Here is a 144,179-nt window from a genome sequence, read left to right on the forward strand (position 1 = left end):
TCCTTACAGCTGCTATCCTTTCAAGTACTTTTTTCTTTTTTTAATGATCGGCTCTCACACTCTCAAAGAAATTTAATTTAGAGTGATTTTATAATCAGAACTAGACTGTACGAGCAGAGACCCAATTTGTCATTACCTCTCAGAAATATATTTATTTTTTCCTGTCAGAATTTTACTTTTTCCCCCCTCTTGTCATTTCTAAGAATCGCAGAGCTTTCCTTCGCCCCGGGAAGACCATCCCCGGGCCGACTCGAGTGAGGAGCTGGCGGGGTGGGATGGACAGTGGCAGAGCCGGAGGCCGGGCGGGCTCCGGGAGAGCCGGACCTGGGGGCGCCGCGAGTAGGAGCCCCCCGGGTCTCAGGAACCCGGGGCAGGGCAGGCTTTGCAGCTGCTCAGCACCTCTGGCTACAAGGTGGAGACACCGATCTGATGCCCTGGGAAACAGCTGTAGAAAATGGCTTTTGAGGGAGGAGATTTGGCGAGAGTCACCAAACTATACCTTGCAGTGCAGCGATCTTGGAGCAGTTTGTAAATGTCACCTCTGTCTCAAAACGAAAACAACCCCCTAAGGTTTCGCGCCTTCCAGGAAAGGGCAGTACAGACCTGGCTTGAGACAAATGAGGCGAGCGGAGTTTTTTTCGTGGCTCACAAAAGCAGGCGTGGCGGGACTGGGAGCGGGGCGCAAGGAGGCGCCCGCAAAGGACGAGTTGGGCGGGGTGCTCCTCGAGGTGACAGGAGGAAGCAGGAGGTGGCGGGTAGAGAGGAGGTCCCGCCCCAACCTCGCTCTCCTTTACGGGAAGTGATGTGGGGCCGGACGGAAAACACCCGCCAAAGACCCAAAAAGGCCAGCAGCGACTGGACGCGGCGCGTGCGGAGGCAGAGCGGCGTGGGCACAGCGGGCTGAGCCAGGTGAGCCCGGCAGCTGCCCGAGGTCGGGAGGCGTGCTCCGGCCCCGCGCCCGGCGGGCTCCGATTCATCCCGGAGGGCTGAGCAGGGTAGCAGGCGAGTGGCGGGGCTGGCCCTGGGGCTGGGGCAGGAGGCTGCGGCTCCTCTCTCCCCGCCTCTGGGTGTCTGACCTCGCCAGAAGAGTTGCTTTGCCTCTTCAGGCCCTCAGCACAGACCTCACGATGTCGCTGCCGGGGGTGGAGGTCAGCTTGTGCGAGGTGCGGATGAGGTGCAGTCCCAGCTTGGGACAGGGGCTGAAGTCACCTCCGGGTGGCATCCAGGTGTGAGGGTCCACGTCAGGGGAAAAAGAAACTTCACTGGCAGGAGAGGAGGAAGGTCCCAGACCTCCCGCACTGCCTTCTAGTTCTTTCCTCCCTTCTGTTGTTTTCAGTTGAATTACTTAACATCTTTTACACTCCTGTTGGTGGGGGTCTGAACGGCAAACCGCCTGGGTGGGAGAAGTTTCTCTCTTTTCCTGTCAGTCAGACAGAAAACCCTATCTGGGCAGCCAGGCCCTTGGGTCTTGACTGGTGGTAGGGCTGATGTGAAGACAGGTTTGTGTAACTATTACAAAAGTCTTGTCTCTGTCCCAATAGATCACTGATTAAGCAAAGTCAGGCCTGAAGTAAAGGAAATCTCATGAGCCCTTGACCTGGCCTGCCAGCATGTTGGCTCCTGCTGGCCACCTGGGCCACATGGCCTCGGAATCTTCCTTACCCCTGTGGGCTAACAGCTGTTTTTTCCTACCAGGTGGATTCTCACTTTATGGCTGGCTCATCAGTCAGATGCTGGGAGGGGGAGTAGCGTTATGCCTTATAAGTTTTCTGTAATTACTGCTGATTTAATTTGTTGGTGCTCCACGGTTCAAACTTGCTTTAGGGGCAAAACACAGTCTGGAAAACAAGCTTTCTGCAGATGGTTAGAAATGAAGAAAGGTTAATAAAATGCTGAAAGAACTTGACTGAGGATCATTTTTTCTGTATTTTATGTTGGTTTTCATTCCTACTTTCTTCCTTCCCTTCTTTCTTTCTCCTTCCCTCCCTCCCACCTTCCTTTGCTCCCTCCCTTCCTTAATTTCCATGGCCTGCCTTGATTTTTAATTTTAATGAAGTATAATTTATTTTTTCTTTTGTTGCTTGCACTTTAGTGTCAAATCTAAGAAAGCGTTGCCACATCCAGAGTCATGAATATTTTCGCCTGTGTTTTCTTCTAAGAGGTTTATAGTTTTAGCCCTTAGATTTCAATCTTTGACTCATTTTAAGTTAATTTTTTGGTGTGAGGTGGGGATCTAACTTAAAACTTTTGCATATGGATATCTAGTTCTCCCAGCACCATTTGTTGAAAAGACTGTTTTTCCCCTTTGAATGGTTTTGGCGCCTCTGTTGAAAATCACTCTGTTGTAAGTGTGAGAGTTTCTTTCTAGACTCTCAATTCTATTCCATTGATCTATATGTCTATCCTTTTGATGGTTTCATACTGTCTTTATTACTGTAGCTATGTAATAAGTTTTGAGATCAGGAAGTGTGAGTCCTCCCACTTTGTTCTTCTTTTTCAAGATTGTTCTGGCTATTCTGAATTTCCATATGGAATTTAAGATCAGCTTTTCAATTTCTGTTATCTTAGTTTTTGAACAGATGTAAGGGTTTTGAAGTGGGCAACAATCTCTAGGGACCAACCTCTTGATTTCCCCTCCCAAATCTGCTTTTCACTTAGTCTCCCCATCTCAGTTTATAGCAACTTCCCTCTTCCAGAGGCTCAGGTTAAATATTCTGGAGTTGCCCCTGATTCTTTTCTGCCTCTCGTTCCCCACAGCTAGTCCCTCAGCAAATCACATTGGTTCGACTTTGAAAATAATCCACGATAGGAACCCTTTCTCACCATTTCCACTGCTTCCACTAGGTTCTTATCATTTCTGTCACCTGGATTACTGCACAGGCCTCCTCCAGGGCCACCTGCCTCCACTCTCACTACTCTACAGTCTGTTCTTAACGCAGCAGCTAGAGTCACTCATGTCCCTCACTCCTCTGCTCGAAACTCGCCAGTGGCTTTTTATCTCAGAAGACAAACAAAGTCCTCTTCATGGCCTACAAGCCCCTTGCATGTGTTTGGCTTCATCTTCTGTAACGCTCTCTTTGCTTACTCTGCTTCAGCCACACCTCAGAACCTTTGCACTTCCCCTTTCCTCGGCCTGGAATGCTCTTCCTTCACATGTCTGCATGGCTTTCTCATTCATTTCATTCAGGTCAAAATTCGTTTCTGTAGAGAGGCCTTCTTGTACCATCCCATCTAAAATAGCATCCCTCACCCCACTCATCACTTTCTGCCCCCTTACCTTGCCTTATTTTTCTATAGCACTAACTGTCATCACACACACACACACACGACTATTTGTCTCCCACAGGTAGAATACAAGCTCCATGAAGGTCAGGACTCTGTCTTATTCACAATGGTGTGCCTGGTACCTGGAATGGTTTCTGCGACATATTAAGTCCTAAGAAATATATGTGTTAAATGAATGAAAAGGGAATGAGAGATTGAGGAATGGGAATCACTCTGCTATTTCCTTCTCACTATTCTTTCCCACTTTATCTGAGAGAAGCAATGTCCATAGTTACAGTAACATCTCCTATGTCTCTCCTCTTCTATCCTCCTGTCTCCTCCAAGATAACAGCCTTACTCTCCTAGGAAAGAGAAAAATCGCATTAAGTAGAATGGTGAGGACTTTGGGTCCTTCCTGTGCTGGCAGGGGGAGTTCTCTTCTCTGAGCCAGGGCAGGCTGGGCGGGTCTGTTCAGCACATCTCCAGTGCTTTGGCCTCTCGTGCTGATCTAGGGAGAGAGTGAAATTCTTTGGAAGTTCAAGAAAATGGAAATTCATTTCTTGTTGAATATTTTGTACTACAGTGAATTAGTCTTTCTCTGGCTTCCCACTGAAATTACCAACTCAGAGACTCATTTTGGCATTTAATTACATAACTACTTTAGACAAACTCTTTCCGTGTATGTTGCCATCACCAGATTGTAATATCCTAGAGGCAGAGCACGACTTCAGCTCATTTTTGAGTCTTATACTGTAAGGTATCTCGTTCAATAAACCTTGCCAAATGCACCAATAAGTTAATGAATTAACCTGGATTTATTTTCGTCATGGGAAACTTCTAGTCCATACATTTGATTTTTCTTAGCCAATAGGTGCAAGTATCTTGTTTTAGTCCACCTCATCCTGCTGCTGATACAGCAATATTGGCTACAGTTAAGCCAGGTTTCTTGCTGCCCTTTCTCAGTGAGAATTGAATTAATTAGCCTAGAGAATATGGTAATTTATCTTCTGTGTTATTTTAAAAATTGAATCTGCCTTCCATTGTTATTTAAACTTATCTTGAAATGTGCCCTATCTGTATCTTCACTGCAAAATATGAAAAAGGATTATTTTTACATATATATGGGATATATATTTTTTCCCTAATAAATTATGATAGATTTGATACCTCCTGAAAAACAAAACAGGGCTTGCATGTTTAAGGTGTGAGCCCCTAACTAACTAGATGAGGGGAATCCTTTCACAATGTAAGCGTATATCAAATCATCATGATGTACACTTTAAATATCTTACAATCGTGTATGTCAATTATACTTCAATAAAGCCGAAATTAAAAAAAAAAGAGCCCCTAAGAAGCAAGATTGTCTTGTCATTGTTAAAACAAGATTGCCTTCTGAAGAGAGTAATTTTTCCCTTTCACTGTCTTTCTTTTTGTGCCTTGTGCAGTTTTTGCTTGGACCATATTTATTCCTCTGCCTTTTGGTCAGGAGATTTGAGTTCATGATCTGGTTTCCCTTAAGCTGATTACCTTGGGAGCAGACTTGCTCAGTGAGTTGGAGGAGGAGATAAAGGATTTGTAATTCACTGTGTCCATCTGGTGAGATGTGTGGAGCAGTAAGCATCCAGCTTTTTGGCCTCCTGTCTGGTCATGCAGTACAGAGGTCACACCACATTCTTTTTCTTCTATGATCGAGGTCTACTAACACTCATAGTTTATTTACTGTTAAGTAAAATTTAATGCCTCACTTACTCAAGAGGAAAGTTGAAAGTTATTCCTCCTTTCCTGTTTTTCCTTTTGCCTCTGCTTATGTTACTCCTGAGAAGTCCTCCCATTTAGTGCCTCAGCCACTCTTAGAACCACCCACATGTATGGAATCAGATGGTTGGTTCTTAAAATTGAGCATTTAATGTGGAGTTGGAGTTAGAATGCCAGATTTAGCAAATAAAAAAAAAGAAACTTGCATTTTGGATAAACAACAATTTCTTACTATAAGTATGTTCCATGCAACATTTATACTAAAAAATTATTTGTTGTTTTTATGAAATGCAAATTTAACTGAGTATCTTGCATTTAATCTGACAACCCTAGTCTAGTAAACCCATGTTTATGCACAGGAAATGTGTTGATCATGATAATGTCCAAAGAATGACTGAGCTGTGGCTCATTTTGGTGACTTCATATGTGTCCATCTTAAGGATGGAGAGGAGTATTAGAAATTTAAGGAAGTTGGAGAAGGTTTAGTTTTACTCTAGTCTTTTGTAGTTAAGGAAATTCACATCCAGAGATGTTAAGTCACTTTGTCAAGGTCACACATTTAGTGGCAGAGCAAGAACTAGAACTCCAGGTCCAGTGTTTGGTCTGCTGCTTAATGTCTTTCCTTAAGAGATCATGTATAAGTTGCTTATGTTTTCACGTTGACCCTTAATCACTTCTGTTGTCAGCCTCTCATGATCACTCCATTACCATGTTGTCCTTCGCGCCCCCAGATCCAAATATGGCAGGTAAAGCTGTGCTCCTGAGACCCCCTGGACTTTGCTCTAAGAGCTACATGATGGCTGAAAGCCACCATTTTGGTTGTATTCCCTGTGATGATGACAGAAAGCCTGTCGTTTGATGCGTTTTTATTCCTTTTAAGGTCTTGTTAATATTTTTGTCTCTTTTGAGTTTTTACTGTAAGATGCTCTGATTAAGGCGGACTTACCGAGAACAATTCCACCACAACCAAGTATTGTCTTATTGAAAGCCTCCTGACTTTGCGTGGCCTACTCCTAGGAAACTCCTCATCCCTTTGTGTTTCGGTTGAACAAATATGGAAGATATTTTGTAAGGACCAATGTAGGTAGATAGGTATATGTGTCCTATCCTTTAGAGATGTTTCTTTGTAAAATACTGCATTATTTAAAAATTATTTGTACCTATTTAAGAAAGCAGCCTTTCTTAAATGAACTTGCTTCCTCTGCCACTAGAATACCTTATTTCAGAGCCACTAATCTTGTTTTTTCATAGCTTCGTTGATTAATTCATATAAAGCCTTACCAGCTGCCAGGTCAAAGCATAATAATGAAATTGGTTGCCAAGAGACTGAAAAATCTGTTCATTCTTATTAACTACAGTTCATCTATCCTGCCCTGATCCCACCACATGGGTGCTGGTCAAGTCTTATCTGGGTTTGGCTGGTTACTTATCTCCTGTGTATTGTGTCATTAAAAACAAAGACAGGGTCTCAATCAACTAACTAAACCTTATGGTAAGGTGTTTTTGTTTTTGCTCTGCTAACCCTAATATTGGGAAGGAATGAGACCTGTAGAAATAGGTCGTGACTTAAATGTTCATTTGAGATACCTAAGAATTTTTAAATATAATCTATGGTTGTGGTCAGGATTTTTTTGTTTCTTCCAATATGTGATTAATTTTCATAATGAATCTCACCACTGCAAGGGAGTGACCCCAAGAAGAAGTAAAAAGGTCTAGTAGCCCTTGAAAAGATAATGTGTTGCATATTCAGTCAGATACTGGACACCAAATGTAGCCAAACAAGCTGCTGGCTGGGCTTTTCTTGTCAGGATCAAGGCTAATTCTCCATCACCCCCGCTATGCTTGGGCACAGAGGGCCATGAAGTGGGTTGTGGTCTTTCCTCGCGGAGTGACTCATCCCTTTATCCTGGAGCTGTTGCTTAAACGTGGAGGAACCAACATAGCTGGGAATTAGTAGGCTGGTTTTTAGTCTCTAATATTGCTCATGATTAACTGTGTGATATTATACCAGCAGTTCGCATTTGGGGCTGTTTTTTTTTTGAGGAAGATTAGCCCTGAGCTAACAGCTGCCACCAATCCTCCTCTTTTTTTGCTGAGGAAGCCTGGCCCTGAGCTAACATCCGTGCCCATCTTCCTCTTCTTTATATGTGGGATGCCTGCCACAGCATGGCTTGACAAGTGGTGGCATGTCCGAACCCGGGATCTGAACCGGCGAACCCTGGGTCACCAAAGCGGAATGTGCAAACTTAACCACTGCACCTCCAGGCAGGTGGTGCTGATTTTTAACCGCTTCTCCTCCAGGGATGGTTTGGCAACATCTGGAGACATTTTTGGTTGTCACAACTGGGGAGTGGCCAGGGATGCTGCTAAACATCCCACAGTGTGCAGAACAGTTCCTTGTGATGAAGGATTATCCTGCCCAAAATGTCAGCGGTCCCGAGGCTAAGAAACCCTGCATTAGACAAGTCACGGAACCTGTCTGGCCTGCAGTTTCCTGAGTTACACAGTCTCTCCATCGTGTAAAGTTAACTAAGCCTAACTTCACCTCTGTTGTCTTTCTAACCTCTCCCTCACCCTAAGTCTAAGTCATTAAATGTGGAGTAGGGCCCAGCTATCTGTATTTTTTTTAATCTCCACAAAGGATTCCACAGGGCAGTCAGGACTGAGAACACTGCCCTCAGGGATCGTGTGGAGTGAGGTCCTGTGGAGCTGCCAGGTCGGCCATTTGAGAGGAGTGGACCCTGTGGGGACAGCCTGTCAATAGGAAGTGAGAGCCCGGGCTGCAGGCCTGTCTGATGTGTGATTCAGTATAGGTGGAAGCCTGCCAGAAAGCCCTTAGAGAGCATCGTGACTGAAGCTTTGGTCCTTAAATTCCTCAGAGACCTGGGCTCTCAGTGCCTCTGTGTGATGAGCTCTCAGCTGACCAGAAGTGTCTACTTCCCAAATTTCCAGCTAGCCACCATACCCTTGTGCCAGAGGTGCCTCAGACACCAGAGTTTCCCAAGGAAATAGTAAGTCTGGACAGTTTCTTTGTTAACATTGCATTTCCTGCTTAACAAGAGCCTCTCTAGGCAATTAAATAACAACAAAAACCCCTACCCTAAGTTGTCAGCCCATTTTGCCACCCAGATTAAGAAACCTCACTTATTACACTTACAGCATCATGTACTTTAAGGGCCTGTAGGCACCTTAGAAACCATGTAGCCAAACCTGCCCTTCACATCAGAGGTTCAGAGTTGTGCCCAAGGTCACATGGAGAAGGTTCTAGAAGACAGGTCTGCTGGTTTCCCATTGTTTTCTTGCGATGCCCGTATGCTACTATTTCTTGGTTGTTACCAGTTATTTTTTTTTTTTTTTTTTTTAAAGATTTTATTTTTTCCTTTTTCTCTCCAAAGCCCCCCAGTACATAGTTGTGTATTCTTCGTTGTGGGTTCTTCTAGTTGTGGCATGTGGGACGCTGCCTCAGCGTGGTCTGATGAGCAGTGCCATGTCCGCGCCCAGGATTCGAACTAACGAAACACTGGGCCGCCTGCAGCGGAGCGCGCGAACTTAACCACTCGGCCACGGGGCCAGCCCCGGTTGTTACCAGTTATAAGATGGGCAATCCAAAACTGTGTTGTTCTGTTGTTCAAATGAAGTGGCTTTCAGATGGAACTTTACTAACAACCAGTATATCTTCCTTGAACTCTTCTCAAATATCATAGAAAGTGAAATAGGTACATTATGATTTTCACTTGTGTTAAAGCGGTCCAGAAATAACTGAGTGCTTGCTCAGATATGTGCCAGCTGCTAGTTAAAGGCCACCATCATTTCTTGCCTGTATTGCTGCTTTTCTGGTGCCATTCATGCCCCTCCCCCCCCCCCCGCCATTGCACATTCCTCACACAAAGCCAGTGATCTTTAAAAAATAAAAATCAAATCATATCTTTTTTCTGTTTAAAATTACTTGGGGGCCGGCCTGGTGGCGCAGCAGTTAAGTTTGCACATTCCCTACTTTGGTGGCCCAGGGGTCATCAGTTCAGATCCCTGGTGCGGACATGGCACCGCTTGGTGGGCCATGCTGTGGCAAGTGTCCCACAAATAAAGTAGAGGAAGATGGGCATGGATGTTAGCTCAGGGCCAGTCTTCCTTAGCAAAAAGAGGAGGGTTGGCGGCAGATGTTAGCTCAGGGCTAATCTTCCTCTAAATAAATAAATAAATAAAATTCCTCGGTCGCTTCCCACTGCAGTTGGTATAAGATCTAGATGTTCTAACCACGGTCCCCGTGACTTCAGCTCGTCCCTGTGCCTCCATCTTCTAGCCTCATCTGCTTTGTTTCTGTTGGAAATGCCAAGCTCATGCCTTCCTTAGAGCCTTTGCCCTTGCCCTTAACTCCTCCTCAGTGCTTTTTCTCCAGATCCTCACCTGGCTGGTCCATCTGCTTCATTCAGGTTTAATTTCAAATGTTATGTCCTCAAAGAGGCCTTCCCTGATCACTCTGTTGGAAGTAGCCTTCAGTTACTCTCTATCCTATTATTGCAGTCTTCACAGCACTTATTACTATTTGAAATTATCTTATCTTTATGTTCATTTATTTATTGTCTATCTCTTCTTGCTAAAATGTTCTCACCATGAGGGCAGGACTTTGTCTGTTTTGTGAACTGCTATGTGCTTAGCACCTAGAATAATGCCTGGCACATAGTGGATGCTGAGTTAATAAAGAAGGAATGACAGAGTGAGTAAGCAAGCAGCTGGTGTTAGAGAAGATTGCTTGACAGATTCAGTGCCACATAATTCCTCTTTTGTCCTACACATTGGACTTTTAGTTTTTAAACTAAAACCGGAATGCCAGTTTCTTGATACATGAGAAATGGAACTGTTAAGCAGACTAGATTCTTTTCTTTGAAGACCAATGTACTCACTTCCTATAACAAAAACTCCATGAGAAGCAGATATAAAAGGAGGAGGCTACTTGGAAAGTAAGAACTCAGGGCACAGGGACTTAGAAATCAAAAAGATCCAAGATCTTTAACGCAGGAGGAGGCCTGAAGGGTCACCAGGGTCATAGTAACTGTCTCAAAACTGGCTGCCCATGAAAATCACTTTGGGAGCTGTTATTTAAACATACCCACACAAAACAACACATTTTTCAGTCTCTCCTTTGGAGATTCTGATTTTTAGATTTGGCAGTAGGGCTGGGAATGTGTGTTTTATTTAAAATGCTGCATAGTGGTTGATGGTGCACAGCCAGGTCTAGGAACTGGTGACAGACCCCACCCTATTCCCAGGTGAATAAACTGAGGCTCAGAAAGATCAGTTGCTTCACTCAAGGTCACATGTCGTGAGCGGGGAGATGGCACTCAAATCTCCTAGTCTTCTCTCTGTGCTGTTCAAAACACCCAGTAGGAAAGATTCTCAGGGCCAGAGGCTGCACTGCCTCCGGAAATTGTTGGTGTATTTCTTTCTTCTTTATTTACATGTAACTAACCAGTCTGGTGTCAAACAGGAAATGCTTAGGGCATAGTTTCCCTTTTTTATTACAAAGTTTCAGATCATTACATTTTAGATACTGGGGCTGTCAGTCATGATCAAAGTGTGGTTCTGGGACAACATCATCAGCACCACCTGGGAACTTGTTAGAAATAGCGGATTATCAGACCCACCCAGACCTACTGAATCTGAAACTCTGGATTTAGGGTGCAGAGTCTGTATTTTAAAGCCATCCAGGTGTTTCTGATGCCCACTGAAGCTTGAGAACCACTGTCCACAATGATTTACCAATGTCGCAACTGTTAGTTAAAGCTGCTGGCCTTGGCATTTAGTTGGTGACTCATAAATATCAAGGCCTTAACTTAAGCTAGCCATCTGCTTTCCTTGGTGACATTTATTCAAAACAGGGACTATTGTTATAAATCTTCGTTAGAAGGCCATACGCAAAAAAGCAGGGGGAACGGATTAATATTTATTGAACACCTGCTGTGTATGAGGCACTGTGCGTGAGGCTTTTGTTTTCTCACTTTAATTCTCACAACCATCCTGCTACATAGGTATTATTATCCCTGTTTTACAGGTGTGGAATCTGTGGCTGGTAGAAGTTAGACATGGTCTTCCGTACAGGTTATTTGCCTCGCTGTGTATACATTTTGCTGTTTTCTCTCTAGAGCAGCTGTTCTCAAACTTTATTGTGCATAACCAGGAATCCCCTGGGAAGTTTGTTATAAGTGCAAATTCCCTGGCCTCCCTCTCAGAGATGCTAATTCAGAAGCCTGGGTGGAACCTGGGGCTCTGGATTTTCCTCAGGTCCCCCAGGTGATTCTGATGCATGGCCAGTGGGCATCAGATCATTCTTGGAGAAATTCTGTCCTGGATTCATTGACTCTTGCCCCAGTGATTGGACCAGTTGCCCCTCAGGGCTTCTCTGAGGTTCTGCCGTTCTCCAGTGTTTTGTGCTCGCAGGGCTTGGGCACTGGGCTGGGACACTGGCAGAAGAAATATGATGAGCATAGGAAGAGGGAGCTGGGAGCCTGTATAGAGAAATCTCTTAGACCCTTGGCTGTTCTTGCTCTCTCTGCTGACTCTTAGAGCCCTCCCAGGCCATGTTTTGGGTTTGAGTAACTTGTGATCTTTTCCGTTATCTACCTCAAATTGTGCAACTTTTCTTATAGCAACTTCACCCTTGTGTTGGTGGGGTGCACAGATGTGAGCAGTTTCCTCCAGGCTGTAGTTAAGGTCTATCGAGTACTGAGCTACTTGAGTTTTTTAGGTCAGAAACAGTGTTTCATCAGTCTGATGATAAGATCCCTTATTTTTCAGGGATACAATTGACATATTTAGTGAATGAGTTGTCGATCCTTTAGGAGACAATGATTTGGTGTCATTACGAAGGAATAAAGTAAGATGTAAATTAAAAAAGAATTTCAGGTTTGATGCCTGATGTCCTTTGTGAGGCAGCATGCTGATCTGTCCACAATTTTAGAAACAGCTACTGACATAAATACCCCAGGGCTCCCATGGGATGAAAAAGATGCACATATCAAAAGATGGTGGAAAACTACCAGGCCCTTTGCCCAGTGGAAAAGTCAGCTATGTTGAAATACTAAATTTCTTTAATATGTCTTAGTCCCTGAAACAAATTGTGTTGGACAAGCGTAGAAGGAAATTCGCAAAAGCAAATGTTTCAGTTTCTTGGGATCCTCTATATATAAGGCAAATTATTTTTGCCAGTAAGAAAATAACCAAGGTGCGGGTTAGGTTTCTAAGAATAATTTGTTGTGACTCTGATAGTAGAGTTGATAATAACTGAATACAGTAGCTAGAGCTACCATTTCCTGAGAGCCTTTTATGCATCAGGAATTACACAAACATTCATTTAAACCTCAACAGACTTTCAAAGTAGATATTATCCTTCATTTTATAGATGATGAAACAGGCTCTAAAGGATTAAGTAAATTGCCCAGTGCTGGGACTGGGGTTTCCAGGGATGCAAAACTTTCGGTGCTGAAACTCAGACAGCCCTGGATCAACTGGGATGGTTGGTTACCCTGAGTGTCACCCAGCTTACTGACCCACGGCTGGGAGTTGGGATGTAAGCTCAAAAGCGTTCTGAGCAGTCAGAGAGGTGGCTCATATATAGAAACTTGCTGATCTGCCTCACGGAGAGTCCTTCAGAACATTTCTTGGTGCCCATTTTCCTCCTTTTACACACAGTTCTAATAAGCTTGGTTATTTGGTTTCCAGGTGCCTTATCAATTAGCAACTGCACTTTGGAAGGGGGATGGGGTGACTGTAGAAAAGCACACTGATTACTTTGGTGAGGGACAGCTGGTGGACTGACAATGAAGGTGGGGGCAGGGAGAATGAAATTTAAACTAATGAAAAAGAGAATCGATACAGTGGTCAGAAGGCATTTATTACAAGGGCAAACATACCTTAATAAGAATAGCTGTTATTGGACAATTACTATGTGCCAAACACTGTTTTAAGGACTTTAGAGGTATCACACAATACCTTTCTTACAAAATAATCCTATTATCCCTGTTCCATAGATGAGGAAACTGAGGCACAGAGACGTTAAGTAACTTGCTAAAGGTCACACAGCCAGTGAGCAGTAAAGGTGAGCTTCCAAGTCAGACAGCCTGTCTTCAGAGCCCAGGTCCTCGACATCCTGCTTCAGTGTGGGTACCGGATCCTGAGGAGGCAGCACAGCAAGTTAGCGATGTTTATTGTGATGGCTTGAATTATCTAAGAAAAAAATTAAAGCATAGGCATTCCATTTTATTTTGTATTAATTAATTGAAAAATTTTATCAAGGTTATACATGGATGGACATACTTCTACAAGGCCTGTTATGAAAAAACATCAGAGTCCCCTCCCCCCAGCCCATTTCCTGCTCCCCAGAGTCAACTGCTTTCAATTCTTGCAGTTAGCTGACTCTCCGGGGTAGTTACATCCCTTGTCTTTAAATGATGTACTTATATTTCTCTGGTCGATTTTTCAGTTTTAGGTATTATCCATGGACACTTTACTATGGAAGAAGAGAATGAAGCTTGTTTCCCCACCTACCCCTACCACACATGTATACCATTTCCACCCCTTCTCTCAACAGTTACATCATAGCTTTAGTTAGATCAGTATGTTGTGAGCCTGTTGTTTTTATCTTTAGGCCTACCCTCCTGGGCTGGGCACTGTCTCCAGAGCAGACCATTGGAAGACCTGCCTGTGCAGAACGTGTGCATTCTGGGAGTCCAGTGTGGAGGTGGGAAGTGGAGGTGTCTCGGTAGTTAATGCAACTTCTCACTGCCCGGGAACCTCTGAGAGTTTGACACTCAGAGTTTTACTCTCTCTAGTGAAGAAACCTTTGATTTCTGCTGGAGCTGGAGGAGTCACAGGGCTGGGAACTAAGCCGCCTTCCACCATTTTTAGCTGCAGCTTTACCCTCCCCTCCACCCTCCGGAGGTGTTTGGGGCTCTGAATGCCCGAACGTTTTGGGAGATTCTGTGATGAGTCGTTTCTGGGCTTTCCCTGCTGGCAGATGAGGAGCCAGCTTTCGTGGGTCTGCTAGTCAGTTACCTCTTGTCCATCTGTTTCTAGCTTCTGACATTTTGTTGCTGTTCTTTCCGCTCGCTTTCTCTTTATCCTTGCGAGTTTAAGTCTAAAAGAAAGAAAATTCCCTTTATTATTATACTAGTGAGATTTGGGGAGGTAACAGAACTAAATATGTGTGTTTAGTAGGCCATCTATTCTGACATCTGAAAGATATTTTAGAAAGCTTTCAGTGCAAAGGAGTCAAAAAAAGGTTTTTTTGCTCTAAGGAGAAGACTGATAATTCTATGAAAATTGGGGTTGTCTAAATTTTACTTGCTACTCAAAGTGTAGTTCCAGGACTAGGAGCATCAGTAGTACCTGGTATCCCGTTGGTGCTTGTTAGAAATGCAAAAGTCTGGGCCCTACCCAGACCTATTGAATCAGAATTAGCATTTTAACAAACTCCCTAGGAAATTCCTATGCACACTGAGGGCTGAGAAGTGCTAATATGAACTTGACTTGTACTATAATAAGAATAAGCTAACTCTAATGATTTTTTTTTTGGTGAGGAAGATTAGCCCTGAGCTAACATCTGCCGCCAATCCTCCTCTTTTTACTGAGGAAGATTGGCCCTGAGCTAACATCTGTGCTCATCTTCCTCCATTTTATATGTGGGACACTTGCCACAGCATGGCTTGACAAGTAGTGCGTAGGTCCATGCCCGAGATTCTGAACCTGCAAACCCTGCCCTCAAAGTGGAGCATGTGAACTTAAGTGCTGCACCACTGGGCTGGTCCCTAACTCTAATTAATTTTAATCTGGGATTTAAAAATCGTCATGCATTCCTGTACTAAATTATTCTCCAAATTCTAGGGTTGCTGTGAGATAATAAAAAGGAGCACATGTGTTTTCATGAAAATGCACCCCTTTCTTCCTTTATGAACTATGTCTATACATCTGAGTTGATCAGATGGGAAGCAAAAATTCCATGTCATTTACCACAAGAGAAGTCAGACTGGTTAAGTTCCAGATTTTTCAGTTTCCCACAGTTCTTGAGGTTGGTGGTGGAATTTCATAGATTGGATAGGTTGAGTCTTCCTTTGGTCACACTTTGAGCTGCCAAAGGGAGAGGGCAGCTTCTCCTAGACGCAAAGGATAGAGTAATTAGTTTTCTGTCCAGCATCTCTCCCAGTGACAGGTCAGGGTTCAACAAGTGATTGTGGGATGAATGAGTCAAAGAAGCAGCAATTCCTGCCTTCAGGATTTTTAGCAACCAGTAAGAAATAAATTGGATAATTATCACAGAGTTGACCAGTTCTTGGAAAGAATAAGGATGGACAAGGGGCATCTAACTCAGCATTGCCAGCAGAAGGAGCCAAAGGGCTAAGTCTCTTGGTGAACAGAGCGTGGTGGGTTTAGAGCAGTGGCTCTCACTTTAGTGTCAGAATCACCTGGTGAATTTGATTCAGTAGGTCTTGTGTGGACCCAAGAATATTCATTTTTAACAACTTCCCAGGTGATGCTGATGAGGTTGGTGAAGAGAATTACAAATAGCTCTGGTGGCTTAAGGTAGGAGGCAGAGAATGGTGGGCAGTACTGAAGGCAGAAGCCTAAGGAGGTTGTGGGGAGCCATTGACAGGTTTTATAGAGGAGAGTCATGGACTCCCGTTTGCCTTTGGGAAAGCTCACTCTGGGTGCAGTGTGGAGGATGGATCAATGGCAGTGCCACAAAACCAAATAAGTGGTTGATTGTAGCCATCCAGATGAGAAATAATAAAAACTTGGAATAAAGGCGAGAGCAGGAGAGATCCTTAGAACTTGGTGGCAAATTGGAAGTAGGAGGGGAAGAGAGGGAGGAGTCACTGAGGACTATCAGATTTCTGGCTGGGTGTATGCTGGGATTGTGCAACTCAAGAAACAAGAAAAGAAGTGGGTCTGAAGCAGGGTCCAGGGAGAAGAGCAAAGGAGGTGAGTTGAAGGCAAGACACGTTGAATTTGAGATACCGGCAAGACATCTGCGTGGAACCCCCATTGGACAGTTTACTTACGAGTCTGGAGTCCAGGAGAGGGAGGTCTGGTAAATCATTAGCCCCATGCCTTCCACCAATTCCATTTGATCTCCTGTATTGTTTGTTTGGATTAGGCTTTGTATTTGTAAAGAAACAATCCTACTGTAAATTTTGAGGGCCTTGAGAACGTGATACTTTTAAAGATGTTTTCTCCAGAAAACAAATGTTCCACTTTTTTTAATTGGGAGCAAAGAAAGAGTCGAAGTCGTAGTCCTCTAACACGGGAAGAGGTTAATAAAGCCGTCTTCCGTCTGAGAGGCCAGTCAAATTGGGTTTTAGTCAGCTTGAAAGGGGCAAAATCACTTGACTGGTCTGCAGGCCATATGACAAACAGCTGAGGCTAATTAGCTGGATTGTGGGTTTTACAGAGATGCCTGGTTTTGAAGGTTGATGGAGTCAACTGCTTTTCAAAAGACTCTTTTGAAAAACTTTTATAAGTAGACAATTCTGACTTTAACGTTTCTCTTTGTATTAGAGAAAAAGTAGCTCTTTGAAGAAGACATGTGATTGGAAGTTGTCTAATTATTGACGTGGTGGGAACTCCAGTCTAAAGTTTTAGGAAAACAACCAGCGATTTATACTTTGTCAAGGTATGCTTTTGCATTTATTTTATTTTATTTATTTTTGTAGAGGGTTTGAGTTCTGCCATGCCAATTGTCAGGTACTTAAAATGTGTGCAATTTAACATAAAATACCACTGTAATATGTTTTGTTTTTTTTTTAAACCAAAGACTTCAAGGTGTCTGCTAAATTTCTTGGGTTTAGTTTGAAAAGTGCATTTTCACTTACCAGAGAGTAAGTATGAATAGTGACTGTATTCTTCCTTTCTTTCTTTTCTGTACTTTAATAAAGTAACATAGGTTTTTATTCTCAGATAATATGTTGAATAAGAGAGCTGATGAAGGAATTGAATTGCTCTAAGAGCTTGCTCCTCCCTGGAGCATTTTATTCACAAAAATTCAAGCTTATTGAGACTTTTTGTGTGTGTGTGACGAAGATTGGCTCTGAGCTAACATCTGTGGCCAATCTTCCTCTTTTTGCTGAGGAAGATTGTCCCTGAGCTAACATCTGTGCCAGTCTTTCTCTATTTTGTATGTGGGATGCCGCCACATTATGGCCTGACAAGTTGTATGTAAGTTTGCGCCTGGGATCTGAACCCTCGAACCTTGGGCTGCTGAAGTGGAGTATGCAAACTTAACCACTGTGCCACAGGGCCAGCCCCAGGACTTAGTTTTTAATATTGCTAATAGCTTTAATGGAGAAAAGCTTTATGTTAGTATGTGTTTTAGTATAAGCTGTATTTCTTCTATAAATTAAATTTGTCTTCAAGTTATTAATTTTGTTAGGTTTGATAATGACATTGTGGTTATGTAAGGAAAGGTCCATATGCTTTAGAGATGCTCAGTGATAGTATGCTGGAGTGAAAGATCTGAGTGATGAGTATGATGGGACGTTTCATTATACAATTCTCTCTACTTTTGGATATGTACTAGTTTTCCAGGACTGCCATAATAAACTATTACAGACCGGGTAACTTAAATAACAGAAATTTATTGTCTCGCAGTTTTAGAGGCTGGAAGTCTGAGGTCAGGGTGTCGGTAGGGTTGGCTTCTTCTGAGGGCTGCGAAGGAAGGATCTGTTCTACGCCTCTCTCCTTGGGCTTGTAGATGGCCATCTTCTCCTTATGCCTCTTTTTGCCATCTTTCCTCTACGCGTGTCTGTGTCCAGATTTCTTCTTCTCGTAAGGATACCAGTCATACTGGATTAGGACCCACCCTGATGACCTCTTTTTAACTGGATTCTCTCTCTAAAGCCCTATCTCCAAATAAGGTCACATTCTGAAGTACTGGGAGTTAGGACTGCAACATATGAATTTTGGAGTAACACAATTCAACTTATAACAGATAAGTCTGAAAGATTTCATAGTATCACATTTTGAAGATTTGCCTCCAAGTGCATGCAATAAATGTCTGTTAAGCCAACTGCCTAGACTGTGCTGGATGTTGAGTTTGTGAAGATGAATGAGACATGGTCTCTGCCCACTAACATTGGTTTAATCAAATGTCTGCATGTGACGTTGTGAGTGTGTATGTGTTTACTCATCTCTTCCACTGAGTTGTGGCCACTTTCATAGTTGGGTGTCCCTGGAGACACAATCAGGGTCCTGGCACAAAGGTAGTCTGATATCCTTTGAGAGCAGAAGGACCCTTACCATTCAGGTCCAACCTCCTCATTTCACAGATGAAGAAATTGAGGCTTTGGTGTGCTAAGGTCATTTGGCTGGTTGGCGTCAGAGTCAAGGCAGTGTCCTGACTTTCATTCCAGTGTGCTGACTAATACATCATCTTGTTTTCTTTGCCACAAGTTCATGCTTTTCACCTAGGAGGGAATCCAGAGTCCCGTTAGCAGAAGTCAATGATCAGAAAATTCTCTGCGGGAAAGAGCCTTGATAAAAAGCTGACATTCTCTGTCAAGATTCTTGGAGTATAAGTACCAAAACAAAAAGTGTTTTAGGAAGGGGTGTTTATTCATGAGGGCATGTCATCCATAGAATGTCCAGGTTGGATTTAATACATTCCAAAGGAATTTACCCCCATCTTGGTTACTTTCTCTATCTCTTACCACTTTCTCCTTGTCCTTTCCAGGCATAGTGTCAGTGACCCAACAGCCATTAGAATACAAACAACATTTTTTCTTCTTTCTTCCTGTGGCTGCTGCCCACAAGACAGGAACTGTGGCAGAAAGAATGCTGATGAAACCTTGGCGGCCAGCAGGATGGCACCATGGCAACCAGGACCTGCTAATTGCGCAGGTCCCGAAGCCTGGGGCTGCCCCTGCAGCTGTTTCAGCTTCTCCCTCTCCAGACCCCCAGGACCTGAGTTCTCAAAGAGGAAATGCTTACCACTTCCCTCGGTTTCTGTTTTCCCCTTTTAGGATTAAAGCTTCCTGAGCTATCTGCTCATCTTTTGCTATTATTCCCTCCTTCCTCCCTCTGAACTGTTTGATTTATAGCTCAGGGTACAGCATACGTGATAGCTGATGAGTCATGTAAAGCCCAATAAAAACAAAAGCTGATTTTTGCCCAAAGCCATCATTCATTTGTGCTGTCTTTGCAAGAGGACGCCTTCCTGCTCTGTTCTGCGCTCTGGTGTTGCTGAGGCGTGGCTGAGGCCCTGCCCTCTCGATAGAGCGGACGCTGCGTTTGGTGGGGGTTGCAGGATGGAGAGGTGATGAGCAAGATGAGGGTGGTGCCTGACAGAGGAGCTTGCATTGCTGCTGCTTCTCTGGAGGCGGCAAACGCAGCTGCAAATCATCCTTCTGAGAGCTGAGAGCACTATTTTTTTTCGTTTGCTTTTTTCTTGTCTTCCCCGTTTCATACTCTATTAGGCTTCTCTTCTCCCTGAAGTAATCTGAGCAGGGATCTTTTAGCTATAAGTGCTAGATTCGTACTCAGCAAATATTGAATTGATCCCTTGTTTTCACAAGAAGGGGAAAGTGCAGCCTGCTTTAAGCTCACAGCTCTGTGTAGGGGTGAGTTCCCAGCCCATGGACTATCAGTGTTTGAAAAATCCCCTTCCTTGTGTCCTTCTTGGATCTCTCTTGCTACTCCTTATATTTTGGCTCTCTGGTCTCTCTAAATGGCCGTCTTATCTCTCCCATGGCCTCAGGAAATCAACTATGTTAACTCTAAAATCCATGTTGTTAACTCTTTTCTTTTCAGCCCTAGTTCTGTTTTCCAAATGCCAGTTGAACCCAACTCTCTGGATGTCCCTCAGACATGAGGGACATTGTCTCATACAATATGATGTAATAGTTGAGAGAGTAATAGTTGAACCTGAGTTCAAATCTTGGCTCTGCAGTTACTGGCTGTGTGACCTTGGAGAAGCTGCTTAACATTTCTGTGCATCAGTTTTCTCATCTGTAAATTGGAGACCACATGGGCTTGTTCCAACATCTGTAATTGACAAAGTACTAGTTTCTGGAATACATGAAGAACTCCTGCATGTCCATAAGAAACAGACAACCGAATAGAAAAATGGGAAAAGGACATGAATGGGCTTTTCCCGAAGAAGACATTAAATGACCAAAAAATTTTTTAAAAATGCTCAACCACGTTAGCAATCAGAGAAATGCTAATTTAGATCACAATGTGTTACCATTTGAGAAGTCTGACAACAAACACCAAACATTGGTGAAGATGTGAAGTTGGGAGTGTAAAACAAGTGTATTGGACGGGGATTTGGCATTGTCTTGGATTACTGAACATGCACATACCTATGCCCCCGCAATTTCACTCTCAATACTTAGCCTAGAGCTGAGCCTTCCTTCTGGTACACCCTGAGTGGTTCAGATGTGTTGAGATATTGAGCCTCACTTCCCCCAGGGTGGGTGGGCAGGGCTTGGCATTGCTGGAGCCCTCTGATCTGTTGCCTTTGATCATGAGCATTTGCCCCAGTTTGTCATCAAAATAGCATGCAAAATGGGAAGCAGTTTCCTAGAGAAACTCTTGCTGGTGTGCATCAGAAGATAGGCACACGCGTATTTACAGCTGTATTGTTTTAAGTGAGAACAAAAACATGGGGGACGTGGTTTAGTTAAGGTATTTCTCCTCTGGAAACCCACAGGCCTTAAATAATTAGAGAAGTGCTTTGGCATGTTATTTCTTAACATCAGTGGTAAAAGTGGTAACTATTTCAAGCCAAGTGAGAGAGGCAGAGAAAGAGGCTGAAGGAAGATGATATTACTCCTGGCCAGTATGTATTTTCATTAACATGTGGTCAGACGGGTGCTGTATTATGATGGGCAAGGCTTAAGTTTTGAATCTGAGTAGACACCTTAATGAAGTTTCCCCAAAGGAGAGAACGCTGCAGGCAAAGACATCCAGCTGTCTTTCTGACATTTCCCTTTTACTCACTGCCAGATAAAGTATTTTACAACAGAGAAATGATGTCTGCAAATAAAGTTTTATCAGAAGAGCAGGGACCACCCATCATGACCCATGTCATTTAGTTTGGCTGAGAACACCCTGCTGTGATCTTTTGTCTTGCATGTTCTCTCTTCTGTGGTTTGTATGATCATGGCTTTTTTGGACCTTTCACTGTTGGTCCCTCTACCCCTGTCCCAAGGACAGGGATAAATGTGAGACCCTAGGGCATGGAATAGTTTTCAAGCATTTCTCTGTGACGTGTGTGGCTTTGCTGACCCCTAACACTTGACCTGTCCTAATCCAATCTCATCATCTTTCCCCTCCAGAAATCTGATCCCCACCCACAAAAATCTTATGCCCACTCCAACTTTCTCCCTTCCCCTACTTCACTGTCCTGTTTCTGTCTGCAACACCGTTTTTCTGTCCTGGTCACTCAGCTTCATTCTTTGGAGTTCTTTCTCTTTGCAACTTCCTCTTCCACCTGGTGTGGCACTGCATTTTATTATTTTACAATTCATGTCTCTTGGATCCCTTCCGTCTAATTCCCACTGCTGCTGCCCTCGTTTAGGCTCTCATCTTTTAGGAGTGAGAGGTGATACAAGGGATGGCTGCCTCCATGACCCCATTTAAATTTCTTGTAGCTAAACTCTGGACTTTGAGCCTAGAGTCACAAGACTATAGGGAGGACACCACTGAGTTCAAACCTCTTATTTCGTATTTGAGAAAACAAGGCCTGTGGAGAGTTGGTGACCCAGGCTGAATCACACAGATGGTAGCCGAGCTGGAAATAAACCCTGCACATTGACTGGTTTGTCATCACATTGACTGGTTTGTCATCCAACCTTCTTCAACTTGCCACATTACATCACAAGCATTCCTTGGAATTTACACTTATTTTTGTATTTGTCTTCTGTTTCTTTGACTGTAAATTTTGAAAGGAAGACTATCTTATCCTTATTTGTAGCCTTTGAAGTAGTTAACGGTTTCTCAATATTTGTTAAATTGAAGTCAAAGCATGCTCTAGTACTAAACTTGCTATCTTTCATATTCCTCACCATCTGGCTAAATCCTTCCTGGCTTTGAAAGGCTCAGCTCAGGCTGTGGTTCCTGCTTAAAGTCTTGGTCAGATTGCCCCCCCTTTCTGACCTCCCAGGATCTACTTGTCTTGTAAAACCACCATCATTTGGGTACCTAGCAGTGGACAGTTTATAAATGTGGTCACATAATGTATCCTTTAATCGTTCTGATAATCTTGCTAGATAAATGTTCCCATATTGAGGAAACAGGCTGGGAGAGGTTATGTGACTTGCCGTAGGTCACACAGTTGGGAAGTAAGTGGCGGAGTTCGGGTGTTCTGACTTCAAGCCCATTTCACTTTAGATATCCTGTGCTGAGTGGTCTCTGTGGTGTACCAAACATTTTGCTTCCTGATTGTCTTGTCTTATTTGTCTCTTGTTGAAAATGAGTTCGCTTTGTTTCCTCATCCTGATTACCAACTTCTTGAGGGGAGTGACTGGATCACATATTTCTTTCATGCCCTTCATAGTTTCTAGCACAGTACGGGGCACGTAGATGTTGCTTATTAAATACTGATGAGTTGATGACAAATATAATTTAATTTCCCCTAAAAGAGCAGCTGTCAGTGGAGCCCCAAGACACTTTTTGAGTCACTCCTGAATGAAATCAGCAGGGAACAGAGGGAACCAGAGGAAGGAAGAGGCTATTAGAGAATGCCAGATGGTAGACACAGTTACCAGTTGAGTGACAGCTGGCCTGTTGTCAGTCCAGTGGTGAGGGGTGGTGGAGAAGCAATACACAAGAAGACAGTGTTCAGGAAATATGCAAGTTTACTGGAGAGATGAGACACACTCATGAAATGGGAGAGGAGTACTTAGAAGTAGCATAATACCCGTACAAGTTAACCAAGACAAAGCACTCAGACATATAGAGAAAACACTGGTTAAAGGAATATCCAGAGTAGGAATGTGGCTTGTGAGCACAGGCTTCCAGGGTGAGAGTGCAGTGAGTAGAGAAGCATTTGGCTTAGCTCGTGGTCGTTCTGTCAATTACTGAGGCTGTGAGAAAGGAATATAAACAGGTAAGGATATTTCCATTGAAACAACTTCTCTTCCCTTTTCTCTACTGTGGCAATCATTAGGGCCTCAGCCCTGAGCCCTGGTGTCAGAAGTGAAGGGAACCCAAGTAATTATGCATATCATCTGTGCACAGAGATGTATTGTGTTGACAACTCCATGGCTTTTTCTGGTACTGCCTCATTTCATATGTTTTTGTGAATTTGCCCCATAAATCAGTGAGATGCTTTGGAAATTCCAATAGTTGATAATTAAATCATATTTTCAACTCTGTCTTTTCCCAAAAGGGTCACAAAAATCCACTGACAAATCACCCACCCTAGATTTTGGTTTAGAAAATCACACTGCATCTCCTGAGTTCATAAAACATTCTGCATCTGAACAAAGTGTAAAATCTCTTCCACTAGAATGCATGTGAAAAATGTCCAAATCCTAGCAGTAGAAGCCCAAACATGTTCTTTTATGAGTTTCTGTGTCTGGCAGAGAGCATAAGATTAAGACCTTTTAGATTAGAAGTAATAGAACTTTAATGCCTGTTCCTTCTTGTGTCAGAAATGTTCACACTTTAGAACTATTTTATAGGAGCCCAAGGAATGTGTATCTCAACTGCTTAGAGGCACCAGCAATTAGTAAATTATTTCAAGTTAAAAATTGTAATTTCCATGCAGAATAATTTTCTCTATCATGTTCTATGCAATAGACTCTAAACAGTAAATATATAAAAGCTTTTCTTGGGCATTCACATATGAATTTTTAAGGTGATTTCTCATTTCTAGGAAAACTGATTAATATAATTGGGATCTATTGTTGAAAGTTTTAGTTTATTTTCAGTGCTTGATAACTATATAGCAATTGTATTTTTATGTGATGTCCACATACATGTAGGAAAGTCCTAACTTAAAAAGGTTACCATTGATAATGTCTTTTTTTTTCTAATGGAAAGATAATTCCTGAGGTCAAAACATTCAACTAACAAACTTTTGCGATTTTGTTGGTATGTGGAGGTTAACTTTATCCTTTAAAAAGTGGACTTACTGAAACATGGCTGTAGAATTCTGAGATGGAGTTTCCTGTGGATTGGGAAGCCTTTTCCACTGCTTTACAGTCCCCTCTCGTATAGAATCTCATTTCGTCCTCATTACAAAAATTAAGTATAATATTTCATCTTTCTTTGCTTTTCTCCAAACACTCAAACTAAATTTCTGAAGTTGTTGCTTATCAATTTCTTAGAAACTCATGGATACTTACCTCTTTATGGTGGGCATTTCACGTGCTTTATGCCCCTCTTGTCTATAATTTTCTTTACCCTCTTGGCTTGTTCTCTTGCTGATTCCTAGTCTCTTTGCTAACACAGAATGTTTATTTTCTTTTAGTGAATCTATACTGAGGTTTCTTTATCCATTTCTCTTTCAACAAGGCCCTCTAGATTCTTTATGAGTGACTGTCTCGGCTACTCACTTTAGCCCCTATATTCCTAGCCTCCTGCCTTCAAATATCTTCCTCAGAGATGCACTCAGAAAATAGGAGCTTGGTTCCCATAGGTGCCCTTATCCCAGGCTTGGCTGATGACCGAGACAAGGTATGGCTTTGGGAGACCAATTTCTAACCTGGATGCTTGGCTTTTCATCTGCCCAAGGCAGGAGGAGGAAACTTAGTGAAGGAACCTGGTTGGAACAATTAGAAGCCTTTGGAATTGGATGGGCTAAGCAAGGGAGAGCAAGGGGAATCGAATAAATTGCCCTGATTTAGAAGATAAGAGAGTCTCTCTGGCTTTTGATAAAGTAACAACTACTTGGGCCTTTTCTAGGTATTGTTCCTGCTGGCTCTGAGAGCTAAGTGGTCTCCCTAGTATGTATGGCTAGGTGTCCTCCTGAATTCCTGGAACACTCTCCCCCAAATTCCTGGAACTTCTCCCCTTTTTGATCTACTCCTTAGTTTGTTGGTGTTTGACTTTGATGTGGCTTTGACCACCTGTCTGGGAAGCTCCATTTGTATTTAACCCCTTGTGGCCTGGAGGTGGTTCTGTGCCACCTTCACATGAGGCTGCCTGCTCTGGTAGGGAACACTAGGGGTTGCTCTGTTCCCATCTTCCCCATGTCATTTTCTCCTTCTCTGGAACTTTCTAATGATTTTAAGTAGCCATGCTTTCATATGGAACACTCTTCATGACATAGCCATTGGCTGGAACAAGGGGTTCTGTGAATAAAATACAATACTAGCAATTTTTTCTGAATTTATAGAAAAAGATCAAGTTAGTGGAGAAAATTTTAAGTTTTTCTCCCATCAGTATTTAAAAGGTGTTTTGCATCTCTTTATGCTAGCCTGTGCTATAATTTAGTATAAAGTGTCTTATGACATAGCACAAAATAATATATTCTCAGTTATTTTAAGTTTGCTATATGAACATTTCATTGTGTTCTTCACAGCACATCTTGGCTTTTGAGGGTTCCACCCAAGCGTAGGTTCTGGAGACCATCAAGACTAATCTGGATGTATTTTCTGATGACCTCAATGTATCCATTTAGATCCTTTAAAAGGAAAGGATCACCAATGTAGCTTGTTATAAACATCCTCCCAACAGTTCCCTGTTTCAAGGACACTGGTTCCTGTCCCAGGGAGGGGCTGCTGCTTTTTGATTCACTTCTGGCGTGTTTGGTCTAGATTTTCCCATGACTATTTGTTGTGAGTGACCCAATGATCATTGTCCCCAAGACTTTTTCTGATAGACTTATTTTATTCTCTCAAGCTCCAGGTAGCCCTTCTTTGGATTCTCACCAGCGACACCGGACACATTTCATGTTTTCCCTCCCAGATGAGAAGAGTTCTAAAGTTGTGATAAGTGGGGGAGATCTGAGAGGTGGCATCTTTAAGAGATGCTGAATAAACAAGGCCGGGAGACCTTCCAAATGAATTGTCAATCTAAGGTGTTTAGGCAGACAGGTGTTGGGTACAAAGCTGAAGGCAAATGAGATGATTCAGAGCTGGGTTGAAGGTAGAGCTTTCCTCGTTGGTTTTCCAAATGTGTACAATGGAGCTCTTGTTAGGTTCTTGTTGGGCCTATAGGCTTTGGAGGTGGGGTCTTATCTTCATTCTTTTCATCAGAATGGTTCTACTTTCATCTGTTTTATATGTTGGAATGCTGTATAAGATTTCATTTAAAGAAATTTGCTAAAGAAAGTTTGCATCCAGTGGACCAGATGTTTTCTGAGGCAATGAAAGGTTTGCTGCAATGATATTGCGTAGGTTTTCTGAGACCATATGTAGGAGTACCCAACTGGGTGTGAAGACATTGATCTGCTATGGATAAGAAGCAACCCAAACTAAGAATAGCTCTATTGTATTTACAGAAGTAAGACAAAAAGCTCCCCAAACATAAAATAATCTTTACAGTGATCTATAATAAAATGTTATGATGTAACATATTGTGTTCATTCTTTATTGCTCAACTGAGTGTCCTAACAGGATGAAAGCAAACATGTGCTGAACAGATGTGCCTGAGCCTTGCCATTCATTCATTTATTGAGTGTGGCTCACATATGCTTCTTTAAATAATTTCACAAGAGTGGACACGTGAATCTGCTCTGAATTTAAAAAAAAAAAGAAAAATCTAGTGCAAGTTACAGATTTCTCAATTAATGACATATTTGTCAGAATTTCAAATAACATATACACACTAAAGGCAGAAGCAAATGACTTAGCCCAGCAGCGTAAGTGAGCAGTTTGGAGATCTCTAAATCTGGTAGATAATTCATTTGACTGTAAGAGTTTTTATTCCAGTTAAAGAAATAACAAATTCGAATAAAAGTTTACAGAATTCTTAAAGTACCTCCGCGGATCCCAGGGTTCCACAGAATGCAGGTTGAAGACCACAGATTGAGCGCCTCTCTGAATTAGGACCACAATGCCTTGTTCTTTTATGATGCTTTATATTCATCTTTTTTAAGACATTAATTACCTTGTGCTTATTTTCTAAAGATGAATGTGACCCAGTTTTTAACACACTTTTTGCATAAACAGTTGAAGTAGCAAAACCTGACTAAGGATATATCAGATTGAAAAACACAACTAGCTAGCTTGAACTAGTAAGTATGTAATTTTGCATCCAACAAACAAGGTTCACAGATCCTTTTCACACAATCATGGAACATTCCATACACTTAACTCGTCATAACAAATCCCCCCCAAATTGGTATTATGCAGAACACATTTGCTGAAGAAAATGCAATAAAATTAGAAATCAACAACAATAACAAAAAAGCCAACTGTGATCTGACAGGCTGATTTAGAAATTGGCTGGATGGCCAAGTCCATTGTAGTTCCTCAGTCCTTTTGCATAAGTTAACCCAAGGCACACCCCATTCTATAAACAGCTGCTGACAGATATGCAGTCGATCCTAAGATGCATACTGAATAGGTGGAACAAGGAAAGACTTGTTGAGAATCAATAAGAAGCATATCTGATTAGACCTTGTCCATTAGGTGAGCTTCTCTTCTTTCCTTTTGATTCAGCTATTAAAGAATATGATATTTAGGGAGAAGTTAAACACATATTATAAATATATTGGAGAGAGTAGACTGACGAGGACCAGAAAGTCCTATGGCTGGTTGTGTATAGCTTGCTGACACCTAATGGGAGGGGCTAAGAATCCTACTATCATTGTTTTAGTGATGTTAAAATATCGGGAAATGGTTTGATTTTCTGAGCCTATTTTACTGTTTTTAAAAGAACTAAGTTAGTGTATGGCAGAAATATTTACAGATACTAATGTTTCAAACTGGTATGAGTATGCTGCCTTTTCATTAATATTATGGTGAAACCCAAACTGGCACTTGGGAGTTGAGAAGCACTCAAATATTGAGAAGCACTTGGCTTTCTGCAATGATTCTATTCCCAGGTATAGCTAGGAGAAAACCTTTCCTTATTGGAAAAGTAGAAGTCCCTGAAGACACAGCAGCGCATGAGCTTACTGAGGAGGCTGCAGTACCGTGAGGTTAACACGGCAGCTCACTGTGTTAGAAGAAAGCGTGTAATCACTGGTGTTGGTAGTATATAAGGTTAGTTTCTGCACGCACAAACTGGAATTTGGGAAGAGTACTTCAAGATGAGGGACAAGAAAGCCAGGAAAGGAAAAAGAGAATAGAGAGGCTATGGCTCAGGGGTAATGGCTAGAAGTGGGGCTGCTAGAATCCATATGGGGCTGTTGTAGGGTGGATATCTGACTGTGGAAAAGGAAACAGCTGTGAATAAAGGGAATCCTGGGTGCTTTATTTAGTAAGCCACCGTGTACCTGAAGAGCATATTCCTGGGGGCTGAAACGGCTGTGTTCTGATGTGGTCAGTGAGGATGTGGGGTAGGCAGGACAGGGAGAAGTGCAGCTGTATCTGGAGCATCTTGGTAGCCTTGTAAGAACCTGTGTGCCAAACCGATGGTTCATCTTAGCCTTCGGAGTAGGGTGCGTGGGATGGAAGCCCTCACCATTCACAGTTCCTGCAAGTATGCAGTTAGAGCATATCTCAGCACAGAAAAGTTAAAATATGGTCTGTGTCCTTGTTTAAGAAGTCAAGGAAATGATTACACTACCCTTTAAAAATCACCCTTATAGAACAACAATGAAAATGATATCCTAGTGTACAAATGGTTGGGTCTGGAAAGTCAGGGTGGTTTTGTATATTCTGGACACAATTTCTCAATGGGGTGAATAAATATAGAGCACTCATATTTTTGTTTTTAAAAAAGGCAGTGATAAATGAGTCCCTCTCTCCCCCACTTACTGCCAACTCAGGGATATTTATCTAATTGTTTTTATTATCTGGACAGTCATCCTCATAGGTCTTGCTTCTTCTAATTGATACTTTTTTTCCATCCTAAAATTTTTCTTGGAATGAAGGAAGCACCGTTACTCCTTCACGAGGTGAAGTGGTTCACTTCTCGATTTGGTGTATTTCCCCTGACACATTAACATCTTTCTTGTGTTGTAGCACGTGAAAAACTTGAGGGAGGTGAGATGCAAGAGGGGAGCTGGGCTGCATTGGTCAAAGGCCTTACCACGCGCGTTCCATGTTCTGGGTGGACTAGGCTTGGCAGAGTCCCTCACTCCATCTCTAGGTCAAAAATGGAAAAGTGTTCTGCGTTCTGCAACCTTGGAAATGTGCTTTTTAATTTCAGGTCCTTTGAGTGCTACTTGATTTGTAATGCTCTCAATCCTGGCTGCAGTAGCAGCATTGTCACTCCTAATATTTTCCACCTTTGCGTCTCAGGCCCGGGGGTTGGTGGCATTCCGATGTAGCCAACGGTTCTTCAGTTTACCTCTGTGGAGCTTGTTATTAGCAGAATTCCCCCTCTGTTAACCAGTTGGACTCGCAGATACCCACTAAGTCACTCCTCCTTTTCCACTTTTGGAAAATATTTTTTTTTTATTTTTTTATTTTTTATTTATTTATTTTTTTAAAGATTTTATTTTTTCCTTTTTCTCCCCAAAGCCCCCCGGTGCATAGTTGTATCTTCTTCGTTGTGGGTCCTTCTAGTTGTGGCATGTGGGACGCTGCCTCAGCGTGGTTTGATGAGCAGTGCCATGTCCGCGCCCAGGATTCGAACCAACGAAACACTGGGCCGCCTGCAGCGGAGCGCACGAACTTAACCACTCGGCCACGGGGCCAGCCCCAATTGGAAAATATTTTCACTCCATTCTTTGCATTTTATGAAGTTTCAGTGTCATTCTTAAGGTATAGTGGAAAAAGCACCAGGTTTAAAGTCATAAGATCAGTGTTCAAGCCTTAATTTGTAGTCACAAGAACAACTATGATGTATTGATCTCCATCAGGCATTTTGCTACTCACTTTACACAGGTAGGAGGTGGTGTCCTGGTGTTTGGATTTAGGGGACCCTGACTCCAACACCTGTCATCACTGTCTTCTATATGCTCACAAGAATCAACCTCTGAGTCGGAGTAGACTTTACAGATTTTGCACGTCTATTGAATTCTTAAAGATTTCCCAGCTGTTAACAAGCACATTTAGCCATGGGTTGGACATTTCCATTGCAGTGACATATGGTTGTGTCCACTGTGGGACTGCTTCCACATTGTTTGAAATATTACTCAGAAAACCAAACAGCCACTCCTATTGCCACTGTACTGCCTATATTTTACAAATGACACATTCTATAGTGTGCCCTTTTCCCTGTTACCCTATGTCTATAAAACAAGAAGTACTTGTCACAAACTGTAAGTAATGTAATACCCATTATTTCAGTAAATTCACTTTCCATAAATTCCTATAAGCCCTCATATTATGATCCTAAAAGAGGCTTGGGCAATAAATAATGTCTTTTGGGTAAATGAATCAATGGCATCTCTAAATTAAAAAAAAAAGCCAATATCTCATTTGGATCATTGACAGTGGTCTTCCAGAACGTTTTCTACTTTCAAGAATCATTCCAGTGCTCCCTTCTTTCCAAGTATAGTTGCTTGTATTATCTGTTTACTGGGTTAGGTTGGTTACCTACTGAGGTGATGGTAACATTACAGAAATAGTAGGTCAACTCCTGGATTGAGACTGCTTATTTTTTCTTTATCTTGGTCCTTTCTCTTTAATACTCGTAAATAACTTGCAAATGTTTGCAGGAAGCCTTTGCAAATGAGGATATGTTTGGATGTCCTCACAATATGTGGAAATATATACTTAATTCAACAGTATTTGCTGAGAATTTTATTTTTTCTCTGAAGAACTTGCTATGTTTGAATATTACCATCTGCTAAAAGTTAGTCTTTTCATTTTGTTTAAGTGGGGAAAATGGACTGTTCCTATGTAGCAGGCACATTCATAAATATTAAGCCAAATGATATGCAAATTTAGATCCTGCCAGTTTTTAGCCCTGAACATCTCCCCTCAGTGTTAAGGATGGATCTATGATATTACTACGAAATACTATTGATAGGAATGCATTTATGAATTGTAGGTTATAGGTGAATGTCTAATGCAGTTACAATCTAATATTCTGAATTTGGGTAAAAATCAAACTCATCTTTCAATAAGGAGACAAGAGCTAGATTCCAGTATTATTCTATTTTTCAAAGCCATTCGATTTCTACTTCTCTCTGCCTGAGATCTTTGCACAAACAAGACAAACTCTTTGCTTATAATTTCATCTGTTCTACTCTCAACCTATTCCAGAGGGCGGAAACCTATCTACTCACACCTAGACCGGAAATTGTGAAGAGGAAGCACGTGAGTGCACAGAGGGTAGAAGGCGTCTCCTTTTGTAGAAATGGGGAGCCCCACTACTGGGCAATACACATCTTGCTTTAGCTATGAAAGTAGGTGTGTTTCACTTCAGGGTATAGGAATTGCTGTGGTCTGAGGGAGTTGTAGCTAGGGTTTATTTGGTAAACTAAAGTTGCCCCTACTCATATCTTGGTGCATTATAATATGCCTCTTCTATCCTGCCCCACTCTGTGTGACTTCTCTTCCCCTTTTCTCCTGACTCTTTAAAAAAAAATTTTTTTTTGAGGAAGATTAGCCCTGAGCTAACTGCTGCCAATCCTCCTCTTTTTGCTGAGGAAGACTGGCCCTGAGCTAACATGCATGCCCATCTTCCTCTACTTTATACGTGGGACGCCTACCACAGCATGGCTTTTGCCCAGCGGCACCGTGTCTGCACCCAGGATCCGAACTGGCGAACCGCGGGCGCCGAGAAGTGGAACGTGCAAACTTAACCCCTGGGCCACCGGGCCGGCCCCCCTGCTGACTCTTTTATGTGTCTCTCCCAGAATGCCAGATATGGGTCAACAGTGGCACCACAAAAAAGATAAAAGCCTACTGCTTTTTAACTTAAACTTGAAAAACACTGATAGACATTATAGTTCTATGCCAGTCATTGGTATGCGAACATTTTTCTCCAAATGAATGCCTGGATAAGAGGACATTAAAATGTATGAAAGAACATGTGGCACTATAGTTCTCAAAAATGCTGATGTTCTGTGCTGTTATCTGAAAAGTAATAGTTACATTCACATGTTTCTATTTCTACATAGAAATCACACTGGACCAGGGCAGATGAAGTCCGTAAGATATATAAGGAACACACCATAATATTTTATTAACCATTCTAAGAAATTCAAAATATTTTCTAGTAAAAAAAATTCTTTACAATATACCTTGTTTCTCTTTTTAAAATTTTCTCTTTGTTTATTCTCTATTGAGCTTCACGTTTTTATTCCTTTCACAACTTCACGTGCATGCCAAACATGTGACTTGCGCAGGTATCTGCAGGGGAAAAAGCAACGTGGAGATGTGGATTTTGATGTTATGTTATGCTGTGTTTATGAGGGAAGATTAAAATGTTCAAAAGGATTGGCTTGTTTGAAAACCCAAAGAAACAGGTGGAGTCATTAGGAGAACTTAGGTTGGGACATGGCTAAAAGTGGAAGGTCTAAGGTAGGGAAGGAATAAGAAAAGGCATTTTCCATGTTGAGTATTGACTCCCCATCGGACTCTGGCACCAAGCACAGAATAGGCTTTCGATAAATATTTGTTGAATGAAGGAGCGAGTGAGAGAGCCACGAGTACCCTTACAGAGAACTTCAGGTGGCACCAGAGAAAATAATTTTGATTTGAGAGGAAAATACCAAGCTCAACACCAAACAAGTCTACAGGGAAATGAAAAAATGTGCAACTTTTCTGCTTTCTTTCCATTTTGAAACCATAGGAAAGACAGACACAAAGAAAGAGGATTTACAGGAGATGGTACAATATCAAGATTTATATTTTCTTGGATTTGCTATAACCAACAAGAGGCAAACAAGCCCTTAGTTTCTGACTTTTCCCCTTGGGGGAACCCCTCAGAAAGAAGAGCTTTGTGATAGAGAGGTTGTAGGGGCAGAAATACAGATCCTTCATCCCCAAATCTCTAAGTCCAAGCCTTAGTCTTGAAGCAATTTATCACTATAGCTGCTGGCACCACAGGAAACTTTTGATTCCTGAATAAAAGCAACTATAACTGGGGTTCCTGGCTTTGAAGGAAGGGATACAGAGAGAGTAAAAATCTTTGTACATTAGAAAAGGATAGAGGACTGGAATTTAGGAGACTTGGGATCTCAGCCCCATATCTAATAAGCTGGTTAATTTCAGACAGTTCACTTGGCTTCTCTGGGCCTCAGTTTCCTCTTCTGGAAACTAGAGCATTCAACTGATGAACACCACAGCTCTGAAACTGCCGAAAATCACAGAGATAGAATTCATCATTCAATTGGAATGCCAAGGTAGCTTTTGTGATGGATAGAGACCCCTATACATGATTGCACCTAAGTCGAATTTGTTTCTATGGTTTTTCTAAAAGTTCGGAATAGGCTAAATGAAGAATAGGTTATAAAATTACATGCCTTGCTAATAAAGAACTTGATGAGGCTATTAGTAATAGTATTGCCAAAGACAAGTTTCAGTTACGTACTGAACACTTAACATAGACCAAGTTCTGTGCTAAAAGCTTTCTGTGGATAATGGCACTCCATCCTTAAAATAACACAATGAGGTTAGTAATGTTGTTAAGTCCATTTTATAGTTAAAAGAATGTAAGCTTAAAGAACTTGGACCAGGTCATGCAAAGAAGAGTCAGAATTTGAACTCAAGCCTACGTGCCATCACATAAGAAAACATGACCCTCTATGTAGTATAAGTTTTGTACAGACATCAAGTTCCCTTTAAGGATGATGAGCAGATAAAATAAATTCATGCATGTCCAGTGCTGTTTGTGGAACATGGTAGTTATTCAGTTAATATTATCCCTCCCTTTGTGTTTGACTCTCTGTACTAGATATGGGTGATAGAGGGAAAATTTGGCTGTCAAGAAATGGCTGGCCTATCTGGAGTAGTTCTAGAATGATTCTGCCCAATGATAGGGGATCCTAAGTTTGGAGTCTGATCAACTTTAATAGGAAGCTTCATGGAGACTTTGGGTTATGAAGTGGGGATGTGTGTCTGTGTGTGTTGTGTGTGAGAGAGAAATAGATCTTTCATTTTTGCTCTGAACTAAAACCACTCTCTTCTGTCTTATTCCTTGGAAGACAATTAAAATACATTTTATTTTCTAAAGAAGGAAGAAGATCATTGACTTTCTCTCACCAGGCAATTATCACCAGGTAGTATATGTTGAGGAACTGGGTGTTCCTTGCTTTCTAGTGTTAATCTGATGAGAGTGAGGGTGGAGAGCACTTTGAAAAAATATTTGTGTAAGGAGGAGAGATAGAAGTGAATTGAATAAGAAAGTCTTTTGCAGGTCCCAAATTGGGGGCATTCTTGACTTTTTTTTTTTTTTGAGGAAGATTAGCCCTGAGCTAACATCCGCTGCCAATCCTCCTCTCTTTGCTGAGGAAGACTGGCCCTGAGCTAACATCCATGCCCATCTTCCTCTACTTTATACGTAGGACGTCTGCCACAGCATGGCTCACCAAGTAGTGCCATGTCCACACCCGGGATCCGAACCGGTGAACCCCAGGCCGCTGAAGCAGAACATGCAAACTTAACTGCTGTGCCACTGGGCTGGCCTCCGTTCTTGGCTTTTTAGAAGACATGTCCTTGAGGCATTTAGATGCTACTTCCTGAAGGAGGTATAGAGTTTAAAGAAGTGGCTTTAGGTCCAAGTGCTCTTCATAGATCCTTATTTTTTATTTTATTAATTTTTAGTTTTGGGGCTCAATTCTTTCTCCTAGTTCTAGGAAAGAGAGGAATATTGGCTGCATATTGACCCTTGGAAGCTAGATTGCTAGATGATGATGATAATAGCAGTTAATACTTATATGGGACTTACTGTGTACCAGGCACTGTTCTAAACTTTATATGTATATATGCACTCATTGAATCTTCACAGCAGCCCTCTGAGATAGGTTTACTGTGTGCTTCATCAAATCTAAAATGTGTTGATGGTGCATTCTTGATCATGCTAGAAGATGCTAATGAAAAGTTTTCACACAACTGTATCTCCAGCGCCACCTCATTTAATGACAATTGCAAGATGTCATGAGTTATAAGACTGTGAAATATAAGATGCATCCCAATTGTAAAGAAGTTAAAATAAGAAATCATATGCACGCTATAATTAATAAAATAGGATATCATTCCCATTTTTAAGATGGGGAACCCAAGCCAAGAGAGATTCAGTTTTCTAAAGTGACATGCCTGGATTCAAATCCAGGTGATTCGGTTCTAGAGTCCATGCTCTTAACCTCCACTTTTTTCTGTGTCTCCACAATATGGTGGAATTGAGCCCATGTTAACATGTAGGTAGACTGCCCAAGACCCACTTACTCGTCCTCTCATTGTGGTGTCTGTGATAGAATTGTACTGAGATCCTTCTGAGAGAAGAAGTGTGTCTCATATATGTATCGCCTGCCTTTAGGGCTGTGATGAGGATTGTTGCACTAATGCATACAAAGTGCTTGACATGTGGGCACCTGACCTAGACTTCTGACCCATGTTTAGCAAGAGCAATGCAACTGGGGGACTTGATGAACTGGCTTCCCAAGAATCAATAGGCTAGAGTACCTGCTGGAAATGTTGTGTACAAAATGTTGTTTCAGTGCCCCAAATGTAAAATTCTGCACTGTATGTGTTTCCTGTTTCCCTTTCTGCTTTCAAATGCCAACATAAAGATAATTTGTTATTTCCCTACTTGGGGAGTGGAGTCCTTTCTTTTTAGAGAACAGGCCCCAGAAACACCGCTCAGGACTTGAGGAACAAAAATGAGAAACAAAAATATTTTTTTGCTATGAAAATGGTTCTATATGAAGACCTACCAGCAGTTGAAACTTAACGTTAAGTTGTCTTCACCTCATGGTGGTAAGCGGTGGTGAGACAACCACATATGGGACTGCAGGCTGGGTTTGGGGTTGAAGTTTGCTATGGGCTAGAATTATGTTTTGCTGAAAGATGGAATGATTCCATTAATTCTAGGCTTTGACTAACTGATTACAAGCGCAGATAAGGAAACTATCACTGTCAATACCCTTCCCAAAGCCTGAAGAATCTCTGTTATCAGAAGACCTGCCTGCTCCCTGAATCCTTTTATTTCTTTTCTCTTTGGAGTTCTGGTGTCTGTTAACACCAACCAGCCTGGTCATTGTGACCAATTTAGGACAAATTCTGTATAGCCTCTAGATTTGCTAAACGTCTTCCCCTGTTGAAATCTCTATTTTATTGTAGGATCATGGATTAATATTTTGTTGCCAGCTCCCTGAGATAAAATGGGAGGTCAGTTCTCAACCAAAGAAGCCTGGATCACTCATCACACCTTTCCCTATTATTTATCGTGTGCTCCTCTGCTGGTACTCCTTTCTTCCAACCTGTTTACTGTACTCAACACGTACAAGCTGTTGAAGTATAGAAAGAAACTAGACTCTGGTGGAGATAAATTTTTGGGTAAAGACTGTCTACAGTTGAGGTAATTATAAGTACAAATTTGTTTGTTAGTTAAGTACCAGTTTAAAGCACCAAACTGTTGCTTTTGGTGCTTTTGATGATCATTTTGAACCAGTTTTTACCCTACTAGGCCAATAAAAACCATTTTATAGGTGACTTGAACTAGTTACAAGCAGTCTGATAAAATTAGAGCGAGTATGACCCAGTTGGAGATAGATTTCATTGGTCAGCACTAGCTTGATTCAGTAAAATATGCTGTGAACCAATCAAACCTTATGTGAACTAGTCAGAACCTGCTCATCCAGGTCAGAACTTATTTGAGCTAGCTAAAACTAGTCTGAAGCAATTGGAGCTGTTAAAATCAGACCCAAATAATGGTCTGATTTTGGTTAGGCACATCTGGTTTTGCCAAAGTCGTTTTAGATTAGTCAGAAGTGGTTTTGTAGGTAGAACGTCTCTGAACTCAGCTGTTTTACTCCAAACTAGTGTGAACCATTCAGATCCTTTTGAACACGTATGAGCCTCTTAAAATGGATTGGAGTGTTTTATACACATTTGAACCTGTTTGTTTCCTTTTTTTTAAAATCCCATTAGCCCTGAGCTAACAGCTGCCATCAATCCTCCTCTTTTTGCTGAGGAAGATTGGCCCTGAGCTAACATCTGTGCCCATGTTCCTCTGCTTTATATGTGGGACGCCTGCTACAGCATGACTTGATAAGTGGTGTGTAAGTCTGTGCCCAGGATCTGATCTGGTGAACACCAGGCTGCCGAAGCAGAGCACGTGAACCCAACTGCCATGCCGCTGGGCTGGCCCCTACACATTTGCACCTGTTTTTAAGCTGGCCATAACTCTTTTGAAATTGACATATCTATTTAAAATGAATTGAAAATAGTTTGAACCAGCCAGCAAAATCAGAATTCATTTGAAAATTATCTTTGTTGACTGGGCAAACTACTTTGAGCCAGTCAGCAATCTTTTTGGCAGAAATATGGTTTGAGCTCCCCACAGGCAATTTCAGAAATTGTTCTAGGTCTTCAGAGCCAGTCAGATAGGTCCAGAATGGGGAAAAGGGAGTGATCTAACATTTATTGAGTACTCAGTGTGCCAAGCATTGTGCTGGGCACTCCACAAAGAGTATCTTATTCACTCCTTAGAATAATGGTAAAAAGGTAGTGTGCATTATCTTTTTTTTCATAGAATAGGAACCTGAAAATCCAAGGCTCGAAGACATCTGAGTAGCTGATATATGGGAGACATGGGATTCAACACAGCTCTGCTTGACTTCAGAGGTCATGTGTTTCCTGTTAGGCTACCTTGTATGATATCATACCTGGTCCTTTTAAGCCCAACATGTATTTGTAAAAATATGAGTAACTGACATTAAGCTTGGTGTATAATGGACGTTGGACTTGAAGTTAGGAGACCTATGTTCCAGACTGTACAAATGAGTTAACCTCTCTGGGTTCTTTTTCATCCGTTGGAAAACTGAACCCAGAGAATGAAAGGTCTGAGCGTTTATTTTCAGATCGGCAAGGCAGATAATTGTCTAAAGGTGCAGTCTGAAGAGTGCAGACTATGATTAATATTGATAGTGGTATCTGTACCTTCAGTTGTGGTATTTGGTTTGTTAACACTTCCTTTATGATGGCTTAGTTTGGGAACAAACTGTTAAGTATTGCTATCAACATGAATAGAAAACAAAACCCATGAAGATCATTAGATCACACACTTACGTGTGTGATTCTTCTCACATGATAACTAAACGCAATAAATATTGTGCAGCGGAGATAGTGTCATCTGTCTTTGATTTCCACTCAAGTGGGTTTAGAAAGTTCTAGAATAATGATGATTTTGGTGACAGCATTTTCTCCTGTACCTTAAATGATATAAAAACAGTTAGAGAAATGACCAACTTTTTTCAAATTAAAAGTAAAGAGGAAGTAAGATAGCCGCAGTGTCTGCTTGCATCATTCTCGTTGCAGAATTTGGAGTTGCTTTCTGGTTCCTTATTCATTTTGAGGGAGAACTCCCAAAATGATTGAATGTTATCTGGATGTGCTTTTCAATTCTTAGCTCTTATTTCTGAACAACTTGGAGTCAAGTGGGATGCTGTGATATGACATGCTAGAATATTTATTTGTACCCAGTGGTCATTTTTTAGAGAGGAATTCTGCTATACACCATTAATTCTGGCAACCTGCAGCTGTGAATACAGAAGCTGTAACATAGGGAAGCCGTCATCTGTAAAGTGTTGCTCTTTATAGTGTGCAAATAGAATTATGAATGTTTGTAGAGGCTCTGCCCTTTTCAACTGACCAGCCATATCTAAATATGAGGTCGCAGATCTACACTAAGGCACTCTGAGGAAGTACATGGCAGCAGTTCTTGGCGCTCAGCATTCAGGATTTTTGAGCATAAGGTGAGTCACCAAATTAAGTATGGGGTGGGGGAAGCAACCTTGAAAATCAGTAAATGTCATTGCCTGAGCTTTTATTAATTTTATGGATCTATAGAAATAATCCTATAGGAAGGATTGAGTATTGTGGCAAAGTTTCTGGATATAGGGCTGGGTGAAAAGAGGCCAATGAGAGGAAAATTAGTAGTGTCTAATGTAGGGCATCTGATGTGTGCGTGGATGGGTGAATATGTATGTTTGAATGGGCAGGTAGAGTTGTCAGTGGTAATGGGATAGCTGATTATTTTTCTGCTTTTCAGGAGGGTTTATTGTTATTAGAAATGGGAGGATAAAAAGAAGTAAGCCTTCCCTGGAGACAGACCACATGTTCAGTCGGACTGATATTTTGAATAGTTTGAATCTATTTAGAGGATAAAAACAAATCATGAAAGTGCTGTTTGCAAAAATAGAAAATAACTATGATTAGGGCTTGCTGATAAAAAGAGTTTTTCTTCTCTAAGATGGACTTTTGTTTTAATCAATATTGAAGAGCTGAATTGGTAGCATTTCTTATTAGAATAGCAAGGCAAGTATAAATGAGCCCTTCATTGTGGAACTATGGTCTCTGAGCAGTGACTGTTCAAATCTGGAACTCAGTTCTCCAGTGAGCAGTGATATTCCAGAAAAGCCTGATTTAATACGTGGTACCTAATAATATGTAAGGAAGCTGCAAGCCAAATTTTACTTGTGAATTTAGCATTGACTTTGAAGGAACTATAATGACATGTGAAAATGAACAGGATAATTGAAATTGCCTAGGTGTCCAAGTAAAACGAGAGAAAAGCCAAGGAGGTGGCACTAGGACACTTTGAAAAAAATAGAGGAATTGGAACCACTTGCACGCTAAGAATTATTATTATTCCTATAACATTCTCCTTCCTCCTTTCTTTCTTTTGTTAAGTTTTGTTCTATGTAATCTGCATATAAGACTTAGTGACTGTTATCTTCTTGATTATCATTCTCACTTGGAATTTTTGTCTATTATAACAGTACTATAATATGCATGTTAAATTTAAACTGTTCTTTACTATTTCAGTAGCATCTCATCTAGCAAATTATTAGGTCCTTGGGGACAGGGACTAATATCTAACCTTTTCTTCACAGAACCCTTAGGCATACAGGTGTTATATAGAAGTACTTGTTGAACTGAATATTAAACTAAGTCACTTCATTCATGGAGGATTCTAATATTTTCTAGTGGATTTTTAGTGAATATGCATTTGTTTGTATTTCGCAGGTGAACCACTGAGTTCTTCATTATGTCTGATGGAGACTATGATTACCTCATCAAGTTTTTAGCTTTGGGAGACTCTGGAGTGGGGAAGACCAGTGTACTTTACCAGTACACAGATGGTAAATTTAACTCCAAATTTATCACAACAGTGGGCATTGATTTCAGGGAAAAGAGAGTGGTAAGTTCCACATCCTTCTATATAAAAATGTAATCTTTGAGTCAACATTTGCCTATCTGTTTAGTTTGCTTTGTAGGAATTAGGAGGACAAAGGTTGGAATCTAAAATTAAAGGGTCCATGTGAAAGTGTGTACTGTTCAATCTGGGCAATGGGAAGGGGTGATAAAATGTGCTGAAGGACACTTCATATAAAACCAAGGAGACAGAGTAAAAAGTGAAGATTCTTTTAAATTTTCCCTTGGTACCCTTTTGGCTTGGAATTTCCCTTCTGAACTCTACAAAGTTATTTGTCTACCTTTGTTGTGAAGCCTACAAACCACCCTGCCCCTCACACACCTGTTTTGTGGGCTATATCTTCCAGCTCTGATAAAGTTTTTAATTGTTTTTCTCTTAACTAAGGCTTAGCAAGCCTATACGGAACACTGAGTGGCAGAGCTCATCACTGCTGCCAGGAGGGTGAGGCTGGAGTAGGAGTGGGAATGCTGGCACTGCATGTTGATCCTGGAAGTAACCAAGGGAAAAAGGAAGTTCTGCAGAAGGATGAGGGAAGAGACTCTTTTTTAAAAAAAAAGGACCTCAAGACTGAAACATACTCTAGTGGTGGAGGGGAAGGCAGGAACATATTATGTCGTTGCGGCAGAGGAGAGAAGATGGCCTTCTTCATGAACTGCATATCTTGCTGAAAAATCGACTGTTACCATGACGCAGGTCAACAAGTGGTCAGGAGGTTAATAACAAAGACCCTTCAATGGAGCATATTCTACCTGGGAAAGATACGGGGTCTCTGGCTTCCAGGATAGGAGAATTCATTCCCTCCTACCCACGCGAGGTCTTTTCTTCCCCTCCCAGAGACCCACTGACTAAGAATAGGATCTTCATGAAATTTTTAGTATTGACATATAATTGGTAGAATCAGTATATATATGTATGTGATTATTTGTTAATTCCTATTCTCTAACCTTGTTTTTTTTCCCCAGAAATAGCTTTGAGATATAATTCACATAACATAAAATTCACCTATTTAAAGTGTACAATTCAGTGACTTTTAGTATGTTCACAGTTGTGCAACCAGTGTTACTAACTTTAGAATGTTTTAGCACCCCAAAAAGAAACTATGTACCCATTAGCAGTCATTCCCCATTTCTTCTCTCCCTAGCTACTAGCAGTTGCTGATCTACTCTGTATGGATTTGCCTATTCTGGACATATCATATAAATGGAATCATACAATATGTGGCTTTTTGTGCCAGGCTTCTTTCACTTAGCACAACGTTTTCAAGGTTCATCTGTGTTGCAGCATGTATCAGAACTTCATTCCTTTTTATGACCAAATAATATTCTATTGTACTGATATACCACATTTTGTCATCCATTGATGGACATTTGGGTTGTTTCACTTTTTAGCTATTATGAATAGTGCTTCTACTTTTTAGCTATCATGAATAGTGCTTCTATTAACATTCATATACATTTTTTGTGTGTGAACATATTTTTCAGTTCTCTCGGGCATATGCCTGGAAATAGAATGGATTGGCCCATATGACAACTCTCTATTTAACTTAGAGCAGCTTCCAAATTTTTCCAAAGGTGGTGTACCATTTTATATTCTCACCAGCAATGTATGAGGGTTCCAGTTTCTCTATAGCCTCACCAGTTCTTGTTATTGTTTATTTGATTATAGCCATTCTATTGGGTATGAAGTGGTACCTCATTGTAGGTTTGACTTGAATTTCTCTAATGATGAATGTTGTTGAGTAATCATCTTTTCATATGCTGATTGGCCATTTGTATATCTTCTTTGGAGAAATGTCTAGTAAGATCCTTTGCCTGTTTCTAAGTTGGTTATTTGTCTCTCTGTTAGATTTTCAGAGTTCTTTATATGTTCTGCATAAATATTCTTATTAGATATATGATATACAGTTTTAGCTCTTCCATTTAGATTTATGATCCATATTTGAGTTAATTTTTGTGTATGGTGTGAATTGGGGTCCAACTACATCCTTTTGCGTGTGGGTATCTAGTTGTCCCGGCACCATTTGTTGAAAAGACTCTTATTTTTCCCTAAATGATCTTGGCACCCTTGTTGCAAATCTGTTGACCATTAATGTAAGGGTTTATTTTTGGACTCTCAATTCTATTCCACTAATCTATATGTCTATCTTTATGCCAGTACTATACATCTTGATTATTGTAGCTTTGTAGTAAGTTTTGAAATTGGGAAGTATGAGTCCTCCCACTTTGTCCATCTTTTTCAAGATTGTTTTGGATTTCTTGTAATTTCATATGAATTTTAGGGCCAGCTTGTCAGTTTCTACCAAGAAGCTAGCTGAGATTCTGACAGGGATTGCATTGAATCTATGGCTCAATTTGGAGAAGTATTGGTATCTTAACAATCTTCTGATCCATAAACATGGATGTTTTTCCATTTATTTAGATCTGTAATTTTTTTCACCAATGTTCTATAGCTTTCAGAGTATTAGTTTTACCTTATTTGCTAAATTTATTCTTAAATATCTTAATCTTTTTTATGCTATTGTAAATTTTTTTTTTTCTTAAAGATTGGCACCTGAGCTAACAACTGTTGCCAATCTTCTTTTTTTTTTCTGCTTTTTTCTCCCCAAATCCCCCCAGTACATAATTATATATTTTAGTTGTGGGTCCTTCTAGTTGTGGCATGTGGGATGCCACCTCAACGTGGCCTCATGAGCAGTGCCATGTCTGCGCCCAGGATCCAAACCAGTGAACCCCCAGGCCACCCAGGTGGAGTGGGCGAACTTAACCACTTGGCCATGGGACCAGCCCCTGTAAATTGTTTTCTTAATTTCATTTTGGAATTGTTCATTGCCAGTATATAGAAATATGATTTATTTGGAAATTGATCTTATATACTGGAACCTTGCTGAACTTATCAGTTCTAATCGTGAGTGTGTGTGTCTGTTTATTCCTTAGGATTTTCTAAATACAAGAGCATGTCATCTTCTGTTTTACTTCTTCCTTTCCAATTTGGATATGTTTTATTTCTTTTTCTGTCCTAATTGTCCTGGTGAGAACCTCTAGTAAAATATTGAATAGGAATGATGAGAGAGAACATCCTGTCTTGTTTTTGATCTTAGGGAGAAAGCAGTCAGATGTTCAGCATTAAGTGTACTATAAGCTGTGGGTTTTCATAGATGCTGTTTATCAGGTTGAGGATGTTCTCTTCCATTTCTAATTTGTTGAGTGTTTTTATCATGAAAGATGTTGGATTTTTTTCAATGCTTTTTCTGCATCTATTGAGGAACTTACGTGATTTTAGTTTTTTATTACCATGATGTATTATATTGATTGATTTTTGTATGTTAAATCAACCTTGCTGTTCCTGTGATCAGTTTCACTTGGTCAGGGTGTATAATCCTTTTTGTATGTTGCTGGATTCTGTTTGCTGGTATTTTGGTGTCTATATTCAGAATGGATATTGGTCTGTAGATTTTTTTTTTTCCTCATGATATCTTTGGTTTTGAGATCAGGGTAGTATTGACCTCATAAAATGAATTGGAAAGTGTATCTGTCTTTCTAGATTTTGGAAGAGTTTGGGAAGGATCAGTGTTAATTCTTCTCTAAACATTTGGTTGAATTCTCCAGTGAAGACATTTGGGCCTGGCCTTTTCTTTGCAGGAAGTTTTTTTTTTTAGTACAAATTCAGTTTCCTTGTTGGTTATGTGTCTATTTAAATTTTCTGTCTCTTCTTGAGTTAGTTTCAGTTGTTTGTGTCTAGGAATTTCTCTATTTGTTTTAGATTATCTAATTTTTGGCATACAATTTTTCTAGTATTCCTTTATAATCTTTTTATTTCTGTAAGATTGGTAGTGTTGTCCTTTCTTTCACTTCTGATTTTATGAATTTGAGTTTTCTGTTTTTATCCTTGGTCAGTCTAGCTAAAGGTTTATCAATTTTGTTGATCTTTTCCAAGAAAAGATCATTTATTTCCACTCTAATATTTATTATGTCTTTCCTTCTGCTTCCTTTGGGTTTAGCTTACTCTTATTTTTCTAATTTCTTAAGGTTGAAGGTTAAGTTATTGATATGATATCTTTCTTCTTTTTTAATATAGCTGTATACTGCTGTAAATTTCCCTCTGAGCACTGTTTTAGCTTCATTTGATAATTTTTTGTATATTGTGCTTTTGTTTTCATTCACCTAAAAGTATTTTCTAGTTTCCCTTGTGTTTCTTCTTTGACCCATTGGTTATTAAGACTGTGTTCTTTAATTTCCACGTATTTGTGAATTTTCCAAAATTCTGTTAATGATTTCTAATTTTACTCCATTGTGGTTGGAGAACATACTTTGTATGATTTCAGTCTTTCAAATTTATTGAGGCTTATTTTATGACCTAACATATGATCTGTCCTTGAGAATGTTTCTTGTTTACCTGAGAAGATTGTGTATCCTGCCATTGTTGAATGATGTGTTCTATAGATGTCTGTTATGTTTAGTTGGTTTACAGTGTTGTACAAAGTCCTATATCAAAGGATACTCTCCTATATAACTATACTACAACTATCAAAATCAAGAAATTATCATTGATACAAATTATCTAAATTACAGCAATTATTTAAATTTCACCAACTGCCTTGCTAATGTCTTTGATAGAATAAGATATATATAGTTTCAGAATTGCTATCCCATACCTCCAAGACTTTCTTTTTGATCAATAAAATGAGGTGGAAGTGACATTGCATAACTTCTGAGACTAGAACATAAGAAGCTTTTCAGTCTCCACTTGGCTTTCTTGGAATGCTCCCTCTTAGGATACTCTCTTGAAACCCAGATGTCATGCCATGAGAAACCCCAGCCACCAGTAGAGAGACCAAGTAGAGGCAGCACTCTGGTTGACAGCCCCAGTTGAACTCCCAGCTGACAGACACCATCCGCTGAGCCATCCTGGATGTTCCAGCTCAATCAACCCTCCAGATGACTGCTGCCATCCCAGCACCACAGGCACAACAGGAGAACCACCTAGTCAACTCATAGAATCATGAGAGTTAACAGGAACTCTATGTATGTACACTAACCCGCAATACACACATCTCTATTTCTGTATCCATCTATATAGGCATATTAAAAACCATGAGTTACACTGATACTTCTGATTTCAATTCTACACCTCAAGGTTCATTTTAGGTTTCCCCTCTCCTTATTTGTAATTTCTTTCTCCATCAGTAAAAAAACCAGCTCTGATTGTCTAAAATATATTCACTTATCTTTTCAATTCTAGTATATACATAAAGTATACTTCCTGTCCAAGACGCAAGTTTAAGTCTCTCTCTGTTTGGTGTAACTGACAATGTGTGATAGGGCATGAGAGCTCTCCCTACAGGCTTTCCCAACTCTGATTTAGTTAAGGTTTCTTTTATTAATTTCCATACTTCTCTCAACTTGTTTTTTACTATTTTGTTTTATACTACAAAGGCCAATCTCTGCCTTTCCTTTGAAGTTTTTAACCCATTTACATTTACTGTAGTTACTGATAAGATAGGATTTATGTCTGCTATTTTACTACTTGCTTTCTATATATCTTATGTCCTTTTTTGTTCCTCTATTTCCCCATGACTGCTTTATTTTTTATTATATAGATATTTTCTAGTATACCATTTTAATTCCCTCGTCATTTTTTTACTATATATTTTTGAGTCATTTTTTTTTTTTAAAGATATTATTTTTTTCCTTTTTCTCCCCAAAGCCCCCGGTACATAGTTGTATATTCTTAGTTGTGGGACCTTCTAATTGTGGCATGTGGGATCCCGCCTCAGCATGGCTCAATGAACAGTGCCATGTCCGTGCCCAGGATTCGAACCGATGAAACACTGGGCTGCCTGCAGCGGAGCGCACAAACTTAACCACTTGGCTATGGGGCCGGCCCCCTTGTGTCATTTTCTTAACAGTTCCCTTGGGGGTTACAATTCTTATCTTAATTTTTAACAATCTAGTTTCAATTAATACCAACTTAATTTCAATACTGTATAAAACTTTGCTCTTATGTGGTTCCATTTCCTTCTCCTCCCACCCTTTGTGCTACTATTGTCGTACAAATTACATCTTTATGCATATATATTCAATACAGATTTATAATTATTACTTATGAAATTGTATTTTAATCAATGGAAGAAAAGAGTTACAAAAATATGTTTATATTGTCTTTTATATTTACCCATGTAGTTACTTTTACTGTTGCTCTTTATTTTTTTGTGTGGATTTGAATTACTGCCTGGTGTCCTTTCATGTCAGCCTGAAGCACTATCTTTTCACTTCCTGCTTTTAAGATTCTGTTTGTCTTTGGATTTGACAGTTTGATGATGATATAACTAGTGAATCTTTATGAGTTTATCCTTCATGGAGATCACTGAGTTTCTTGAATGTGCAGATGAATGTTTTTCATCAAATTTGGGAGGTTTTGGATATCATTTCTTCAAATATTTTTTCTGCATCTTTCTAGCTCTCCTCTTTTTATAGGATTTCCAGTATGCATATGTTGGTATGTTTGATGGTGTTCCATAGGTCTCTGAGATTCTCTTCACTTTTCTTCATTCTTTTTTTCTTTCTGTTCCTTAGACTAGATAATCTCAATTGACCTATCTTCAAATTCAATGATTATTTCTTCTGCCAGTTCAAGTCTGTTATTGAGCCCTACCAGTGAATGTTATAGTGAATAGTGTATTTTAGATATTGTACTTTTCAAATTCAGAATTTCTATTTACATCTTTTTGTAATATCTCTTTATTGACATTCTCTATTTAGTGAGGCATTATTCTCATACTTTTCTTTAATTCTATAGACATGATTTCCTTTAGTTCTTTGAATATATTTATAACAGCTGATTGAAAGTCTTTGGTAAGTTCAAGATCTGGGCTTCCTTAGGAATGGTTTCTGTTGGTTCCTTTTTTCCATGTGTATGGGCCATACGTTCCTCTTTCTTTGTGTGTCTCATAAATTTTGTTGAAAACTAGGCATTTTAAATAATACAAAGTGGCAACTCTGGAAATCAGATTCCTCTCCCCTCTAAGGGTTTCTTGTTTTTTTGCTGTTTATTTTGTTGTTGCGGCTGCTGTTTGTTTAGTGACATTCCTAGGATAATTCTGTGAAATCTGTATTCTTTCTTGTGTGCAGCTACTAAGTCTCTGCTCAGTTAACTTAGTGGTCAGCTGATGAGTAGACAGAGAGTTTCTTAAATTTCTTGATCCAGTAAGTCTCTCAGCTTTTCCTGAGGGGCTCTACGTGTGTGTTGGGACATGTGCTTAATGCTCTTTCAGGAAGTTTACAACTCGGCCTTAGCCTTCCCTTTCTGCGTGTGAAGATCCCCAAGGTCAGCCACAGGTGATAGATTAGGGTCTTTTCAGGTCTTTCCTGGGCATATGTACAGCCCTGCACAGGAGCATGGCCTAGTAGATTCCAAGGAATATTTTGGAGCTTTTCAAATCTCCCTATGGACATCTCATTTTCTACTTTTTCTCTTTTAGTTTTTTGACTAGACTTTTGTTAGCCACAACTGGTATTGCTGCCTCAGGTAGCTGTGATGTTAAATAATTGCTGCTGATTGTTGTCATGTTGTCATGTCAAATGCTGTGAGGATAGGGCCATTCTCGTAGAGCAAGCTCCAAGTAAGGTAAAATAAAGACAAGGCCTGGGAATGGAGCTTTACAGGCAGCTTCACACTGTTCTCTGGGGATGAGACGTTTGGAGAACTCCAAACCTCTTCTGCCTCCACTGCCTACAGTGGCTTCTGTGCTGATGGTTCTCACAGCTACCATAGCTGTGCATCTGTTGGTTTTGAAGGCTCCTGTGGAGCTAGGAAGAGGGGGATAGGAATAGGACAAACTAAAACAGCACAAAACTTACTGTTTTTACTGATAGCCACTTGTATTGAATAAATGTTCCTTGGAATGTTGCAAGCATTTACTAATTTTCGGAGTTCTGAAAAAGTTGATTTTGACAGTTTTTGACAGTGTTTTCATTGCTTTTATGGAAGAAGATGTTTTCAGAGGTGCTTTCTCTGCCATTTCAGAAGTGCTTCCTATAAAATTGTTTTAAGAATACTTTTTAAAGATGATATAGGGAGAAGTCATAGAAAGGTAATATTTCCTGAAACTAGTAATCTGAGGAAACTTTGAGGAAAGGTGAGCTGATTATTATTTTTATATAAATTACGTATTATTTATGTATTTCATAATATATTTATAAAATATGTAATGTGTACATATACTGATACAAATTATTGTATTATACAAAGACAATTATTTGGAATAAAATACAAACAAGGTTGTATTCCAGATGAGATTTTCTTTAGAAGTTTAGATGCTTAGGTGAGTTGTACTGAATAGGAACGTGAGAAGAGTTCACGGGTCTCAGAAGTTTTCTTTTTCTCTTTCATTTTGCTATTTTAGGTGTACAGAGCCAATGGGCCAGATGGAGCTGTTGGCAGAGGCCAGAGAATCCACCTGCAGTTATGGGACACAGCAGGGCAGGAGAGGTATGAGAATCTTCAGTTACGTGCTCCTTACTGGAGGAAAGGGAAAAACAGCTTTGCTCTTCACGCAGCGACCTAAGCAGGAAAAGGCCAGCTGATTAGTTTATTTGTACCTGGATAACACATGCTGCCAAATTAGCAGGAAATTTATCAGTTTGAGGTGATAGTGGTTGCTTTATTTCATACAAAGTCAAAGGAAAAATGAATCCTTTTCAAAACGGATCATCTTATGTGTGGAATTTTTCTTTCTTCTTTTTTTTAAGGCTTGTACACTTTTCTCCATTAACTTTTGCTATTTACTCAGCCACAAAGAAAGCTTTGGAGTTACATGCATTATTCTTACCTGATTGTTGAAACCTAGTGGAAAATCTGGTTGGCATGAACTCAGATGGTCAGAAGTTGCTTGACCAAAATTAGTTACCTGAAATCTTGATATAAAGTTGCTTTTAGTTTGCTACAGCTTCTGTTTTCTCTCACAGTTTCCTTGAAGAATTTTGTTTTTTAACTTTTTATTATAGAAAATTCCAAGTATGTACAAAAGCAGAGAGGATTGTATAATGAACTCATGTACTCATTTTCCAGTTTCAACAGTCATCAGGTTGTGGCCAATCTTATTTCATGTGTACCCCTCACCTCTTCTCACTCCCTCCCCCAAATTATTTTGAAGCAAATTCCAAATATCAGATTATTTCATTCATAACAATTTTCATATGTATTTCTAAAAGATGAAGACTCTTTTTGTAAAAACATTGATTAGAAATATTTGAGAAACCTTAAAATAGCAGATTAGATGACAAATTCATACGAGTATTTTCTTCCCTGGAGCCTTTGCCTGTCAGTCGTAGGTTTTGCATAAAGGCAAATTAAGAGGAAACTGGCTGTTAGAGGGAGAGAGAGGGGGAGATAGCAGGAGAAAGCCAGAAAGCCCTGGAAGAGTGAATACCAAGAAAGGATAGGGCCTGAGTCAGTGCTTCCCCCACCTTAAAGCCAAATACATGGTTATCAGAGATAAGAGATTTCTGTAGAGCCTGAATTAAAGGTCATGGAACACACTGTAATGTCAAGCCAAGCTTTCACAGGACAAGGAAAATGTACATGGCAAGCACCATTGCTTTGGGGCTAATTAACTCTTAATTGTACAATAAATTCTTGGCTGAGACTAAGGGATCACAAGCTAGTACCTGTCATCCCTGTCCAGCAGGCTGGGTTTTCAAATCACGTGGTCTATTAACACATAAACTTATGGAAGTGATAAATAACTGTCTTAGACACTTTTGGAATATCATCTAATTTGTTTTTTTTTTAATTTTCAATTTACACAGATTGTTTTTATTTTAAAAGAAAATTCCAAGAATAGCTTTGATAATCGTTGGCATTTTATAAAATGTAGATATATTTTCAAATATTCTTTCTTGCTCTAAATATCTCTTTACTGTATTTTCTAAGATATTTGATATCATTGATTATAATTTTATCCTAACAGCATAATTTGTCATTGCATAATTCACTAAATCTTATGTAACTAAGAGCTACAATATGCATATATAATGTGAAGTTATTGGTAACAATGGCATGTTATTAAACATCTAGTTTGTTATTGGTGAACGATTGTAAGAGGCTGAGGGCACTGCTGGTAGCTTTCTATTTCAGGACCGGGGCCATGGTTTAGGTGACCAGTCTGCTTTTATGTTCCCAGGTTTCGTAGTTTGACAACAGCATTCTTCAGAGATGCTATGGGGTTTCTTCTGCTTTTTGACCTGACAAATGAGCAAAGTTTCCTCAATGTCAGAAACTGGATAAGTAAGTGTTTTTGTTTCCCTTCCTCTCACTCCCCGCTCCTCACAATAAAACGCCCTCTCATATTCTACTTATGTCATAAATTGTTTTGGAGGAACTCCTAGTGCTATTTAAAATGCTGTTTAAAGAAGCTAGGTTTTTAGTTTTGGGCAAAGATAACTGAAATACTCTGCTTTTCCTAGTAATATGTACTTTGATTTGTTGAGTACTTCCTACACTCCAGGTACAAGGCAGCACTTTCCAAGTACCTTCGTAATTAGCCTTTTCCCCAGAGGGGCCCCTTAGCCCCACTTTTATTGATGAGGAAATAGAAGCCTAGAGATGTTAAAGCTCTAAGTAACTGTTTGTCTATCGTGTGCTATCAATTCTTGTACCACTCCAGGGTTTCAAACATATGTTACATAGACGTAAATACCTTTTGAAGGCTTAATGGATCCTACCCCTGGCTCCATGTCTCTTCTGTACTTAAAGGCCCTTTCTCTGCTTTTAGGGCCAGTGCATTTGCCGGGAGAAGCCCATCATGGAAAACTCTAGAATTGCATTGGCAAAACTGGTCCCCAGCACAATATATATAAGCTTCATTTTGGCTGTTTGGAGAGATCTTAATCTCTTAAACAATTAATTAGTAGCCATTTAAAATCCCGCTACTTGACCAAATAACAGCTTGCAAATGTACATTTTCCTCTATTGGTTGTAGTGGTGTAAACCTAGAGAATCTATTGGGGAAGGTCTTGAAATTCTTAACATCCAAATCTTTACAATGAAAACACTTAAAAATTCCTACTGCTTAAACATCACTTGGTGTTTTGGTATTATGAAAGGGTAATTGGCTGTGGTTTCGGTGGTAGAAAACCTTATTTTAAAAAAATGAGGTTTTAAATAAGTAATTTTTGTCGTGTATTGTGGTTTTCAAAGCATTTTCACATACTTTGTATCTGATCCTCACAACCACCCCGTGAGGAGATTCAGGCAGGTGGTGTGTCCTTATTTTAGGATGAGGACACTGAGCCTTAAAGAGTAACAGATTTAGCCAAGGATGTGGAGCTTTTGGCTTTCAGTTCAGTGGCCTTTTATGCTCTTTCTCAACTAAGTTGATTACTAAGAGTTGAAGAGCTGTTTAATACTTTAAATATAGGTTCCCGAATTTAATTATGCTTACTGGGCTTCACTTTGTTAAATGTATTGCACACCTCATTATTTCCCTTACAGCTGAATGGTGGTGGCTATTTCTAGTCCCTTATCCTCAGCTCTTGCTCATCATCCTCTCCTTTGCATCATCAGAAGAAGTTCTGGGGCTTTCTTAAGTCAAGCACTTTATAAAGACCATTATTAGAGATGTGGTTGTAGAATCTTACCATTGAAGATCATCAACCCACCTGTTTTTCACAGATAGAAGTAAAAACCCTGAGGCAGATAAATCTTGCCCATCTGGGCTTTATAGCTAGTTAGGTAAAGAACAAAATTTTGTGGAATTATGTGTATGCATGTATTTTATTTTGTTTTCCTCATAGTGTAAAAGATTCCTTATTGCCCAATTAGGTAAGGAAAACTTAGGCATATTGAAGATTACATATCTTCAATGGAAAGTATCCTCCTCCTCTCAACTCCATTTCTAAAAAAAGGTATAATGGTCAGTGTCAGAGGTGGTAATATCAAATCTTAATTACAAATACAAATTTGTTAATTTCTATGCATTTAATTTTTCCTCTGCCTGTTACCATTTTGAGTATTATGGGGACCATTCATTTCTCTTTTTTTGTCAAAATAGTAGTTAAAAAAATATATGTATATAAATGATGCATATGAGAACAGAGGCATTGTTGCATTAAACAAGTAGCTGACTCCTGGGCCCTGATGGCCGGAGGGAGAGGAGAACAGGTCTGCCCCCTCCCTTTGCTTCTCCAGAGCTGCATGCTAGTCCCTTCTTTCTTGACCCCAAATCTCTCCCTGCCTCCTGGGAAGAGGATGAGAGTCCAGAGGTAAGGCCTGCTGAGTTTAGGAGACTGAACAGAGAGCTGAGTCGTCTGGGCTTAAATTTGAAATCTGAAAGGATCAGTTAGTGTTGTATCCACTCACCTGTCTTCCTAGAACTCAGAGGATAAGCAAGTCATGCCCATAGTCATTCCTTGTCTAGTGGCAGCATATTTTGTAAGGAAACTTTAAAGTAGTCTAAATTTCTAAACTTTTCTTCTGTAGCTTCACATAAATGGTATAGGAGCCCAACATGTTTTTGCCTCTATATTTTTATTCCTATTATTCCATCTGTCTGAAAAGCTCTCCCAACACTCACCTCCATTTTTTCTTTAACATTTTTTTAAGAGTTCTACTTAATATTTAGAAACTGGAAAAAAGTGATCTCTGTGAAATTTCCTGTGATACCTTTAGTTGGATTTTTCTGTCCTCCTAACTCCTGTTACATTTTTTACTAATTATAGGTCCCTATCACACACTGCCTCACGTTGTAGTTACTTACGGATGGGCCTTTTTTCATTGTGAGATTTTTAAAGTAATCAATTAATTTACTTTTTATGTAAGTAATTCAGTCTTTGTAGAAAAATTGGGAAAAAAGAAAAACCACCAATAATCACACCTCCCAGACTCCCCAAAATAACCACTATTAAACATTGTTATTGGTAATACTTACATGGCATTTCTAAATCCTTTAATATATTACCTTAGTGGTTCTCAAGTGTGAATGTGCATCTGGATCACCCAGAGGTCTTGTTAAAACACAGATTCTGGACCATGTACCCAGCATTCCTGATTCATTGGATCTGGGGTGGGACCTGAGAATTTGCTTTTCTAGCAAGTTCCCAGGTGACAGTAAGGCTGCTGGTCCATGGACCTTACTTGAAGAATTATTGAGTTAACTCATTTAATCCTCACCTTAACCCTTTGAAGAAAGTACCATGATTTTCGCTATTTATAGATGGGGAAACTGAAGCACAGAGTAATCAAATAACTTCCTCAGGGTCACACAGCTAGTAAATGGCTGAGCCAGGATTCAGCCTTAGACACCTTAGGTCCTGAGTTCATGCTCGTAACCATGACACAGGACATATAAGGTGTTAACAGAGCACAGAGCCACTCTGGAGACCAGAAAGGTTTCACAGTAGAGGTAACTGAGAGGCAAGTCTTAAAGAAAGCGAGGTGGTTCCCTGAAGGAAGGTTGTGGTTGGGAATTCAAGGGTGTGGGGACAGCAAGTGTAACATCCTGGAGGAAAGAAAGGGCATGGCTGTTATAGGAAACAGTACACAGTTGGTCTTGCCTATATAGGTCTTGTTTCCTCAGTTTTCCCTTGAGGGCAAAGGTCAGAGCCCTGAAATTCTACACCAAGTATCAGGCCCATGTTAATGCTCAGCAAATGCTTCTCAACTTGACTTTCTCTTGCTAAGACATGATGGACATGTCTTCATAATGAGGAACTAACATCTCAACACTCCTCCGCTTAACCATAATAAAAATAAATTAGTCCATAAACTTAGGGGGATATCTTATTGTGAAAGTTTGGGCTGCTTTAATTTCATTATGGGATGTGATGAGTAAGAAATAAGACTTTATTTTCCTTCTTTGGGAGATTAAACTATTTAGCTTAGTGAAGCTCTTTTGTTTGATTTAATTGCTTTTAAAAAATTATGGCTATTTACAGGTTTTTAGGTGAAAAGAAGTAAAAGCTGTGGAGTAAGAATTGTAATCTATGCTGCTTCTTGGTTCTGGTGACAGGATCATTTACTATTTATTCTGGATTTTCTCTCTTCGTTTAATCCCATGTCTTGTTTGTTTTCTTGATTCTGCTTTAGGATAATAGAAAAATATGAAAACATTTCAGATAGAAACAGGCTGGTTTATAGGAACAGTTCTTTTAAAGATGTTATTGCTTTGGAGAGAGGGTATATAAAAACAGTGCTTTAAGATTAGCAATAAGCACTAGGAAATCCTCCAAGTTTTTTTTTCAAATGCCCTTCATAAAAATGATAGCCATATGCTGTGTGTGTGCGCGCGCACATGTGCATATGTGTGCACACGCACACTTTTGGAGGGTTAGCAAATTTTCCCATTCTTCGCTGACGTAAATAAGCTGGGGTACATGCTCAAGGACAGGATGAATGCCCCGTCCATTCAGTTTTACAGATTAGGTTATGGATGCTTTGAAAGCATTATATCAGTTCCTTATATCTCTATATCCATTTACAGTTTCCAAAGCACTTTGGTGTATATTCTCCATTGATCATACGCTTATATTATTTACCTATAATAAATTTTCTTATCTTCTTAATTTAATAGGCCAGCTACAAATGCATGCATATTGTGAAAACCCAGATATAGTGTTATGTGGAAACAAAAGTGATCTGGAAGACCAGAGAGTGGTAAAAGAGGAGGAAGCCAGAGAACTTGCAGAGAAATACGGGTGAGTATTTTTGTGCAGAAATCTAGAGAAAACATTTCCAATGCAAACATTAGCACATGAATGGGTAACAAAAAAGGCAAAAGCAAAAAATTAAAACAAACTCCAAGATGTAGGCCTTGGGAGGTGTCAAATACCTACTTTGCATATTAATATTATATAACTGGGGGACCCACCATAGAAAAAACATGGGGTAAGGGTCTTTATTCAGTGCTTCAGTACCATTTTCTCAGTCTCTTGGTGTTTGAGGAAAGACAGCTTTGAGGGCAAATGCCTTAACTGTGTGTAAGGCCGCCTTTCCAAGAAGCAAGTAGGAGATGCCCCGGATAAGGAAATTGTCTATGTTCAGCAAGGAAATTTCAAAGCCAGTTCATATTCTCCTGTAGAGAACCCCGGCCTTATTGGCTTTGAAATTTCTATGCTGGGAGGGGAGTGTGAAGATCCCTCTTTGTTCAGGCTGTATTTCTGTTGTGGAGAATCAACTAAATACAGTCTTCCTTCTTGAGCTCTGGGGAGAGGATCACAGTGGCAGCAGCAGCATTAAATGGACAGGAAAGAAGGGGTCAGCGCTGCTTATTAAAGTGTCAAGGGCATCTCCTCAAAGGAATTTGTGTTTTACTTTCTTTCCACCTCTTATACAGTAAGTCAAATGTGTATGTGTTAATTACCCTTAATTTAGGTGGGAGGCAGCTGTGGTGCTGAGAAGGAAGGGGAAGGAGAGAGAGAGGTGGTTTGGTGTGGTGAGGTATGTATAGGATGTTACCTGGCTAGTGGCCTTGGTTCTTAGGCAGAATCTCAGGAGGCCAGAGAAGGCCCTTTCCCTTTTCATTGTATGGCCACTGCTTTATTCTCCTTCGGGCTGATGGAGGTTTGGAAGGCACTCAAGGATAAGTTCCCTTTGGGAAGGGAGTGAAGGGATAGGCTGGCCAGGTGGGAAGAAGCTGGAGTCTGGAGAACTTTGAATGCCAGGTAAGGAGGGTAGACTTGATCTCCTGGTGTACAGGGAGCTGCTGAAAGCCTTTGAACATGGAAGAATGTTATGAGTACTTTTCCAGATCAGGCTGGGAGCAGTGGGGTGAAATGGAGGGAGGAAAGGCTAGAGACGGGGAGAGTGCAGTGATCTGTCAGGTGGATAGGGGCTGTATTTATGGAAAAGAAAAAGGAGTAAAGTAGAAAAAATACGTAGGGTGGGGCAGAACAGGATTTTAAATCTTTCTCAGTTCTAGCTGGTGGGACAGGAGGTGTGGGAGTGAGGGAGGTATTCATTCCATTAACTATACTGGCTTACTCTGGCATAGATTTGCAATGGGATGTGGAGCTTTTCACTCGAGGGTCGGTGGTATTTAACCATGTTAGAAGCACCTGGCAAGCTTTTAACAAATACTCATGTTCGGGCCTCACTTCTCACATAATTGGTCTGGAGTGGTTTATCAGGCAAGTTTCAACTGAAGAAACCTCCTTGTATATAAAGCGATTTGACCTTATGCACTTGTGGAGCTGGTTAAGCAGTCTCTGTAAGGTGGTGTTGTGTGTCTGATGCTGAAGCTTGAAGTCCACAGGACAGGCAGGCAGGAAGGGAAGATAGATGTCAAGTAGGGAGAGCAAGAAGCAGCTGGGCCCCGTTATGATGGACTTTGGACTAAAACCCATGTCAGTTCTTGTTGCCTCTGACCTGGGTGGAGTGGGTGTCCTACAGAAGACAGGGCCCTCTGTCACAGAGCTAAACACACACACCTGGCCCGGGAGTTGGAGCAGTTGAAGGAGGATGTAGGGGAAAGTAGAGCAGGTGCAGGTCGGGTTGCTGGTTTATGCTGACGAGATGCACTAGCAGATAAATGACAATGTATGACAGCTACGGAATGGCTGTTGCTTCATTTCCGCCCTCCAAATCTCCCCCAAATCTCTCTTGTGGTCCACCCTAACTGGGAAGGGAATTCTGGGAAATGTTGTTCAACCTAGCCAAGTTGACATAATACAAAGCCACCACAGCTGGGGGCCTGGGCACTGGTATCTTTTAAAAGCTCTCTACATGATTTTCATGTGCAGTGGTTGAGAACCACTGACTGAGGTGATTCTGAGGTGGAGGCTGACAAAGCCCCACAGGCAATTCTGATATGCCCTCCTCCTCCCTTGAGAGGCACTCCTGTAGCACAGTGGGAAGGAAAGAGCAGAGGGATCAAATACCATGGAGAATACTGAAGTGTTGAAGTTGGGAACTGTGTTGCAAGGGAGTGAGGAGGAAGTAAGTGATGAAGCAATGGAAACCGTGGACCTACACCAGACTTTCGAGAAGTGTGTCAACATAGGCCAAAAAATAGGGCAGCTAGGGGGCAGTCAGGATTGGCTTCTTTTCCCTCTGGGCTCCTTCAGCCCTTTGCTTGTTTCCTCTGTTCTGGCTCTCAGGATTCCACATCCTGCCTGGTATCAAAGAGCCTCATGCTGCCTTCTGTCTACAGAGTATAGGAAATGTGGGGACACAGGGGTTATCTTTCATCTGTGCCCAGCTCACAAGGTCTGGGGAGTATTTCATAAGAGATGCTCAATCTAAAGTTTCCGAATTGAGTTAAAATGAGAGAAGAGATTAGCAGATAACTGAAACTATTGGAGAAGAATGGAAATGGATGAAAACAATTTCCTTAGGATTTAGGAAGCTTAAAATATAGTTCTGTAGGCTGTTTGACAGTTTCAGAGGAAGATATGATGGAGCAATTTGGTTCATGTTCATTTCATAAATTTGACATGTAAGTTTAATGATTATTTTCACAGGGATTTTTTTCATTTTTAATAATCATAACATTTTTATTGGCTGCACATGCACTAGAGGACTATATTGGTCAGTTCATCTATTGGGAAATGAAGTCAGAGAAGGGAGCAAAACAGAGGTTTGTTCAAACTTGTACTCCTGCCAGTCAAAACTATTACAGTTCATACTGTTACTGAGACACTTAAAAATAGCTACAGAGTCAGTGACAAGCATATTAGAAGAGAAAGTAGAGTACAGTATTGACAGCATTCCTCTTTTAGATGATGCTATTGGATCTCAAACTGTAGTGTGCATCAGAATCACCTCAGTGCTGGGTCCCACAGAGTTTCTGATTCAGTAGGTCTGAGGCGGAGCCCAAAACTTTACATTTCTAACTGATTCCCGGATGCTGCTGCTGGTAGCGGTTGAGGGCAGCGCTTCGAGAAGCACTGGTGTAGAGGCCAAGTTACTATCAGGTGTTGTCCCTGCAGATATTTTCCTTGAGAGTATGGCTGGACAAAATCATGATGCACAGACCGTGAAGCGGTTGTCTACTTGTGCCATGCCCAGGTGAAGGAAATATGCTCAATGACTTATCATTGGAAATCCATGCTAAAGAGAGCAGATTTTTTTCACAGTTAATTACATGAGCAGTGATACACATTGGGAAGGGACACTGGGATTGGTACTGAGGGAATGCCAGCCACAGTGAGCAGGCAAGGACTTGACTCTGTGAGTAAAAATGGGTGCATCTAAATGCCTTCTCACACTCCTCTTTATTCACAGAGGATAGTTGGTGGTCATTTGTTCTTGATTCAGAGTTGAGGGAAATAGAGAAAATTGTGAATATGATGAAAGCATGATAATTGAATGTATATATTTCATGTACTGTGCAAAGAAATGGGCAGCAATTTTTTAAAAATTGAGATAGTTGACATATAGCATTGTATTCGTTTTAGGTACACAACACAATGACTTGATATATGTCTATATTGCAAAATGATTACCATAATAAGTTTAGTTATATCCATTACCACATATAGTTATAAATTTTTTTCTTGTGATTCTTGTGAAAGTTCTTGAGAACTTTAAAGATCTACTCTCTTAGAGGCAGCAAATTTAAGATCACTTTTTTTCCCCACTGATGACTGCTGGCTATTGATGAGAAGGTACTGCAGAGTTTCTGGAATGTAAGATGTGTTAAAAACATTTATTTACAATATTGATAATATGAGTACAGACCATTTTGGGGATTTCAAGTGGCTTAGCTCAGCAGAATGCCCAGTGTCTTATCTATCTGAACTAGATGAAATGTGTATGAATAGCTTGATCTCTAATAGTTTGATTCTTTGCATACTTGATGACATCCTTCCTTTATTTGAGAAATAATGATGTATCATTGGGTATGTTTTAAAACCACACACGTAAGCTGCAACTAGACATACAAGACTGATTTCCAGAGCCTCACACAACTTAGTAGAGGATCTGGATTTCATTTGGCACAATCTCCCAGGTTGAAACAGTCGATTCACCAGCCCTTTCCTGTAAATTCTGTTCATTTAGCATCCAACAGATTATAAAAAGTAGTGAGACTAATTTCATACTTTAGTGAAAAATTTCTCCATAATTTCTGGATCCACATGTGTGAACCAAACGTCCAGAACCATTTGACAGAATCATGTAATACACTTGCTTTCATTCCTGGCAACCTATACCTGGGGTCTAGGATCTTCTAGTTTTGTGGAAATAAATAATAGAAGAGAAACTAGCTGGATGTGGATCCCGATGTTTAGTGTGAGGTGGACATAGATGTCTTGGTGAAAAACTGCAAATGATAGTGCCCCCTCATTGATTTGAAGCTGTTTGCCATTTTGCTTATTTTATTTTAAAATTTATGATTAATTTATTTTCTAAAAGCATGCCAAAATTGGTGTTCTGCATGTGTTCCAAATGGCTGCTAAGTGGTCATTTACAGACTGATACCACAATGAGCTGCACAGGAGTTTTTCAAAGGTTTGGCATACTGCCCCCTAGAAATGCTACATTAGCACCACCATGTGGAGAGAAGGAGCAAAACCACCCTTTCTGTGGTTAAAAAGGGGACAATTGATCCTCCTGAATTTAAGCTAAGATTGCTAAATTTTTGCCTAGCAAGTTTCGAAAAGGCAGAATATTGTTTTTAGAGAAGAAAAAAATTCCAATTAGGTTAACAATTATTGAACACTTGCTGGATACTAGGCTCGTGCTAAGCCCTTTGCATGTGTTATCTCATTTCCTCCTTATCATGACCCCATGAACCACTGTTGCCCCTCTTTACCAATATGGAGAAGTGTTCAGATAAAGTAGCCTAAATGCCTTCTAAAAGTGAACATTAAGAAGATAAGAACATAAAAATATTGCTAACTCCTTCCATTAGACTTCCTATGCCCTTAGAAGAAGCTGAGCCATCCAGTTTTCAAATATGAGCACAAGGCACATTTCTGCCTCTGGGGGCATCCTTTTATTATGGAAGGAAAAATCTTAATTTATGGTCTTGACTGTGGATCTCATCTAGTTCGCTTTTCCTCTGGCAGCTGAAAGAGCTGAGAGCGGAGAGGAGTGAACTCTAGCATTCATTTATTCCTGTAGAAATAAAAACCACATTGCCCCAATTGCTCAGAAAACTGAATGATTCATCTAAAGTTTTTAAGGTTGTTAACCTGACTCCTGGTCACATGACCTGGAGGTTCACAAATGGCAGGAAAATATACTTTTAATTGAAGGATAGAAGTTTGAAACTTGAATTTGGAGTTATAAATCTAAAGTATATCTTGTTAATATTATACATCTTTTTTATGAGTGACTTAAAAATTTATAACTTTACTCATGTACCCTGAAGTTCTAACAATTAAATGTTTGCTTGTTAGTAAATATTAGACAATGGCTCATAGCTCTGCTAGAGGTATCAGTCATTTATACCTTAGTGTTAATCAGGAAAGTAGGATCCATTTTCTCTCAGTATTTAGTGATGATCGCTTGGGAAATGAGGGGTTTGACGAGGACTGAAGGGAGGCAAATGCTCTGGAGCATGAAGCCATTTGGTGAGGGCAGGTCTGAGGGAGCCATCTCTGACTCAGGGGAGCATGGTCCCAGGTACCAGAATTTAGGGCAGTACTATAGATCAGCTGCATTTGTGAATGAAATCAACGTTTGTGGGCTAGTCTTGGAACTTAATGTTTATAGTGTTGCTAAAGTCACTTGAAGCTATGACTTTCCATGATTCAGTGACATTGTTTCTATGTCTTCTGAGTTTTAAACAAGAAGATTACAAACTTTTGTAACCTAACATGTTTCTGTGTTGGAAATAAATGTTTATTAATGACACATTTGTCAAAAATGACACATTTCTTACGTATCAGATTCCAATTGTAGGAGAGGAAGACAATTCCTCTACTCTCTAGGTCCTTCTGGCCAGTCTAAGAATTAAGTTGATGTGAGCCAGAACAACAGGAGAAATCAAACAAGGCTTTATAACCTGTATAAATGGGAGAAACCCAGGAAAACTGAGTAACTTGCATAATGGCCAAAGCCACCACCTTAAATACCATCTTCAGCTAAAGACAAAGAAGGATGTTGGGGTAGTGGTTTGGGACTTCCAGGGGAAGGAAGGCAACTTACATGGAGATGGAGATGCAAATGGGCCAACTATAGACAATGTGACCTGAGAGACACATCGTACATTACACTACAGTTAACTTACGGTATTAGCTCCTTCCTGGAACAGGCCTTCTATCTTAAATTCTTTTGGGCAGTTGTGGGGGAACATCAGAGTTTCTTTCAGAGCCTTTTGTTCTTAAAAACAATCAAACTGATGGGGCTGGCCCCGTGGCCGAGTGGTTAAGTTCACGTGCTCTGCTGCAGGCGGCCCAGAGTTTCGTTGGCTCGAATCCTGGGCGTGGACATGGCACTGCTCATCAAGCCACGTTGAGGCAGTGTCCCACATGCCACAACTAGAAGGACCCACAACGAAGAATACACAACTATGTACTGGGGGGCTTTGGGGAGAAAAAGGAAAAAAAATAAAATCTTTGAAAAAAAAAATCAAACCAAAGAGATACATTTTCGGGTGGCCAATTTTTTTTTTTTTTCGCCGAGGAAGATTCGTCCTGAGATAACATCTGCTGCCAATCTTCCTCTTTTTGTACTTGAGCTGCCACCACAGCATGGCCACTGACAGACGAGTGGTGTAGGTCCGCACCTGAGAACGGAACTCAGGCTGTCAAAGTGGAGCGTGCTGAACTTAACCACTAGGCCACAGGGCTGTCCCTGGGGTGGCCACTTTTGATCCCCCACACAATCTAAGTGCTTTAAATATTAACTCATTTAATCCTTATAAGAAGATACTGATATTATCTAGCTTAATGGATGAAGCAACTGAGGCACAGAAGTTAATGGCTTGCCAGGGTTACACAGTTGGTAAGAGGTCATACTAGGATTTAAATCAAAGCAGCCTGGCTCCAGAGGTTATGGCTCTTAACCATTGTCCAAACTGTCTGTAACTTCCACACACAGGTTTTTTTGTTTGTGTGTTTGAGGAAGATTAGCCCTGAGCTAACTGCTGCCAATCCTCCTCTTTTTGCTGAGGAAGACTGGCCCTGAGCTAACATCCATGCCCATCTTCCTCTACTTTATATGTGGGATGCCTACCACAGCATGGCTTGCCAAGCGGTGCTATGTCTACACCCAGGATCCGAACCGGTGAACCCCCAGCCGCCAAAGTGGAACATGTGCACTTAACCACTACGCCACTGGGCCGGCCCCCATGCACAGGTTTTTAAAAGTACTTTCAACTATGTTTTCTCATTTATGCCTTCAAAATGACTGTGAGGTAATTTTCAGGAGCTCAGAAGGAAGAAACTATGGAAAGTAGAAATAGCTTAATGGAGCTTCAGTTGAGAAATTCAATGAAGCTGAGGACTCTAGAGTTGGAAAGCTATTTATTATTGACTTTGAGGAAATTTTAAAAATTGGATGTACATTGTTATGAGTAGTATTTACAAGAAAGTTTACTGCTCAACTGCTTTTTTTTTTTTTTTTTTGCTGAAGAAGATTAGCCCTGAGCTAAAAACTGTGCCACTCTTCCTCCACTTTATATGTGGGTTGCCACCACAGCATGGCTATAGTGGTGTAGGTCCATGCCTGGGATCCAAACCTGTGAACCCAAGCTGCTGAAACAGAGCACACTGAACCTAACCACTACACCACAGGGCTGGCCCCAACATTTTTTTTGCATTTCCAATTTCAGCTCATTCTTGGAGGGAGGGATGAGTTTTTCAGTTGCTTTTCCATGAAAAAATGTATTTCTGAGTGGTGATAGAATGATCAAGCCTTCTTCTTAAGTATAAGAAATGATATGTAGACATTAAATGATTCTTCATGAGTATAACTGAGAAAGAGCATGATGAAAAAAATGTAAGCATTTAAATTTTGAGAATTGTCAGTCCAAAATTCAGTTCCTGAAACAACGGTCCCCGGGACTTAGCTCAATAACATCATAGGTACTTGATAAATAAATATTTATTGAGTCCCCACAAAGGATCCCATGCCCTCTTCTCTCTTGGCAATCAAATACTTCTTGTGACTTCTTGGGGTGGGAAAGATGCATTATCTTCATTTTGTGGATAAGGCAACAGATGAAGATGGAGGAAAGAAGACTGACAGTAACCAAAGAGGTAGCCAGGCAGGAGGTTTAAGCACTACTGAGACCATGTAACCTGCCCAGCAGACCATTCTCTGATGAGGATATTGTAGAGTCAGCGTATGAAGGGCTATGAGTGCGGGTGTGGTAGAATCGGTGGGGCAACCTTGTCTTGCAGAACCCACGGATGGGTAGATAAACACTCAAATGAAGTGACAGTTCCTCAGCCAGTTTTTAAGAGCTATACTGAAACAGGAAAAAGTTGCAGAGGTCCAGTTGCAGGTCTGTCAGCTCCTACAGGAAGTGTGCAGATAAGAAGACATCATCTTGAGGACTCCTAATGGAGAAATAGCCTTCCATCCCTACACAGGTACCCCCTAATGTGCTTCTTAGGGACATAAGAAGCAGGACACTTCTGAAAAGATCTGTAAAAGCCATAAGATGGTTAAAAAAAAATCTGTAAAAGCTGTCATTTGGAAGCTGCTCCTAGGCAGGAAATACTAAAAGAGTAACTGAAATTGTGGTCAGAGTAATTGCTGTTGTGTTAACATGCTATGAGAACACAGGCAAACAAAGACATTCTTCAAGAAGAGTAATGGTGGGGGACTTTAAAGTCCCTATAAATGTAAGGACTACTATACTGAATGCAATTGCAGAACTCCCTCAGGTTCTAAGACAACTTTCCTTTGGAGTTTTTACATCTAAGAGAATTCTGGTCAGATTCCTTACTAAGTGGTGGAAATGAAATCAACAGATGGAGGAAATACAATTTTATCACTATTTTCATGGCTTTATTAAGAAGCAGGAAGAATTTGGCAGTTAATTAATTAATCCTATTGCAAACTCAAATAGATGAGGGTGGCCACCACAAGAAGAGTGATTTCTCAAGATGATGTGAAAAGCAACCTTTAAAGTTTTGAAATGATTCTTTGTGAGTTATTAAAAAATTACACATATCCCACCAGTCCTTGGATATCAAAGGAAACATACTTATGATTGATGTCCTTGAGGAACTTTGAGATCTATAGGATTCAGAATGTCTTCAAGTGTACAGTACAGGGATACAGCCTGGAGTTGACAAGTGGCAAAGCCTTTGACAAACACAGCCAGGGACCTCTGATTTCTCTCTACTATCAGCTTTTTGTGTGTGTGCATCAAGTAAAAGAGATTTATTGTTTTGGAAATCCTCATACAATATAAGTAAGTTTGGAACCAGTAGAGCCTATGGTTAAGTTGTTTACACTGGAATCAAACAGCTGTGGATTCAAATCCTAGCTCCGCTGCTTTCTAGCACTATGAAATTGGGCAAGTTACTTCATCTTTCTGAGCTGCAGTTTAATCATCTGTGAAATAGAAATAAAAATTTCCAGAAGTTTTACATCTCTATTAGGAATGCAGTGTCAATTATTTTTCACTTTTTAATGTACACTGTGGTGGTAAAATGCTTTCGTTGTCTTGTATATTTGTCCTCTACTTATTTTCTAACTTGAATTATCAAGGGCAAAGATCACTGTCCTTTCCTTCCACATGTTGTTACGCAAGTTGTCTCTGTCTTCCAGAATCCCCTACTTTGAAACTAGTGCTGCCAATGGGGCAAACATAAGCCAAGCAATCGAGATGCTCCTGGACCTGATAATGAAGCGCATGGAACGGTGTGTGGACAAGTCCTGGATTCCCGAAGGAGTGGTGCGATCCAATGGTCACACCTCTGCAGATCAGTTAAGTGAACAAAAGGAGAAAGGGGCATGTGGCTGTTGAAAAGTCAAGTGAACTATACAATAATTCAGGTGACCGGTGTCTGTGATCTTCTCTGTGGGTGATACATAGCACAGAGAGAGATTAATGGGCATTGTGTACAAACTGCTTTTCATCGTCCCAATTAGGCCTGTCAATAAAGCATCCAGTTTTAAAATTTATTTGCTGCAGCTTTGTAAATATTTCTTTAAGATTCAGCCTGAGAGTTAGGAGAAATATTTCACATAGCCAAAAGTGCCTTATAAAACTTTAGCCCATGGCAGTAGATCATTCACAGATTCAGGATTTTGTAGCTACAGAAGAGTGCGTTTATTTTGTAGAATGACTGAAGATACTGTCACCTGCCTTAATCTGGATAGGCTCAGAGTCTCACATTCAAGATCTTAGATGGTATTATAAAACCATCAGTCTTTAATCCAAATTAAAAAACTCTACTTGTACCATAGGTGACCTTCTAAAATGCCATCTAAACCACTTGAATGTTAAACAAGAATGTATACAAATGTCAGTTCAATGTGCTTGAGTATTAATTTATGTAAGCATTCTCTTTAAAATGAATATAGGACAAATTGTGGCCGTATCTATAGACCCTAGATAAACTGGACTGACCAGTTATTCACTCACTGTGACTCTTATTGGTGAGAAAGGGATTGGGGGTGAGGGCAGGAGTGGCTTAATGTAGTATGAGCAACTGAAGTGGGGCTTCTGGCTCCCTGCTATATGCTCATTGCTCTGCACGGTTGATTGAAGGATCGGGGAACTAGATTTTTATGGCTTTAGTTCCCTGTGATCTGTGCATTTATACCTGCCTATGTGCCGGCCACATCTGAACGTAGCTGGTGTTTATGCTGAAGTTATTTGTGTATTTTAGCTTCTTTTTCTTCATATTTATAATGTTGTTCTGGCATCCTCAGATTGCAGTTTCAATTAGCTTGTGAAATACTACTCATTTTCTGTCTTCACCAGCAGGCTCTGTATTGTTGATATTTCAACTTGTTTTATTCTTACATTGGTGGAATTGAAGGAATTAGTTTTTAATTGCATAAAATGTCTGTTTACTAATTGGTGGAAGATAGATGTTTGTATTTAAGCAGTTACATTTGTATTCTAGCTCAATAGAAGAAAGCCAAAGTGTTGTATAGCCTGTATTTTTCATTGAGATCATGGGCATTTACTGTACTTGCTGGATCTTACCAAGGTCATGTATTCTTCTGCATTGCCAAAGTGTCTGCATACCAAATTAAAGGGGTTTTTAAATACGCTTCATGGCAGTTGTTTATAAAGGTCAAAGGGGAAAATTCTTATTTATTAAAGTGGTTTAAATAAAATAGATTAAAATGTCCAAAGAGTTTAATGGCTATTTAGGAAAAAAATATCACTTATAATTTAAATAAAGGATAAAAATACACATATTTTGTAGTGGCAAATGTTTAGCAGAACTGTAATTAGAAAAATACAACTATGATGGGAAGTAATTACTTTTACATGATAATTTTCAAATGGCTTTTTATTGAGTATCCTGGGCTTTTTTTGCCACTGCCTTCCCACCGCTCCCCTAAAAAACTTAGCTGTGGTTACTAAGATCTTATCTATTTCTGTCCTTGAAATGGGGACTTCTTTTAAATATTAAAGAAGTCATTGAGTCTTATGCATTTGAATTGTGTATTCTAGTGAGAGAAAGATTCAGACATTTCAAGGGCAGGGTCACAATCACAAGCAGTGCCTTCTAAAGTTGTCATTAAGAATTTCAGTGGAGTAAATCATAATTTCACAGCTACATATCAGGGAACACTTTATATGGTCTGTTTGTGTAGTTAAAAAGAAGACAATATTTGTATGTTTCAGTCTTTCAAGAACCAAATGAGCAATTAAGTACAGTTTCCATTGACCTGGAACATAATATACGATTAAACATATACATGATATAGTGCACCCACAAGAACCATCTTTAATTATTAAAAGAAATAACCTGTAGTCTCTTTGGAAATCGTTTGTTTAAATTTGATATTGAAGTACCATATTTTTGTGCCTTGATGTATTTTTCTATTTACAAGCCTGTATAAAAGTGAAGTGTATCTTCAGTGAACTTTGTGCCAATTAAACTTATAATAAAAAAGTGGTCTAGTCTCTCAAGATTGTGTGTGAACATAATGTCATTTCCCATCACAATAAAGTTTCAAACCAGACATCGTAATACTAAAGGAAACCAAATTCAGGGACACAGATTCCATTAGGTGCTTGATGTGGGCCACCCAGGACAACATATTCTGGAGAAGGTAATTCAAGTATGTTATCATCAGACATCTGTGGAGCATCTACACTCTGGAAAGCATTGTACTAGCCATTCTCGGGTCAACAAAATAAGGATGGTAATGGCCTGAACTAAGATCAGGGCAGAGATGGATGCAAGAGACATTGGGAAGGGTATAGTCATTGATTGGATGAGGAAGGAATATGTGGGAGATGGACTCTGACCTTATTTCCTACCACTATCCCTCTCACGCACTCCTCTGTAGGCACACTTGCCTCCTTGGACCAGTCAAATGTGTTCCTGACTCAGGAATATTCGCTGTTCCCTCTGTCTGGAATGCTAGTCTTCTATATACCTGCATGGCTCCCTCTCCCTTCTTTTAAAACTATTCAAATGCCACCTTGTTCAGAAGGACTTCACTGATCACTTTATATAAATTAACAGTCATTTTCGGCCCCCTCACCTCATGGCCCCAAACAGACCGTCACTTCCTGCCTTGTTATCCTGCTTTGCTTTTGTACATGTCACTTATCACCACTTGATATAGTTATATGTTTGTCTCCATCCACTAAGATATAAGCTCCATGGGGACAGGGTCTTAGGCAGTTTTCTTCAAAATTTTGTTGTCACTCCCCAGAAGAGGGCCTGGTATACAATAGGTACTCAAATGGTTATTGGTAGACTAAATAAAGGATTTAAGAGGCTTCAGGGTCAAGTGAAAGAGCTTTCAAAATAGGAGTCACTATTAATATTCAAAGAACAGAGGAGTAAAATTTGAAAATAAAGCATCTTAGGGGCCGACCCTGTGGCCGAGTGGTTACATTTGTGTGCTCCGCTTTGGCGGCCTGGGGTTTCGCCAGTTCAGATCTTGGGCACGGACATGGCACTGTCTGTCAGGCCGTGCTGAGACAGCGTCCCACCAGAGGCACTCACAGCTAGAATATACAACTATCTACTGGGAGGCTTGGGGGAGAAGGAAAAAAAAGATTGGCAACAGTTGATAGCTGAGGTGCCAATCTTTAAAAAAAAAGAAAACAGCTTAAAAAATGTTTAGAAAGGCTCATATATAATAAGTCCATATTGGTTTATTATAAGAAATTAGGAAATCTGAGAAGTACATTCTGATCTTTTGAAGTTGGTGTCAAGAGAGCTAACAATCTGCTTAAGAAAGGTTCAGTAAGGAATGTTTTCATTGGCGTTTTTATAAACTGGAAATCTCTAGATGGTATTTCCAGGTCTTCTATTTTTGGCCTTATGGGTGACTGTAGTAACCGGAAAACTCTCCCACTATAAAACACTTAGATAGTGCTGGGTAAAATATAATGAACATATTTTAAGTGTACTGTTGTTCTCTCAAGAAAGTAAGGGAAATACCTTAAGACTACCCCTCTCCCACACAAAACAGGCAACAACAAAAACAGCAACAACAATGGCAACAGCAGAGGGAACTTAGAACAACCTAATAGCGTAGTTTGCTTTGGTTTGGTTTTCCCAGTATCAGTAATCAAGGGGCTTGGTTTTAATGGATACTTGCCATCAGGAGAGAAAGCCTTGGATCTGTTGGAGGTAGGGCACTGGAAGGGAGAAACTCCTGCCCCAAACACACACAAAGCCAGTGTCCAGCCTATGTCTTAGTCTCCCATGAGAATTTATAAGCATAAAGTCCACTTTTACACAGGTTTGGGGTTCAAGTTTACCTATTTTTTGTCTTAGAATGGCTAACCCAAGAAATTAACATAAAAAAGTGGTTGGTTAACACTTCTGGATTACTTGGTAGAAGCAAAGCAAAATCTTTTCAGAGGGGACGTCTCCACCAGACCTCACAGAATTCTTGCAGAAAACACCACAGTGACAATGAACTCACAATTTGAAATGACAACCTATTCCTTCCCCACCCCCTCAGCCCCAATTATGAGCAAGGACCAGTAAACCAAAAACAGGATTTGGCATGTAAGGACTTCAAATAATATACTTATCAGATGGAGATGATAAAGTAAAAATGTTTAAAATAATCAAAAACATAAAAGGAATTGAAACATCTGGGAAAAGACAATATTATTAAATATGCAAGACTGGTTTGAATTAAAAAAAAAAGACTTCCGCACATGAAGAATATAGCCATTGATATTTGAAACTCGATGGTCACAAGTTAAACGGCAAGTTTGACAGAATTGAAGACAGAATTAGTGAACTAGAAGCGAGTTTGGAAGAAATTACACAGAATTCAGCAGAGTGAGATAAAGAGAAAGAGTGACAGAGATTAAGAGATATGGAAGAAAGATAAAAGCTCTAACATGTCTAATAGGAATTCTAGAAGGAGAAATTAGAGAAAATCGAGGAAGAGGCAATATATGAAAAGAGCTGAGAATTTTTCAGTAATGATAAAAGACATACAATTTTAAATTCAGGAATAATAAGTCTCAAGCAGAATGAATGAAAAGAAATAGCATTTCCAATATTTCACTTCAATTTGTTGGATGTGGAATACATGCTTGTCTCTTCTTCCTCTTGTATTTTGTTATAATAATTGGAAAGAGAAAAAATTCCTGAGACTGGTTACTCATCCATTCAATCTAAAGTGAAGCACTGAGTATGCTCATAATGGGTTGAAGGGAACAAAGTCTCAGATGAAGCCTTAGGGAATAGGATTAAGAACATGGATAAGGGATGTGGCCTCTGATATTGAAGGTAAGAGGGTGAAGCTGGTTGATCATGTAGGAGACAAGGGGAGGAAATTTCTTGTTCAAGTAGCAGGATAAAACTGAGAGAGCTGGGAAGGAACTACGTAAAGAGTTTGGGAAGATAGAAAAGACTGAGGCTTTTCTATAATTGTTGAGGGGGACAACGAGGAGATTAAACAAGGGTAAAATAATTTTCAGTCTCTTGGTTGACAATGAAGTGAGGAGCAAATATTTATTACTAAAATTTCTGGTGTGTGCCTTTGTTATTAACATTATTCTGGAATTACTAGTCAAATGATTAGACAAGAAATATAAATATAAGGATCAGATAAAAAGAAAAAATTAGAGGCTGGCCCAGTGGTGCAGCGGTTAAGTTCACACGTTCTGCTTCTCAGCAGCCCAGGGTTCGCCAGTTCGAATCCCGGGTATGGACATGGCACTGCTTGGCAAGCCATGCTGTGGCTAGGCGTCCCCACATATAAAGTAGAGGAAGATGGGCACGGGTGTTAGCTCAGGGCCAGGCTTCCTCAGAAAAAAGAGGAGGACTGGCAGTAGTTAGCTCAGGGCTAATCTTCCTCAAAAAAAAAAAAAAAAGAAAAAATTATATGAATTTGTAGATTATAACTAGACAAACTGATTCTTAAGTTAAAAAAACAAAAACAAACTTTGAAGAATACCAGAGAAACAATGAATAAAAAACCAAGGAAGGCAGGCAGATGGGGACTGCAGGTAAACCCAGTTATTTTTAAAAAAATTACAATAATTCAAACATTTTGAAACTGGCACATAAATAAATCAATCAAATGAAGCAGAGTGTCTAGAAGTAGACCCCTAGAGAAGTGACATTTTGAAGTAGTGGGAGAAACAATGTCTAATTCAACATATGGTATTGGGAGAAAAAAAAAAAGGAATCTTGTGTCATTATTTATATACTTAAGCAAATTTCAGATTAGTTGAAAATTCAAATGTGAAAAATGATCCTATAAAAACAACAGAGGAAAAATTTTGAAAAACAATTTTGAAGAAGGAAATGCAGTTCCGAGCAAAACACCAAATCCAAAACCATAAAAGAAAAGATTAAGTTTGGAAACATACAAACAAAACATTTCTGCATCAAAAAAATACTATAAGCAAGGTTTAAAATATTGATAAATTGGGAAATAATTTCTAAATGTCAGCAAAACGGATAACCATCTTAATATGTAAAGAGCCATTAAAATCAACAACAGTAGAAAACCGTGTAAAGGACATAAACAGGCAATTCACAGGAAAAAAATAGATTTCAAACATTTGGAAAGGTTCTTAACCTCACTCATAATTTAATAAATACAAGTTAAAATAATAATGAAAAAAATTTTAACCTCAGATTGGCAAATATCAACTTTGGCAAAGATGTGGTGAAATCAGCATCTTATTGTTTGTTGTTGAGAGTTAACTGCTAAAACCTTCTGAAAGGCGTTTAATATTACCTACCAAATGCTGAAAGTGTAGTATCCTCTGACCTAGCAGTTCTATATAGATAAATTTTTTTGAAAAAAAAAAAAGTATATCGGTAAGGATGCTTTTATGCCAAAAGATAGCAAGCAAATGTCCATCCGTAGGCGACCAACTAACACGATACCGTCATACAATTTCATATGTATAACTATGAAAAAAAATAAGCATTCATTGATAATAAAATATGTATTGAATGCTTATTTATGTACCAGGAACTGTTCTAGGCATTGGGGATATAGCTGTAAACAAATGACAAAAATCCCTGCCCTCATGGAGCTCACATTCCAATGAGGGGAGACAGATAGCAACGCGCGAAAAATGGTTAATAGTATGCTTATTAGCGCTACAAAGAAGAGAAAGTGGAGACGTGCACACACAAAAACATTTGTCTATGCACAGCAAAATCTCTGGAACTGATTGCCACTGGGGAGGAGGACTGGAAGTCTGGGGAGGGAAACTTAGTTTCCTGAGAAAATGTTTCTCTTTATCGCATATGTATACTATGCGGTATTAACAGGAGGGAGGAGTAAAAGTGGAGAACACCACTACAAATCTTTAAAAACACTGCTGGTTAAGTCCTCCGAACCTCAAGACTCAACTGCTTCGGTTGCAGCGTCCCAAGTCGCCTCGGGCAGCAGGCGCTCGCCGCCCACACCAGGCGGGTCCAGGCTGCCCGAGGGGAAATGAGTTCCTGGGGACAACCCAATATGGATGAGCCTTCTGGGGAAAAGCACAAATCAAAGACAAGGTAGACAAGACATGAGCAAATGCTGACGTTATAGGGTACGGTAGAGAGGAAAACAAGTGAGCGAGTTCAGAGGCGGCGCAGACCCACACCTCGCTTCCCCAGAGGGCTGCCAGGCCGACTGTGCAGCTCTGCGCCTGCGCCAAACCGCAGCGCTTCGGCACGCGCGGCCGCGGGGAGGCGCTGTCACCTTGGCATTGCTTTCCAGGGGCCCGCAGGAGCGAAGGACGCTCGCCTCTTCCGGGTCGGGAACTTGGAAGAGAATCACTTCCTGTGGCGGGGCGACGTCACTTCCTCTCAAGGTCGGCGTCTAGTCGGTGGGTACCCACGCGGGTTCAACATGCGTATCGAGAAGTGTTATTTCTGTTCGGGGCCCATCTACCCCGGCCACGGCATGATGTTCGTCCGCAACGATTGCAAGGTGAGGCGGCCAAGGCCAGCGCGCGCCCCGCTGCGCTCCCGCGGGCTGAGGCGGCCCCCCGCCCGGCGCGGGCTTCCTCTGCCCCTGCGGTGTTCGGCCCGGGGTTTCCGCGCTGCCCCCGCGGGAGGGTGGTTTTGCCAGAAGCTCGGCCTCCACCTCCCCCTTAGGGAGTTTCTCCTTGCGGGCGTCTCGCCCGGAGTTGTTCTCCAGGCCATCCTTGGGCAATGCTGGCTGGCTGCGATGAGGTTCAGGAGCGATCCCAGCCTGCGCCGACGGGGAATCTGGGGTCCATTTGGGCTGTTTGGCCACTCTTGTAGTTGGGCCAAGTTCTTCGGTTCAGTAAACCTTGTTGAACGCATGCCCAGTCAACGTCATTTTTAAGGTCCGTGTTCACAGAGATGAATGCGACTTAGACTGTCCGTGGTGTGTAGAGGTTGATAGAAATGTTGCTTATGGCTTAATAGAGTTATGTATTATGACGTTATTGGAGGTGAGTTGGAGAGGGTCGTATGTGAAAAGGCTCAGAAAGGAGACGACGTTTATCCTGGAGCTTGAATTTTGCGTAAGAAAGTAAGGAGAAGGCATTCTCGGTGGAAGGAAAGTGAACAATTTGAGCAAAGGCAGGCAGTGAAGCAATTACATCTCTGTTTTAAGAAGTGACTGGATTGTAGATGGTGATGGAGGTTTGAGGTAGAGCTATAAATACAAATGTAAGTCTATATACAAACAGGTACGTCTATAAACATAAGATAGAAACATACAGATAGAAGGCCTGGTTGTGAAAGACTTTGTGAATGATACATGAATTTGCCTTCTCATATCAGAATGAATCTCATTCCTCTGTTTCTTTAACACATTGTTTCTCAAAATTTGACCTCTCTTATGTTTGCTTCTGAATCACTGGGCGCTTGTAAAAAATAGATTCTTGGTTTCCACCGGATTTATTGAATTGGAATCTTTAAGAAGAGGGGAAGAGGATCTAGGAATCTATATTTAAGGAGATGATTTTGACATTCTAAAGAATTGCAGTTCCTACTTTATGGCCTTATATTTCTATTATAGGCAGAAGATAATAATCTCATTAAGTTAGTAGCAGGGGTTTTTGCTGAAAGTGAGAGACCAAAGCTATGTTTGGGAACTTGAAAGAACATGTAGAAGATTTTGAATTCCTGCTCTCAGGAACGTAATAAAAAATTTATAGAAATGAATCAAATGATGGCTGCATTGGGGTCTAATTCACACTGGGCACTATGGCTTTGTAGATGATCTGGTCAGTATGATTTTATGATTTTTGTCCGTCACTGTTTGTCAGCTGGGTATTGGAATTAGAACAGGTTGTTGGAGCTATCTAGGGTTGGGTGTTGATCTGGCAGACGCAGTGGAAGTTCAAGGTGAGGGAGTCTATATTGCTAGCAAGGACAGTGTTGCGTCAGCTGGGAGCTAGCTTGCTCTGTGGGAGACCAGTGGATCCAGAACAGAGTTGATTGGGAAAATAAGAAATAGAGGCCTTGAAGCACTAATGAAGAACAAGCATCTCGGCTTCTCTGTGTTGATGATTCCCAAATCTGTATCTCTTTAGTTCCAAGTCTGAATTTTCCAGTTGGCAGGGAAATCCTTTTCATACCGAACAGTGAACTTACTGAAAGAGAGTTCCTTGTTACCTCAACTCTTTCTGCTCTCTGAATTAATACTACTGTCACCTGCCTAGACAGCTTTGCTTGAAACATGAGAGTCATCTTTGAGTCTTTTCACCTTTTGATCTAGTTACCAATCCTATCCATTCTGCCTTTGCAAAGGATAGTGGTATCTTTGTTTTCTTTCTGCTCTCCTATGCTAGTTCCAAATTAGGCACTTGTCACTTTCATAGCCTCCTAACGAGGCTTTCAGCCTCTGTGCTCTTAGCGTGTGAGACCATCTTTCGTAGAGCCCTCCCCTCTTATGCTCCTTAGGTTGCTTCTTGAGGGTAGAATTAGTTTTAATGCTCTAAGATCCTCCACCAGCAAGAAGATTACAACTCGCTGAAGCCTCAGATGATAGATAGCATTTTTTAGCAATAAAGTATTTTTTAATTAAGGTATGTACATTGTTTTTTAGACACAATAGACTTTAGCACACTTAATAGACTGCAATATAGTATAAACGTAACTTTTATATGCACTGGGAAACCAAAAAAATTCTTGTGACTCAGTTTGTTGTGATGGTTGCTTTATTGTGGTGGTCTGGAACCGAGCCTGCAATGTCCCTGAGATATACCTGCGTATAGCTTTGTCCTATTGTTTGTATCCGGGTCTGATCTCCATCTCTCTTGTTTGCAAAGTGAGACTTTATCACATTACTAGCGAAGCATCTCCAGGTAGAGCATCATGTTTTAATCATTCTTGTCTCCCTCGCATCTAGTGCGACATCAGGCTCATAGTAGTTGCTCCTTTTGCCTGATTGGATCCCCTTCCCATCTCCAGTGACTCCAGTCTCTTCAGATACTTCCTTGGGCTTCTCAGATGACATCTGTTAGCTATGGAGTTCGCGTAGACTTCCCCTGTAACTTCCCAGTGGCTCTCTTTAGAATTGAGGAGACCCAGGACAAGTTCAAACCTCTCCTTAGATAGATGGCAGAAATGGAGGTTTGTCTAGGAGCTATCTAGTAGGTGTAAAATGGAGGAGGCTTTTACTTAAAAGGGTAATAGTACTTGGGGCTGAAAATCCTCAAAGAAATTTTACCAGTGATGGCTTCATAGTGAGTTACTCCAGGAGACTACAGTAGTTCTTATATTTTCTAGTTGTTTTGAAATTAACTCAAGAATGTAGACATGCTCTTACTTAACTCTCTCAGGAGAGGGCTCTCTAGGAGGTGAGCGCCTAGTTCAGGTTAAACTAGTATCGACCATTTCTAAGAAAACTGTGTCCTGGTGTGTATAGTGACCTGCCTGACGTTCCCCGTGGAATAGAATGTACATAAAATGAAAAATATTTTGGCTTGTGGTATATTCATAGACTTACTTGGTTTGAAATGTTTGTACCTCATTTTGACGTATTTTTTTAATGGGTCACATCACCTAGGTATGATAATTCAACTTAATATTCTATGCCAAGATCCATAAACTGAAAGAATTGCTTTTTCTCTTCAGATTTCCTCTAGTAGTACACACAGTACACGTCGTAATGTGTTCTAAGACATGAACAAAGTAATAAAATAATGTATTTTAGACTTACATACTGAGTCCCAATAAGCTGTTTCAAGAGCACATTGAAGCATCGTTAAATTAAGCACAAAGGATCACATCTTTTGGGATGAAGATGAAGAATTAAAGTAGTGAAGAATCTTCCAAGTAGATCTATGAATAAATACTTTGGAAAACAAATCTAGAGACAATTTTAGTTGCTTTTTTGAAATTGTTTTGTGTAAGGATCAAACGAACCAAAGGAGATTTCGCAGTGGGTTCTATATACTCCATTGAGGTCTGTAGAAAATGAATTTTGAGAATTCTTCTGAATTGGGAAGAGATTTAAATAAATGACTTTCCTTAAAATCATTCCCTTCATTCAGTATCATTGGAAAATTTTACTGTTATTCCATAAAAATGGTAGTTTTTAACTGTACTTTCCGGGCCTTCAGCCTTTAGTTGATGATGTTTGAATCGTTCACTTTCCATTTAATCTGATCTGTCTCACCCATTTCTAAATGGCGTTGTGAGTAAGTAAAGCACATGTGAATGAGAACCGTTGTCATTTCTCAGACTTTACAGTATATTTTGTCTGGTAGGGGTAGCGTAATAGAAAAATTTCAATACTGACTTTTTACTATTTAACTTACTTTTCTTGTAGGTGTTCAGATTCTGTAAATCCAAGTGTCATAAAAACTTTAAAAAGAAGCGCAACCCTCGCAAGGTCAGGTGGACCAAAGCGTTCCGGAAAGCGGCTGGTAAAGAGCTTACCGTGGTGCGTACAGTTAGCTGTCAGTATCGTTTTACAGTTCTCAAAATTTTAATTTTTTTCAGGGGAGCGGTCTGTGATTTAATTAACTATAACAAGGGATATGTGATTAATTATTAATTAACGAGTGACTTATTTGTTTTTGGCTGTGTTGATAGTCTCATTCTCACATGATCCTGAAAACCATAAATCTGTAGAATTCTGAAAAGGAAAAAAATTCCTAATCCAGTTTGTAGAAGTGATTTTTTATCCTCAAGAAACTTTTTAGCTCTTGCAAGCAAACAAGGAGGGAAATCATTTAAATGGATTGAGGTGAAGTTAGAAATTGCTACTTAGGGATTTCGAAAGGAAGTTGAGAGATAATTAATTAAAGGATTCTTGAACATCAGTGATGGCTCAGTTGGGATTTGTAATAGACTCATTTATCAGTTTCTAGATTTCTTTAGCAGGACTTTGTGTCTGAGAGCACAGAACTTAGTTAGTAATGTGGGTGTAAGGAGCAATAGTGGGAAGTCAGGCTGAGGGAATTTCATGACATGAGCCCCCCTCATCATGTTGCTGTTACTGAATCGGCATAAGGAGCTGGTGAAGCTTGTCCACATTCAACCCCTGTAAAGGGAGGAGATGAAAATTTCTCCACAGGCTACCTTTGAGGGAGGAAGATCCTTAAACTCTCCCTTCCCTCCATGACTGCCTCTTCCCCCAAACCCATGATGTCTTTCCCATCTCTCTACTCCTTAAAGGCAGTATTTAAGCAGTTGCCATGAAGCCCTTTCCTGGCTTCGTTAACATCAGAGGTTTTCAATGAACGTAAGGAATGTTAAGAGTATTTTTTAACGAGGTGCAATGACAAATCGCAATTATTGTCACAAAAATAAGTTTCAGTATGGACAAGAAGAAACATAGCCTCTCAGATGCAGGTGGCAAGTGGATGAGTGAAGAAAGGATGCCAGTCGCAGTCATTTTCTGGTGACCTTGTCATGGCTCAGGTTATTGTGATCTGAACAGAGGCATGTGTACATAAATGAAATATGGAGTTAGTGCTGTTCCATATGCGTAAGTCTGATAGATTTGAAAACCCAGAAATACTGGTAGTTTTTCCAAGAAACCTGTAGCTTTTCCAAAATTGTTTTGCATGTTTTGAGATAAATAGGATCATTAACTGTCAAAATACCAACTACATTTGGAGGGGACCTGAAGAATTTCAGGGTGAAGCTTATGTCATGCTGAGTAGCACCATTTATTTGAAGATGTGTAGTTTCACACCTTTGTGCTGTAACAGACATGTATATAGCTATTGAAATATATAATGATGCAGGAGATTTAGGTTGAACCATATGAAATTCTTAATGCTTGACTCTTTTTGGTGTATGAAAAATGGCAGTTTCATATGGTTCAGCCTAATACAAAGTTTTCTGCTGTCAGTCTCATCTAGGGATGGGAAATTAGGGAAACTTTTCAGTTTGTTTATAATCCCCATGATTGTTATACACCCCTCTGAGGGGTGGGGGTGATACTGTCCCCTCCCTTCAAGAATCACTCCTTTTTGAGAGATGTTTTCAGTAAGGCTGTCCTGTAAATTGTGGTGCGTAAAGGAGGAGAGTTTGAAAACTTGCATTTGCTGGGGTCACCCTAAGGGGAATCTTATGTGTCCATGGTTTGAAACACTTGGAACTTTTGTGAACTAGGAGAATAAGTTTCACGAAATGCTTCCTTTCAACCTCTCTTAAAACCGTATTTTTCCCCCTCTTACAGGATAATTCATTTGAATTTGAAAAACGTAGAAATGAACCCGTCAAATACCAGCGAGAGCTATGGAATAAAACTAGTAAGTCACAAAGGAATACCAGGAATTTTCAGGAGAGACTGGTTTGGGATATTACTGTAACTTTAATTTCAGTTTGTTGTTTAAGTATTAAATTTCGTTTCCTTGTCGTTCGTTAGGTTTCATCTTATCCTCATTTTAGTGGTTCTCATGTATTTGTCTTTAATTGTAAGCTACCCAAAATCCTTTTCAGAATTGGCTGATGTATCCATTATAAAAATAATGTAATTATTAAATTTGACATTATTTGAAGTAGCTACTCAAAGATAGAAAAAATCCAAAAATCTGAAAAAAATAGAGATGGAGGATACTTTTTTGGGGTGAAGTGGCAGTTAAAATATACACAAAACATAACACACTTTACAAGTTAGATAATTTGGTTTAGGGATATAAACGTTGTATTGTGTATACCTTATAAAATTTCATGCTTCTGTAAAATTAAAAAGTGCAGAACTTAAGGTGATAATGAGAAATTCTCAGAACTTCTAAGTGCTTCACTGGGTAAAAATGAAGCTATAGGCTACTGAAATTAAAGGCAATAATATCAAGGTTTTGTGTTTTTTTTTTCCCCTAAAGTAGGCAGAGACTTTAATGAAAGAAAATCCCATATGTAGTAAAACTTTGTTCCTTGAGCTAACTTGTAGATTCCACTATGTCTGTGTGTGTGTGAGGCCCTTGGCCCTGCCTTTTCCTCCCCCATGGCTGCCTTATCCAGCCTTTAGCCGTTTCTAGTCTTGGGTGGGGAGGCGGTGTAGTGTGTTAACCAGAAGTCCCTAAGGCTGAGAATTCTACAAATTTTGTCAGTCTCTAATGGATCATTGGCAGGGCTTCCCTTTCAGAACTTTTCGACCAGTCAGTCGCAAGACTTCAGGGAGGAATTGGAAAGTTAGGGGCCTTTGTAGTAGTATTTGACACCCTCTAAAGCTTTATCTTCTTGGGCCACGTGCAGAAATCAGAGTCTAGATTTGTAAATACCTATTACACATAGCCCTGAGTATTCTGCCCCTTAGTGGGTTTTTTCTTTCTTTTAAAATAAGATCTTTCCCTTTTGTAATTATAGAGGAAGAATTAATTTTTGAAAAGCAATTGATTTTATTGGTTCTATTTGGTCAGGAAATAACACTGATTCAAACTCAAGGATTTCTGAAAAGATTAATAACTTCATAGGATTCTTTTTATTGAGATATAATTGACATATAATATTGGTTTCAGGTGTACAACATAATGACTTGATATCTGTGCATATTGTGAAATGATCGTCACAATAAATCTAGTTAACATCCATCACCACACATAGTTACACGTTTTTCATAGAATTCTTAAGTTGATTCCAAAAGGCAGTCTTGTCAGGGACATTATTGGAAGTTCCTCAAGCATTTCTGGACTCCATTGAGTTTTATTTCATTTTGGCCTTTGTTTTCTTTTTTGTCACTGCTTGAAGATAGCAGCCCCAAATCATTTTTACATATTTTATAACTCCTTTTATTTGGTGGGTATTCAGCTTGATGTTGAAACAGGTGCTTATCTTATTTTAATTGTGTGTGGACATTCAGTTACTATGACTCTCCATGCTGGTTTGTTACTTACATTACTCATGGGAAATACTGTTTGTTGGGTTCTGTAAGACTTCATATACTTTAACAATAAGCAGTGACTCTAGCATACAAAGATGAACAGAGTGCACACAGTCCCTTCCCACTCGGTGCATTTTACTGAATACTCCTATTTTATTGTTTCTGTTAGATGGTAATTGGTTCAGATATTATCACAAAGTCTCATTCCCTTGCCCCACCTCATTTATACATCTGTAAATGCTGTAAGATGCAGTGCTCTATTGAAGTTTTTTTTCCCTGCACAGATTCTGTAATCCTTTCATATTAAAATCCTAAAAATAGACTTTTCAAAGAAGATTTGCAGAATAGACAGTATGAGTCTTTTGGAACTTAAAACTATTTCCTACTGGTTAATAAGATTAATAAAAGTTGTTAGTAGTGTTCCAGAAAAATATATTACTCTTCTGAAAGATTTGTTGATTCTCTACACCCTCTATTTCAGTATTGTCTTATCTTTAATCTGCTGCCAATAGTTTTGTATCCATTGCTTACATTATCTAATTGCATGAAGATGTGGACTGAGCAACATTTAAGATGCTCATGTCCACTTCCGAAGCAAGAATACTAGCAAGAATAGTTTGTATTTTATCCCTCATTTCTTTCTGTATTGCAGATCAATTTTTAATGTCTGTCAGATGGCTGCTTACATTTAAAATTTTTTGGTCTGGAATATTTGGAAATGCAGTGTCTTCTTTGGAAAGGGGTTGTCTGCCACTTGTGTGTTTATTTCCCTTCTGAGTAACTTTCAGGTTGCAATTACTTCTGAGTACTAGAACTTGGCCTTACCATTTTTCCTGAAAGACGAAGGAAAAAAACCTTACATATGCAACATAGTATTAATTCTAAGCCACAGCATGTGCAGATTTAGAGTTGACATTATCTTAGAGTTATTCATACAAACATCATCTTAATACCACTGGCCCCATGGGACCTTCTGGGTGATCTTGTTAAAATGCAGATTCTGATACAGTATGTTTGGGTGGGGCCTAAGACTCTGCATTTCTAACAAACTCCCAGGTGATGCCAATGTTGCTGGTCCTCAGAGTACTCTTAAAGAAAAAGTTTTTATTTTGACATAATTTCAGAGTGAACGGAAAAGTTGCAGGAATAGAATTCTCTGATATCCGTCATCCAGATTCCCCCAGGGTTAACATTTTAAATTCAGCTTTTCTTCTCCTCTCTACCTTTCCTTCCTTCCTTCTGTAATTTTTTCATGAACTGTGTGTTGCACACATAATGCTCCTCTATCCCTAAGTAGTTTAATACGTTTCCTAAAAATAGAACATTCTCTCCTATAACCACAGTGCAATTATTAAAACAAGAAATTGACATTGATAAAATATTTAATCTCAGACCTATTTAGGTTTGTCTAATTGTCCCAATAATATTCTTTATTGCAAAAGTTATAGGAATAGTACATGTCATGTCTCTTTAGTCTCTTTCAGTTTGGAACAGTTCCTGAGTTTATTTTTATATTTCATGACATTGACAGTTTTGAAGAATATGGGCTGGGTGTTTGGTACAAAATCCCCTAATGGGTTTTGTGTGATGCTTCCTCAAGATTAGATTTGGGTAATGTACGTTTGTTAGGAACACCATAGACGTGATGGCAAGTTCTGGTCATTGTGTACTGTCAGGAGGCATCTGCTCTCCATTAGTCCATTACTGGCAGTGTTAACTTTGAGCATTAGTTAAGGTGGCGTCTGCCAGTTTTCTCCACTGTAAAGTTAGTATTTTACTCTTTGTAATTAATAAGTATATGGTGGGGAGATACTTTAAGACTATGTGAATGTCCTGCTGTTCCTCAGATCACAGACTACACTTTAAGAAGCCCGATTGGCAGTTGTGTTGTCCAGTATGCCAGCCACTGGCCACAGGGGCTACTGAGCACTTGAAATGTGGCTAGTCTGAGTTGAGATGTGCCGTAAATGTAAAATACCTGCTGGATTTTGAAGGCTTAGTATGAAAACAAGCATAAAATATCTCAGTAATAATTTTTTACATCGATTACATGTTGAAATGACAATATTTTGGATATGTTGTGTTAAACAAAATATGTCGTTAAATTTAATTTCAACCTTTTCCTTTTAACTTTTTAAAGAAATGTGGCTATTAGAACATTTAAAATTACCTGTGTGCTTTATCTTATATTGAACAGTGCTGGTATAGATTCTAGAGCATAGTTGGGCTCCGCTCTGTTATAGCCAAGGCTCCTGTACACATTTTCCAAAATACTTGGATTTTAGTGGTTGAGAACATGGCAGATTGACTGGTTCAGTTTTGACTGATTGACAGATTGGCTCATTCCAGCAGTATTCATCATGTGCAGATCGTATCCCGGGCACTTGAAGAAAAAGTGGTCTTTATGACCAGAAAGGTGCTGTCTTTATTTATGGAGATGACACGCTAAGAATGGGATTAATTGCCATTAATCCCTGTTCTCTGTGGAATGCAATTTGAAAAGCGCTGAACTGGTTTAAAGTAGAAGGAAGATTTATTAGCAATAAAAGCTTTTGCAAAATAAAAATGTAGAGAAGTGATAGTTTTGAAAGATAGAGAGTGAAAGTGATGTAAACCGAGAGTGCACACCTTCTTCAGCTATTTTAGTAGGGATCATTTTTGCAATGAGTTTTTTCATTTAATCCGTTTCTAAGTCCCAATAAAGAAAAGATTATAGCTCTTGTTGATTATAATCATCCTGCTTGAATGAGCATAAATTTGCTAACTTTCATGAATTTTTTTTGTAGTTGATGCAATGAAGAGAGTTGAAGAGATCAAACAGAAACGCCAAGCTAAATTTATAATGAACAGGTATGAATATGTATATAGAGTAACTCTTGGGAAAATAATTACTGGTAGAAATCTAGAGACTTTTTTTTTCACTTTTAATTTTCACACTTCAGACTTAACAAAAATTTGCAAGAGTAGTATAAAGAACTCTTGTATATTCTGTTAGCATTTTACTACATTTGTTTTATCCTTATCTCTGTATGGTACGTTGAAGACATGATGCTCTTTTCCTCTTAAGTGTACTTTAGTGTATAGATCTTAAAAATATAAACAAGCTTATATAACCACAGTATAGTTACCAAAATCAGGAAATTAACATTGAGACAATACCATTATATAATCTACAGACCTTATTTAGGTTTCACCAATTGTTCCAATAATGTTCTTTATAGCAACAGAAACTCCTGGATCATACATTGGATTTAGTGATCATAGCTCCTCAAGTCCCTTTGATCTGGACAGTTTCTTATCTTTCTTTGTCTTAAATGACATTGACATTTTTGAAGAGTATAGGTCAGTTATCTTATAGAACTTTCCTCAATTTGAGTTTCTCTGATGTTTTCCTCATGGTTAGATTCAGGCTAGGCACCTTTGGCCAGAATATAGAAATGATGTGTGTCCTTTTTATGCATCATATCAGGAGGCACGTGTTGTCCTTTCCCAGTGATGTTAACTTTGATCACTTGTTGAAGTGGTGTCTGCCAGTTTCTTCCCCCTTTTTAATCAGTACATATCTTGGGGAGAGATACATTGAGACTCTGCAAAGAGCCTGTTAGTCCTCAAGTTGGTACCTACTGGCTTTAGCATCCATTGGAGTCTTGTCTGAATCTTTTATTGTGATCGCTGCCAAATGGCGATTTTTCTAATTCAGTCATTTCTTCTGCATTTATTAGTTGGCTTTCTCATGTAAAAGAGCTTTTCCCTTTTCCCCAATTTCAAAATTTATGCCTTTATTCATTCATATCATATCTGTGTGTATTCATTGATTCTTATGGTATTTAGTGGGTTATAATTCTTTGTCATTATTACTTATTTTGATGTTGTAAGTACCCCAGGTTGGCCACAGGGAGTTCCTTTAGGCGGGCTTCCATGTCATTTTTGCAGTTCCTCATCATTCTTTGAGTGCTTTCTTGCTTTATGGCTGTCAAGATGTTCTGGCCTCACCTTGCACTTTCCCTGCCCTAGTCTGGATTCTGTTATTTCTTTAGAGCAGGGGCATTAGTTTTTGATCTCATCACTGTGGAAGTCTGTCAGAAAAGAACATGTGCTAACAGCTTTCTAGCCTTTAAAAAATGTTGTTACAGAAAAGGGGCCTAAATGTTTGAGAACTCGTCTGTTAGCGTTTTTGTTGAATGTCTTATGTGTTTGAGAACTCGTCTGTTAGCGTTTTTGTTGAATGTCTTATGTGTTTTGTGCACTTGTAATCACTGAATGATTAAGAAAAGGTAACGCACTGGTCTCTCGTTGAGGAGAAAAGATCTAGTCGTTTAACAATTATAGATTGTCTATATATGTGTATAAGATATATGTGTATAATAGATATTGATTTCTGAGATTGATTGAATTCTGAGTTAATTATTTCCTTCATTCTCATTCCTTTCTTCACTCAGCAAATATATATTGAGCACTCCCCCCAATTTTATTCCCACCTAGGCACTAGGGCTACAATGCATGAACAAGTCGGTAGTGTGGGAATCCTATTTAAGCTAATTAGGAACTAGAAAATAATTTTGAGACCCCATTCCTCATCTGTGTGGCTACTTTAGTAAAATTTATTTTTATAAGTTGTGAATAAATGTCTTTTAAAGAAGTTTTACTAAGTGAAATTTTGGCCTTGATGTATTTATCCTAGGTTGAAGAAGAATAAAGAACTACAGAAAGTTCAGGACATCAAAGAAGTCAAGCAAAACATCCATCTCATCCGGGCCCCTCTTGCAGGTAGGTACTGCGTTGCACAGGAGTTCTCTGCTTTTAGGAGACAGATGAAAAATCTTGATTTTTGTGGTCTATATAATTGGATACCAACCAACTTTTTAAGAGTATTTTTTCATATAACTATTATCTCTCAGTCCATTTATGATATGACTTGATTTGTAAAAATATTCAGTGTATTTCCCAGTTCCAGTCACTGTGTCTCATCTGCTATTTCTTTTCCCCCTTCATAAAATCTATCTTCTATAAGATACCTGTGCAAATTAAAATGACTTGAGTAATAATTTCATAGATGATTTTGCCTCATACCTGTTTTTATTAAAGGACGATGTTTTGTATTAGTGGTTCTCAGTCTTTGGTTGGTATGGGAATTACTTGGGGGAACTTAGTGTAAACAGGGGCCCACGCCCTTTGAGTCTGGGCCTCTGTCCTTTCGTAGCTCTCCAGGTGATTCTGATACTTAATTTTGAGAACTGTCGTTTTGTATTAAAACCTTCCCTTTGTGCTTGCATAACTTACTACTAGTCACTCATTTGGGCAGTTGTTTGTGTGCATAGTTTCTTTTGTGAGGTGCTGGAAAACCAGTCTTTTGCCCAGCTGGCACCAAGTACAATCTGCTATATAATTTACTTACGCAGATTACTTAAAGGGAGAGAAATTTTGGTGAGACGCAGATTACTTAAAGGGTGAGAAATTTTGGTGAGACTTGATTCCTGAATGATTACATGCCTAAAGCTGAGGTCAAATTCTGTCACCACATGTTGAGTAGATTTGTGTAAGAGTCCTACCTAGGTTATTTTTGTACCAAATTTTGTTAAAACAAAATAGACAAAATCCTGAAGTGTTGTTTTATGTGTACATGATATGGACTGACACCCAAAACAAAAGGGATGAACTGGTACCATCTTAATTTCTTAGGTAACCCTCTGTGAGGTGGGTCGTACAGTGTGAAGAGAGGGACTCTGGATCCAGAGGGCCGGGATTCCATCCCAGCTCTTTGACTTATTGGACTGACCAGCTGAGAGACCCGGGGCAAGGTCCTCTGTCTCTGTGCCTGTTTTCTCATCTTTAAAATACAGGTCGTTATGAGGGTGAGATGAGCAGGTGTGTGTAGAATGATTTATAGGTGGCATATCATAAGACCGGTATAAATTTACTGTTAAATCCTGGCTACTGTTGTTTTAAGATAGCCAAGATCCTTTATGAAGTGTTGTTATGAGTTCTGCAAGGTCACATTGAATTGATAAAGTTTTTAATTTTTTTTTAAAGGCAAAGGAAAGCAGCTGGAAGAAAAAATGGTACAGAAGTTACAAGAGGATGTGGACATGGAAGATGTTTCATAAAATCTCACTGTCTGTACCCATTTCTTATATAAGTGCATTTGAAAATCTCCTTTGGAAACTTAGAACTTCTAGTTTATTTTTACTCAAATGAAAGGTGATTAAAAATACATCTCTCCTACTTTGCTATCTATGAAATGTCAGATAGTATGGATGTTAGATTGCATCTCACTTTTAAACCTTCACTGATATACTTATGTAAATTATGAAAATTCTGTTTGTAAATACAGAAATGAATTATGGACATAAAATGGTTGTGCCATTTGGATAATGGCACCAGGCAGCATTTATGTAATAACTAATGACAAAAATTCATGGCTGGTGATGTATAAATATATAAACTTTTTTTGTGGTAAAGTGTTCCATTTATTAATGTTATGAAAGGGATGCAACAAAGACCTGACAACCTGTATTATAATTATCCTCTTTACATTTCTTGTTTTGGTTTATTGGCATCTTAGATGATCATAATGGCCTCATATATTGAAGCCTAATTATGTTGGACTGTTTGACCTGGCTTAACTGTTCTGAGAGGCAGTTTGGAGTGAGAGCTGAAGTTTTGTTCCTCAAATGGCACTATGCTCTGTAATTTCCACTGTGGAGAATACTCAGTTCTATTTTGAGATTCCTGATAAAAGAAGCTTTATTTTTGCAGCTTAACAATGATACAGAAGCAGAGGAATCCCAATGCCTTTTAAGATCTGTTGTATAGTTTTCTTTTAAAAAGCTCCTAATTATTTTTAGAAAATAGAATTTATTGTTAGAGTGTCTGTCCATTATTTGCACATACAATAAAATCATTTCTAAAGTACCTACAGATTTATTATTTAAAGGCTACAAAAAGGTATGAAGTATTGATTACTTGGAAGAAAATAACAACCCCCCATACTACTGAAATAGGCGATATATTTAATTAAAGAAAAATACTTACTGAATATTTTATGTTCATGTTTTTACATTATTTATGACTTTAAATATGTTAAGAATACTAAGTAACTCAGTTTTTATATTTTTTTAGGACAATTCAGAATAAATTACAGATTCTTAAGGTTATATAATTATGAGGTAATGGCTAAATCTTTATTTCAGTATTAGATAGAAAAAAGTGGACCAATTACTGGACCAAGTGTTAGAAGACCTGCATTCCTGTGTGAGTTTTGCCTTTGTGTTCTTATATGTAAAATATGGCTCATTTGTAAACAACATTATTGATGTAACCATTAGGGGAAATGGTATGTACAGTCAAAGACATTTGTAAAATTAGTTGAAGTTTTCACTCCATACAATATTCATGTTTGTTTAAATATAAACATGTTTAGGATTACATACTATTATGTAACAAGTTACCTACTTGGTTACTTAGGCGGGTAACTTGCTTTTGCCTTGAGACCATCAACTTGGGGAAATTGAGCTGAACTGAAGAGCTGACATTGCATCTCAGGTTTAATATCCAGACAGTTCTCTTAAGTGTCAGAATTTCATAGTGTTTTGAGACCTTGGATCTCATTATAAACTATACACATGCAAATGCCACAGTTTTATCCCCCCACAACTCCCTAAACTTAGGTGGATTACTGAGATGAGTTGTCCCTTTAAAATGTTGCCTGAGACATGTCATGGTATGACACTTTTAGGTTACTGTTGTTTGTGCTTGTTTGATTGAGACCTCTGCTGGGCAGATAGCATAACACAAAAGCATAAAATTTTCCAGACACTCACTGCGTAGAACTTCTATATTCTGTAATTATTTAGGAGTAATATAGGATTGGAAGTCATAGAAAAGAATTTTCTTACACATATCTCTTACAAAACCTTGCAGGAATGCAGGAAAAAAACTCATTAAAAGAAGAAACCTCACTTCTTAGAAATCTGGAGTTTGAGAAGGACTGACCTATTTCATAATATCCCACGAAGTAGACAGCATTATTCTCATTTTATAAGTGGAAACTTTTTAGGTAACTTGCCCCTTGATCACACGGCCAGCAGAGGGAGGCGGCAGGGCTTTGTGTTCCTACCAGTCTGTCCCACAGTTGCCCTGCCTGTTTGTAGAAGGGGTTTATCCGGAACCTCACAGATGCAGTCTTCATGAGTCCAGGTGATTGCTGTGACAGGTCACTGCAGGTTACTTGAGTGACACTCAACTTGCCTATGCCTTGTTTTCTTCATCTGAAAAGTGGAATTAATAATATGACCAACCTTGGGATTTGTTATGAAGATCTAATCAGACAGTACATGTTAAATAGTCTTTTCAAGGCCACCACCACAGTAAGCTGGTGTTAAGATGTTAGCTATTAGGATTGACTGACCACACAAAACTCAGAACAAAGGGCTTTGACTCGGGAGAAAGGTAGAGAATGTTAGGGTTTGGGGGTAGCTGTGGCTAAATTAATGCAGAGTGCTTAGTTGACGAAGGGATACGTATGGTTTAAAATGTGAATTTTAGCCTTTCTGTCAGCTGGAAAGTAGAGCATCTTCTTCCCCAAACCGTCCCTGTTGTGAAGGTTGGGAGGGGAAATACAGTTCTGGTTTGTCAGCTAGTAGTGAAAAAATGACTCGTTGCCCATAATTTTAAGGGCTAATTTATATGATAAGGGAAGTTAGTTATTCCACCTGTCCATTTTAAATGGAGATGTGGAAAAAGATATCAGACTTTAATCACTCGGTGTGCATTCTAATACTGAGTGAAGATTACCTTGTAAAAATTAACATGGCAGCCTGCTGAATTGTGATACAAAGATAAGGGGGAAAACCAGTATTTTAAAAAACCCCTCATTTTCAAAGGATTTGGAAGAATTTTCCAGTCTATATTCCTTTATTGATATGTAGCAGAATTGAAAAGATAACCCACAAATTCTTACCCTGCATGTCTTTCTATGAGCGTATCAATCAGCCTCATGTTGATTTGAATCATTTTTGTGTCTGGATGAATTTCTTTTTAAAGGAGAAATGACCTTTTACTTACTATTCTTCTGTTCTGAATGTGAGAATCCCTACCTTCTGGTGCCGTGGGGCTGAGCCTCTGACTTAGGTCCTCCTGCTTGACCACTCTGCCTAGGTTTGGAATCTTTTTTTGAAGCTGTCATGTAGGGATTGGAGGTGATGTTTCTACCATGTGACCTTCCCAGCATACCAGTTACCTGATCTGATTCTCTGGCTTCCCATTGATTCTGTGGACTCCCCATGATCCTGCCAATAAATTTTTTTTTGCCAAAATTTGTAACCAAAAATATTGACTAGTAGACATCCAGCAATTCCAGGCAACCCATTTCTAAAATCGTAATCTCCAAGAGTGCAGGGACTGTTTCTATCTTCTCCCAGGCACGTATTAGGTACCTGGTGCATGGAAGGTGCTCAATAAATGTGACAAAACGGAAAGTGGGTGTGTAGCCGTGTGCTATGTTTACTTCAGTTTATTTTTTAAATAACCGTAACTTGAAAGATGGAAGGAATAAATTACCAGCAGAGAGAGACATTAAGAAAGGAGGCAGCCTGTCTGACTTCGACATTAATCAAATCTGCACTATTGGGAACACTTGCTGAAGAGCAGGGCTTGCCTTGGGTTGTGTACCTGATTTTGCCGTTTAGGTCTAATTGTCTAACGGTGATAGATCAGCCTGCATTTCTGGGTCTGACTGGGGCACTCACATGTCAATAAATCCCAGGAGGGACCGAGCATGGGCTGTTTTGGCACATTTCTTGAAGTTTTGTCCAGAACTTGCTTTGCTGATAGAAGTAGTACTTTACTTAAGGATTCACCAAGTGTAAAAATAGAAATAAGGACAACTAATTGAGGAGAGTCTGTTAAAGAGTACTGCTTCTCTAAAGGAATGTTAACTTACCCAAAAATACAGGAGACTGGTCCCTTAGTATTTTGAGGAACTCTTGTTTTCAGAACACCAACTTTTAAATGCTTGGTTTGTGTAGTATATTCCAATAAAGCATGTCCACGTTTGATTTGACACCAAGCCATGTACTCTTAAGAGGAACACCAGTGAAAGTATGCCATTCTAGTCAGAGTTAGCCCACTCAGTTTTCTAGTGTACACTTAACGATATTGTCCCGTATTTCCTCTTCTGATATCAGGGAGTGCAGTATAGGCAGTGAGCAAGTTTTAAAGGCAGTCCACCTGACTAAAAGGATTCGCCACTCAAAGGCAAATGATACAACATACTGACAATACTGTGTTGAACTATAGGTACGTACATTACATCGTTCACTGAGTTTGTTTTCAGTGCTCCCAGATTCTTCATGTTGCCAAAACACCAGATCTAGTAGCTTTTTGACTTTGTAGAGATAGAGTTTCCCCATTTCTAGAAGATACACAAGTAGTATTACCAGAAGGTACATTAGAAAGATATACAATGGAAATAAAATTTGTGTAGGGAAAACATCTCAGAGGAGAAAATATCCAGGTCACAACCTCAGTACCTTTGAGCACATGTGCAAACAGGTGGTACCACCTAGTCCCAGAGTTGTGAGAATCCAATGATATTCTAATTATTTCAGCCAGGTGCATTACCTATATTCTCAGATTCACACCCCTGTAAGTTAGTCCTCATTTTGCAGGTGAGGAACATGAGGGTGAGAGAAAGTGAATGCTTGATCCATGTCACCAGAAACTAGCAGAAATTGGATTCAAGCTCTCTCTGACTCAATCACTAGCCAATATCCTAAATCTATCCAATATCTAGCTTGATGCCTGGCACACAGTTGGTGCTCACTCAAGGGAAAAAAATCTAGCAGTAAAAGAAAGTGACCTGAAGAAAAGGGTAAGTTTTATGGAATAGTTTAATTTTTCTTGTGACTCTAGAATGGATGGATACTTTTTCTTACCACTTCTTCCAAGACTGACAGGTGACCACCTTTCCCAGGTTGAGTGTAATTAAGACAGCAAATTTAATGAAATGAAGGTCTTTGAAATTTACTGTCCTTAGTAGAGTGATGCCAGTAACTATACTATAAATATTGAAAGAAATGTTCATTTAGCCCTGAAGTGCATGCCAATCTTCTTATCCAAAGAAGATTTTGAAATTTTATCAACACCTGCTTTTATTTATGAGCAATTTCAGGATTTATTAATTAGGTTTTCAAATGTTTATTTTGTGTCTGCTATATGTGAAGCATCATTTGCTTCATTTATCAACAAAATAATTCGTTATTTTTGAGAAATTTGAATCATTGGGAAGTATATTTAGTTATATTTCTCTAGTATATCTAGTCATAGCTCATATTTTATTTTTAATATAAAAATTACATAATTTTTCTGTAAATAGCTGTTTAATAACTGTTTAACAGCTATTTATTGCTCTTGTGCCAATTCTTAAATTCTCCAAGACTGTCAGGATTTCTGCTGAGAGTTATGTCTTTGTCCCAGGGGCTGAAAATTCTGGTGCCAACAAGCTTCAGGTTTCATCTCAGGTGAGAGATGGATTTTGAAGATGCCTTGTGTGCTGTTTGATTTGTCTTTCTAACAACTGATGTGGAAAGGAATCTAAAATCATGTTCTCACAATGTATAGCACACATGGTAACATTTCATTCCAAATGTTAGTTAAGTGGAACCTCAGAAATAATGAGGACCCTACTAAGTAACTCCATTCCCTTGACTTGATGGGAAGTCCTTACTAGAGATTAGACATCTAGGAGGATTTGGGTCAAAACAGTCGAGGATGAGCCACATGAGCATCCAGAGAGCGAGCCTCAAACCTGATGGCACATAAGAACCATCTGGGGGCAGCTTTACGATTACCAGTGCCAAGGCCCTGCCCCAGACCAATTAAATGAGAATCTGGGATTGAGTGCCAGTCACTGGTATTTTTTTTAAAGCTGTCAGGTGAAAGTCGACCAAGATAGTGACATAGGAGGCTCTTGAACTCCCCTCCTCCCATCGACATGCTGAGTGTACAGCTGCACACAAAGCAATTACCTCTGAAAGAAATCCAGAAACTAGCTTACACATTGGGTGAATGAGAAAATACCCACATTGAACGAGGCAGGAAAGGCTGAGACACTCTTGCTGTAAAACCCACCCTAGGCACAGCACCATATAATTGGGAAGAAACTCCCAACTCCTAGCTTTTTCCTGAGGAGCAAAGGGTTTGAAATGCACATCTAGTGCTCCAACTTTTAAGACTCACTTGAGGGACAGGCCCGCAAACACACAGCTCTGAAGCCAGTGAGGCTTGTGTCCACAAGACCCACAGGACTGTAGCCAAGAAAGGAACAGCTGTTACCAGGCACGTGAGCACTTGCTGTGGTAGCCCCCTGTGGGCTCAGTGTACAAGAAGCAGGCAAAGTCACCCATCTCCCAATCTTTCTCTGAAAGGGGTGCACCTGCATATGTTGAAAGCTGCTGCCTAAGGGGCAGTCTTCTGCTTTAACACACATCTAGGGGCCAGATGCATTCCCTGGAGAAACTGGTGGACACTTTCCCTGTCATCTCCCTATAGCCCAAAGTTGCCAGTATTACCATGGAAGGAACTTGTACAAACATCGGTGCTGCAGCTTTTGTACTGCACCCAAGGGATGGCCCTCCAGATCTGGCTCTTTATAGCTAACAGGGCTTGCATTTATGAGTCTCACAGGACAGCAGCAAATGAAGCAGTTTTAAAGCACAGGAGCACCCTCCTGCAGCTATATGCATGGGCCCAGAGCAGAAGAAGTAGGCAAAAATGCCCATCTCCTAGTTTCTCCCTGGAAGGGCCTTAACTATGCACTTCCCAGTTGCTGCCTGAGAGTCTGCCTTCTAATCAGCCTGCATCTAAGTGCTGACTGAAATCCTCCAGTTTGGGACACTGACAGTGGCTGGCACACCCTCAACTACTGGGAGCCACTAAGAACAAAGAAGTCAGTTTGGACAATTGTGACGATTTGAGAGACAATCAGGAGCTGAGGCCAGGCTGATAGATGAGGTTTATCTCCTACACAAGACAACTCAGACAAGACTGGGAGAGGTGTTTTTTTAAAAATCTAGCATGCAGAAATCAACATGGAGAATCAAGGAAAATTAAGAAATAGAAAAATATGTTCCAAACAAAAGAAAAAGACAAATGTCTAGAAAAAGATCTTAATGAAACAGAGATAAGTGATTTACCTGATAGAGTTCAAAATAAGTCACAAAGATGCTCACTAAGGTCAGAAGAGCAATGCATAAACAAAATGAGAATTTCAAGAGAGAGAAAATATTAAAAAGGGCCAAATAAAAATTATAGAGCAGAAGAATAAAATAGTGAACTGAAAAATTCAATAGAGGGATTCAACAGTAGATTAAATCAAGTGGGAGAGAAGATCAGTGAACTTGAAGACAGGACAATGGAATTCATCCAGTAAGAGGAACAAATAGAAAAAAGAATGATAAAGATTGAAGATAACTTAAGGGACTATGAGACACCATCAACAGGACCAATACATGAATTATAGGGGAATCCTAGAAGAAGAAGAAGGAGAGAAAGGTGCAGAAAGCTTATTGAGAGAAATAATGGCTGAAAACTTCTCTAGCCTGGAGAAAGAAACAGACACAGATCCAGGAATCCCAGAGAGTTCCCAATAAGATGAATTCAAAGAGACCCACCCAGGACCCATTTTAATTAAAATGTCAAAAATTAAAGACAAGGAGATAATCTGAAAAGCAACAAGAGAAAAGCAACTTATGTAGAAGGGAACTCCATAAGAATATCAGTGGATTTTTCAGCAGAAACTTTGTAGGCCAGAAGGCAATGGCATAATATATTCAAAGTGCTGGAAAAAAACCCCTGCCAACCAACAATACTCTACCCAGCAAAGCTGTCTTTCAGATAAAGAGTTTTCCAGACAAACAAAAGGTGAAGAAATTTATCACCCCAGACCAGCCTTACAAGAAGTATTAAAGGGAGTTCTTCCAGCTGAAACAAAAGGATGCTAATTAGTAACAGAAAAACCTAAGAAAGTATAAAACTCACTGGTAGAAGTAAATATGTAGTTCAATTCAGAATACTGTAAGGCTATAATGGTGGTGGGTAAATCACTTTTAACTCTAGTATGAAGATTCAAAAGTATTAAAAATAATTATAACTACAATAACTTTTTAATGGATACACAATATAAAAAGATGTAAATTGTGACATCATAAACATACCACGTGGGTAGAGGACTGTAAAAATATAGAGCTTTTATATGCCTTAAAAGTAATGTTATCAGTTTAAAACAGACTATTATAAGAGGATTTACGTAAGTCTCATGGTAACCATAAAGTAAAAACCTATAGTATATACACAGGATAAAGGAATAAAAAAGAATAACGTCATAGAACATCGTCAAATCATAAAAGAAGAGAGAGAGGAACAAAAGAACTAAGCAATTACAAAACAACCAGAAAACAATTTACTAAATGAGAATTTAGTTCGTTTACAGTTAACATAATTGATAGGAATGAACTTGCTATTTGAAATCAAAAGACATAAAGTGGCTCAATGGATTAAAAAAAATCAAGACTCAACTATATGCTGCCTACAAAAAACTCACTTCAGCTTTAAGGAAACGCATACACTGAAAGTGAAGGGATGGGAAAAGATATTCCATGCAAATGGAAATCAAAAGAAAGCAGGATAGCTAAATTTGTATCAGACAGACAGATTTTAAGCCAAAGACTGTAATAGGAGACAAAGAAGGTCATCATATATTGATAAGGGGTTCAAATCATCAGGAAAATATAACAGTAAATATTTCTGCAACTAACAAAGTACCTAAATATATGAAGCAAATATTAAGAGGTCTGAAGGAAGAAATAGACAGCAATACAATAATAGCAAGGGAATTTCATCAAAGGATAGATCATCCAGACAGAAAATCTATAAGGAAACATTGGACTTAAACTAAATGTTAGCCAGATATACCTAATAGATATTTACATCCAACAACAGCAAAATACACATTCTTCTTAAGTGCATGAAACATTCTCCACAATAGATCATAAGTTAGGCCACAAAACAACTGTTAATAAATTTAAAAAGAATGAAATAATATCAAGCATCTTTTCTGACCACTAGAATTAATTGCAAGAAGAAAACTGGAAAATTCACAAATACAAGTAAATTAAACAACATGCTTCTGAACAACAAATGAGTCAAAGAAATCAAAAGATAAATAAAAAAATATCTTGAGACAAATGAAAATGGGAAAGCAACATACTAAAACTTTACAAAATGAAGCAAAAGTAGTTCTAAGAGAGAGATTTATAGTGAAAAATGCTTACATTAAGAAAAAGAAATCAGAGCCAGCCTCATGGCCGAGTGGTTAAGTTCATGCACTCTGCTTCGGCAGCCTGGGGTTTTCCAGTTCCAATCCTGGGTGCAGACCTAGCACTGCTCATCAAGCCATGCTGAGGTGGTATCCCACATAGCAGAACTAGAAGGACCTATAACTAGAATATACAACTATGTACTGGGGGACTTTGGGGAGAAGAGGAAAAAAATAAAGATTGGCAAAAGATGTTAGCTCAGGGCCAATCTTAAAAAAAAAAAAAAAAGAAAGGTCTTGAATAAACAACCCAACTTTATATTTCAAAAAACTAGACAAAGAAGAATAAACTATGCCTAAAGTTAGCAAAGGAAGGAAATAAAGATCAGAGTGGGAAATAAATGAAATAGAGACTAAAAAGAAAATAGAAAAGATCAATGAAACTAATGTCTGGTCTTTTGAAAAGATAAAAATAGACAAATCTTTAGCTAAACTGACCAAGAAAAGAGAGAGAACTCAAATAAAATTATAAGTGAAGAGGAGACATTACAACTGATACCACACAAACAGGATCATAAGAGACTACTATGAACAATTATCTACCAACAAATTGGATAGCCTAGACGAAACAGAAATTCTTGGAAATATACAGCCTACAAAAATTCAATCATGAAAAATAGAAAATTTGAACAGACCAAGTACTAGTAAGAGGATTGAATCAGTAATCAAAAACCTCCCAACAAAGAAAAGTCCAGGACCAAATGGCTTCATCTGTGAATTCTATCAAACATTTAAAAAGAATTAATACCAGTCCTTCTCAAACTCTTCCAAAAACTAGAAGGGGAGGGAACACTTCCAAACTGATTTTACAAGGCCACCATTACCCTGATTCCAAAGCCAGACAAGGACACTACAAGAAAAGAAAACTAGAGCCCAATATCCCTGATGAACATAGATGCAAAAACTCTCAACAAAATGTTAGCAAACCAAAAGGATCATACACCACAATCAACTGGGATTTATTCCAGGGATGCAAGGATAGTTTAACACCCACAAATCAATCAAGGTGATACAACAAATTAACAAAATGAAAGATAAAAATCATGCGGTCATCTCAAGGTGCAGAAAAAGCATTTGGCAAAATTCAACATCCGTGTATGATAAAAACTCACAACAAAGTGGATTTAGGGGGAACACACCTCAACATGATAAAGGCCCTATGTGACAAGCCTATGACTAACATCATACTCAATGATAAAAAGCTGAAAGCTTTTCCTCTAAGATCAGAAACAAGACAAGGATGCCTACCCTTGCAAGTTTTATTTAACATAGTAGTGAAAGTCCTAGCCAGAGCAATTAGGCAAGAAAAAGAAATAAAAGGCATCCAAATTGGAAAGAAAGTAGTAAAACTGTCACTATTTGCAGATGATGTGATATTACATATAGAAAACCCTAAAGACTCCACCAAAAATAGAACTAATAAATTCAGTAAAGGGGCAGGATACAAAATCAATATAGAAAAATCAGTTGTCTCTATACACTAACAATGAACTATCAGAAAGAGAAGAAAATAATCTTATTTACATTTTCATCAAAAAAGATTAAAATACCTAGGAATAAATTTAACCAAGGAGGTGAAAGACCTGTACACTGAAATGGAAATGAAATAAATGGAAAGATATCCTGTACTTATATTTTGGAAGAGTTAATATTGTTGAAATGTCCATACTACCTAAAGTAATACGCATATTGGATGCAATCCCTACCAATATTTCAGTGGCAGGATTCTGGCTCAAGATGGCAAAATAGGAAGATTCTGAACACACCTCCTTCCATGGACACACCGAATCTACAGAAATATATGGAATAATTTCCTCTGAAAAACCCTGCAAAACTAGCTGAGTGACTCCTACAGATCAGATGAATGAGAAAAAAAACCATGTCAGAGTGGATAGGAAAGACTGAGACACAATCTCACCCTAAACTCTACCCTCAGAATAGTGACCCATAATTGAGAGGGAACTCAGAACCCTGAGATTTTCTCTGAAAAGTGAAGAGTTCGAACTACACATTGGGGACCCCAGATTTTAAGATCTGCATCTGAGCATTGAGCCCCCAAAACACTTAGCTTTGAAAGCCAACAGGGCTCATGTCCACAAGACCCAAAAGGCTATAGAACGTAGAGAAACAATTCTTAATAGGCTTACATGAACTCACCTACCCCAGGGCCCAGCACAGAGGCAGCTGACTGAAAAGTGCCCAGACTTTCTGTGAAAGAGGTTTATTTGCTTATCTGAAAGCACTGGCCTGTGGGGCAGGCATCTAATTAACACACATCTAGGGCTCCACTGAAACATTCTCCAAAGACAGAGGCCTACTGAAACATTCTCCAAAGACAGGAACCATCATTGTGCTGTGCCTATAACTTTCTCCTGCTCTTGGTATCTCTTGGAAAGGAGCTTGTACATTCATCTGCTGACCCAATTTTTGGAGCTGCAGTGCAAGGAACACCTTTAGATGCCCCTGGTTCTGGTGGCCAGTGGAGTTTATGCTCACAGGTCCCGTAGGACTGTAACAAACTGAGAAAGATTTAACTGGCTACCACAGCACTAAGGCAACAGATTGAGGCAACCAGTCTTTCTGTGAAAGAGGCCTATTAGCTTATCTGATAGCTGTGGCCTGAGGGGCAGTCTTCTAATTAAAAACACATCTAAGGGCTGTAATTTTCCCAAGAGACCTTGGAGGGTAGGTGCTATCTTTGCCCCCTCCCTATGCCACACTCTAGAGTGCTGGCATCTCACAGAGGGGAGCTTGTGGCTGCCACCCAGGGGACATCCCTTGATCACCTGGATCTGGTGGCCAGGGGGACTTGTGTTTGTGGGTCCCATGGAGCTGTAACAAATGGAGAGACAGTTCTTAGCCAGATACCACCCCCAGGGCACAATGCAGACACATCAGAAAGAAATACACGCCCAGCCTTTCTATGAAAGAGTCCTATTAGCTTATCTTCAGATCTGTGGCCCAAGGGGCAGGTTTCTAGTTAAACACACATCTAGGGGCTGACTACAATCCTCTCCAGAGTCTGAGGAAGCTGGTGGATGCCATCTTTGTGCTTTCACTCTGCCACTCACCATGTCATTGATGTCTATGAGAAAGGGGCTTGTGTATACGTCTGGTACCCTGGCTTTTGTGTCTGCTGCTCAGAGGACACATCCTTTATTAGCCTGGGTCAGGCAGCTAGAGGGCCTTCTGTTCACAGTTTCAACAAGATGTAGCAAAGAAAGAAACAGTTCTTTACTGGATATCATCCCAGTGTTCAGTGCAGAGGGAGCAGACAGAAATGACCATCTCCCAGTCTTCTTCTGAAAGAGGTGTATTTTTATACTGTAAAAGCTGCTTCCTGGGGTATGGCTTCCAATCAGCCTGACTCTAGGTGCTGAATGAGATCCTCCACTTTGGGACACTGACAGGTTTGGCGCATACTCAACTATTGGGAGCCACTAAAAATAAAGTAGAGTACTCGGTCAATCACCAAGGTTTGAGACACAACAGAGAGCTAGGGTATGGTTGAACAATAAGGTTCATCTCCCACATGAGGCCACTCCTTCAAGACTAGGAGGGGTGGCTGTTTTATCTAATGCATAGAAACCATCAAATAGAATCATGAAAAATGAAGAAAAAAGGGAATATGTTCCAAATGAAAGAACAAAATAAAACTTCAGAAAAAGATCTTAATGAAACAGAGATAAGTGGTTTACCTGATAAAGAGTTCAAAATAATGGTCCTAAAGATGGTTACTGAAGTCAAAAGAGAAATGCATGAACACAGTGAGAATTTCCACAATGAGACAGAAAATATAAGAAAGTATCAAATAGAAGTCACACAGTTGAAGAATACAATAACTGAACTGAAAAATATAATAGAGGGGCTCAGAAGCAGACTAGATGAAGTGGAAGAAAGGATCTGGGATCTCGATGACAGGACTTTGGAACTCACTCAATCAGAGCAGCAAAAAGAAGAATGAAAAAGAGCAAGGATAGCTTAAGGGACTTATGACACACCATTAAGCTGACCATCATCTCCCAGAAGGACAAGGAGAAAGAAAGGGGCAAAAAAACTTATTTGAAGGAATAATGGCTGACAACTTCCCTAACCTAAGGTAGGAAACAGACCTCCAGATTCAGGAAGCTCAGAGAGAATTCCAAATAAGATGAATCTATAGAGAAGCACACAAAGACACATTACAATTAAAGTGCCAAAAGTTAAAGACAAGGAGGGTATCTTAAAAGCAGCAAGAGAAAAACAACTTGTTACGTACAAAGGAACCCATGTAAGACTGTAAGCAGATTTTTCAGCATAAACTTTTCAGGCCAGAAGGCAGTGGCATGATATATTCAAAGTGCTGAAAGAAAAAGATCTGCCAATCGAGAATACTCTACCTGGCAAGGCTGTCCGTCAGAATTGAAGGCGAGGGAAAGAACTTTTCAGACCAGCAAAAGCTAAAGTAGTTCATCACCAGTAGACCAGCCTTATAAGAAATATTAAAGGGAGTTCTTTAAGCTGAAATGAAAGGGAGCTAATTAGTAACAGAAAACATATGATAGTATAAATCTCACTGGTAAAAATAAATGTATAGTAAAATTCAGAATAATCTAATGTAAATGTGTGGGTTAATTACTTATAAAGCTAGCATGAAAGTTAAAAGAAAAAAGTAATAAAAATAAATATAATTACAATAATTTGTTAATGGATACACAAGATAAAAAGATGTAAATTGTGATGTCAAAAACATAAAATGTGGCAGGGGGAGTAAAAATGCAGAGCTTTAGAATGGGTTTGAACTTAAGTTATCAACTTAAATAGACTGTTATAAATATAAGTTGCTTTATGTAAGCCTCACGGTAACCACAAAGCGAAAACCTATAGAAGTTACACAAAAGAGAAAGAGAAAGGAATCTAAGCATCTCACTACAGAAAAATTATCAAATAACAAAAGAAGAGAGCAAGAGAATAATAAAGAAATTACAAAGTCAGAAAACAATTGACAAAATGGCAATAAATATATACCTATCAATAATTACTTTAAATAGAAGTGAACTAACTTATCCAAACAAAAGACATAGATTGACTGAATGGATAAAAACACAAGACCTACCTATATGCTGCCTATAGACTCACTATACATGTAAAGACAGACACAGACTGAGAGGGAAGGGATGGAAAAAAATATTCTATGCAAATGGAAACCAAAATAAAGCTGTGGTAGCTATACTTATATCAGACAAAATAGCCTTTAAGACAAAGACTGTAGTAAGAGACAAGGAAGGTTATTATGTAATGGTAAAGGAGGTGAATCCAACAAGGGGATATAATGTTTGTAAATATTTAGTCAGTCAACATAGAAGCATCTAAATATATAAAGCAATTGCTAACAGACCTAAAGGGAGCAATAGATAGCAGCACAATGATTGTAGGAGATTTTAATTTCCTACTTTCACTAATAGATAGATCATCCAGACAGAAAATCAATAAGGAAATATTGGCCTTAGGCAATGCATTAGACCAGATGGACTTAACAGACAGATACAGAATATTCCATCCAAAAGCAACAGAATATATATTCTTCAAATGCACACAAAACATTCTCCAGGATAGATCATGTTAGGCCTCATAACTCTTAATAAATTTAAAAAGATTGAAATAATATCAAGCATCTTTTCTGACCTCAGTTGTATGAAACTAGAAATTAATTATAAGAAAACTTGAAAATTCACAAATATGAAGGGATTAAACAACATGCTCCTGAAAAACCAATGGGTCAAAGAATACATCAAAAGATAAACAAAAAAATACGTTGAGACAACTGAAAATGGAAATAAAACATACCAAAACTAATGCGATGCAGCAAAAGCAGTTCTAAGAAAGAATTTCATGGCCAAAAAACGCCTACATCAAGAAACAAGAAAGATAAGAATAACCTAATTTTAAACCTCGAGAATCTAGAAAAACAACAATCAAATACCAAAGTTAGCAGAAGGAAGGAAATAACAAAGATCAGAGCAGAAATAAATGAAATAGAGATAGAAAAACAGTAGAAAAGATCAGTTAAACAAAGAGCTGACTTTTTGAAAACATAAGAAAATTGACAAACCTTTAGCTAGACTAAAAAAAAAAAGAGAAAAGATCCAAATAAATAAAATCAGAAATGAATGAAGAGGCACCACACTGATACCACAAAATACAAAGGCTCATGAAAAACTACTATAAACAAGTATTCATCAACAAATTGGATAACCTAGAAGAAATGGGTAAATTCCTAAAAACATACAACTACCAAGAATGAATCATGTAGAAATAGAAAATCAAACCAACCAATAATGAGTAAGGAGAATGATTCAGTAATCAAAAACCTCTGAACACAAGGAAGCCCAGGACCAAATGGCTTCACTGGTGAATTTTACTGAAGATTTAATACCAATCCTTTTCAAACTCATAAAAAAACATAGGAAGGAATGCTCTGAAACTCATTTTTTTTTTTTTTAAAGATTTTATTTTTTCCTTTTTCTCCCCAATGCCCCCCGGTACATAGTTGTATATTCTTCATTGTGGGTCCTTCTAGTTGTGGCATGTGGGACGCTGCCTCAGCGTGGTTTGATGAGCAGTATCATGTCCGCGCCCAGGATTCGAACCAACGAAACACTGGGCCGCCTGCAGCGGAGCGCGCGAACTTAACCGCTCGGCCATGGGGCCAGCCCCTGCTCTGAAACTCATTTTATGAGACCAGCATTACCCTGATACCAAAACTTGACAAGGATACCATGGGTAGAAAATTATAGGCCAATATTCTTGATAAACATAGACACAAAAATCCTCAAGAAGAATATCAGAAAACTGAATTCAACAATACATTAAAAGTTTCAGACACCATAAACAAGTGAGATTTATTCCAGGAATACAAAGATGGTTCAACAACTGCAAATCAATCAGTGCTTACACCATATTGACAAAGTGAAGGGAAAAAATCATATGATCATCACAACAGATGCAGAAAAAACATCTGACAAAATTCAACATCCTTTCGTGATAAAAACTCTCAAGAAACTGGGTTTAGAGGGAATGTACCTCAACATAATAAAGGCCATATATGATGAGCCCACAGCTAATATCATGCTCTATGGTGACAGGTTGAAAGTTTTTCCTCCAAGATCAGGGAGAAGACAAGGATTCCCACTCTCTCAGCTTTTATTTGACATAGTATTAGAAGTCCTAGGCAGAGCAATTAGGCAAGAAAAAGAAATAAAAGGCAACCGAATTGGAAAGAAAGAAGTAAACTCTCACTATTTGCAGATGATGTGATATTATGTATAGAAAACCCTAAAGACTCCACCAAAAAACTGTTAGAACTAATTAAATGAACTCATTAAAGTTTCAGAAGACAAAATCAATACAGAAAAATCAGTTGTGTCTCTATACACTAACGGTGAACTATCAGAAAGAGAAATTAAGAAAATGATCTCATTTATAGTTGTATCAAAAAGAATAAAATACTTAGGAATAAATTTAACCAAGGAGGTGAAAGATCTGTACACTGAAAACTATGAGACATTGATGAAAGAAATTGAAAAAGACGGAAATAAATGGAAACAGATTCCATGCTTATGAATTATAAAATGTCCATACTACCCAAAGCAATCTACAGATTCAGTGAAATCCCCATCAAAATTTCAATGGCATTTTTCACAGAAATAGAACAAATAATCCTAAAATTTGCATGGAACCACAAAAGATCTTGAATAGCCAAAGCAATCTTGAGAAAGAAGAGCAAAGCTGGAAGTGTCATGCTCCCTGATTCCAAACTACGTTACAAAGCTATAGTAATCAAAACAGTATAATATTGGCATAAAAAAAAAGACCTATAGGTCAATGGATCAGAATAGGGAGCCCAGAAATAAACCCACACAAATATATGGTCAATTAATTTAAGGAGCCAAGAATATACAATGGGGAAAGGATAGTCTCTTCAATAAATGGTGTAGAGAAAACTGGATGGCAACATGAAAAGAATGAAAGTGGCCTACCATCTTATAGCACACACAAAAATTACTCAAAATGAATTAAAGACTTGAATGTAAGACCTGGAAACATAAAACTCCTAGAGGAAAACATAGCAGGGGAAGCTTCTTGACTTTGGTCTTGGTGAGGATTTTTTAGATTTGACACCCAAAGAAAGGGCAACAAAACCAAAAATAAACAAATGGGACTACATCAAACTAAAAAGCTCCTGCACAGCAAAGGAAACCATCAGCAAAATGAAAAGGCAACTTACTGAACAGGAGAAAATATTTGCTCACTATACATCCGATAAGGGCTTAATATATAAAATATATAAAGAATGCGTACAAGTCAATAGAAAAAAAACTGATTGAAAAATGGCAGAGGACCTGAATAGACAGTCCTCTAAAGAACATACACTGATGGCTGACAGGTACCTGAAAAGGTGATCAACATCACTACTCATCATAGGATTGCAAATCAAAACCACAAGATGTCACTTTACACCTGTTAGGATGTCTTTTATCAAAAAGGCAAGAGTTAATGAGTGTTGGCAAGGATGTGGGGAAAGGGAACACTTGTGCCCTGCTGATGGCGCTGTAAATTGGTACAGTCTCTGTGGAAAACAATATGGAGGTTCCTCAAAAAATTAAAAATAGGACTACCATATGATCTAGCAACCCCAGTTCTGGGTATATATAAAAAGGAAAAAAAAAAACATTATGTCAAAGAGATATCTGTACTCCCATGCTCATTAGAGCATTATTTACAACAGTCAAGACATGGAAGCAAGCTAAGTGTCCACTGATGGATGAATGGATAAAGAATATTTGGTATATATACACAATGGAATACTATTCTGCCACAAAAAGGAAGGAAAATTTGCCATTTATAACAACATGGATGGACCTGGAGGGCATTAGCCAGACAAAGACAAATACTGCATAGTATCACTTATATGCGGGATCCAAAAATTTTAAAAAAGGTGAAACTCATAGAAATAGAGAGTAGAAAAGTGGTTGCTTGGGGTAGGAGGGCTGGGGAAATAGGGAGATGTTGGTAAAAGGGTACAAACTTTCAGTTATAAGATGAATAAGTCTTGAGGGTCTAATGTAACATGTAACTATAGTTAACACTGTATCATTTAACTGAAATTTGCTAAGAGAATACAATTGAAATGTTCTCATAAAAAAAGGGTAAATATGTGAGGTGATGGATGTGTTAGTTAACTCGATGGGGGGAATCCTTTCACAATGTATGTATATATCTCTCAATCGTCAGGTTATGCGCTTTAAATATATTACAGTTTTGTCAATTATAACTCAGAAAACTGGGGAAAAAAGCTACCAGGTGATTCTACTGTGTTCCCAAGTTTGAGGACTACCATTTATAACGTCTAGAATTTCTTAGATAAGGCAATTAACGCAAAAGTGTTTTCAAAAAGTGCCTTTTCAAGGGGAATTATACTACACTCTTAATTGGTTTCTTTATATTATCAAGTGGCTCTCCAAAATAATGGGAACATTTTTAGCATGATACTTATATAATCTCAGCAGCGGCAGTTACATAGTCTTCCAAGTACCTAATGACTCCACTGTGATAGCTAACTGGAAGTTTCTTGAGTTTTAGAACAAGTGGGGATACAAAGACAATCATTTCTGGTTTTTTGTTAGAGTTTGATTAATATTCTGTTTGGACCAATGTGACTTTAGAATTAAGCAGTGAGAATGGCACGGTCCATTTGCCAGGATATACAGATTTTCTCTTCTTTAATTCTTCCAGTTATGAACAGCCTGGCTAGGACCCCTCCTTGAATTCTAAATGAGGCACTCACTATGTTCTTGCCCTTCCATTTTGGCTCCTGTCATAGTGTAGCTTATCACCAAAAATAAACCTCACCTACCTTTAAAGAGAGGTGAAGAGGACATATGAGTGGAAGGACCTGGGGTTTTTAATTCTAAGAAAAGTGTATTGCACCATCTGTGGGTTTACATAGCTGAAAAATGGAATATTATTTGAAGCATTTTTTCATAACCTCAGCATAACTAGATTTGTATTTTCCCAATGACATTGGAGTCAGAGGTCCACTAAATAGATACATAGAGAGTTTTAACGCTGATGAACTATTCAAGCTCATTTTGGAATGTTTCCACCACAAAACATAAATGTTTAGTCAAAGCAGCATCTTCCAAGTTTCTTAGTCTTGAGACATAAAAATATTCAAAGAAACAACCTTCTGTCTATATTTTCTTCTTCCTGGGGAGGAAACTGTACAGTCATGAGCACAGTGAAAAGGCATTATCTTCTAAAGAGGCCACAGACTAGGGGGATTCAATAAATAATTCATTGCCTCCCTACCTCCACCAAAATCTCTTCACTCTAACTGCAGACTTGAAACTGAAGTATTCAGGTCTTGGACTTTTAATCTGCTTCCTCTTCTTTTTTGAGGAAGATTAGCCCTGAGCTAACATCTACTGCCAATCCTTCTCTTTTTTGCTGAGGAAGACAGGCCCTGAACTAACATCCATTCTCATCTTCCTCTACTTTATATGTGAGATGCCTGCCACAGCATGGCTTGCCAAGCAGTGCCATGTCCCCATCCGGGATCCGAACCTGTGCACCCTGGCCTGCCAAAGTGGAACGTATGAACTTAACTGCTGCACCACGGGCTGGCCCCCAATTCTTCTTAATACCCTCCTTTCTTCTCTAAGTCAAAATACATATATAGCCTATTAATTAGCTCAGGATCAACCTCAAATGTGATCTTTTTGGATAAGGCAAGTTCCAAAACTAGCAATGTTCAAGGTGTTTGAAATTTCAACTGTCATCCTTTCACTTATCCATTCATCTATTCAATAAATATAGAGCTCCTACTATATGCCAGGCCCTGTTCTAGACACTGTGTGGATAGTGTCATGAAGAGAAGAGATGGAACTCAATCCCTGCACTCCCGGAATATGGGAAAGAGAATGTCCCAGGTCAAGGCTGACACCAGTCTCAGAAAACAGCAAGCATCATAGCAGAGTGAGTTGTTCCCTTTGTCCCTCCCCACTAAGTTACAAGTAAATAGGCATTCATTAACCAGCAGAAGATTCCCTGCACAGCTCAGTTGGATGTCTGAGAGATCCATGCAGTCATGCATCTGAAGGTAGGTGGACTGGATCTCTGGGAGGTAGTGGAAGTAGGTGAATGCACACCTCCCCCTCCCTGGTGGCAGCAAGCCCAGATTCCAATCCTCACACAGTGGCTAGCTCAACTGTAAGAGCAGGTGGGGGCAGCGCAGCCCAGCCCACATGAATGCCTTTGGAGTTGTAGCCTGGCCCGTGGGAGCACTCATCATGCTGCAGCAGCCCTGCTGGTGGGAACGCTCTACACTGAGTGGTGGTGGCTCAGCCCCCATGAAGGTGCCTATTCATGAGTGCAGCACAGGTGAGAAGTCACCAGGCCCATTCAGAAGGTGCCCTGCCCATGAAGCACAGCAGCCTGCAGGACCCACAGGGTGGCGGCTCTGCCCTCCACCTAGTTGCCCCTCCCACCTAGTGTGCAGCAGTTCAACCAGTCTCCTGCCTCACACAGAGGCCCCAACTACAGTTCCTGACCAGACCACCCAGTGCAGAGGCCTTGCCCATGTGAGCACAACCTGTAGAGTGGCTGCAGGCAGCCCCCACAAATGCAGAGCGGCCCCACCTGCACAACTTCCAGCACACTGGGTGGGATCAGAAAGCATAGCTCCTTCTCCCTCACAGTGGTGGCAGGTGGAATCTGCAACCTCATACTACCAAAAATGCACCAGCACAGTATCAATTCATCAAACACCACGAAGAACTATGACAACACTTCAGATCAGAAGGAAAATGACAAGTCTCCAGAAACCAATCCTGAAGTCACAGAAATTTACAATATAAATGTCAGAGAATTGAAAAGAGCTGTCAAAAACAAACTCAATGAGTTACAAGAAAGCTCAGAAAGACAGTTCAATGAGCTCAGAAAGAAAATTAATGAGCAGAAGGACTATATCACCAAAGAGATTGAAGCTCTAAAAAAAATCCAAGCAGAAATTCTGGAGATGAAGAACATGCTTAAAGAGATAAAAAATAATCTAGAAACCCTAAGAAATAGGGCTGACATTATGGAGGACAGCATTCATGATTTACAGGGTAGAAACATAGAAATGCTTCAGGTGGAAGAGGAGAGAGATTTTTTAAAAAATGAAGAAATTCTTTGAGAAATATCTGACTCAATTAGGAAAAGCAACATAAGGATTATAGGTATTCCAGAGGGAGAAGAGGGGGAGAAAGGAGCAGAGAGCTTGTTCAAAAAAAACAATAGCTGAGAACTTCCCAAATCTGGGGAAAGAACTGGACTTACAAGTACATGAACTCAATAGAACTCCCAAGTACATCAATGCAAAAAGACCATCTCCCGGGCATTGGAAAAGCCAATGACAAACAAAAAATATTAAGGGCAGTGAGGCAGAAGAAAATAACCCACAAAGGAACTCCTATAGGCTTTCAGCAGATTTCTCAGTGGAAGCATTACAGGCTAGGAGAGAATAGAATGATATATTCAAAATACTGAAAGACAAAAGCTTTCAGTCAAGAACACTCTATCCAGTGAGACTATTCTTTGGATATGATGAAGAAATAAAAGCTTTCCCAGATAAACAAAAACAAAAAGTAGTTCATTGCAACTAGACCTCCCTTACAAGAAATGATGAAGGAAGCCCTTTTACCTGACACAAAAAGGCAAAGGCTTACAAAACTTTGAGCAAGGAGATAAATAGACAAAATCAGAAAATTGCAGCTTTCTGTCAGAACAGGTTAGCAAACAATTAATTATAACATCAAAGATAAAGGGAAGGAAAGTATAAACAATAATTACAAACATTTCAATTTAGTCACAGACTCACAACACAAAAAAGAATAATTTGTGACAACAATAACTCAGAAGAGGAAGAGGAAAGGGATGGAATTTGCTTAGGCTAATGGAGATAAGAGCCTATCAGAAAATGGTCTATCTCATCTATGAGGTCTTTTATACAAATCTCATGGTAATCATTAAAGAAAAAATCAGAGCAGAGCCACAAATCATAAGTAAAGAGAAAACTGAGAAAACCATTACAGAAAACCACCAAACTAAAAAGGCAGTCAGAAATACAAGGGAAAAGAACAATGGGCATATAGAATACCCAGAAAACAAGAGATAAAATGGCAGTATTAAGCCCTTATATATCAATCATCACTCTAAATGTAAATGGATTAAATTCTCCATTCAAAAGACACGGAGTTCCTGGATGGATTGAGAAAACAAGACCCAACAATATACTGCCTCCAGGAAACACATCTCAGCTCTAAAGACAAACATCAGCTCAGACTGAAGGGATGGAATGTGATACTTCAAGCAAATGGCAAGCAAAAGAAAGCAGATGTCGCCATCCTTATATCAGACAAAGCAAATTTCAAGATAAAAAAAAGACAATGAGAGACAAAGAAGGGCAGTATATAATAATAAAAGGGCCATTCCACCAAGAAGACATAACACTTATGAATATATATGCACCTAACACAGGAGCACGAAAGTATATGAAGCAACTACTAACAGACCTAAAGAGAGAAATTGACAGCAACACAATAATAGTAGGGGACCTCAACACCCCACTTACCTCACTGGATGGATCACTGAGACAGAAAGTCAACAAGGAAACAGTGGCCTTAATTGAAACAATGGACTGGATGCACTTAATAGATGTATATATACAGAACATTCCATCCCCAAACAGCAAAACACACATTCTTCTCAAGTGCACACGGAACATTCTCAAAGATACACCATATGTTGGGAAAGAAGGCAAGCCTCAATAAAATTAAGAAAATGGAAATCATATCAAGCATTGTTTCTGACCAGAAAGCTGTGAAACTAGAAATCAGCTACAAGAAAAAGGCTAGGAAAGTCACACATACAAGGAGACTAAAGAACATGCTACTGAACAACCAATGGATCAGTGAGGAAATCAAAGGAGAAATAAGAAATATCTGGAGACAAATGAAAATACAATATACCAACTCTTATGGAATGCAGCAAAAATGGTTCTAAGAGGGAAATTTATAGCAATACAGGCCCACCACCTCAACAAACAAGAAAAATCTCAAATAAATAATCTTTTTTTTTTTTTTTTTTTTGAGGAAGATTAGCCCTGAGCTAACTGCTGCCAATCCTCATCTTTTTGCTGAGGAAGACTGACCCAGAGCTGACATCCATGCCCATCTTCCTCTACTTTATATATGGGACGCCTGCCACAGCATGGCTTGACAAGTGGTGCCATGTCCACATCTGGGATCTGAACCGGCGAACCCCGGACTGTCAAGAAGTGGAATGTGCAAACTTAACTGCTGCACCACCAGGCTGGCCCTCAAATAAATAATCTTAAACTACACCTAACAGAACTAGAAAAAGAAGAACAAACAAAGCCCAAAGTCAGCAGAAGGAGATAAATAATAAAAACTAGAGCACAAATAAATGAAATAGAGATTAAAAAAATAGTATAAAGGATCAATGAAACTAAGAGCTGGTTCTTTCAGAAGATAAACAAAATTGACAAACTCATAGCCAGACTTACTAAGAAAAAAGAGAGAAGGCTCAAATAAATAAAATTAGAAATGAAAGAGGAGAAATTACAATGGTTACCACAAAAATACAAAGGATTATAAGAGATTACTATGAAAAACCATATGCCCACAAATTGGACGATCTAGAAGAAATGGATAAATTCTTAGACTCATACAATCTCCCAAAACTGAACCAAGAAGAAAGAGAGAATCTGAATAGACCAATCACAAGTAAAGAAATTGAAAGAGTAATCAAAAACCTCCCAAAAAACAAAAGTCCAGGGCCAGAATGCTTCTCTGGAGAATTCTACCAAACATTCAAAGAAGATTTAATACCTATTCTCAAACTGTTCCAAAAAAATTGAAGAAGATAGAATGCTTCTAAGCATTCTATGAGGCCAACATTACCCTGATACCAAAACAAGACAAGGACAACAAAAAGAAGGAAAATAACAGGACAATATCACTGATGAACATAGATGCAAAAATCCTCAGCAAAATATTGACAAACCAAATACAGCAATACATTAAAAGGATCATACATGATGATCAAATGAGATTTATACCAAGGATGCAGGGTTGGTTCAACATCCACAAATCAACCAATGTGATATGCTACATTAACAAAATGAGGAATAAAAGCCACATGATCATCAATAGATGCAGAGAGAGCATTTGGCAAGATCCAACAGTGATTTATGATAAAAAATCTCAAATAAAATGGGTATAGAAGGAAAGTACCTCAACATAAGAAAGGCCATATATGACAAATCCACAGCCAACATCATACTCAATGGTGAAAAACTGAAAGCAATTCCTCTGAGAACAGGAACAAGACAAGGGTGCCCACTCTTGCCACTGTATTCAATGTAGCACTGGAGCTTTTGGCCAGAGCAGTTAGGCAAGAAAAGGAAAAGGTCTCCAAACTGGAAAGGAAGAAGTGAAAATCTCACTGTTGGTGGACAACATGATAACCCTAAAGAATCCACCAAAAAACTATTAGAAATAGTCAACAACTACAGCAAAGTTGCAGGGTACAAAATCAACTTACAAAAATCAGTTGCATTTCTATACACTAACAATAAACTAGCAGAAACAGAAATCAAGAAAACGCTCCCATTTACAATCACAACAAAAAGAATAAAATATCTAGGAATAAATTTAACCAAGGAGATGAAAGACCTATACAATGAAAACTATAAGACATTATTGAAAGAAATTGAAGACATAAAGAAATGGAAAGATATTCCATGCTTATGGCTTGGAAGAATAAATATGGTTAAAATGTTCACATTACCTAAAGCAATCTACATATTCGATGAAATCCCCATCAGAATCCCAGCAATATTCTTCACAGAAATAGAACAAAGAATCCTAAAATTCATATAGAATGACAAAAGACCCCGAATAGCCAAAGCAATCCTGAGAAAAAAGAACAAAGCTGGAGGCATCACAATCCCCAACTTCAAAATATACTACAAAGCTATATAATCAAAACAGCATGATACTAGCACAAAAACAGACACACAGATCAAGGGAACAGAATTGAAAGCCCAGAAATAAAACCACACATCTACGGACAGCTAATCTTTGACAAAGGAGCCAAGAACATTCAATGGGGAAACGAAAATGTCTTCTATAAACGGTGCTGGGAAAACTGGACAGCCGCATGCAAAAGAATGAAAGTAGACCATTATCTTACACCATACACAAAAATTAACTCAAAATGGATTAAGGACTTGAATGTAAGACCTAAAACCATAAAACTCCTAGAAGAAAATACAGGCACTACAGTCTTTGACATCAGTCTTAGCAGCGTATTTTTGAATGTCATGTCTACTCAGGCAAGGGAAACAACAGAAAAAATAAACAAATGGGACTACATCAGACTAGAAAGCTTTTGCAAGGCAAAGGAAACCATGAACAAAACAAAAAGCCAACCCACCAACTGGGAGGAAATATTTGCAAATCATCTATCTGACAAGGGGTTAATCTCCAAAATATATAAAGAACTCATACAACTCAACAACAAAAAAAACAACAACCTGATCAAAAAATGGGCAGAGGATATGAACAGACATTTTTCCAAAGAAGATATGCAGATGGCCAACAGGCACATGAAAAGATGTTCAATATCACTAATTATTAGGGAAATGCAAATTGAAACTACAATGAGATATCACTTTACACCTGTCAGAACGTCTGTAATTACCAAGACAAAAAATAACAAACATTGGAGAGGATGTGGAGAAAAGGGAACCTTCTTTTACTTTAATACACTGCTTGTGGGAATGCAAACTGGTACAGCCACTATGGGAGACAGTATGGAGATTTCTCAAAAAATTAAAAACAGAAATACCATACAATCCAGCTATCCCACTACTGGGTATTTATCCAAAAAACTTGATATCATCAATTCAAAGAGATTTATGCACTCCTATGTTCATTGCAGCATTATTCACAATAGCCAAGACGTGGAAGTAACCCAAGAGCCTATTGATGGATGAATGGATAAAGAAGATGTGGTATATATATATACAATGGAATACTACTCAGCCATCAAAAAACACAAAATTGTCCCACTTACAATGACATGGATGGACCTTGAGGGTATTATGTTAAGCAAAATAAGTTGGACAGAGACAAACACCATATGATTTCACTCATATATGGAAGATAAACACATGGATAAAGGGAACAGATTAGTGGTTACCAGAGGGGAGGGGGTTTGGAGGGTGGGCGAAAGTGGTAAAGGGGCACATATGTATGGTGATGGATAAAAATTAGACTATTAGTGGTGATCATGATGGAGTCTATATAGAAACCGATATATAATAATGTACACCTGGAAATTGCACAATGTTATAAGACAATATGACCTCAGTAAAATAACTGAAAAAAAAACTTTGATCCAGAAATCTTAAGGAATATATTCTAAGGAAATAATTATGTGCTGAAATGTATTTATACAAAGATCCTTATTGTATGTTAGCTCAATATTGAAAAAAAGGACTGGTTAAATAAATTAAGAACCAGTTAAAGAAATTATAGTGCATCATGTAATAGACTACTCTGAAGCCATTGAAAAGGATGCTGCAGAAATGTTGCTAAATACATATAGAAACTTGCTTGCAACATATTGCTAGGTGAAAGTTGCTGGTTTCAGAATTTTGTGATTCGATTCCTCTAAAATAGTGGTTTCTAAAGTAGGGGACATTTTGCCTCTCAGGGAACATTTGCCAATGTTAGAGATGCTTTTGGCTGTCCCACTGTGGTGGTGCTACTAGCATCTAGTGAGTAGGGCCCAAGGATCCAGCTGAACATGCTACAATGCCTAGGGCGGTCCCTCACAACAACGAATTATTTGATCCCAACTGTCAATAGTGCTGAAGTTGAGAAAACCTCCTGTCAAACAATTACATACAGCATCGAAAGGACAAATATCTTTTGAATAAATAGGGTAATAGATGTTTTTAATGTTATTTTTCTTTGCTTGTTAATTAAATTTTGTTTTAAATGAGGAAGTATTGACTTTGTAATTAGAAACAAAAAGAAACTGTTAAATGCGGTCCTAGATGTTGGACCCATTATCGTAGTCTGGGAGTGTTTTTTTCTTAAAAAGGTCAAGTATTTTGTCTTTCGCTACTGCTCTCCTGGCCTGTGCATACCTGATTGCCGGTATCTGAGGTGTCTCTATTCTGATGGTCCTGGGTTATGTCTGGTCCTGGTTTACTCCTCTAACACGGGTGAGGTACTTGCTTGCTTAATAAGGAGCTATATCCATCCAGGGAAGTCATCTCTTCCATGTCTTTAATAGCATGTTCTTAGACATCCATGGGTTCTATTCTAAGGAAGTGAGAGGACCCTTCCATCCCTCAGCATGGTTCCTAGAGAGACAAGGGTGTGCAGTGAATGCCTCAACTACTGAGAGCTCTACTCTGGCAGGTCCAATCAAGGGTCATTTCCAGAAAAGCTGGGGTGTAGTTAATTGTCTCCTTCTTGGTTGAAACATTGTGGTTTATAAGAATCTAAATGGATTTGCTAATTTAGCCACTTTTGCTTTTTAAGCCCACCATGGAAATAAAGATTGGTGATAAAATACCTTTAATGAGCCCTTGAATTTTATCTGCAGGAAACCTAGGGCCAGTGGCATTATGCTCATCTGTGGAAGGCTGTTGTGGTATCTGCAGAAACTTTCTCAGGTGATCACCTAGGATTTCTATTCCTTTAAATGTGCATGTTTTATTCGTCAGGGAGTTAATCATCTCCATTCTCTTTGATTAAAAGTTACATTAACTTGGTAGGACAAGAGTTGTCAAGTGGGCAAGGCAGATCATGTTTTCTCTTTCACCAGACTCATCATTTTTCTAACTAGAGCCTGCACAGCCTGTGTTAGAGGAGCTTCTTGAAATTAATTTACTGTCATTCTTGTAACATGTCCATTTACTGGGGCCCATGAGTGTGTGTACTCGATTACGTCAGATGTTCTCCCCCCCAAATAAAGACTACAATCAATTCATTAGTGGATGATTTGTTTCCATGGGTAAGTGCCAGTTTATGATGAGTCCATCAACACTTGTACCACATTAATTTATTTCCCATTTAATCAGGGTTTAAATTGAACTGGGTTCTGGCAGAACAAAACATGCGTTTTACATAATTATAGCGGAGCAAGCAGAACTAGTCAAAGGACTTTAGCATTAGAAACCTCAGTGCAGAAGCACAGATGCATTAGGAGATGTGGATAAAAAAATATATCCAGGCTTAAAACCTCTTTAAGCACTCTGTATTAAATTCCCAATGCCTGCATGACAATTAACTTTGCATTCATTTCCTTAAATTTTCTTATGCTGAATATCGCTCCAAGTCAAAATCCTACAGACTGAGCAAACTGTGGAGGCCCTTCTTGTCATGCTCCATTAACTTAAATCATTAGATTCTTCAGAAAGGCATTTCTTCCCAGACTTGTCCAGGTGGTAAGTTCAATATTTAGTAGCTGTCCCTCTGTGCTTCTCTAACCTTTTCCAAGCCAGTGTTGTTGAAATATAGGTTTGCCTTGGGGGAAGATGGACTACTCTGGAAAATTGATTTTAAATTGAAGCTCATCTAGAAACTCTCTAGACTAAGAATTGCACTTGGCTGATTTTGCTTTCCTACTGCTAAGAGAGGCTGAACTAAGGGTATACTTCAGGCAAGGGACTTCCTGACACGTAGTCATTTGTTAACTGCCTAAGTTTTTGTCTTAGAAACTCCATCTCCATCTCTTCCTCCTCTCCTATCCCTTTCTGCTCCACCTCCTCAATAAATTATTGCAGATACTGTTGACGTTTCCCCTTCCACACTGTCCCTCCATTTCCGTCCTTCCATTCCCAGAGAAACACTGTTCTGAATTAGACGTATATCTTTCCAGGCTTGTCTTTATAATTTCACTTCATTAGTGTATATCCACAAACAATATATTATTTTACATGTATTTAAACTTTTAAAAAGTAGTCTCATAAAGTATTCTATTATATATTTTTTCACTAAACATTTTTTTAGTAATGTCCATGTTGTGCACACATGTAGCTCTAGTTCATTTATTTAAAGGATGTACAATATTCCCTCATGGGAATATACTACAATTTGTTACCCATTACCTTAGTGAGGGTAATTTTTCATTGTTACAAACAGCCAATTAGTAAAGGTCCTTTATTTATCATCCTCCTGGGATTTGACTTTGGGACCATCTGACTATGACTACCACACACAGGTTTAAAGTGACCCATATAAAGCTCAACATAAAAAACATATAAAGCCTGTGCTCTCCTCACTATATCAAGTTGACTCTCACTTGATATACTTCTATGATAATCCAGTTTGATTTGGTAGAACACAGTAGCTCAACATTAAAACTTGGTAACGTCAATTCATCTCTAGATGGGAAACCCTTTCTACTTTTATCAGACATTGAGAGTGGATTTAATGTCTAAAGCTGACATGTAGATTACAGTAGCCACTAGACACATGCGGTTACTGAGCACTTGACGTGTGGCTAGTCTAGATTTTGATGTGCTGTAAGATATATATCAGATTTTGATGGAAAACAGAATGTAAAATATCTCATTAACCAATGTTTGGTATTGCAATGATAATATTTTGCATATATTGGGTAAAATAAAATATATCATTAAAATTAATTTCATCTGTTTCTTTTTACTTTGTTATGTGGCCTCTAGAAAATTTAGTTACATATGTGGTGATGGGACAGAGCTGGTAGGGGATTAATTAGGCTGAAGTGATGGAATTTGTCCCTCTGGGTGACAGGTGGGGGCAGCAGAGAGTTGCTAGAATCAGGATGCCATGTAGGGTAACGTCATTTAAAGGGGCTGTGTCACCAAGCTGAGAGGCTCAGAAAGGCAGAATGTCAGCAAAAGGGTTTAATGGGGCTGCAGTTAGTGAGGATGCAGGGATTAGCTCTTGGATCCTGGTGGAGAGGGATTGGAACCAGGGCAATCTAGAGGAGAGAGGGCTGCTTAAAAGAAATGAATGCTCTAAGACAGCACAGCTTTGAAGTGACACAATTCTGTTTGAATCCTGACTCTGTAAACTCAGTTATTTGACCTCCGTAAGTCTCAGTTTTCACATATGTACATTGGAGATGGCAGTACTTATTTATTTTTTTAGTTGATGTGGGTAAAGAGCTTATCACATATACTGAATGTTTGCTATTATTATCATCTCTATTTTAATGAGCCATTGAGAAAGCAGAAGAAGTGGTCTCTTTCCTTTTGAAGTAGCAGACCCAGGCTGCGAGTCTTACCACACACAGGCTGCGAGTCTTACCACACACAGGTTTAAAGTGACCCATATAAAGCTCAACATAAAATTCTTTCAGCTGAGAAGTGATACATTGGCTTTCTTATGTCTTATCAGCAAGAGCCTTAAATTGATCTCTTTTTCTGGCTCTAAGCTGGGGTAATGCAGGCATTTGTTCATCACAGAAGTTTCTTAGTCCTGTGTTAAGCAAGTATTAGGGATATAGAGATGAGGGAAATGTGGTTAAAGTACCTAAAGTTAAGTGAAAGAGATACATGGGTTGTCACCTAGCTATGGTACAATGTGATGGGAGCCAAAGTTGAGTTATGAGAAAGTTACCAATTCCATGGGGAGAGTGGAGAGGGCTTCAGTGATGGTGCTGAAAAGTAGAGGACATTACTGAACTACTTGTCATTCTGTCCTCTAAATTCCCCAGTCTCCTGAGGTCCAATATCCTTCATCTCTACCAATGATCTCCATCACCCACCAGCAGAGTGTTGCCCTGGAGTGCATCACCAATAGAAACTGCTCTATTTTCTAGGATTTGAGCTCTGATTTTCCTTTCAGTACTGACCGACCTCTCCCACCCTCCTAGCTCCATACAGAAAGCTTTTATCGAGCACTTTATATGTGCAAAGATGGATATTTCTTCGTAGACGTGGGTCTTGACATTCTTACAATTCTTCTTATTGCATTGATTGCCTCTAGCACAGATCTCAGGAGAATTCTCCACCTCTTTGCTCTCTTAGTAGTAGACAGCAGACATAGCTCTGCCCAGAACCCTTCCTTAGATCATTTTCCCTTTCCGTAGAATTCTAGATGTTGCTGTCTGGAATGATTTTCCTTGTGAAATGTTTGCAATTTAAATATGTAACTCAAAACTAATGATCTAGCATCTGCTTATACTAAAGGTATTTGATTCTGAGGGCTTACGTTGGGTTTCAGTTAGATTATTGACAGAACATTTTGTATTCTGAAGAAGGCTTTCCAATATGGCTTCAGTTTATGGACCATTAGGTTGATACTGTTCTTTAAGGTAGTGCTCTCTAAAGTGGGACGTGATGATTCTGGGGCTTTGCAAGAAAAGTTTAGAAAGAAAGCATTAAATCTTTTATTTATATTTAGCTTTTAATCATCCTTTTATAATGTACATATTTTTTGTATATGCTTTATAATTGTAAAATGTTAGTACAGCAGTACAAGTATGTAATAAACACACGCATATGTATATTTTTGAGAGTAAGCAAAACTTTCTGGTGATGGGGTACACATCAAAGAAGTCTGTAGAAAGCTGTGTTAATATATTATTCAGAATTTTTATGGCTTCTACTGATAGAAATCCAACTCACACTAGCTTATGGAGAGAGGGCACTTACTGGTGCTCTGAACTGAAAAGACCAGGTGTGCAGCCAGCCTCAGGTATGTGGGGACCAGGTGTGCAATGCTGTTGTTGGGGTGTCCTCACTCTGTCTCTCGACTCTGTGTTGGGCAAGATGGCAAATGGAGGCTGAACTCACATTCTTCCAATTAACACCCAGAGGCAAGAGACTCTCTTCTGAGGGAGCAGAGAAGTCCCAGGGGAAACTGGTCTGAATGGGGCCCATGCCCATATCTGAACCAATCACTGAGGTCAGTGGGAATGGAATATTATGGCCACCTGGATTAGATCAAGTTCTTGGGGAAAGATGGTGATGAGGATTAACCCCATGGGGATGATGTGGCAAAAGTGTCCCCCAGGAAAGAGGAAGGGGACACATGGAAGTGGGCAGATAGGGCACAAAGCAGCGTAGATGAGAGTGGGACTGATTACCCCGGGACAGGTCAGGATGAAGTATCCATTAACGATGTTAAGCTCTGTAATCCAATGAGTAACTTTTCCTAAAATTCTAAGTGGGCATGAGAAACTGAAGTAAGCTGCTGGGCTCACTCCTAGGCCAAGGACAGTTATTTTTTTATTTTATTTTTTTTACCAAACAATTTGATTGGGTTCGACCTCCTTATTTTTCTTTTTTTTTTGTTTTTTTTAATTTGTTTTTGTTTTTTTTTTATTAATGTTATGATAGTTTACAACCTTGTGAGATTTCAGTTGTACATTTTTGTTAGTCATGTTGTGGGTACACCACTTCCCTCTTTGTGCCCTCCCCCCACCCCCCCTTTTCCCTGGTAACCACCGATCAGATCTCCTTGTCAATATACTAACTGCCACCTATGAGTGGAGTCATATAGAGTTCGTCTTTCTCTGACTGGCTTATTTCGCTTAACATAATACCCTCGAGGTCCATCCACGTTGCTGCGAATGGGCCAATTTTGTCTTTTTTTATGGCTGAGTAGTATTCCATTGTGTATATATACCATATCTTCTTTATCCAATCATCAGTTTCTGGGCATGTAGGTTGGTTCCACGTCTTGGCTATTGTAAATAATGCTGCGATGAACATAGGGGTGCAAGGGACTCTTGGGATTTCTGATTTCAGGTTCTTAGGATAGATACCCAGTAATGGGATGGCTGGGTCATAGGGTATTTCTATTTTTAACTTTTTGAGAAATCTCCATACTGTCTTCCATGGTGGCTGTACCAGTTTGCATTCCCACCAACAGTGGATGAGGGTTCCTTTTTCTCCACAACCTCTCCAACATTTGTCGCTCTTGGTTTTAGATGTTTTTGCCAATCTAACGGGTGTAAGGTGATATCTTAGTGTAGTTTTGATTTGCATTTCCCTGATGATTAGCGATGATGAACATCTTTACATGTGTCTATTGGCCATATTCATATCTTCTTTTGAGAAATGTCTGTTCATGTCCTCTTAGGCCAAGGACAGTTTTATGCTGAATGTGCATAAAGGTGACACCACCAAGTCTAGGTGAACGTGGCTTCTGATACCTCCAAATTACCAAAAGGTTGAGATGTGTAATTTTTCTCTCTTTAGAACTGCCAGTGTACTTTTTCTGAGTGTACCTTACAGTGTTCATCAAGTTATAGGTTTTGGGGTCAGAGTGGCTTTGCTTTTCATCTTGACTCTGCTATACACTAGCTATATATATGCTGGCCAGTTTACCAGCATCTCTGAATCTCACTCATGTCATCTGTAGCTCCCTGGCAGGTTTGTTGGGAAGATGAAATGAGAAAACCGAGCATAGTTACTCGTACTTAATAAATAGGAGCTATTATGTTGCTGCTGCTAATGCTGTTGTTTTCCTCTTCAGTCATACAGTTAAGGACACAGGGCTGATTCATCTTTGGAAACCCCTCTGAGTCCCCATAGAGCCTGACATGTAGTAGATGTTCAATAAATGCTTTTTGAGTGATGAATGAGGGAATAAGTGTAGCTTATTTTGTTTCAAATCATCCCTAAAGGGCTCTATTATGAAACACTGCTTAGATTTTCAGCTCTACCAAAGGACAAGTTATTCTTTGAAGAAGAAAGTTATTTGGTAGTGCTTTCCCTCTGGCCTTCTGAAATGTGGACCAACATTACTGCAGGGAAATTTTTCAGCACACCAGGATTTCAGCAATGGCTTTCTGCTGAAGTGTAGAATTTTTCATGGCTTATTCTATGACTCTGTAAAATATTTTGGTCTGTTTTTCCAAATTGACCACAAGACCTGAATGGGCCGTTTTCACTGACCTCTCCCCAAAGACCCTTCCCCACTGTGGAAGGGATGAGAAGGCTGACATGGCCTGGGACCATCCGGCCTGCTTGAAAGAGTACTTTGGGGATGAAGGTTATGAGTTTTCTTGGGCCAGCTGTGGACTACTCCTGTGACCCTCCATGTGGAGGAAGTTGCTGTGGAAAACAGTTATTTAGAAAGACAGGTTATTCTTTTGGGAAGTAGCGATTAAGAATAAAGTAGTATATGTTTTCCCCCATGCTGCTGAGGAACTCATTTTTGATAGCTGTTATTTGCCCAAGAGCCTGGTATCCTGGAGGTTTTGCCCACAGGAAACAAAGTGGTAACCTTCCCTAAATGCTGTCAGAACTCCCAGCCTCAGAAAGGTATTATGGAGTCACCAGGGTTCTCATCTCTTACTGAAGACAGAGCAATGATACTGGAAGGGCTGGCCAGCTGCCAAAGAACACTCCTGTCACCTCAATTTTGAGAGTAAAATAGACAAATGAAGTTGGTGATTTCAAGGCTAATTAGTGACTCCAACCAAAGTCACTTTTGGCTTTTTGTTTAAAGATCAGAAAGATTCTACTGGGGACAATGAAGGTCCTTGACACAGTCCGTATGGATGTAGTGCCTCAGTCCAGGCACCGAGCAAGATGGAAAATACTGAATAAATGAAAAAATGAAGCTGATGTCACAGTATTCAAACGTACAATTCAGGAGTGACCTTTGTCACCAAAATGCCAGTGTAGGAGACCCCAGCCTCCCTCTCCCAAAAATCGATGGTTAGACAGCTATCCATGAACAAAAACAGCTCTGGGAAAGTTCTGGAATCCACTTAAGAAACTTTAGGCAACAAAGTGTGACAAAAAACCTGAGAATAATTACACTAATAGGGAAAGAAGACAGCTTCATTTTGCCTGTATCATCCCATCCCCCAAGCCAGCATTGCTCAGTGTTAAGTCAACTTCCCAGCTAGGAAGAGTTCCCCTTGTCAAGAAAGGAAGAGCGAGGTGAGTGACCAGCTTCCCCAGCTTTTTGGGGTGCTGCACGAAGGTCCCATGTTGGTTTCACCCTAATCAGACCAGCAAAGCTGAGAAGTATAGAGATGTCTAGGAACAAGGAAGAAAATCGGGGACTTCCAGTAGCATCCACGAAGAAGGAGCAGATCATGGTTCCCAGTGACCTGCTCCTTAGACAAACATAGCAGCTTTCACCACTAAAAAATTCAGCAACCAGCACAGCTGCCATGGACACCTGTAGATTTTACCGGTCTTCACCCCACATGTATTCACATTTACTGATGCCAGCCGCTTGAGTCCCTCTCTGCTCCCAACCCTTCCCCTCGCCCCTGCACAGGAACCATACTAGCAGCCAGCCCAGGCCTCTGCAGCTGTGTGAGGGCAAGACACCAGCCTAGACCACTGTGGCTGACCACTACTGCTGTACACACACTCAGGGCTAGCCCCTTCAGCTGTGCATTTGCATGTCCCTGGCCAGATACCCATCACTGGCCTCCACTGTGGTGTGCATGCCTGGGAGTCTGTGAAGCCATGGCAGAGCACACCAACAGCCAGGGCCCCCACAGCTGCTTATGGGCCTGGATAAGGCCCTGTCTTCTGTCACTGGCTTGCACCACTGCAGCTAGCCCCTCCATCTGTGCACCTGCATGCCCCTGGCCCAACCACCATAACTGGCCTCCAATGTCATGCACCTGTGGCAAGACCCAGGAGCCAAAGGAGTGCATACCAATAGCCAGGGCACCTGCAGCTGCCAGTGTACCCACAACTGGCCCTGGTGCTTGCTGCCTCTCCTGGCCCATACATCACTACATGTATGTCTGCAACTGGCCCTGCCACTACACAGAAGCCTGCATCTAGCCCCTGCAGCTGAGTGTGTGCACACTACCAGCTTCAGCCACCACTGCTGCCTACCCTGGTCCCTACCTTCTGGACCTGAAGATGCCACTGAAGACTGCGATAGCTTTTGCAGCCGCTGTGAACCCCTGCAGTGGTTGCCAAACCAGGCAGTTGTTGATGCTGTGGACCCCAGCAGCCTGAGCTGAAGAGATATCATGCTCCCTTGGACCCATTGCTGCCACATGTCCTGACATTTGGTGCCATGCACCACTAGAGGGGGTCACAGCACGCTCCAGCATGCCGCTTTCTGTGAGGGAAAGTCTTCCCTTACCAAAGTTTGTCCATAAAATCTGAGAGGTGACTGCTTCTTCAAATGCACAGACATCTATGTAAGACTACAGGGTTCATGAATAATCAGGGAAACATGACTCTATCAAAGGAACACATATGCCTCCAGTAAGTGGCCCCAAAGAAATGGAGATCCAGGAATCGCCCATCAAAAAGTTCAAAATAATTGTTCTAAAGATGCTCAGAGAGCTACAAGAGAACACAGATAGACAATGTAACGATATGAGGAACACAATGCAAGAACACAATGAGGAGTTCAACAAAGGGATAGAAAACCTAAAAAAGAACCAAACAAATTTTGGAGCTGAAGAATATAATAACTGAGTTGAAAATTCAGTAGAAATCTTCTACAGCAGATTTGACCAAGCAGGAAAGAATCAGTGAGCTTGAAGGTAGATCAATTTAAAATATCCAATCGGAGAAGCAAAAAGAAAAAAATAAAAAAGAATGAAGGAGTTCTGGATCAAGTTGGTGACCTAGGAGGATTCTGAACTCACCTCCTCCCATGGATACACTGAATCTACAGCTACATACAGAACAGTTCCTTCTGAAATAAATCCAAAAACTAACTGAGCGGCTCCTACGTTATTGGGCGAATGAGAAAAAACCTACAATGAAACAGGTAGGAGAGGCTGAGATATAATCTTGCCAATAACTGTCCCCCACAGTCCCCAGCACAGTGATCCACAATTGGGAGGGAACTCACAACTCCAAGATTCTCCCTCAGGAGTGAAAGCTTTGATCTCCACATCTGGCACCAACTTTTAAGCCCTGCACCTGAGAGATGGGCCCCCAAAACATCTAGCTTTGAAAGCCAATGGGGCTTTCATCCACAAGACCCACAAAGCTATAGTGAACTGAGAACCAGTTCTTAAAGGGCTCAGGCAGGGCACCCTTAAAGCCCCAAGTGCTAAACACCCCTCCCCTTCTGCTACTAGCTTCTTGTATGCAATCCCAAATGTGTTCAAAAGAGCAAGGGGGCATACTCAGAAAATAGGCCACAGTCAGTGGGCAAGGGAGAAGCTACAAACTCAAGCTATAGCACCACTTTCTGGAATACAAAAGACAGGTTTCTAATAGCTGGCCTGGTGACTAATAAGAACCAAAGAAAGTATAAAAGTTTAGTTTAAGGAGGTGTCTGCTATTTCAAATGCAAAACCAGAAGTGCATAGCTACAAACTATATGAAAAATCAACAAAATATGGTATCAGAAAAAGAAGATGATAATTCTCCAGCAACCAAACTCAAAGGCACTTTTCTTTATCTGACTGGCAAAGAATTCAAAATAGCTGTTACGAAGAAATTTGATGAGCTAAAAGAAAACTCAGAAAATTCAATGAAGTCAGGAGTAAAATTAAAGAACAGAAGGAATTCTTTACCAAAAACATTGAAATTACAAAAAACCCCCACAAACAACCCAAACAGAAACTTCAGAGTTGAAGAATTCAATGAATGAGAGGAAGAATGCAATATAGACCATCTGTAGCAGGGTAGACCAGATGGGAGAAAGAACAAGAGACTTGGTGGATAGGAATATGGAAATAATATGGTTAGAAGAGGAGCAGAAACTAAGATTTAAAAAGAGTGAAGAGAGTCTATGAGAACTACTGGGTTCCATCAGAAAGGCAAATGTAAGAATAATTGGGATTCCAGAAAGAGAAGAGAAGGAGAAGGGAATAGAGAGTTTACTTAAGGAAATAATTGCTTAGAACTTCCCAAACCTAGGGAAGGTCTTAGACATACAAGTTCATGAAACTAATAGGACACCCTGTTACCTCAATGCAAAGACTTTCTCTAAGACATATTATAATTAAACTGTTCAAATGAATGATAAAGAATCTTAAAGGTAGCCAGGGAAAAAAGCAGAACCTACAAAGGAATCCCCGTTAGGCTATCAGTAGGTTTCTCAGCAGAAACTCTATAGGCCAGGAAAGAATGGAATGACATATTCAAAGTGTGGAAAAATAAAAAATTGACAGCCAATAATACTTTACCTGGCAAAGTTATCCTTTAGATATGAAGAAGAAATAAAGGCCTTCCCAGACAAACAAAAGCTTAGGAAGTTTACCACCACTGGATCTGCCTAGCAGAAATGCTGAAAGGAGTTCTTCAAACTGAAATAAAAAGATACTAATCAGTGACATGGAAATATACGAAAGTGCACGACACACTGGTAAAGGTGAGAAATAGACATTCAGAATTGGAAAACTGTGACTCTACATTAGAATCATGTATTAACCACTCAACTATAGTTTAAAAGTTAAAGGAAAAGAGTAATAAAAATAACTATAGATGCTATAAATTGTTAATGAGTACTTGACATAAGGAGATAAATCGTAACATCAATAATGTATAAAAGGAAAGAGTAAAGGGTGGAGCCTTTTTAAGTGTTCAAAGAAAAATTGCTACCAGCCAAAATAGACTTTTATCTATACGATGTTTTATGTAATACACAAGGTAACCACAAAGCAAAACCTAGAGTAGATCCACAAAGACAAACAAAGGGGAAACATAGCATATTCACAGAAATTAACCAGTTTATGAAAGTAGGCAGAGACAGAGAGAAAAAGAAACAATGGCAATAAAAAACAACCAGAAAGGAATTAATAAGATGGCATTAGTAAATCCTGACATATCGATAATTACTCTAAATGTAAATGGATTGAATTTTCCAATCAAAAGGCACAGAATGGCTGGATGGATTAAAAAAACAAGACGCAACTGCATGCTGCCTACAAGAAACACATTTCAGATGCAAGGATGCACATAGATTTAAAGTGAAGGGATGGAAAAAGATATTCTATGTAAACAGAAACCAAAAGAAAGTAGGGTTAGCTATACAAAATAGACTTTAAACTAAAAACGGTAACAAAAGGCAAGCAAGGTCATTACATAATGATAAAGCTATCAGTCTATCGAGAAAATATAACAATTGTAAATACATATGGACCAACATGAGAGCACCTAAATACATTAAGCAAATACTAAAAGATCTGAAGGGAGAAATGGACAACAATCCATTAATAGTAGAGGGCTTTAATACCCCACTTTCAATGATGGATAGATTATCCAGACAGAAAATCAACAAGGAAACATAAACTTGAACCATACATTAGATCAAATGGATATAGCATACATCTTTAGAACATTCCATTTGACAGCAGTGGAATACACTTTCTTAAGTGCACAGAGAACATTCTCAAGGATAGATCATATGATGGGACAAAAAACAAGACTAAGCAAATGTAGGAAGATTGAAATCACATCAAGTACCTTTTCCAACCTCAAAGTTCTGAAGCTAGAAATCAACAATATGAGGAAAGCTGGAAAATCTACAAATATGTGGAAACTAAGACAGCCAGTGGGTTAAAGAAGAAATCAAAAGGGAAATCAAAGAATGTCTCAAAACCAATGACTATAGAAACACAACTTCCTAAAACCTGAAATCAAAGAATGTCTCAAAACCAATGAATATAGAAACACAACTTCCTAAAACCTGAGGGATGCCGCAAAAGCAGTTTTGAGTGGAACATTTAATTGATAAATGCATAGATTAAGAAATGAGAAATATTGCAAATAAAGAACCTACCTTTAAACCTCAAGTAACTAGAAAAAGAAGAAGAAATTAAGCCCAAAGTTAGCAGAAGGAAGGAAACAGTAAAGATCAAACTTGAAATAAAAAATAGAGATGCGAAAAATAGAAAAAATCAGTGAAACTAGGAGCTGGTTTTTCAAAGAGAGAATTGACAAATATTTGGCTCAACTAACAAAAGAAGAGAAGATTCAAGTAAATAAGAGCAGAATTTGCAGAGAAGAAATAACACTACAGAAACACATAGGGTCACGAGACTGCTATGAACAATAATACACCAATAAATTAGATAACCTAGAATAAATGGATTATCTCCTAGAATCATACAACTCAGTAGCAAAACCCCAAACAATCCAGTTAAAAAGTGGGCAGAGGATCTGAATAAACATTTTTCCAAAGAAGACAAACAGCTAGCCAACAGGCGCATGAAAAGGTGCTCAATATCACTAATTATCAGGGACATGTAAATCTAAACCACAATGAGATATCACTTCCCGTGTGTTAGAATGGCTAGCACCAAAAAGACAAGCGATAACAAGTGTTGATGAGAATGTGGAGCAAAGGGAACACATGCACTGTTGGTGGGAATGTAAACTGGTATATCCACTAGGGAAAACAGCACGGAGATTCCTCAAAAAATTAAAAATTGAACTACCATGTGATCCAGCAATTTCACTTCTGGGTATATATCCATAGGAAAGGATAACAGGATTTTGAAGAGTGATATACACTCCCATGTCACTGCAGCATTATTGACAATAACCAAGATATGGAACAATATATGTGTCCCTCAAAGGATGAATGGATAAAGAAGATGTGATATACACATATATATACATACACGCACACACAATGGAATACATTTCAGCCGTTAGAAAGAAGGAAATCTTCCCACTTGCAACAACATGGTTGGACCTTGAGGGCACTATGCTAAATGAAATATCAGACAGAGAAAGATAAATATTGTATGATAACACTTATATGTGGAATCCAAAAAAGCCAGAGATTCATAGAAACAGAGTAGAATGGTGGTTAACTGGGGCTGGGGGAGGGGAGATGTTGGTCAACCGGTGCAAACTTCCAGTTATAAGATGACTAAGTTCTGGGGATCTAATATATAGCGTGTTGATTGTAGTTACTAATACTTCATTGTGTACTAAAAGTTGCTAACAGAGTAGTCTTAAATGTTCTCACCACACACACACAAAAGGTGATTACGTGATGTGATGGCGGTGTTAGGTAACACCATGGTGGTAATCATTTTGCTATACGTTAAGTGTAGGAAAGCAAAACATTTTTCACTTTTGAAGTTACACAATGTTATATGTCAATTAAATTTCGATAAACCTGGAACCCCCTCTGCCCCAACCACCAAGAAGAACAGAAGTACAATTCAAATCATGTTCTGTCCAGTCTGGGAGAGGAAGGATTCTACTGGAAAGATGAGACATTCCTTCGATCTGAACTGCAGGATAGAAACTGGTTTTGAATATGGCAACTTATATTTGCCCCACTGCTGGGGAGGGGAAGGATAAATAATAGGCTTGTGTGTGCTGGGTGGAAAGTGAGGGTCTGAGGCTCCAGACCAGGCTGAGGAATGGTAGGAAAGTAGGGCATGAGTAGGGTTACGATGTTAAGTGCAGTGGAAAGGCTGTGCATCCCTCCGGTGCCCTCACTGCGGCAAATGGGGAAGATGTGAAAGACAATACAAGCAGATGTATGAGCCTACTGAGGGTACTGATAACCAAGAGATCAGTCTGCCGGTTGGGGTGATCTTGTCTCCAAAATAGTGATGAAAGCTGGAACAGGAAAAATTTTCACCAATAAGAAAAGCTAAGGAGGTTGGGATAGATTCTGGGCAAGGTCTGTAATGGAAATACAAAAGGAATGGCTTTACTCTTTCTTCTGCCCTCTTTCTCCCATCTGTCTTCTAGCCCTACCAGAGGAATGCACTGGGCTTGCATCCACGGGCTGAATTACTCAGCTGTTGATTTGAATGGAAAAACTGTGTGAAAGAAAATAGTGAAATGAACTTATTGTAAGGATGATTTCGGATATTTTCCATCAATGAAGCATCAAGAAAAGATTTCAGATTATACAACTAGGAACGGGGCAAGTTCGATTTAGGTTATGGAAATCTTTGGAACTAAATAATTGTCTTCCTATTACCATGAGATTTCACTCAGTAGTGATAGCAATCTGGTATTTGTACAGAGATCTGAACTTTTCAAAGCAATTTCATATGCTTCTCTCATTTGAGACGTGTAATGACCCTGTAAGATTTGTAGAGCACATATTTTTATTCCCCTAGGACAGATAATGAAAGATTTGTTCAAGATCATATAGCCAGTTAAAGACAGAGTGGGGCCTGGAACCCAGCTCTCAGTGCTGTTAGCTATGTTTTCTCTACTTCTGTTTTAGCATGATCAGCAGATGACATCTTCTGCTTTAACCTGGACCAGTTTTTAGATGACCCAGACTCTCAGAAAATGTGCTGGAGCTTTCTCAGTGTGTATTCTCAGCATATTATGGTGTTCAGAGGAGCAGCTAGAGGCTAACAACAGGAGAAGGGTGCTTGCTGCTTCTTTCCAAGAGGAAGAACAGGATGGTTTAAACAGGCTTGCAAGGTGAACATTTCCTCTTCAAAATCATTGTTTTGTAAAAATAGAGACCATTTGGTAGCAGCCTGGTGCCGAGATAATTACTATGGTTTGAATCAATTGAGCTCTTGGCAGATCGCTTTATTTCTCCCAAATTATGCTTGGCGAGTTTTAAATGACCACCGTTTCTCAAAATATCAGTAAGTAGAAAATGAACAAATCAAATTTCAATTAATTTTATGGATCTAATCCTGCAATAATTTTTTTAAGTCAAAAAAATACGTTTACTCAGACCGTAGGTATCTAAGAGATTGGGCAAAGGCAACTATATCATCAGAGTTAGTGTTCTATGGTTCCTTCATTGTTATTTATTTTCTGCATCAAAAAAAATTTCACTAGGTGCTATTTCCTGTGAATAATATCCATGAATAGAGCAAGTATTCCTAATTTTTGGAGGGCTCTTGTTTGTTTTCCGTTTGTAAGGCTACAGTAGGGTTGAGAATTTCTTCAGTCATGGGCCATTTGCCATAGAGGAGATCAAAGTCTCACACCCAAGAAAGGGCATTTGGGTTTTTTGTGTGTTTTTTTACTTTTGTTTTTTTTTTGAGGAAGATTAGCCCTCACCTAATATCTGCTGCCAATCTTCCTCTTTTATTTTATTTTTGCTGAGGAAGACTGGCCCTGAGCTAACATTCATGCCCATCTTCTAAGCTCTACTTTATATGTGGGACACTGCCATAGCATGGATTGACAAACAGTGCGCAGGTCCACACCCGGGATCCAAACTGGTGAACCCCGACCGGGCCACTGAAGAGGAATGTGTGAACTTAACCCTTGTGCCACCGGGCCAGCCCCAGGGCATTTGTTTGTAGTAACCACTGTCATGGGCCCTGGGGAGCTGTTTAAGATGGAACGTTATTCATGACTCTCTCTCTTTCCTTAAGATAAAGAGTTGGTTCTCATTATGTATCCTACCAGCAATATAGGCAGGGGACTGCCTATATTCTCACTATCTCAGTCATTCCATCTGAACCAGGCTTCAGATTTTCTCCCTTACCCGGTTTGTGACTTGATGGAGAAGCTTAAGGGACTTCTCTTACTTGGTTGGATTTTCAGAGTCTTCTGGATTCTGTTTGTGGGATGGCCTTGTAGGGACACTGGTAACAAGGACCTAAAGGACACCTCTGGGTCAGAGTATTTACTGAGAGCGGCAGAAAGCATCTTACCTGGGAGTTGAGAGCCAAATCACGGCCTAGGTGTGAAGCGGGGCTTTGGAGCTGGAGTAGTAGTCCAAGGTCCAGGGGTGAAATGATACTATAGCTAGAGACACAGTCAGAAGCTGGCAGACTGGGACTAGGCTGGGTAGTTGAGTAGGAGGTAGACTGGAGTGTGTGGTTCAGGATAGAGGCCAGGAATAAGGAGAGGCTCTGGAAGCCTGCAGGGACATCTTAAAGAAGAGTATACCTGACCTGTTCAAAGAAAAGGCTAATTGCAGTGAAAACAAAGCAAACAACATTTCCTAAGGAGAAGGTTAAGAAACACCTCCTATGTGGGCTCAGCAGTGGACAATTCATCAAGTGGCTGGTGGGAGACACTGCTTCTGAGTCTGTTGCAACCAGCTATCTGGAGAAGAGGAAATACAAGAGTGTCAATGTGATGGCAAAACCAAGCTCTGCGTAGACACTGAAAAGAAATGAGCCTAAGTGTTTCTGTTATTCAGGTTCTGTGAGTGAGGTGTGAAAAACTCAGAACAGGGATTTCATTCTTTTAATTAGGCTTGAGGCTTTTCTAGACAAAAAATTCACCAGATAGGAGTTGCTGAGCAATACATGATGAGTGGTTTCAACTTTCAGTGAGGCAGGCGGCTGTCTCTCTACGGTCTGCCCCCTGCAGCAGAACTTCCCTCAGCCCGGAAAGATTAAATGCATACTTCTTGAGGAGAAAAGAACAGACTTTTCAGCACTAATGCTTCTCTTTCCTCAACTCCTCCAAATCTCTTTGCATTTCATTCACTTGTAGCACAAAGTACTTTAGTTCTGGACTATTTTTGAATTTTTATGCAAGCAATTTATCATAGAGTGTTCGAGCTCACAGGAGGAGCATTAGAAATCATCTTGTGTACAGACGTTATTTTGTGGATTAGGAAATCGAGGCCCGTGGTAGTTTAACCCATAGTGATTGATGTGCTGCATTTAGAACCGAGGCGTCCTGACTTCATGCGTAAGATGTGGGACATAATGAACTTATTTCAAAGATAAATTACAAAGAAATGTATCACGACTATGAGGATGCCTTCAGAGAGTAGAGACAGTCGTTATTTTACTGTTTGAGTTTGGATTGCTGATGTAGATGTGGGAATTAACTTTTCGTAGCTAGTTAAAAAGCAACGGATACAATGTTAACAGACACTGAAAAGCAGCTCTTGTTTACTTTTAAAACTGGTCAGTTCAGATAGTTAAAATGAGCCATAGTAAAAAAGATTTACTTCTAGATCAAAGATCAATGAATCTGTTTAACAGTTCCTTTATTTTATAACAGAAGCCATTGTTTCCTCATTCCTGTACTACTTTTCCCTCCAAATCCCTCAGGTTTGAGAAGTTCATCATTTTGAAAACAGTTAGATCAAACTGCTGACTGCACCTCTGGGATTGCTAGCGCTGAGGTCTACTCTCATTTCTAGCTGTTTATTTTATCTCTGTCTTCGTGCTGCAGCTTGTGTCACAGTGTGAGTGCAGGAGCTCAGCGATGAGTCCTGAGCCTTTACTGCTGAGAGCAGGGAGACGGGGTGGGGGTGGGGGGTGGTGTGTCGGGGGAGGTGTTGGGGTGGGGGCGTGGGGTCAGGCAGCCAAGTGTCTCTGGAAAATATCTTGAGGCTATTAACCAAAGATCTTTTTTCTTCTGGAAATTTCCCTTTTGCTTCTCCCATTCATGGAGCTAGACAGCAGTTCATGCTCATTCCCTTATGGAGGGATGGGGCAGTGTAGACAGAAGAAAATACCTTCAATTCTTCCTGGATTTGGCTTCCAAAGGCCTTCGCCCATTCTCCAGTAGCTTTCTGAGAGAGGCAGTGTGGGAAGTAAGTTGAGATTTTGTGTGATTTTCAACGATTAAAAAATTTTAGTGTGCACCTATATATAGTTTTATATGAATGTATGGCTGTGATCATATCATACATGCTTTGAGGCTTTACATGACTTCAAAAGGTTTTTATTCTACCCTCACACTTGATTGATAGTTGGCCGTATAATGAACTTTTGAGTTAAAGGAGACTTGGGGGTGGGGCGCTAATTGCTTATACAGAATTTAAAGCAACATTCCTAGTTTCAGCCCCCTCTGTAGTATTTGGTGACTCCAGTTCCTGATTCTTTCAGAAATTCAAATCATTTGGCTTCTGACCAGTATCTGCCCTCTCACCTTCTTCCTTGTTGCTGAGTGATTTACCATTTCTCCATCAGGTTTTCATCTTCATGTGGGTGGTGCCTTGAAGGTTCATTAAGAGGGTGTGTGTATGTCCATTTCTCATTCTAATTATCTGGTGCCTTGAATTAAATCCTTCATGAAGCCATGCTGGGTTTTGCACTTTAGGCCACTTCACCAGAGGAGAAAACAGTAGACTGGAAGCAGCAAGCTGCTTAGCAAGCACCTGGGCCAGTATTTTCCAAAGAGGGTCAGATTGTTCCTGGTGGTACAGGAAATAATGTACAGGTACTACATAGCCAAATAGGTTTTTGTTGTAAGTATGTACTTATTTTAACGTGTATTAGAGAAACTATAGCTAGCCCATTGTGTCAATCAGGATTGCATTTAGGTACATGTGAAATGAGGCTACATAAAAAAAGTGAGTAGCCTTAATGGAAAACGCTAAACAAATAATAGTACAGAGAGTATATAATACGGAAAAAAATCATGAAGGTGGTATACAAATGAGTAAGATTTGGAAAACATTAACTTATTCTACAAAGGCAAGCGAAGCCTAGAGAATTCTGCATGCATAGTTATTAAGAATATGGGCTCTGGAATCAGGTCTTGCCTGACTTTGAATCCTAACTTCACCTTTTACTAATTGGTTAATACTTAGCAAGTTATATAAATTTTCTAAGTCTACATTTTCTTATCTGTAAAATGGGGATGAAATAACAACACCTGTCTCAGAGTTGATATCTGGCACATAGTAACTGCTCAATAAATGTTAACTTTTATAATTACTATTAGCAATGGTAGGGTACTTACCTTCTGGTCAGTTAGGAAATGCAAAAGAGAGAAAAAAAGAGGTCAGAGAAATGAACTAAGGCCAGTGAGTTGTCAAAGTTGAGATTGATTCTTATAGGTCAGGGTTTCTCAGCCTCAGCACTATTGACATTTTGGGCAGGAGAATTCTTTGTTGTGAGGGCTGTCCGGTGCACTGTAGGATGTTTAGCAGCATCTCTGGCCTCTACCCGGGGATGGATGCTAGTAGCACCTCTCCAGTTGCGACAACCAAAATGTCTCCAGACATTGACAAGTGTTCCCTGGAGGGCAAAGTTGCTCCCTTTGGAGAATCACTGTCTTAGGCTAATACAGCTCTAGTTGATGACTAATAGGTTGTGATATTATCAGCCCTCTTGGTTGTACTCTTTAGATGCTTCTGGTAGCGTGGGGTGGTTGAAGGGTCATGAACTTTGGGATGATCAAACCTGAGCTTAGATCCCAGTTCTGTCACTTATTTGCTGTGTGACCTTGGCTAAGTTATTTAATCTCTGGCTCTTCATCTGTACAAGGGAGTGACAGTGCCCTACCTACTCCCCGGGGCTATGTGAAAATACCCCAGCATGGTCCCAGGCGTGGTCAGTGCTTGGTAGATGTTAGTCCCATTCTTCTTCCTCCTCTTCTTTCCCCTTCCTCCAACACGAGCTGTGAAAGCAGGAGGACCAAGGGACTGAGGTAGGTGGCCTTTCTGGTCCAGATTCTAACCCTTACCAAGTACCAGAGTTCTTGTGAGCTCCATAAAACTCGAGAAGGGGAACATTTCAGGTTTGGTTATAAGGAGTACATAAAAGCTTTGCAACTGGAGACCTCTAAGAATGTGTATATTTATACATATTTACAACATACTGAAGTCATTACACGTAAACCATGGAGACTGCTTCCAGAGAGGCAAGGGCAGAAAGTGGCTATTAAGCCTTATACTGTGTGCCTTTGGACTGTATTTTGACTGGCACCCTGAAAAGGGATCCCCTTTGGGGAAACTGAGGCAACAATAAATATATCGATCCTCAGACCATTTTATAGACGGGTGGAGTGATTGAGGTGATGGTCACACTTCTTTATGGGGCTGATTCTACAAACCTGAAAACTCTTATCAGCTCTGACCACTATTGCTGACCTATGGCAAGTACACAACTCCAAATCTGGACCCTGCCCGCCAGCCTGGGTGCAGTGCTTTTGCTGTACAACGTAGGTGGGAGGATTTGTGCGGTGGATGACTGAGGGAAAGATAGCTTGTTAAGTGCTACACAGGGAGATGTGAGGCTGTCAGTATGAGAAGTGTGGGAAAAAGAACGTCATGACACTGCCTCAAACAAAACAGCACTAAGGGGCTTGCTGGGAAGCTACTCAAATTGAAAGAACCATGTTGCATATGGAAATGAGAGAGAGGATCAATAGATATCAGGTGGGGAGACAGCGGAACACTTATCAGACTGTTTACTGTCTCGATTTTTTTTGCTGTTTAATAATAGCCTGCAAATCACTTCCTCTTTCTGCACTTCAGTTTCTACCTCCTTAAAACAATAAAGCTTACCCTGCCTACCTCTCAGGATATTGTCAAGATCAAATGAGGCAACATATGCAAATAAAAAACTTGAAGCCCTGAGCATGACAGGTGTTATCTTTCTAAGTCATGCCTAAGGGAGCATTAGAGGCTGAGAAACAAAAAGTCAAGAAGTAGCACACCTTACAAATGGTGGGTAACAGTCATAGTGACAAAGGTATTGAACGCGTATGCGCTTGGAGATTTACGTGCATTATTGATAATCTTTACAACTCTTTACACTAGCTATTTTTGTTCTCGTTTTCCCAACAAAGTTAAGCAATTTGTTCAAGGAAGAAACTAAACTTAGTCCTGCCTGTTTTCAGAGATAGTGCTCTTCTCATTCTCTCACACACCTCCCCTCAATTCTTTGTACATTCATAGGCTGTTAGCATGGGGAGTCTGAAATATGACTCTTATTTTTAAGCTTTCCAGTATTCATAACTTAGTCCTCAGTCCTGTAATTCCCTACCGTAGAAATGTATGCAGGCTTCGATCTAGCAAATCGATTATAAAAACCATCAGTCTGGAGACTGGCCTTCCCATTTTCCTGATTACCTGAGTTCTAACCATACAGGATTCAGGCATCCTTGTCATGTCCCTGGGGCAGCGTGGAAGGCTGGCTGTGCACAGACTTCCCTTTGGATATGGAAAATCACAGCAGCTGCCACTGAGGCTAAGGGCGGGGGTCGTTGGGGGGTGAGGGGAGATGAGGTCTTTAATCCCTGTATTATTGTTCTATTGTTGCCATAACAAATCACCAGAAATTTAGTGGTTTAAGTCAACACAAACATATTATTTTACAGTTCTGTAGGTCAGAAGTCTTGTCACCACCAGTTACCCTAGGAACTCAAGGGTGGGTTTGTATATTTTAATTGTTTTTCCAAATTGTCCCTTTCCTTTTGTAATGTTAAGGAGATGCAAACACCAACCACCCTGAACCAGACCAAGCCTCACCTTGAGAGCTACGCCTATGACTTTTGCCTTATTTTTAATGCTAAGATCTCTCCAGGAGGAGCTTAGGCCTGATTACTGCAACCTGCAGTGTATGCAAAGCATGTTTTCCAACTGAGCCTGTGCCAGAAAATACCCACCTCTCCCACCTGGTTCCCCATCTGAAATAAATGTCCTGCTTCCCTTTGTTCCGGGATGCTATGACTCTGGAAATGATTCCTCGTGGTCTCCTATTTGCTGCAAATATACCATACTTTGTGAGACAACTACTTCTGGTGGAGAGTCTGATTTAACTCACCAGGAGGGAACCCACTTCGGTTTTGGTAACAGTCTGATGTGGGTGTCACTGGGCTAACATTGAGGTGTCAGCAGGACTGCATTCCTTTCTGGAGGCTCTCTAGGAGAATCTCTTTTCTTAGCTTTTCTAGAGACGGCCCTCATTCCTTGTCTCATGACCCTTTTCTTCCATCTTCAAAGTCAGCAACTCTATTTTTCCATCATCACTTTTCTCTCTGAGTTAGCCAGGACAGGCTCTCCCCTTATAAGGATTCATTTGATTAGTTTGGGTCCTCCTGGGTAATCCAGTGTACTCTCCCCCTCTCAAAGTCCTTACCCTTAGTCATTGTTTGCAAACTCCCTGTTGCCACATAAGGCAACATATTCACAAATTTTGAGGATTAGGAGATGGACATCTTTGGGGGACGTTATTCTGCCTACCACAGTCTTCATTCATATTACAGGTAAAACAGGTATAGACAGTTTTGGGAACAAACACAATTGACTCTTGGTAGACATAAGACTAACTTAGAGGAAGCAGAGGTGTGTGGCTGTACTAGGGAGTAGCTGATTAGCCCACACTGTGACTGTTCACTACGCATTGTGCATCTGTCTGTTCTATGGAGGGAATGGACAGAGTAGGTTAATCTGGTGAAATGGTTAAACGAGAGTCAATTAATAGAGTTTCTACTTCCATTCAGTGGGACAGACATGGGAAGCTGAGTTTGATAGTGTTGTCAGGAACTTGAGTTCTGGTGTTTTAGACCATAGGGGCAAAACAATTAAAAACTCTCTCTTGACCCCGTATAGAAGTGGAGTGAGAGCACCTGCTTGCCTTCTGGGCTGGGCACCCATGGATTTTGAAGTGAGAACCCTGATCATTATTGAAGACAACTGATATAGGGCTAAGGAGGGACAGGAAAAAACAGATCTTAAAAAATTTGAATTTGGCTCAGTAATTTTTCTCTGTGGAGATGTCTTTTCCCCTCTCCTCCGTCAGAGATTTTAACATGTTCTGAGTTCCTAATGCACCACGTATATATGTCTTACTTGTAGCTCTCATAACATGGGCTTGTAACTATTTGGTTTCACACTCAGATTGTAATTATTTGGTTTCACACACTGAGGACAGGTCCTGTATCTGATATACTGTTGCAACCCATGATCTGGTTCAGTGTCTGTTACAGAATGAGGGTGTACAAAGATTTGAAGGAATAGATGAGGAATGCCTATTTTTGCATCCCCTTCTTCCAGGAATAGGTTCAGGAGGATTTACACCCATGGTTGTCAGCCACGGTCATACACAGTCCTTCCGAAGGAATGGGGTCTGTGTGTGGGGGTCCCACGCCCTGTCTCATAGGAGGCTGGAAATTGTGTTTGGCAATGAAGGTTTAAGTTGGGACCAACTTTTATTATAGATCTTCCAGATCAGTTCTGTTGTGTATCGAAGGGTTCTCTTATGCTGGCCGGTTCTCATTTTCTCTTTGATTGATTTAAAAGCAGGTTCAAGTAGACCAGCGTAGCAGAAACCCATAGAGCTAATTGCCCTAGAGGAGGCCAGCAAGATTACTGTGTGACCATGTAGCTACGTGATCCTGTTAGACGGTGGATTGCTGTTTGTGGCGATTTGCAATGATCAGATATGCCGGTAAAACACCTAATGTTCATTTTCTGTTCATATACATTTAATGAAGTAGACATGGCATCATATAAGCAAAATGAAACAGAGTTGCTTTACAATGTGTGTTTACTCTTTTTTGTCAGGTATTTCAGTGTCATCGTTTCTGCCAGATTATTTTATTGATGTGCACACCAGCTCAGACTATTATTCACAGAGCTGGGGTGGACTATGGATGTGGTATATGAGTGGTAACCTTGTTGCACTTACAGTTTGTCATTAGACTTTAGCAATTCTATTGCTTTTATTTTAGTTGATAAATTTGACATTTTATAATTTGTAAATTTAAAGTGTACAGCATGTTTCTTTGGTACATTTATATATTGTATTATGATTGCCATTGAAGCAATATTTATCACATTACTTCATTATAGTATAATATTTCTCACTATATTCATTATATTGTGCATTAGATCTCTGTGGCTTATTTACTACTCATTACAAGTTTGTACCTTTAGACACCATCAATCATATCCACTCGTCACCCCCCCCCCCCCACACACACACTATTCCCTGGAAACCACCACTTCTATCTCTGTTTTTCACAGGTTTGACTTTTTTAGATTCCACATGTAATATCATACAGTACTTGTCTTTCTCTGTCTGACTTATCTTGTTTAGCATAATGTGCTCAAGCTTTTTGTCTAAATTTGGAGGTAAACTCATTTTGGAAGTCTTTTAGAAATAGTCCAAGTATGTTTTGTGTGGTCATGGGGGTGCTATCTGCCGAAAGCAGAGATTTCTGTAGAGACGTCAGTGGAAAGTACCACGTGAGTTTATCACCGTTCTTGGTTTGATTGTTCTTGTCCTAAATTCATTTACACATTTCCATCAGATTGGTGAAGATTTCACCTTGGCCTTGTGGTGTTTGATTTATAGGCATTCTCAGAATATTTTGGCTTCATGGTATTTCTGAGTCAAATGCAGCAGGAAAGGATGAAAAATAGTTTTACTTTTGCACTTTACTTTCTTTTTTTTTTTTTTTTTTTTTTTTAAAGATTTTATTTTTCCTTTTTCTCCCCAAAGCCCCCCAGTACATAGTTGTATATTCTTCGTTGTGGGTCCTTCTAGTTGTGGCATGTGGGATGCTGCCTCAGCGTGGTTTGATGAGCAGTGCCATGTCCGCGCCCAGGATTCGAACCAACGAAACACTGGGCCGCCTGCAGCGGAGCGCGCGAACTTAACCACTCGGCCACGGGGCCAGCCCCTGCACTTTACTTTCTTAATCAACATTTATGAGAAAAAAAGTAGAAGAAACCATGAGTGACTCCCTGGAATTTGTCCTGAGGCCAAATCACTTAATCATTTGGAGAGAGCTAAATCTGAGCAGCAGCAAAATCTTCCAAAAGGTGAGATGGTTGGTATACGTGTTAGTCAGGGTTCTCCAGAGAAACAGAACCAATAGGATGGATATATATGTGTGTGTGTGTATATATATATATATATATATATATATATATATATTTGTATTTATATATTTATAAATATCTGTCTGTATCTATGTATATGTATATCTATAAAGAGATTTATTACAAGGAATTGGCTCATGCAATATAGAGGCTGAGAAGTCTCCAGATTTTCAGTTGACAAGCTGGAAACCCAGGGCAGCTGATGTGTAATCCCAGTCCCAAAGCCAGAATGCTTGAGACCCAAGCTGATGTTTCAGTCCGAGTCTGAATGTTGGAAAAGACCAACGTCCCAGTTCAATAAGTCAGGAGGGAGGAGTTCCCTTTTCCTCAGCATTTTTGTTCTATTCAGGTCTTCAGTTGATTGGATGTGGCCCATCCACATTAGGGAGCGCGATCTGCTTTACTTAGTCTACCAGTTCAAATGTTAATCCAGAAACAACCTCAAAGACACACCCAGAATTACATTTGACCAAATGTCTGGGCCCCTTGTGGCCCAGTCAAGTTGACACATAAAATTAATCATCATAATATGCGAGAAAGTTTTCCTTCAGGAAGCCCTTGGTTCTGTCAGAATTTGGTTCAAGAATGATTAAAAGCCTCACCTGACAGATTATTTCTACAGAATGGAAAATAAGCATAGATCTGTACTTCCTTACCAGACAGTTTTAACTGGATAACAGCAGATACCTGATGATCAGGCATTCTGTCAAGAAAGATAGAGGTGACAACTTTAAGTAAAGATGCAACTACACCAAATTTGTTTTCCTTTTAAGATAAGAAGGCAGCTGTCAGGTACCACTTCTGAGATGGCAGTGTGAGGAATTCTGTGGATCTCCTCCTCAGCAAAACAGGCAAAACGACTGAAAACTATAAAATAAAGCCCAACCATTTAAAGTCTGGAAATATTCCTAAGGATATACAACAAATGAAGAAACATTTAATCAAGAAAATCTCCTAAAATTCAGTAAGAGCAGTGAGAGACTGTGGCACTTAGCCGTGACCAGCCTCATCCCTATCATCTTGGTAGAAGCTCTACTTCTGGTAGGTGTGGCCAAGAAGACAGGGCTCCCTCTCCCCTCAGCTTCTGATCAAGGGATGTGGTATTTCACCAGGAGAGACAGGTCTCCAGCACTTTTCATCCTCTCAAACTCTGAGTTGAAAAGGCTGTCTTACCGGCGAGCGTGACTGAGAAGTCAGGGAGCTCCCTTATCCGCTCAGTCCCTACTCATAGGGCAGAAGATCTACCCCAGGTGTGGCAGGTTGAGAATACTTTGACTCCAGTTGCTCTTATCCCAGCTCACTTGTAGAGCAGAGGTTCCAAACCAGGTGAAGTAGTCTGAGGAGAACATAGGGTACCACACGTGCCCAGTGCCTGGAACAGGAACTCAGAAATTTTGCCCAAGGGAGAGGCAATCCATGTGAAAAGAGGAATCTGAAGCTCTCCCTAAAGGGACCCACTTTATTTGAAAAATACTGTGCAGATGTTTAAGCCTAAGGGTGCTCTCGAAAATAATGGAAGTTTTGGTGGTAAGCAAATAAGAGGAGGCTGGTAGCTCCTCTAAATTAAGAGCAACAAGGTAAATCACAGACGAGGTAGTTTACCAGTGAGAACTGGAAAGACACAGCTAAAAAGAGCCCCCTTCATGTCAAAACAAACCTCAAAGACTCGTCTCAAAAACTACTAGGGCCTGAATTTAATTGGATGAGGTTGTGGAATAATTTATGCCCAAGGGTATTGTTGAAAACAATAGGGCCATCAGCTAGCGATTAGTGGAGACTATCAGTTAGGTGTGATACCAAATGAGGCACACATGTTAAAAGAGAGCAGGGAAAGAGACCGTGAAAGAGGGCTCTGTTAAAACCACTGTCATCTCAAAGGCTTCATCTCTGGCAGGGAAATAGACTTCACTAAAATAGTCTATCCAAAGTATCTAAACATACAAAAAATCAAACAACAATAAAAACAAGCCCCAGAGGGCCGGCCTGGTGATGCAGGAGTTAAGTTTGCAGGTTCCACTTTGGCGACCCGGGGTTCACCGGTTTGAATCCCGGGTGTGGACAAGGCACTGCTTGGCAAGCCATGCTGTGGTAGGCGTCCCACATATAAAGTAGAGGAAGATGGGCACGGATATTAGCTCAGGGCCAGTCTTCCTCAGCAAAAAGAGGAGGATTGGCAGATGTTAGCTCAGGGCTAATCTTCCTCAAAAAAAAAAAAAAAAAAAAAAAGCCCCAGAGAGGGGGGATTGGAATTAGTATCCAGAATTTCTACAATATGTTACCTAAAATGTCCAATTTTCAACAAAAAATTATGAGATATACAAAACAAAAACAAAAACAGGAAAATGTGACCCATGCACAGAAAAGACAGCAGGCAACAGAAGCTGCCTGGGGGAAGGCCCAGATGTCAGATTTAACAAAGACTTCAAAGCAGCTGTTATAAATATGTCCAAAGAACTGAAGGAAACTGTGCTTAAAGAAGTAAAGGGAGGTGAGAAGACAATGTTACCTCAAATAGAGAATATCAATAAAAATATATAAATTATAAAAGAGAATCAAAGTGAAATTCTGGAGTTGAAATTAGAATAATTAAACTAAAAGACTCATTAGAAGGGCTTGGCAGTAGTTTTGAACTGACAGAAGACAGAGTCATCAAACTTAAAGACAGGTGAGTAAACTTTATACAAGATGAAGAAGAAAGAAGGAAGGAAAATGAAGAGAGCCCCGGAAAAATGTGAGAAACCAACTAAGCACGTGTGTGTAAGCAGAGTACCAGAAGGAGGAGGGAGAAAGGAGCAGAAAAAGTATTCAAAGAAATAATAACTGAAAATTTCCCCCATTTTTTTTTTTTTTGAGGAGGATTTCCCCTGAGCTAACATCTGCCCCAGTCTTCCCCTATTTTGTTTGTGGGATGCCTCCATGGCACGGCTGATGAGTGGAGTCAGCCTGCGCCTGGGATCTGAACCTGCAAACCTGGGCTGCCTAAGTGGAGTGTGCAGATCTTTAACGACTCAGCTAGGGGACTGGACCTGAAAACTTCCCAAATTTGATGAAACTTATTAATATACATATCCAAGAAGCTCAATGAATTCCAAGAAGGATAAACTCAAAGACACACCCAGACATCTCATTGAAAAAATGGTGAAATCCACACAAAGAGAAAATCTTGAAACTACCAAGAGAAAAAGGACTTGTTATGTGTAAGGGAACACTAGTAAGATTAACAGCTGACTTTCATCAAAATGGCAATGGTCCTGATTCAGTAATGCTGAAGTATATAAATCATAGGCATATAGAACTGCAGCCCCAGAAAAGAACTTCTGCATATGGTGAATCGTGCATCAATACTTCCTGATCCTGTGTTCATTGCAGACGTCACTAATCAATCACAATCCTCTTTCCATTTGAACCTAGTATCAGCCTCAGAGTCCTTACATACAACCATCTAGGCACTTGCTGCCAGTCAACTAGAGCATGCATAAGAGATGAAATACAATATTTACAATCCAAGCCTCACTTCACAGGTGAGGAAATCAAGGGCTAGAAGGCACATAGAGTTAAAGGCAGATGCAGAAGTAGCTTGCACATCTCCTGACAACTGGTCCACAGCACCACTCTGCATTTGTTCAGATCCAGCCAGCATCATAGGTTCTTTTAAATTTCTACTTCAGGAGCTTCTTGAATTTTAAATAAGCAACCAACCTTGTTTGTTCTATTCCATATGAATGGAGAACTCTAGAACTGGAGCATTGATGCTTGAAAAGGAATGATTAATCAGCACTGAGAAAGGTGGTTATATTTTAAAAAACCGTCTCTCATATTTCAGGCTTCCCTTGGGTTTCCTTGGGGTTCAAAGCAAGGTTCCTGAAGCACGCCTCTCAGTCTTCCTGAAGGTTGTGGACTTGGCTGTGTTGAGAAAGTGGCTTGCTGCCATTTTCCCCCCTGGCACAGGGGACATCCTGCTGGCATGACTAGGCATCACAAGTACCCTATAGGAAGTTCTAAATATCCATGGGTAAAGCCTCTCTTTTGTCTTAAGTTTTGAAGATAGAACTAGCCAGACCAAAAGGTGCCTCAGGTTAGCAAACTACAGCAAGTGTGTATTTGGATCATACTTATTAATACACCTGACAATGGGGAATTGACAACTGAGTGTATCTCATGTCTTGGGGTTTTTATTCATTTAGTTAGATTTTCCCCTCTCTTTCCTCTCTTAGTTTAATGAAGCAGCTCTGAGGGCTCAGCTGGCTTGGTAAATCAGTTACACAACGAGTCTCCTGCCCCTGCCCAAATCAGTTGGGAGATGTCAGTGGTTGAGTTATTGTGAATCACAGCTTCCAAGGAGAATTCAACAAAGCCTCTTTTCACTGTCCCCACTTATCCTCTTCTCATGCAATTCTCTGCTTCCTGCATCCTGGAAGGTTCCCTCCTTTCACATGCCGACCAGCTGGGTGAGGTTGAGGTTGGCACTCCAGAAGGCTAGGATTGCAGTTGTTTTCTCTTGCTTATTGACACTAATGTCAGATGCTGCTACCCCCGCCTCCTACTCTCCAACTTCACACCTATCTTACTGATTTTGCCGAGAGACCAGCTTACAGTGAGAACTGCTAGATAATATGTCTCCAAGGATTGCCTAGAAGTACTCTGTAAATAGTTAATGCTATATTTTATTTATTATTTTAGCTAAATCCACTCATATTGCTCCTACAAACATCTGTGTGAAATTTGATAGATGAGAATGTAGAAATCTGTCTCATCTGTTTGGCTTCTTTTAAATGCTAGTCCTGCTTCCTTTTGGATGACAATCCTTTCAGCTGGGAGCAAGCTGCAGTGTGGTTCCTAGGAAGCTGGACAGCCACTAGGGGGTTCAGATGGAGCTCAAGCCTCCTTGCATTGAGATCTGGTTGCCTCTTCCCAAAGCCCTGCTGTATTAGAGGTTGGAGGGTGTTTATGTTTCACCAACTCCCCCTCAGTGATGTAGTCATTTGGCATTTACCTTTTGTGCAACTTTGCTATGGTGTAGCTGCAACATCATTATTTCATTCAATGCATCACTCTGGGATGCCTTTACCTTTTATTTTACTTATAGACGAAAACATACATTATTTATT

At 39.7% G+C, this 144,179-nt stretch overlaps 2 protein-coding genes across 6 annotated transcripts; both read left to right on the forward strand.

Annotated features, from left to right (window-relative positions):
* The first annotated feature begins 277 nt into the window (after nt 1–277).
* Nucleotides 278–67,399, forward strand: RAB27A (RAB27A, member RAS oncogene family). Of its 5 annotated transcripts, none has more exons than XM_070579792.1 (7): nt 568–909; nt 16,567–16,681; nt 40,215–40,389; nt 48,806–48,891; nt 50,585–50,688; nt 54,971–55,094; nt 65,071–67,399. In XM_070579792.1, the coding sequence occupies exons 3-7, from the start codon at nt 40,237–40,239 to the stop codon at nt 65,267–65,269; spliced, it is 666 nt and encodes a 221-aa protein (XP_070435893.1). In that variant the 5' UTR covers nt 568–909; nt 16,567–16,681; nt 40,215–40,236; the 3' UTR covers nt 65,270–67,399. The 5 variants fall into 5 exon arrangements, with proteins under 5 accessions (XP_070435910.1, XP_070435893.1, XP_070435901.1 ...); XM_070579800.1 differs by lacking the exon at nt 568–909 and adding an exon at nt 15,276–15,990; XM_070579818.1 differs by lacking the exon at nt 568–909 and adding an exon at nt 15,381–16,094.
* Nucleotides 67,400–72,319: 4,920 nt separating this feature from the next.
* Nucleotides 72,320–87,226, forward strand: RSL24D1 (ribosomal L24 domain containing 1). The gene is made up of 6 exons (XM_070579837.1): nt 72,320–72,861; nt 76,684–76,797; nt 78,547–78,619; nt 82,977–83,040; nt 84,872–84,957; nt 86,221–87,226. The coding sequence occupies exons 1-6, from the start codon at nt 72,781–72,783 to the stop codon at nt 86,292–86,294; spliced, it is 492 nt and encodes a 163-aa protein (XP_070435938.1). The 5' UTR covers nt 72,320–72,780; the 3' UTR covers nt 86,295–87,226.
* Nucleotides 87,227–144,179: the final 56,953 nt, after the last annotated feature.

Source organism: Equus przewalskii, chromosome 1 (assembly GCF_037783145.1).
Source record: "Equus przewalskii isolate Varuska chromosome 1, EquPr2, whole genome shotgun sequence".
Classification (NCBI taxonomy): Eukaryota; Metazoa; Chordata; class Mammalia; order Perissodactyla; family Equidae; genus Equus; species Equus przewalskii.

Coding starts and splice junctions, on each gene's coding strand:
- RAB27A (XM_070579809.1), top strand. CDS start 40,237: ATGTCTGATGGAGACTATGATTACCTCATCAAGTTTTTAGCTTTGGGA. Junction 48,892..50,584: donor GACACAGCAGGGCAGGAGAG/GTATGAGAATCT, acceptor TTATGTTCCCAG/GTTTCGTAGTTTGACAACAG. Junction 50,689..54,970: donor CAATGTCAGAAACTGGATAA/GTAAGTGTTTTT, acceptor TTAATTTAATAG/GCCAGCTACAAATGCATGCA.
- RSL24D1 (XM_070579837.1), top strand. CDS start 72,781: ATGCGTATCGAGAAGTGTTATTTCTGTTCGGGGCCCATCTACCCCGGC. Junction 78,620..82,976: donor AGAGCTATGGAATAAAACTA/GTAAGTCACAAA, acceptor TTTTTTTTGTAG/TTGATGCAATGAAGAGAGTT. Junction 83,041..84,871: donor GCTAAATTTATAATGAACAG/GTATGAATATGT, acceptor TATTTATCCTAG/GTTGAAGAAGAATAAAGAAC.